This window comes from Cheilinus undulatus, linkage group 18 (genome assembly GCF_018320785.1).
Source record: "Cheilinus undulatus linkage group 18, ASM1832078v1, whole genome shotgun sequence".
NCBI lineage: Eukaryota > Metazoa > Chordata > Actinopteri > Labriformes > Labridae > Cheilinus > Cheilinus undulatus.
Genome location: NC_054882.1, coordinates 30,363,016 through 30,484,911, shown reverse-complemented (window position 1 = coordinate 30,484,911; position 121,896 = coordinate 30,363,016). Strand labels below are relative to the sequence as shown.

General features: G+C 38.7%; 2 protein-coding genes across 2 annotated transcripts; one reads left to right on the top strand and one right to left on the bottom strand.

Moving 5' to 3' along the window:
* Nucleotides 1-12,399: 12,399 nt before the first annotated feature.
* kiz (kizuna centrosomal protein) lies at nt 12,400-46,444 on the top strand. Its single transcript, XM_041813233.1, has 16 exons — nt 12,400-12,432; nt 14,028-14,263; nt 14,746-14,808; nt 16,367-16,529; nt 17,748-17,822; nt 19,090-19,708; nt 19,852-20,110; nt 24,427-24,546; nt 25,234-25,398; nt 29,871-30,021; nt 31,888-32,044; nt 32,543-32,605; nt 33,925-34,017; nt 37,395-37,464; nt 45,283-45,329; nt 46,163-46,444. The coding sequence occupies exons 1-16, from the start codon at nt 12,400-12,402 to the stop codon at nt 46,264-46,266; spliced, it is 2,418 nt and encodes an 805-aa protein (XP_041669167.1). The 3' UTR covers nt 46,267-46,444.
* A 56,639-nt stretch (nt 46,445-103,083) lies between these two features.
* Nucleotides 103,084-104,631, bottom strand: nkx2.4a (NK2 homeobox 4a). Its single transcript, XM_041813305.1, has 2 exons — nt 104,265-104,631; nt 103,084-103,775 (listed from the first exon to the last, which is right to left on the bottom strand). The coding sequence occupies exons 1-2, from the start codon at nt 104,629-104,631 to the stop codon at nt 103,084-103,086; spliced, it is 1,059 nt and encodes a 352-aa protein (XP_041669239.1).
* Between the last annotated feature and the right edge of the window lie 17,265 nt (nt 104,632-121,896).

Genomic DNA, 121,896 nt, shown 5'->3' with positions numbered 1-121,896 from the left:
GAGAAAGAGGGGGAACCGAAGGAGCAACTCACACAATCTGAGAACACACAAATAAGCTATTGGCCAGATGGGGGCACCCTTAACCAAGATATGAGATAGCATGCTGGAGCAGCTTACAGTGAAACAAGGAAGTGTGTGGGACTGGTTGTATTTGCTACTATGCCAAACTAAACAGTTTAAAAGTTTAAACACCACACTGGAAAAAATTATCCTGCTACATTTATTCAAATCAGGCGCATTCTTTACTGCATGCTTTCCATTTTAAAGCCATGCTGTTAAAGATACATTTTCATAAAACACATTAACAAAAAAGGCAAATTTACAAACTTTATCAGTGTAATGAAGCATGTAAGGACAATAAGGTTAGGGGAGATGTCAGAGGAGTCCTCTGTGTGCCAAGTCCCAACACTAGGTGGCTCTGTGCTCTGTAAGTGCACAGGATTGGTCCTTTGTTTACAAATTTGGGAAAAGCTTGTTTTCACTCAACGAGGGATCTTTAACAATATACAATTTGTATATAGAATTTGTATATTATGAAATAAAATTACGTTAGAAAATTTTAGTTGAACCTTACAAATAATGTAATGTATTTAGAAGGTACACAACCTTTCAACAACAGGCATCAGAGAAAAGAAATGCCCTCACTAGTTATCAAATCTCTCAACTCACACATCTCATACCTGAAGCTAAATTGCATTAGAATGCTGATTTAATCCCCATCATTTACATGTGGCTGAGAAATGGTGCTGCAGAACTGAAACCCCGGTCGTAATGGATGGTTAAGTGACTCCTCACCAGATCTCTTACATATAATATAAGTTCCATTAGCCCCGAAATGGCTACTGTATGGCATTTAATTAAATATAGCCTTTCAAAGAAACCGACTGCAAGCAATTTAGAGTGTGGTTACATTTGAAGCTTGTGTGAGGTTACCAGTGCTTTTAACTACAACACCCACTGTGTTGCGTGTTAATTAACATATTTAGAATGAAGTAGATTTGCCATGCACTAATCATTCACTAATTCACTAAGAACTGCAGCCTTTTAAACACTGGACAGTAATCAACGTGCCGGGCCTTAACATTACATAATCTGTAATTATGTTTCACTGAAGGAAAAGCAAGAAATATATAAATAAATTGAAATAAATTAACAAAGCCTATTGATGTGATTGGTTAATGGATGCCTTCACGTGGTGTGATGCTCAGCCTATTTGCCAGCCATACACTGAAATACACTTTGTGACCTACAACAGGCACACTTAGGGGAATGTTAGAGAGGGGGTGTGTGTTCTCAAGTGCTCTTAATATGTTAAACTATTAAAGGAAACAATTTCAAACAGTGTTTTTTGCACTCTTTCCTCAACATCAGGCCAATTTAAGTCAATATACTAAATATTGCCCATAAAAGAAATGTCTCCTTCTCTCATTTCGCTGTTATGAAACTAGGTCCACCCCACCCTGTATGGGGCATGGGGTGGGCCTGTCCCAGAGGCCCCAGTGCACCATGGGTATTGTTTCGACTCCTCAGGTATAATGAGGGAGCTGTGGCTCGGCTGCTGAGAGGGAGAGTGGCAGCACTCCAGCCCTGACCCCCTCATAATCCTGGGAAACCCATCCTGGGACAACTCTCGCCTCGCTCACAGCTTTGGGCTGAGGAGGGAAACAGACTGAGCTCAGTTTCAGAGAGGACTGGGAGACTCAGAGTGAGGTTTCTGTGCCCCTTAAGAGGTTATTGCAGCTCTTATAGGATCATCTACATTGGACATGACCAGATACTCTGACAGGGGTGGAAAGTATGAACGTAAGAACAACGTAAGACCATTTTGAAAACAGTACTTCTACTCCTACATGAGTACATTCTAACCAGAGTAACTCTTCTTTTACTTGAGTACAATGCTCTTGAACTTTTTCCACCTCTGTTGACTACACAGTAGCACACAGGAAGAGAATGATTCCACATAACATCCCAAAAAGCTGGAGTGCAATGAAAAGGTCTTCAGCGTTGGAGATATTTTACAGTGTTGATCCATCAGTGTTAGAACAACTCTGTAGAGTTGATTGATCTAAGCTCCGCCCACTGCGGTCTCAAGTCTGAGGAATGGTTCGGGCAGAGCTCCCTATTATACCCTTGAGTGGAGCGTTTAGTTGTGTTGAGAAGTTGCCTGTTGTATTGTGATCCCTGCTGTGGTTCTTTTGCTCACGTTTCAAGTGAATTGGTGTTTTCGTTGTTAAGACACATTTGCACCATCCATGAAGTTATCCACTGAGTTAGAGTTCTTGCGTATGGCTTTTAAAGTGTTAAATCTACCTCTATATGAGTTGAATTAACGCTGTCAGTTTTTCTGTGTATTTTACTTGTTCTTACAATAAGGAAAGATCAATTAAAATTTAATTGTGACTACCTATCCAATTTAAGTAAACTTTAAATTAAATACATTTTGCTTGAGTAGACTTATAAACCAGTAATTTTACTTTAACTGAAGTAAATTTCAATCATAGAAACTGTAGTTTTACATGAGTACAAAAGCTGTGTAGTTTTTATACTTCTACCTTGATAGATGTGCCAAAGATAAAGTGGATTGCTTCAGGCATCTAACCTGACACGCCAGATAGATTTGTTTCACACATCCATCTGGAAAACCTTCCATAAACGGTGTTTGGGAAAGGGCAGAGCCTTTGAAAAATAATCTGAGGGTGATTGGATGAATGTTCTGTCACATCTTTAAGGGCCAATCAGACCAACAAAACATGTGAAATCATAGCCCCAAACTGAGGTGCACTGCTACGGACAAATAAACCCCATAGATAGCTGCATAATGCAAACTATGGCGTCAGTACACGACTTTGTCGTTTTCAAAAAAAAAACAACTCAGTGCTGTTCTTTGTTCTTCTTTTAACAAAGAAATGTCGTCAAGTTCTGATAAAACTGACATTGTAGCAGCATCCACGCTAATGTCTTCAGCCATACTTGCACCAGCCTCTTTTCGCTGCTTGCATACGTCACTACTCTTCCGTGCCTGGAAGTACTGCTCTTCGACGCTGATTGGTCCTGTAACTTTCAAACCAGGCCCAAACGGTTCAGATGGGAACTATGCAAGATGGATTTGCCAGTAAGAAACACAGAAACGGATGAATCCTTCTGCTTTGCAAGATTACAAGGCATCCATGTTTCCCAACATTATCAAATGATTGGTCTTCACAGGATCACAAAATATCCTGCTGCTCAAAAGTGCAAAACATCAGTTGATTAAACCATATGAATCATATGAACTAAATTTATACGAAAGTCAGCCCCTGTTGAATCTAAACATGTGTTTTATGACAAAGATGTCACTGGATACTGGATAACTTGCTCATAACAAAGGAAACAGGAGCTATGGCAATAAGCAAACCTGCTGAGATTCAACAGTTTTGTATTATTAATTACTTGTGTCAAAGAAGTTTCCTTTAATCTTTAGTTTGGGTCCACCCTACTTAGGTACTGTGAGGATCAAACACGCATATTCTCATTGAAAGAGGACCGATGAACAGAAAACTTGGTGGGGTATCAGATTCATCTATTTTTTTTTCACTTGCATCCCAGAGACTTGTGGTTCAGTCACACACACATTAGGAGAAGATCACCCAGCGGGCATGCAGGCCTCTGCTGTACTGGCTGTTGTCAGGTGACCCTCTCTACGGCTTCAGCGGCGTCAGTTCCCAGCAGGGGACGTTGCTGATTGCTGACCACGCACACAACAATGTTGCCTGTGAACCCACAGCTTTATGGCTGCACTGGCTTTGATGCGACATCTAATTGGCCGAGATGAACTGATGCTGTGGCAGCTTGGGGCCCAGCTTCACTGTACACCAGTCCACACAGTCACTGCCTGCATTTAATTAGGTCCCCTTTGCCTCTTGGCTGTGCACTGTGTATCAGTGTGTGCACACAAAATATTGACATGCTCAGGCTTCTGTTTATCTAATCACATTTCTATAGATGTTCAGAAATTATATTTTTGTGTATTTCTATGAGGAATATTCAGAAATGAAAAATAAGGATTTCACAAAAAGAACAGAAGGTGGGGTGGTGATACTTTGCTGGTTATCTGTGATATGACAAGGTGCATACTAGAATTAAGATGGAGAGGTTTGGAGCTTTGTTGCCTGGGGTTTGTTTTCTTAGTTCTTAACATAGCTTGAGGTGCTACTGATTGGCTTGGACGGTGACAGGGTGTGGTCTAGTAGAAGAAAGAGTGAAGGGTGTCATAGTGGTTTGTTTTCGCAGGTCCTTCACTTCGCAGCGTTTGGCGATGGGTCTGGAGCCTGTTGTCGCCACGGAGGGGCTATGTGTGAGTGGCGCTTTGTTTAACTTCCTCTCAGTGCTGCAGAAACCAGCAGGGCCTGGTAATGAGTCTGCAAACAGGACTCACAAGGAAGAATACCACGTTCCTCATTACTAATTGCAGTGAGTGATGGAAGAGTGTTTCTTGGTATTTAGAATCAGGTTTCTAATCATAATCAGTCATTTGTTATAAAAAATACCAAACAACACATTTATAGAGAACAGCAGAGAGAGCTCAGAGTATAACCACTCATACCTACGGGCTAAATAAAAGTTGTGTTACTATTACATGCCAACAGACATTTTTATGTCAGAAATGAGGGCAATTTTAGAAGCTGTGCTGCTTTGTTTATTTGCATAAAATTGAAGAAATACCGCAATGTATCATATGTCTCAGCTTGTGCTGAACTCACCAGTGCACAATGACTGATTATGGCAAATTACTATCCCTGTACGAGCCGCCGAGAATCCGCTCGCTGGCTGTATGCAGCCCTGAAGCAGGGGAAGAGAAATTGTTCCGCCCAAGTACCATAAAAACAGATTGGAAGCTCAGCACTGTGAATTAGCTGCACAGGAAGCCCCCTAAACCCCCTGTTTTATTCATGAGCATGAAGGCTATCGGAGGCTAAGAAACCCCTGTGGTCTCGCCAGCTACATCAAGGTTGCACGCCGCGTCCATGGAAGGTTGCATTCTTTTTATATGCTACGTTGATGTCACATTAAAAAGCATCAGAGATTAATAGCTACTGTCATTAAAATGTATAAACAAATGAGATCTCAGCAAACAATATGAGCCTCTACTCATTCAGCTCATGGAATCCTGCTTGAAATTTTAACAAGTCATGTTTCGGGGTTCAGGGCTTTCTTTGGGTGACTTAAGTTTGCAAATACAGGGAGAAGAGGAACTTAACACAACTTTTTGAAATGCACTGTTGTTGGTAATCCTCTGAAAATTAAAAGAAGGAGGCTCCTTAAGGAGACACAGTGAACACACACAGGCATGGCCACAGTGGACCATTATGGAAGCAGAGAAGTTTGTGGCAGCCACAGGGGGTACTGTCGATTGAGGCCATTTGAGAGGAATATGAGAAAGCCACATCAGCCAGTACTACAAGAGGGCATATAAGACAAAATGAGTTTTCAGGTGACCAGCTTCCATACAACTTTAAAGCTGGTAAATGCTGTTCGCACGTTTGTAACCTCTTTGAAGCATGGCATTTATTTTTGTTCACGTTAAGCCCATAGATGTAAAAATTTAAACTGTATATTAATGGGAGTATAGAGTGGTAGGTTTAATTATTAATTCAGTTTACAATGTATTATCTAACCCCAGATATTTTCTCCATATTTTGAAATCAAAATACAACCTTCATCACCCCACAGTAGCACAACTGGGAGAAACACCTAACAGCCTAAGGAAGGCCAAGAAATAACTTTTAAATATATTACTTACAACATCCTTGAAGTGAATATGTTCAAAGTTGTTGAATATGTTGAAAATTGTTGAAATCAGACAGTTTGGGACATCTATCAAACAGCAACTAATAACCACATTCCACTTCCTAGTGGGGACCTGCAATTGCTCTGCTGTTAACAGTAAGAGTTCCTGTTCCTCTTGTGCATACGCTATGGGCTATCTCACCCTTGGGTTGACACTGAACATTGCACCTGTATTTTTACTTGGTCTGTCAGAGTCAATGCATTAATCATGATAAACTAAGGTCATACCTAGTGAATATATGGTCTAAAATTGCAATTAACTGCATGCTTAGTTGTCCCTTCTGGCTCACTGCAACGTCTCTCTGTATCCACAGTGATGAAAATAATGCCTATAGAGTCCTTAGCATCTCATTTCACCTTTTTGAAAACTCACTGACAAGTCAGTGTAAGAGTCAATAAGTCATCTGCACCTTGTGTTATTAAATAATATGAAGATGAATATATTTTCAAATTAAGTTTAGCCAAAAGGGACATGGATATTTAAATGCAATTGGATTCCTTTCCCAAATTGTTCAGCTGTACTTTAAATTGGAAAGAATGATGATGAACAAAGAAAAGGGCTTCAGCTGACATAGGTCACTGCCTAAAACTCCACTTACTTATTTGTCTGTATGGACAGTATTTACAGCTGATGTAGGTAAATTTTGGTAGCTAAATAGCAGTTGTGTGTATCAGTAGAAACTTTCATATCTGCCAACGCCGATGTTTAACTTTTTGAGCTAATATCTGCAGAAACCGATATCATGCAGATAATATCGTGCATCCAAAGTTTCATTGGCTTAGCTGAATAGAAAAGGAAAAAATGTTAATGGTGCTAGAAAAATAAGTAAAATATCTAAATTTTAAAGTTGTTGAGTAAAAAAATGAATAAACATTTAGTTAAAAAAGTCGACCTTGATGATACAAAACTGGATCTTAATTTTTCATCAATCATTCATCTCCAATAAGAGTGGAATCAAACATGTGCAGTTTAATTTAGCACATGTAGATTACTTTGTTCATTTCCTCTCTCTGTGTATTAACTATTTATCAGAAAGAAATTGCTACAGGATAGTAATTTCTTGCTTTTGTTTTCAAAACTGCCTTTAAAAACTATTAGATGTATGTCTTAAGATAAAGCCATATATGCTGAATTCTAAGCCATCTGTCCCTGTTTACTTGGCTTGTCTGGGAGCCAGCATTTTCTAATTGTCCTCTCTGAATTTAGCAACTTGGTCTCTTGTCATTATGGTGGCAACTGAAGTCCTAATGAGTGGAATTGTTATCTGAAAGATGGCCCCCTTTTTTCCCTGCTGCGAAAGCACATTAGATCCAGACAGCTCATTTCCATTCCCCCTGTCATCTCTCTAGAAATGACGTGCAGTGCTTGAAACTGTTTATTTCCAAATTCAGACCTCCTCCGCGGCAGCCATCGGCTTCAATTACCAGTTTTTCCTGAGCGGAGCCATCAGGCAGCCTGACACTGAGGTCCAACCTAATTCCCACCTTCTCCAAAGTCAAGAGCATAATGTGCAGATAAAAAAGGTGGAAAATAGCCTGCCACTCATTAGCATGCAGCGCCTGCCTGTTCATTTGCTTGCTGCGAATGAAAGTTCTGACACTCAGCGCCTTGTGCAATACGAGAATAGTCCTCTTCAGACTGCCTCATGTCCTTACTGCCATGGAAAGGTCATCGGCAGAGGTGTGCGATCACCAACCTGGCTCGCTGCTCTTCAGTGGCCCACCTGGGAGAAGGGTTAGCCGGGGGTATTGATTCAGGGAGAACCTCATTACCTGCTGAATCAACATATTATTGCCGTGTTTCACCCAGCCGAATGTTTACAAGTGTCTTTAGCGCGGGCAAAAGCCTACTCTGCTGGGCCACGACCGCATTCATTAGTCCCTGACCCCAGTGATTATGTGTTATCTGATACGCTGCTATCTGGCTTGGCCGCATGACCAGGGCCACTGGCCTGCATCGGCCGGGGCCCATTACAACCCCTCTCTTTTTCTCTCTCTGTTTTTTCTCCCTCTCCCCCTCGATCCCTCTCTCCCTCTGTCTGTGCTCCCTATGAATGTATCCATTAGCCTGCCGATGTGTAAATTGTTTTCACCTGCACTGCGGGCAGATGGGGAGCAGTGTCTCTGTCGTGATTTCCTATGCATGAGCTTTCTAATCAGTCAGAGAGTAACATGATTCCCTTGCTCCTTGCTAGAAAAAGGTGAGCTTGCGCAAGCATGCACACATACATCACATGAATGCACGCACACGCAGACATGTTCTCGCACTCACAATCTGCAATCAATATGCAAGCTGTGTTGTGGGGATATTGGTGCAGTGGTACTGGTGACAGGGTTCATTATGGGAGCTTGCCTTACAACATTGTGATGGCTTAATGCAGCAGAGAGGGCCAAGGCCTGAGATGATCTATGCCTCTGCCGTTCCCTATTTCACTTCAAATCGAAGGATAATTTGACCAGGAAGACTAAACCCACATAAACCCAGTGACATAGTAGCAGTGTCAACTGAGTGTGACCCACAGAAGAGACAGGAGAGGATGTCCCTCATGCAAACAAACAAAGCATTTCCTAATGCCATAATGTGGATGCGACATGAGCCCTGTAGGCCCCTTTTGGAGAAAGGGTCAAAGGGACCATTGAGGTATGGATTGGCTCTTTGGATGAAGGCAGAGATGTTCATAAGTGAGCTTTATATACTTGGCTGCTGACTTCTCATGGCTCCCACAAACAATTACAGATCTTGGTAACTTTAAAACAAAAATGGGTTCAATACAAAATGATATTTTTTACCATACATTTCTGTAGTTTTTGTTATAGCTACACTGCAAAGCAGAGGCAGAAAAAGTACAGTTACTCTGGTTGAAATTTACTTAAATAGCTACTGAAGAGTTGTACAGTGAAAAATGAAAATACATCTAAATACTCTAAGTTGACTCTACAGAGCTGAACTAACAGTGGGGGATCAACACTGTCAAATAACTCCAACAATGAAGACCACTCAGAGAAGAGTTAAAATTACATTTTGAGAGTTAAAATCTACTCTGAAATGTTTACCTCTGAGATATCAACACTCCATTTTTTACAGTTTTGGGATGTGATTTAGAATCCTTCTTTCAGTATTTGCCACTGTGTAGTCAACAGATGTGGAAAAAAGTACAGAAGTAAAATACTCAAGTAAAAGTACGCTTATTCTGGTTACAAGTGACTTAAGTAGAAGATAAAGTACAAATTTTAAATGTACTCAATAAACTACAATTACCCCAAAAAACTACTAAATTACAGTCATTTCATTAAATGTTATTAGTTGTTTTCCACCCTGTTGTAAAGTACAGTTAAAACATTACGGGCCATATTTTGACAGAGTAAAGGGCGACGTCTAAGGCATGTGATGCACAGTGATTTAGGGTGTGGCGTGCCAGGCTACATTTTTCTATCTTGATAAAGTAAAATCCAAGGGCAAACTGCAAAGAGGTTGGGTTAAGTGGCTTGATTATACATTGATTATTGTTCCTCAACTGACTGATCTCCAGCTCTTTAAACTTCTCTCCTTTCATTGTGCCACTGAACAACCAGAACGCACCCTGTATGAAATATGCTGATTGAAGATTTTTGAGTTTATATTTCAACGAAGCATTCCCACAATATCAGAAATCACTTTTTTTTTAAGATACAGTAAAAATTTCCATATTGGAATAAAGCAAACAGAAGAAAAAACCAAAGCTTTGAATTCTACCCCTGTCCCGATAAATGTTGTTTTTTTATCCATAGCAAACGCACAGATATTAAAATGTGGAGAGGGTGTGCTGTTGCACATCTTGTGCCCTATACACACCCATCTTTTTAATGCATCCTCAAAATAACACACTGTGCCACAGATCTTGGACATTAGACCAGGATTTAGGTGGTCTTAGGACTAATCTAAGGAGAAACCACCAATTCCCAAATACGACCCAAAGTTTTTTACATTTTTCAGCCATTTCATTGTTTTTTAATGAAAAAAAAGTGCCGTGCCATGGACCTGAAATGGAACAAAATAAGTGAGAGACCAAAGAGAAAGAAACATGTCCTTTAATATAAAAGCCTATCATATACTTTAGCGACATTATTTTTTCCTTGGCACACATCCGTGACTCATGTTTGGATCCCAACCAACTAGCTGAGACCTACAGGTCTAACATCCAGTTTCCACAAACACCTGCTGATGTTTTGTTCTAACAAACGCACACAAACCCCTCACACAAACGCATATCTGGAGTGCTACGAAGCACCACGCAGCCACGAGCAGATGGAGACTCGAGATCACAATATCACAGAAGAACTAATCATGTGGTTTTTAATTCATTTTGACATCAGTCCATGATTTCATTGCCTCTACAATGGGTAAGTACAAGTGAAAAGGTGTATGTTTTCTACAAAAGATGTGTGGTTTCATGTAAAACTTTATATTGAACTTTTCCTTGTCATAGTAGTTGTGTGATCCACTGACCTTCTAATGACTGGTTGCTTGTGCCACAGGATGAGAAGTGATGAAATAGTGACGATTCACGATCAAAGTCCATGGATTATGTTGCATTTTTAAGTTGACTGGATACCTTGCATGTTTTCCAGCCATGTGGATCAATCTGTTTTATGTGGATTGATGCGATTTGGCAGTGACCATCGCTAGAAATAGAACAAGGTGTAAACAGGAGAGCAAGTTCATTTGCTATTTAAACAAGTGGTGGACTAAAAACGATAAGGTGGACAACAGCCTGACACCAAAGTACTTAATGCCAGGTGTAGGATAGGGTTCTATACTAAAGTTTAGGCTAGATGATGTTAGTTCAATACATAGGAAACTGTGAAAAGACCAAATATAACAGTCTTAACAACACTAAAAATCTGATTAACCAACTGGGCCAACTGTGGGAGCAAAAATCAAGCCCTGAATGTCAGCAGCCCAATGGAAACAGCCCACCCAACATTAACCTCATCTGACAACCACACACATTGCCTTTATTTGATGCCATGTACCACACAGATCCTGCTTGTCAATCAAACTCCTGGCTCACAGACCCGTGTCAAACTGAGAGGTGATTTTTTCCTTACTGTCAACCTTGCCCACTGACAGGAGATGCGTATAGACCACAAGCATGTGAAAATGTTGGAAAGAGTCTGGATGGGACTGGCAATGGATGCCAAAAGAAAAGAATAAACAAACGAAAGAGAGGGGTGAATGAATCCACTCTGAAAACTACGACATCACAAGACATGCTTGCTCTAACAACAAACCACTGTTATTAGACCTGGGAGTCTTTGTTCAAAACCACACTGAAGCATTGTGCTCTCAGACGGCACTCGAGACTGCCCTGATGTTTATTCAAATAAACAACAAGTGCAGCATCATGGTGAATCTGATCTCCTTACTCATCCTTGATAACAAAAAAGACAACATCTACAGTAGAAAATAGGATATAAACAAACAAAAATATACAGATAATGTTCAAATGCAGCTCAGCACAGCCTCTTCATGTTCTTTTTCTGGGTTAAGTTGCAAATGAAAAGAAAAACATTTGAAACTAGTTCTCTCCATCTCATTCTGTTTTGTCGGCTTACTTTTCCATGAAATTGTAAAGGGGATTTGTTGCAGCTTTTCATCCACTTGATAGCACTTAACTAATTGCAGTCCTCTCATCGGCAAAACCGTACTCACAAAACATTGACACACAAATAAACCAGATGCAGACATGCAGGAACATCTACCTATCTGCATACAGACATATAAAGATCAGGCTATTACACTTTTCAGCCTGTTTAAAATTTCATCAGACCTGGTTTTGAACAGATACTACTAATATCATCATCTGGACACATTTAATCTTTTTAATATAACTTTGTGAAAATCAAACTCTACCTGTGCCAACTACAAGTGCCGGCTTTTTGAAACGATTATAAAAGCCCGGTCAAATCTCTTTTGCTAGTGGTATCAGCCAATTATAGAAACAAGTGACCATTGAATTAACACATGGAACTTGAAAGCTTTTGCACTCTGATGTAGAATGCTCCCCCTGAAAATATGTCAGACCTTAATTTGCAATTTCACAGAGAGTCACCTGAGTTCTGTGCAAACAATGGGCTTTAACTCAATGGAAACACAATGGCATTGTAAATGTTAAAATGTGTTGTTAAATGTCACAGTTCTCCTTTTAACTTTTTTTTAAACACTATCCAGCCAGTACTCGGAACGAATAACAAACGTTCATACAAAGTTCATTTCGAACTTGCCACAATGGGCAACTCCTGCACCTTTTCTTCATAGATGAGTACTGAGGATTTGCATTAACCCCAAACACTGCTTCAGTATCTGAGTGATAGTGAAAGGAGTGAAGGGAGGGCCATGAAAACCAGAGCTGTGGAAGAACAGCCACAAAAGACAGATAAACCCAACACCACAGAGAGGTGAGCCAACTGTTCCAAGTCTCTCACAAGGGTAGAAAGAAAAGGGAGGGGGCGTAGGAGATAATTTAGCATTTGTGTAAGCTGTTTATCAAATTATTAACTGCACAGATGTTTCTGACTAGCTAGGGGCTGAACATGGTCTCTGCCAGGCAGCAAGGGGGAACAAAGGTCTGACGGATACTGCAGAGATGTGCACTGAATATCAATTTAATTTACTAGCTGCTAATTCTCATGCAAATTGTGACCTCTGTTAGGGCATATCAATGGACATACACATTGTATGTCTTCAGAGGAGCAGCAGGCAAACAGAGCAGAGACACTGTATGAAAGTAGCAAAAGAGAAAATAATATTTTCAGTACAGCCCTTCATGCTCAGAGAGATTTGAAAAATGTATGCAATGCACTTTTTTTGTTTTCGCTGATAAACACTTGTAAAGACTGCACCATATCATAAACCTTAATTCATATTTTTCACCATTTGGGTGAAACAGTTATAACAAGGAAGAAATATACTGTAGATAATTCACAATAGCATTGGAATGAATGCTGTGTCTGTACAGTCAGATAAGAACATTCTGTGAAGAAGAATGGCTTATGGATCCCATAGTTTTTATGCATTTGTGTATGCAAAGTTTGTGAAAACATACTCACCGACTCATATTAAGGCACAAGCTTAGTCCAGGCTTTCTGCTTTATAGGAGGGTCCTTGGTTTTGATGAAATCTCCCCCCAGGTACCATCTCACCTAAATGAGTTTTCTACCTGAAACACAAATAATAGGAAGGCGACAAAAGCACATAAAACAGTAGTTATTTTTTGTCCTTATTGTGAATTATTATATGCCTGAAATTATAGTGATCAGTGGATGTGGCATGACATCAAAAACAATGCATTCAATGCCAGCTGAGCTCAACTTGAAAACCAGTGTTTTACAAGTCCTGATTTTCTTCATCAACTCTAAAGTACTGCATTTCAGCTCTCCACAGCACAAACAAAAAGCCTAGCAACAATATCAATTATACATGCAGGGGGCAAACAAGGGGATTTATTTCACAACAAATAGTCTCATAGAGAGATGCTGAATAGGGCAGATTAGCATTAGAAAAGGACAACAAAACTCCTCAGTTCAACAGCTAAAGACCAATATTATGGGTCTAGAATTGGGGAAATTGCTTGATTAGGATATGCTTTGGAGGGGTTGTCAAGTTCCAAATCCCAGAAAGCAAATTGTCACTATGACAAAATGGCATGTTACTGCAGTCAAAACATGACATTATGAGAACTGTCAGTGGTGAACTTTGATAATGTTAGACAAGATCAGGAAATGATGTCATCTTGGTAAATGAGAAATCAGCCTGTGTCTTTTGGAGTGATGGAAGCTTATCAAATAAAGACATAGACGCTGCTTGGTATTTCGTGCAAATATGGAAGAGATAGCCTACCATCAGAAAATTAAAGATATCTTTTTGTTTCTAATAACGTTTCTGCTCCCACTGGGATGACCACATTTGACCAATTTGATATTTTGTAATGTGCAAAAGTCTTTTTTAACCATTAAAATAATTATTATTGGCTAGCGTCGACGGATAGGACACGAAATATCTCCTTAAATATGAAATACATAAAAGGGCGCTGAATCAATATATATATTACAATTATGGTTATATTTATGTTTTTCCTGCCAGACATTCAGTGCGACTTACAGGAAAGGGAGACCAATTTTCTCTTGTAAACTATCACATTTCTAACGTGAACGGTCAAAAGAAGGATATTGAGAAGAGCTCGCGCTCGAAAAAGCACCACGTGCTCGCTCTGTTTATCAGCAGGGATTTCTGGGAAGCGGTACTCATGGTAACCAACATAAACACTAGTCATCCTCCTCTTCAACCTCCTCCCCGCTTTGCAGTAGTGCTAAATCCGGCGAAACTTACCAGCATGACTCTCAACGATGACCAGTATTATGAAAAGAAAGCGTCGATTCAACAAAGCATGCATAAAAGGTCAGGTTTCTATCTTTTTTTCTGTTAGCGTGAACGCGGCCTAGTGAACCGCAAAGTCGAGTAGTGGAGTCTGCCGACTAACGGTCTCCTATAGCGGCTCGCCACAGCAGGCTAGCCTGTCGATGGGGCAGGGTGATGCCGTATAGCTAGCTAGTGTATTAGCATATGACGCTACCTTTATTTGGTAATATCGATGTCTTTAAATTGAAAACCAGCTATGACACGCAAGCGTCCATGTACAAAACATAGTTTTAAAGAAAGCTAATGCATGTCCTTTTGTGATTTCAACCTTAAATCATTACTTCGAGGCGTATTTTTATGCCGGTTTCGCGTTCCAACGGTTGTGCACTCTTTACAGTTTGCTCTTGAGTAAATGTAAAAGTACCGTTATTTTCTCTAAGTGGACATCAATTAGCATATCAAACTACTGATAAGCTGCAGTGCTCTGTGTGACTGACAGCTCCTCTGACTTTTACGTACAGGGAGAAGCGGAGGCTTGAGCTGGAGAGGGAACTGTTTGCTTACTCGAGATCTGATAAAAGAATGTAAGTTTTACACATAAGCTTGTATTTAAATAGATGAAACCCTTTCTTGTTTTTTATTATCCCTGTCTTTACACATTAAGCTTACCTTGTGACATTTAAGAAAAGAGCTCCCACTGTATAAAAGTCAGCAAGTACATTAAATTGTTATTTCAGGTTTACACAGCAAAATCATCAGTGCTAATTTAACTCCTATGGTGATAAATTTAAAACTCTTTCAGAGTTTATGTAATTACACAGTGAAAAGTGTTGATATTTTAACTCTCTTTTAACTCTCTGTTAATTTGTAACACCATCAGTCTTGGGTTTTTTTTTGGTTTTGTTTTGCTTTTTTTACACTCTTAAGTTTACTTCTAACACAGCAGTGTGTTATTTCCTTTCGCTCCAGATGTAAATTTAAGTATATAAGCTTTGTCACCTTGTATTCAATAGTCAGTTGCTGCCGGGTCAAAACAAAATATTTCCAAAATCACCACTTATCAGGTAATGAAAGAAAAAAACACTTATTTTTTTATTTTATTTTATTTTCACAGATAAAAAAGCTGAATGGCCATAGTCAGTATCTTTTTTACATTTTTTTTAATTTGGGTTAAAATTTGTAAAAACAAAAAAAAAAAAAATAGACAAATGTACAGGAAGACCCATAACACCGATTTATAAAATAATAAATAAATAGTGAAAAAAATTGAGATATTAGGTTGTGGCTTTACCCAAACAAACTGTAGCAAAATTGGGTGTCTCCTGACACCGAGTGAAAAGACAAACACCCTTTGATTAAAATCTGCTTTCCATCCTTTAATGATAATCATCCCTTGCCACAGGCAGAAAGCGACTCAGTGGATATCTTCAATCATGGTGCAGACGTGTCTAACTTAAAGAAAACAACAATAATCCACCAGAACATCAGCAAAGGAGTCCCAACAGTGATTATTGTATAAAAGGCAACATCTAAACCTATTTTTACACAACTAAACCCATAAAAGTATGTCTTAAACACTCTGCTCAAGGGTATGATGGGAAAACTCCGCCTCCCAGATTTGAAATTGCTGTGTAGATTAATCAGCTCTTTACAGAGTTAGACCAACACTGAATGGATCAACATTGTCATATAACTCCAACACAGGCCTTTTACTCTGAATTAGGTTAAAATTACACATGTACTATTACAATTTTAACACCGAGGTTCCAACACTCCAGTTTTTGCTGTGTTCTAAATAAAAAATTGCTGTATATGGTTTGAAAAGTTATGATATTTTGTACAGTTTTTTAAATTTATTTTTTCTTAAAAGTAAAGAAAATCCCCCTCGTACTCAAGTATTTGCAAGAATAATACACCTTTAGATGAACGCAGAGCAGCCTATTTTCATTTTATATGATTCTCATAAATATTAACAATGCAAGGTCAACACAGGAAAGCTCAGGTTGATAGAAGAGTTGAGAATGGGATTTTAATTTAAAATGCATTGTGCTTAACCTTTCCTTGTCTAAAGTCTAGCTCTTGTTTTTTGACAATGGTCCCAGATAATATTTCTTTGTAATAATAGTTCTCCACTGCCTTCAGCTCACAGATAAAGTGTTCCAAACTGCGCAGTTATCTCAAGGAAATCTGTGACAGGGAAGCACGAGCGAAAATGAGAAACCTTGAGCTTCTGAGAGATGTGGAGAGCATTGAAATTAGCATGAAGGAATATACACCTGACCATGGCCCTCTGCAACAACTAAAGGTATAACACGCTCACACACACACAATTTAATTTGTTCATTGGAGTTGTTTTTCCTCATTATGGAGCTTTATTAAAATCAGTCTGAGCCAACACACCGCCCACAGAGGTTGATCTAGGTTTAGACAATTGTAGTTTTTTTTCCCCTAAAATATTCTATCACATCCATTATTTTCCTAACTCCCTGTGTTAAAAATCCCTTTGTTCTAACAGGTTAGTCAGCCACTGTTCTGTGAATATTTTTAGGGAATGTATATTTATTACTCAAGTATTGTTATAATCATTTGCCTTGATGTCGAATGTAATTTTAACACTGAGGAGAAATATTTGCAACTGCTTGATGTGACAATAGTAAACACTCAAACTGTGCAATTTATCACTACAAGCAAATGAACAAGCCAGAGAACAATGAGCCAGTCAGATTATCACTTAAAACTCAACGACAGTGCTTGACAGCTTAATATCAAATTAACAAAATTGGCTAATTATGACTCGCTGAGTTAATTGCCCAATATAGAGACTCTGAAGTGCTCCAGAGGTTTAGTCATTCTCTACCCTCAAGCAGTTGGTTTATTTCCTCTTTATGCTTTTTTGAGTCCTGCATGTTTGTTATGATTTCAGTTGTCCTGTTGCCTTTGTCCCATTGTTTAAAGCCGGCTTGATCATTGTTGTTCATCTCTGATTTTTTGGTATAGTTGTGAATAAAATAATTCCATGCACAGGTTGCAATTTCTATGCATTTTTTGTAAAAAGGTTTAGCAAAATGCTTGAAAGAAAGAGCAAATGATTGACAAATTTTGAAGATATCTTTGCCGCTACACTGTCATTACATTTGATATAAAGGTGTGGTATTTTTTCAGATAACCAAAATGCCTTAAAGAGGCTAATAGGTCTTTTTAATTGAAGTCTGGATTAAGGCAGTTTAGTCTGGCCAGTGAGATAAATGTTAAGGGGTGTCAGCAGCAACACAGAGGACAGTCACTCGGGAAAACCCGTCGTGATTGACGGATGTTTGACGTTGTCACTCTTGCTTTTCACACAATGTGCTTTCACAGCACATACAGATAATATTCAGCAGCACTATCAAAGTAATGTAACAGACAAATCTATCTATCTATCTATCTATCTATCCATCTATCCATCTATCTATCTATCTATCTATCTATCTATCTATCTATCTATCTATCTATCTATCTATCTATCTATGTCTCATTCCCATAGGCTGACTATTTAGAAAAGATCTCCAGTATTACAGAAGCAAAAAAGAAAATGGAACAAGAGCCTGACGGGAAAAAGGTAATGTTTATGCTCCTTGAACAGTTATAAGAGTAGCATTTGTACCGAAAGGAATTTCCTTGAACATCATGTATTTACACAACACTTCTGCTTTAGTACTATGTGACTTCTGTCATGTGTTTGCCGCTGAATTTATGCATAATTTAGAATCTTTGAAAAATAGTACCTCTTTCTTTTTTTTTTTGTTTGATCCATCTTATTTGAAATGTTGACAAGATTTATGCAAATCTCTGTTCTATCAAGCTGTGTTTTCAGGTTTAGAGTAACAAAGGAAAGTAGACATTATTCCCAGTAAATCTGTAGAAGAGTCTACATTTAAACTGTGTATCTGTAATAGCACAGGTGTCTAATCCTAGCTGGTGCATCTGTACAAGCGATGTAGTTCAAGCCCATAGCTGCTTTCTCCCTTCACTTAAAGCAGTTAAAGCTCTTTTAGATGAAATGTCTCAGACATCTCATAATAACTTGGAGCATGCTGTCTAGAGCAGTCACTTGTAACTGTGTGCAAAACCCCCGTCAGCCTGTCGATATTGTAATGAGCAAAATGGTACCGTCACTCCATTATGCATACAAGCCATTGGCTGGCAGTGTGCATGTCCCTCAGGCTGCAGCATTCATTAAGGGAAGCTTACCGGGCTGAAAGCTGGAGACAGATGATAACGGGATATGATTTTCATATTTAATACATTCCTTGGAAGAGCACACGCGTGCCGCAGATTGATAGAAGAATCAATTGCTACTTTAGTGAAACACTTTCTACTTTGCCCTGCAGCTACCGATGGAATCACTCAGCCAAGAAATTAACTTTTCCTCTTTTTTTACCTACTTTGTGGATCTGCTGGGCAAGCTGCATGGTTTACAGTGAATGTTATTAAGCAGCTAACTGTTTGGTATTTAAGACGCTTATCAGAAAAGAAACAGAAGCTGTGCTTTTTGTTATTATGTTTGGAGGAAGGCTTTTTGCTTCACTCTCTCCCCCCCTTGGTGACATTGCAGACATGAATCAAAACTTGTCTAAAGGATTTCTAATACGATGAGAAGTTAAAACATTGATCCGAGACATTCTTAAGGAAGATGTGAAAAGAATTCTGACCTTGGCCCAATGAAATATATTTAAAACAAATTAAAAATAGTTAGAATGCACTTGAATCAAATTATTTAGAAACATTTATAAACAAACAAGGAATTTTACATTTTTTATTCCTATAAAAAGGTTTTTTTGCTTTCATAAATGAAATTATTGTGTTACATTTATCATATATTACAGGGTGAAGCAGTGCCTAGATTTCACCAAGACAGCTCCCTTTTCCACCCAGCAAAGGATTTTTCTAAACCACCAGCGGTAATTTTTATGGACCGCCAGACCTCCAGAGGGTCTGACGCTGAAGCTGGCACCACAAGTGTACACTCACACCAAGCAGTGCATCGTTCACCCAATCGCAGCATGCACTCCCGTGAACGTCTACCAAGTGGCCTTTTGAAGGACTTCAGAGTTGGAGGAGAGGAAGCCGCCAGCAACCGAGCACATTTATCAGATGACATTTCAGGCTCAAACGATTCCCCTGACGGCTGTAATTTGAGTGACAAACATGAAAGAACGATGCTGGTGCTCCCATCTGTTCGTGCCTTAACAGGCACAGCTGGCAATGTGCCTTTTGGAAGTGATGATGAAGAAGAACCATCACCTCCGATGACCTTGACCGGGCCTGAGAAGAAGAATCCATCTCTCAGCAGCAGTTGCCCCATGAAGTCTAAGAATTCCCCTGCAGAACACACAGAGACCCGAGAGGTGACTCATCAGCCGTCCATAATGGAAAGTGAAGAGAGAGGTCTTAGCCATTTGATGCCTCAAACCACTTCTGGAAAAGACGCTCAAGATACACCAGGTTTGCAGTGCTATTCATTGCTTATTGCTGTCTAATCACTTGTATTGTGTTTACTTTTATTCATTGTTGAGAGTGCTTTATTGTGCCCTTTTAGAGATAAAAGTAAGCCAAGAGATATTATACCATGTGTTTGTTATATTCAGGTAGAAGTGAGAGCGTCAGCACTCCCAGCTCTGATGTGCAGTTGTCAGAGAGCAGTGTTAGTGACTTGTCCATCTCTCTGACACAATCTGAGCTGGAAGAGGATCCACCAGAGGGTGTGGCACCTGACAGGAAGACCACTTCTGGGAGAGATGATGATCACAATCAGCACAGTCTTGAATCATCTTTGCACTCTGAAAAGTCCAAGAAAACACTACAGTTGAACTTTGAGTCCCCAGCTTCAAAGGTGACCTTGGAAAGGTAAATACTTTTATTATTATACTTAGTGTTGCACTGAAAAAAAATGATTATTTTATTTCTTTAGAGTACATACTCTTCTTAAAAAGTGCACAATATCATCAAATTTAAGTAGAGAAAACTGAGAAAGGAGAATGTTCTGCAAAACCATGTAGAACTCCAGAGGGCTGTTAATGATAGGAGCGAGTGAAGGCACCGTGCAGTCCTTGCCACCATCACATCAGACAGCTGACAGAGAGGATTGTGGGAGTCACGGTCCATGCCACCGTGCTCTCTGTAGCTCAGAGGCAGCTGCGGTGGTGGCAGTGATGCATCTTATAGGGAGAGCTCAGGACCTGTCACCAACAATATTGCCTTAATCCAAGATAATGCTGTAACAGAGCAATTTTCTGCTTGAAAGACCTCAGGAAGTCACCAGTGGAGGAGGAAATTTGTGGCACCATAGAGTGTTCTGGAGGGTGGGCATGTGGACAGCACTTACAGCCACAAATCCTTAGCGTGATGATGGCCTCTGAGTTGAAGGATCATTTTGGATGGGGATAGAGCCACAGTAAATCCCATGTGAATGTTTGCTCCCAGAGCTTCTGCATTACCCTTCAGTGTATAGTGGTTTATGAACAGAGCCTTCATTGTGCTTTAAAACAAACTTTTATTTTGTGTATTTTTATTTCTTCGTACAGTATTAGCATTTTATTGTTGTTGTTTCTGTCATTACTCTGTATACAGTATGCCTTTTACATTTAGTATGAAGCACACATTGCATGTTTACTCTGTGTAATGTTTTTGTAAACAAATACCTTTTTGCTTAGGGCCCCCTACTTACAGTATATTGAAGAAAAGCACCCCCCCCCACTCATAACCCACTTGGAAAAATTGAACATCAGTTTTAACTGGCAATTCCCAACAAAACAGGCCTACATACACTTGTTTTTGACAGAAAATCTATGTATAAACTACCCATTGTTACGAAACTGTATTAGGGCCAGTTTAAAAAAAAATAGATAGTGGATCTGTTAATTTTCAAGTAGAAACTCAAAATTCTCAGGGTCAAAGGGTCATTAATTGCAATAAAAAAATGGTTTTTTTTTGTTTTTTTTTTTTACTTTAAAAGTTTTAAGTGAACTAAACTAAAACATAAAATTTTTGAGACTATAAAGTTGAAAATCAAACTGCTGTTTTCAGTTTGGTGTCTTGTAAATTGTTTACTTTACACTGCTGTAAATTTACAACTTTGAAAACTCGACATATCTGTGTTTCTAGTGCCAAAATCTGACTTGTAAAAAACTTGAACATTTCCATTCTTTTCTTGTAAATCCCTAATTTTTTAAACTCTGAAATTCTGGTTTTGATTTCTTGTTAAAAATATGACTTTATTATCTTAAAAATATGTTTTTGGGTTTTTGTTGTTTTTTTTTTCAAAAATTTTTACTTTTTTTCACAAAAATTAAGAGATTCTTTCCATTTATTTCATCTTTCAAATTTGGCCCTAATACATTATGTTTCTAATTATGGTTTTAAAATATATATCAATTTTGACAACGTCAGAGCAGACAGGGTCCTGCATCCCCTGACATCTTTGTTAGTCATTAAAAGCTATGTTAAGAAATATTAAAAGAAAGAAATATTAAGTGAACTGTATCATGTTATAGTTGCATTAAAGCCATCTGTAAATGATTAAATGTAAACTTTTGTAAGTTATAATGTTTTTTTTTTTTCATATGAAAAACACCACCAACAAGTAATTTGTTATGGCTGGTATTTGACTTAATATCTCATAACTGATATAATACGAATATATATAGATCTATATATAGATCTGGTCAGTTTTGAGAGGTGTAAGTTTGTAAAACTTGAACAAAAATGACAAAAAAAGAAAATGGAAAAAAGATTTTTTTCTTTGAGTAAAGTGCATTTGTCATTGAAATAAACATTAAAAATAATGTTTTCCAATGACATTTTGTTCCCATAGCTCTATTTAGAGTCTCCAAATTGACTTTTTTGGACATTTCTAGTCAAAAAACAATGCTAAACAATCATTTGAGGTTGGTTTACATCAAGTTACAAATGGGTCTGTCTCTAATAAATATGAATTTGACAAAGGGGGAAAACAATGGATGTGAAAGGCCCCATGCCAGTGTTCGCCTTGGGCCCCAAAATTGCTAAGTCCACCACTGCCTGAACCCCAGGTTGGGAACCACTGATTTAACAGTAATGAGAAATACTGGGATTCTTTACTTTGTGTAAATAATTTATTCTAAAAATGTTTTGTGCCTGTATGTAACATAAGTGGTTTACCAAATTGTACTCTCACTCTTAAATTGTAGCATGTTTTGTTTGGGGTTGACTGTGTTTCTGTGTGGTCTACAATACTGTTTATTGCGTGACCTCAAGAGGAGCTGCAGTTAGCCTGTGCAGAGGGATGATGGTGGGGGCTGCAGCTTTCATTGTTAACACGGAGAGCTTCTGTGTATGAGGAGAAAACCAGAGGCTTTGATGTACAGCTCAGAGAGCATCCAGTCTCTCTCCTCTCCCTCTCTTTCTCTCTCTCTCTTAAGGTTAGAGTTTATATCGGTTCCTCCATTCAGCTCACAGTCAGGAAAAACAAGCCTGAGCAATTCATTATATTATCCCATTATATTTCTCCTCCAGCATGGCTGGGGCCACTGAGAGTATACGCCTGAAATATCCTCCTGGGTTTTTTCTTCGAAACTGAACATAATGGCCTCACTGTGTCCTGCTCTCAAATATGTCATCCCTGAACTGCATGATGGCCCTGCCCATTTGGTGACAGCATGTCATACAAATAAAGTTCAGGAAACACAAGACTGGTAGAATGTAAACTATGCAGGCTTTAAGTAATAGCAGTGTTTTATAATGTGAAGGTGTCATGCTTTGTGTTTTTTTTTATTTAAATTCCAATATAAGCTGAGTTATTAATCATCCTCCCATAGTACTTTGCAAACTCTGTTCTAACTCAGTAAGGTGTGACAGCTTAGATTTGTCAGACTGTGCCCACTCTCAATGTGTTTTCGTTTCTTGTGGTTCTTTTGTGTGTTATTTCTGCTGTGTGTGCCAGCACAGGGAGATTCTTCTGACACCAATCACTCAACACTGAGGTTATTCCATGTGGTAAATCACCCTGGAGTCAGCATTGCACACTGTAGAGCAATATCGCTGCAGAGTGGCTGACCCCTTCCTCCTAGCTAACAATGTGCTCCTGATGATGTCGACATGCGGACAACAGCAGCATCTAAAGTGAGGTTGGAGACCTTGACATGAAAGCTGGCAACAATACAATGAGAGAGAGATGGAGAGAGGCTTGCAGGAAAAACAACTAATTCGCTCTCTAAAGGTCTCCTTTTGAAGAGCATTGACAAATAAAGTGGAAAGAGAAAGATGACTATTTCAAGGCCCACGCTGACGATAAGGGAAGAGAGAGAAAAAAAAAAGATAGAGCTTTTGCCTATGCTACTTCAGCCACACTGAAGAGGACTTAGCACAGACGGATTGCACACTACAGAGTGTCATGGATATAATTCAAGCTGCAAGCTTAATCAGGATGTTACCAGGAAACAACCTGCAAAAAAGAGGGAGCAATTGTTTGCTGACCCCTAACCCAGGAGCCCATTACAGATTGTCATAAATTCTTTTTGGCCCCTTTTATGTAGGGGGCTCAGGATCTCTCGGCTTGGGGTTTCTGGGAGAATTCAATGAGGGCCACCCAGAGCTTAATGCTCAAGAAAGAGATGGATTCCCAATATCCACATGCATTAAGCATCCATTTCTCATTTTGCTGCTGCACACAGTACCAGATTAAAGTGTAAATCTCTCACCAAAAGAAATCATATCGAGGCCCCCTTTTTTGAAATCTTTCTTCCTTATGCGTTTTAACTTTAGAAGTGTTAATGTCACTGAGTTGCCAATATTTTGACTGTTTTTATTCAAACAATCAGTCTACAAGGAATTTACTGTGAAATTTAGCTGTACAGTTTAAGGCAGAATTAAAGTTGTACCTTAACAATAGGCAGCTAAGCATACAAGCTCTGGTTTTGAGTTCCAGTTTTTACTTTTTTCATACCTGTCGTGCAGCACCAACAACAGACACACTTTGAGCAGTTGAAGTCCTCTATTGTATTGTTGCAGCAATGTAATGATCAGATTCCTTCAGCAGTCCTTGAGTACTCCAAGGGAATTGCCAAGAAAAATGTGTTTTAGTTTTTTTGATCAAATGGCATCTATTTACAAAAAGCGAGCGTATCGATTGGTTGGCCTCCGTTTTTATTTCTTTTCACCACATTCATGGGTAATGTTTCTTTTAGTCTCTCGCAGGAAGGACTCTTTACTCTGCTAGACAGCATTGAAGGACGACTCCATGGTGAGCGGACCAATGTGTACATGGATTCTTCAATTGATGCAAAACAACTCAATAGAATTATCAGGTATGCCCTTCTTGTCTTTCTTCAAACTTTACAATGTCATCTCTCCCTGTCTAACTAAACGCTGTGTATATTTATTTAACGGCCATGGAGCAGTTTGTTATGATGAGGAAAGCGTATTATCCTTCTACTAAGGGCTCTCACTTTAGATGAAGTGTCATCAACGACATGCACACGTCTTTATTTCTGAGGGGTTTTCAGACACATGGGATTGTTATAGTAACCACACTGTTGGATTGTTATTGGGAGTCAGGGAGATGGAGGATGGAGAATGTGTTTCATTAGTCTAGGCTTATTTTTCATAAGCCTTTTATATTTCATAGCATGATTAATTTACCATAATTGGACTTCTTGTTGTAAAGTACGGATAAATGTGTGGCAAAGGAAGTGTTCTCAGTCTTTTAAACCCTGTATATTCTTCCCCCCATCTGTGCAAACACGAGTGCTGTAAATGATGTCAACAACATGTTCTGTTGCAAAAAGAGTGGCAATCTTGTGCCGTGACCCACAGTGTAATTTTTAGTCTAGCTGTGATATTATGCCAGCAGGTGTGTATGTGCATTGATGTGTTTGGTTATAATATACAGTGTGTGAAGTGTTAGCAGTTGGATGTCCTCCATGTGCTCCTGACCCACGGGCTGAGCACAGGGCTCCATGGCAATAGCTGACAGCTCTCTATATATTGGACAGCCTTTGTAACAGTGGAGCAAGCTTGAATGACGAGGACCTTGAGGCATGCGGAGCAGTCATCCTTCATGAGCTTCAGAGGTTGTCATGGAGCACAGCAAAGGGTTGCCTGCTTCCTCAGGATCTAGTGAGTGCTCACCAGCCCTGCATTGAATCTAATGAAATAAGGTAAGGCTTGTGCTTTATGTCAGATTTGTACTCCAGAGCAGAATAAAAATAAATAAGTAAATGTTTGTGTTTTATACAGTTGAAATGCACACTATAAATTTCACCACCAGGGGGCTCTTAGTTAACAAACAATAACAAATGATGGGCACAGAAAAGATGCTCAGCTCCATTCATTTCCAAAGTTTGTCTTGTTTGGAATTTAGAACTCTGATCAGTTAACAAAAGAAAAGTTGACCTCACTTCTTAGGTGAGGTTGAATAAATACTGGAGAAGTGGCCTTTCTGGCTAGCTCAGCAACTCTGTAATAGTGGTGTAACACTTCACTGAAGTGTATCGATACATCGATTAGTTGATTAATTATCCAGTCAGATCGATAGAAAGTCAAAACATTGATCTACGCCGTTGCACTTCAGCTATGCTTTTGTTTTGTAATTCCTCATGCAAGCCTTTGACAGTTTCCACCCTTCTATACCTCCTCAACAAGCCAACGGTAGCAGCAGTTGCTAATAGTTGAGCCAAGTTTAAGAGGATATCCACTCCTCTCTCAGCTGTGTCAACATATTTCAGACAAAGACAACTGCAAGGCGGGCATCTGGCCTTATTTTACCAACTACATCTGCATTTTTTATCTGTAAACCACTGACTTATGAGATTGTTTACGGATAAAATCCCTCCCCTCCATCACCCTCGCAAGTGGTGTCTGATACAGGCTCTACAGAAGAACAGAGAGGGACAGTCGACTGCCTCGTTCCTCCTTCGATACACTGATTGTAGTCCGCCATCTGACATTTGATTCAAAATGAAAATATAAGCTGTTGGAACTTGACATGGCTCAAGCAGGAAAGCTGTTCTCTTTCAACCCTTCTTTTCTCTTTTTCTTTTGTTATGAGGCTGCTCTTAACAACAGAGATCACTGAACATTGAACTAAAACTTTTTCCTAACCCTCTGTTTATCAAAATCAATGTTGAAATAAATCAAAAGCAATGTAAATTCATCACTATAACATTATGCAAGCCAAAATTCTGGGGGGGTTAAGTTAGAGTGGGGGTCTACAGGGTCCCTCTTAGAAAAAAGGAAGAATGATGCCATTATGTGTCTCCACAGACATTCTAAGGAAGGTTAATGTTTTAAGAAAATCTGAGCTAATAATGCAAAACCTCTTCTGCTTACTTCTGCTCTTTCTAACTTTTACTTAAGAGATCAGTTCCACGTGATCTATTGCCAAAGTAAGACTGACTACACCTGACACAGCAACCTGACAAGTTCTACTTAAAGCAACAGCTGTTATTTGTTGGAAACATCATCATGTGTCAATTTTAGCCCTTGATGTTTAACTACCTTCCTCAGAGCAACGCCTTTAACTCTCAGATAACTTCATCATCACACCCACCTCTGATTGGTCTGAAACGGCTAAATAACAAAAGGAGAAAAGCTGTTTGAAAGACCTGCAATTAATAAAAAAATCACTTAAACAGTATTAAATAACAGTTATGGGGCACTGACTTTTCAGATTTACATAAGTAATACAAAATATAATAAACAAGCTATTTAAAACATGTTATTTTGTTATTAGAATACTGAATGGGGAATTTTTTTACCTCTGCTCAGTGTGTTCTGTTAGATACCATGTTTCTAGTTAATCAATAACATTTGAATGCAGGACTTTAATTTTAAGTAAATTATCTGGGTCGTTTTCTGCTGTTTAAATCACATTTTTGGCATGTAAGACAAAATGTGAATTTAAGGGGTAAGGTGTATTTATTTGCGAGCTTGTACACAACTTTTGGATCAAACCAACTACAGGGGCCTGAGGGCTTGTGTTTATGGTATAATAATAATATCTGAGAACACACCTAATTTAAATATTATTTATCATTACTGCATAGTACACAGAATTTAAAAACTCAATTAGGGAAAAAAAATAATCTGGGCTAGCTGGAGCCCCCCAGATTGAATGGGCATGATGCAGCTTAATTGGGATCAGGGTATAGGAAAGGATATAAAAATGCTTTATATTGCCAGTGTTTGCTGTTTTAAAATTAACATGCTTTCACACAGATGTAAATAGTTGTGTTAATAAATCAAAGGTAATCAGGGACCCTCAGTTTTGAGTTTTTTTAAAACATTTGCAACATTAAAAAAATAGTAATGTACAGTGAAATGCAGGTCTTTCAGTAATTCATTTGCCTTTTGTAGCACATTTTGTATCATGAAGAAACAGATGATTCACACCCCTAATAGTTGATCAGGAAGGCCACTTTTAACAGCTTTTCTCCTTCAATATGTAAAATTCATGGATTTAAAAGGGATTTCAAGATTAATTGCATTCATTGTGATTAATCAAGAGCCACAATTACTATGCTTTTCTTAATTGCAATTAATCTCATGACTTATTGTTCCTTTTGACATACTTCAGTTAAGCCACTGTAATATCTCCCCGCAGCCACAGTGATGTAAATAAGTCCACCACTGCTCCTTAATGTCCCCCTTTACCTTAAAAAGCTCACAGCTTAGTAGACCAGTCAAAAGTCATCTGCACCTTGTGTTATCAAACATTTACCTTATTTACTTTCCACTCCATAACAAGTTCCTTTTTCTGTGGTTATGTGCATGTTCAAATCTTCTACCTCTAAAAACAGATCTGTATCCAAACAGGAAATCAATTACCCTTTGTTTAAGACTTTAGAGAATCCAAAGTGATACAAAAGCACTTTTGAATGCAAAATAGTGGAATTATAAAATGCTATGAAAAGGATTTGATAAATGGTGATTAACTACAAAAATTCTGAGATTAATTGCACTTAAAAATGTTATCTTTCAACAGTAAATACATTTTTTTGAGTGTAGTATTTGTTGAGCAGAGTCCTCATTCAAAACAAGAAGTGAGAATCAGAGAAAGGCGTAGCTGAGCAGTGCATCCCTTGACCTAGTGTGACTACAAGGTTGTGGGTTGGAGGGATGGAGCTCTGTGTTATGGGGGGTGCAGCACAGTGTTAATTTCGTCAACTTAAACTATGACTAAAAATTTTCGTTGACAGCCTTTTTTTCATGGCAAAAACTAGACTAAGACTAACAAAAATAGATCTATGATGACTAAAATTGACTAACAGTAAGTTTAGTTTTCATCAAGATGACTAAACCAAGACTAAAATGGAGTGTAATTTTTATCAGACATTCAAAATCAGTATTATTTCTCCACTGTAGGTAAATCTGTTGAAAAACAATGCATCTCTATCTATTCTGCCTCTCAGCTGCCAAAATTAACACTGGTGCAGCAAATCGTAGTTGATAATCATGGTCTATCACAAGTAAGCAATACAAAATGTGAGATACAGCAACAGAACGGCAGCTTCCAGTCACAGTTTAGGTTTCCTTGTGAGGCAGTCTTTCACGAAACAGCCAGCATTTCCACAGCAATGACAAACATTATGACTGTCAGGGCAACACTGCCACTCTGACAAAAAATGTACTGTTACCATCAAAACATGAAAATTTCCCTGGTTTTAAAAACCAATGGAAATATTTGAGCTAATAAGGTGTTCACCAAATAAAAATAAACCTAACAGGAGTTGTCATTTTTCATTGATGAAGACATTTTAGTGTGAAAATTGGTTGATAAAGTCTGAGTTTGTGCAGACAACGACATATAAACACTTAAAGTTAAAAGTCATGAAATTGTGATATTCAGATATCAGTGATATTCAGCACAAATAGCAATGCTCTTATAGCTTCAAAGTTCAATAGACACTTCTTTTCTTTTCATAGACACAGACTTGCAATAAAGGTGAATTCCACTTTCCAGACAAAGAGTGGATTTCTGCCTGTGCTTTTTTTTTCCTTCATTTTTTTGCAGTGGGGGCAGAGGTACACACACACAGCATTCGCCGAGATATTGCACACTAACATTCGATACAGTCTCACTCGTCCGCGAATATAAAGGTCATCTTTGGTGTCACCTCGTGCGGTAACACTGCACGGGTGAATGTCATGAGTAAATTAAAATGCCCTATCTGTGACTTCCAGTCCTTTGGATAATGAGTAGTTATACGCTGAGCCAAATCCATGCTCTGCTTCACTACTCTATTGATTTCAGTGAGGCCCTCGCTGATATATACTCCATCCAAAGACACACATCTAGCAGTGATCTGCTTTTTCCTGGAGAGATGCCTCTGACCTTTTATTCAGTTGTAAGTCAGGAGCATTACGGCTGTTTCTGTCTGTTTAGTGTTAACTGGAATTCATTAATAATCGGTGTATTCCAAAATGTCTAAAGAGTGACCAGCAAGCAGCTTTTTTATGAGAGATGCATTAAATTAAAATTCTCATACTTGAAGCCATGTGCATTTTCTTACTAGTCAAAGAATCTCTCACTGTTAGGCAGAATAATTCTCTTATTTACAGATGCCCTACTTTGTATTCAATTAAATGGCCTCTCTTTTCCTCTCCCAACAATCCCATCCCCTCATCACAGCGCCAGCCTCCCTCCTGATGCTGCTCGGCTGTGGGATCGTTGGTTCAAGCACGCCCTCCTGCTCAAGGAGCGCTGTGTCCTCAGCACTGAGCGCATAGTCCAGCTGTTCACACCACTGCTGCTGGAGCGCCATGCCACCTACAGCCACCAGGTAGCGTTGGAGGCACGTACACTGACACAAATAGGAGGACACACTTGTATTTACTGACTTCATCTCCTAAAAGTAGGACGACATTACACACATAGCTACAGAAGTAGTTTGTGGGTTAATTTTGTCCTCTTTGTGTGCTTTTAAATGAGTTGTAGTTGGTACACAGTGCCCCTTTTGTGTCTAGGGTTTCAAGCCAAATCATGGCTGCCGTCTCATCAGATTGCTCCACACATCGACCTAAACAGAGGGGAAACCTTGACCCATGTGCTAATCACAAATTACAGCCTCTGCTTGGCTTCTTTCATCTCATGTGGTGTATTCATCTCAACAGCACTTGCTTTTAATTTGGTATTAGACGAGAGTATAGCCATCAGCTGGGTCCAAACAAATGAGCGAGAAATTTATATCATCTTTACTATGGACATTATTTCAAATTCCCTGTTTTTGTTGACCTTTGGTAGATAATTCTCTTTTAAATAAAGATTTTTTCAATAGGGTTTTATTCTTTTTACTGTAATGTTTCCTTTGTGCATGTTGGTTTTCTTGCTATTAATTTTCTGGATGATCTTATTGGTTTCTTGTGGCTTGGAGATCTTGCTCCTGTGTCCACAGCGCAATGAGAGAGGCAAAGGGGGAGGCTGTAAAGGCTCTTGAAGATATGAACTGACAAAGGAAGAGAGGCACTGCCATCTACATCATTGTGTCCAAGTGCATCAGGAAAAGCCGGAGTAAAAATGCTTTCCTCCCTTTATCTCTCTCACTCCATCTATTTCTCCTTCTCTCCCTCTATTTCTCTCTCCCTTCCCTCTCTGTCCTCTCATACAACAGCTTACTCTTTACACACAAGAGCAAACAGAAATTTCCATTCACGTAATGCCTCACAGCCTGGCTACTCCGACAAATGGGAGCATGCAGCTCGCATGCACACTCTCAAAGAGGCCCTTTGAATATTCAAGTGCTAACAGTTGCATTCATTGATATTTAAAATGCAGTGGGTCTGCGAGAGCCCTCAACCCAGGGTACATTTGACTAAATCTAAAAAAAGAACAAAGAAGGATATCGGGGACAAGGATCAAGACAGTTTTTATTGTGCAACGCCATCAAATACCAAGTGGTGAGCTCAGATTGGCATGTGTTTGCCTCTATTCCCCTCTTAGAAAATGAAAGCATGCACATTGTCAATGTTCAGTGCGACCTTCTGATAACAACTTACAATGTACTTAAAGTTTGTCACTGTCAAAATCCTCCTGATCATCCCTTCTATATTAGTGCTCATTAAAAGTAGCAAATGGCCATCTGAGGCTGAGAGGCAGTCTTTGATCACAAAAGAGAGATGATGATGGCAGGATTTGATATGTGGGAGGGAAAAAAGGAGAGAAAGGAAATCGGTGTGTGGCATCTCCCTGCTCCTCATCTCCCGGAACAGCTCCTCTTAATTGTGTATCCTCATCTCTCCAGAGATAAAAAATGAGCTGGAGAGGGAGGCAGAGAGCAGTTTGTCTCAATTCTCACAGCCAAGAGGGGCGATATCTGGAATGTGTTGCACATTAACGCCAGGGTGATTGCATTCTTTAGGCGCTTCTCTAATCTCATGGATGAGAAGAGAGGGAGAGCAGGGGAAAAAAAAGTGTGATTGAGAGGAAGCGAGAGAGCGAAAGTGTGCGAAATAATCTTTTTTTAGTTAAACGAGTGAGAGAATTTGAAGTTATTTTCTCTTGGCGTTTGAACACACACTACAGCTGCACCTCTGTGCGAGCAGCCGTGGCCAAAGTAAATGACTTGCCTAATCGGCGAGAGTTCAATTTAACACTTCCTTCACAAAATGGGAACAATTAAGAGTGTGGTTTTAATTTGTGCTGCTTGCAGGCCAAAGTGCTGCTGAGGACACTTGTGTCCCGGTCCAGTGAGGAGTGCCCCTCAGCAGAGGACGAGAGCGACTTGTCTTCTTCGGGTGGTCCTTCTTCTCTCCTGGCTGAAGGATATGTGAAGCCCGCCAGGCCTGTGCAGAAGCAACAGATGCAAGGTTACTGAAGATAGCTATTATTATTATGCATAGGAATTTAAAAATGTGATTGAACTACTGTATTTGAAATAGACCACAATTTGTAATGCTTTGGTTTTGGTTATTATTTGCGGATGAATGGCTGCATTTTCTAAGAATCAAAACTCACCCTTAAGCACTAATTTTGGTTTTGATATAGTTGCTGGAGGATTTCCAGAAAGGTCCAAAACAATCCTACTAATTTAACACTGTCTTTGCAAAGTAACACATAAAAAGGCCATTAGTAGGAAGAAATGTAGTCCACTGTTTTTTTTATAAACCACCTCTGCAAAGAATTAAAACTCCCCTTTTATGAAAGAAATCAATTTCACCATAGAGCTTTTTTATAAATCCCTCCCAGCCCAGTTTTCATACAACCTTCTATTCAGAGCTAAAGAAAGACCCCCCATTCCCATTTCTATCCCCAAACTCCCTTCCTCCCTGCCTCTGCTTCTCACTATGCGCTTCCCTTTCTTACAGAACTACAAAGTACTGAAGAGGACAGCCAGGACGAAAGCCCTGTGGAAAGTGTTCCTATTAGAGGTAAAAAGGCATCGCCGGTGCCCCAGCATTCACACTGTCCTTATGTTGTGGTTTGTTTTCCTCCCTCTGCAGTGAATAATGGGCTCTTTTACGCAATGGCTGAGACAGGATGATCAAGGTGAATCCAGGGTCAAAGTCCCACCTGAAGAGCTGTGCTAGTTCCCTCTAATTATCTCCGAGAAAACACTAGCTATGTTTTCAGCCTGGTCTGAGGCATTGTGGCAAAATTGATAATTCGCTGGCCCCGGCATAATGCGCCTGCTTTAATTGTCAGGATGCCAGGGTGGGAAGCACAAGAGATCTGTCATCGCTTCTCATTATCTTCTAAACAATGCTCAGGCAAAGCTGGACTTGAAAAAAATACTAGATATGAAGGCATCCTGGAAGCAGTTGGTGTGCCCATCCCTGAGCTGCACCTCTGAAATGTAAAGCAATGCTATATTACCCTTGGCTATCAGATTTCCTGAGGGGTCTTTCATGTGTCTGCATCCCTAACGTGCACAGCCAGAAAAATGAGTCCAGTTTGCAATCGCTACACTTAATCAAAAGAGCCATGACCAATTTAAAAAAGAACATGACTAGAGGTTTTTTCAAGGAAAAGGGTGTTTTTTTGCTGTGGTGAGCTACATCAATGTTACAATCAAATACCATGACCTTGGCAATGAAAGTAATTGCCGAGACATGTGGGTCTGTATATCTGATGTGGTATGGGTTATATGTGCAGGCTATGGTGGTATAAACTGCAGAGGAACATGGGAGATTGTGATGCAATATTCAGATTTAAAGACTGTGATCAGCACTTGTACTTATATTGTAAAAACAAGTTGAAATGCAAGATCTATGTGATTGAAAATCAAAATGTTGTGCTATCCTTTAAACTTGCTGTGTGTTTTAGCAGTTTCAGTGAAGAAGCAGAGTATTTTATTATGTTATTCTGGAGTGTAGTTAGTTTTACCAGATCAGTCTCTGTATTCTAATCAAATACTTTAGTGTGCTGGAAAGTAATTATGAGAGTTGTTAAAACAGGAAAACACTCATTGCCTTCCTGGTAGGGGATGCTGAGATAATGTGAGATGCTGATTTCCTCATGGAAACAGTTGCTACACAATGTAGGCTTGAATCAACAGCTTAGCTGATCAAGCACAGTGTTTTCACCCACTCTGCTCAGAGGTGACACCGACAGACTCAGCTACTGAAGCGTGTTGTCTCATCAAACACAGAAACCCTCTGAAAGTAGGAAACCTTGGTTTTAAGCAAATATTTGACAGGGACTTTGTGTGTGTGTACCCATGTGTGTATATGTGTGTTTCCCCGAACAGAGACAAAAGCATATCAGTTACTTAAACAATCAGCCATGCAGGAAAGGCTGCAGAGTTCTGAAGAGGAGGAGGAGGAGGAAGAAGGCCTTTCAGGTAAGAAATGTGGTCCACTCTAAAAAGTAGTAAGAAACTAGAGCCTAACCATTGGTCAGCCTTAGCCATATGTTGTCATTGCACATAAGGACAACCTAGAATGGCCGTGTTTGTTGAACATTGATGCTAGCAGATAAAATCCAACAACTTCTTGCTCCAACCATTTCTCACCTGGTATAAGTTCTGAATAATTAAAGAATGGCCGGTGAATGTGAATTTATACCAGCTGAGAAATGGTTGGAGCAAGAAGTTGTTGGATTTTATCTGCTAGCATCAGTGTTCAACAAACACGGCCATTCTCACCAGGTATAAGTTCTAAATAATAAAAAAATGGCAGGTGAATGTGAATTTGTTTCTGGGATTTTGTGAATAATAGAAGCAGGGGTGGAAAGTAACTAATTCCATATTCTCAAATTACTGTAACTGAGTAGCTTTTTGTATACTTTACTGTTTGAGTTTATTTTGAAATCAGTAATTTTACTGCTACTTAAGTAAGTTTTAACTAGAGTAACTATTTTGAGTATTATACTCTAGTACTTTTTCCACCTCTGTTGACTACACAGTAGGAGAGAACAGGGTCGGTTGTCACGCTTTTTACTCTAGTCTGAATTGTTCGTCATCAAAAAATCTTTCAGTACTCATTCCTACATTCAATTGAAGCTTAAAGAGGGGGCATTGTGTCTTTTTTCAAGGCTTTACACATCTTTTTGATACCAACGTAGTAGCTTAACATGGTTTACAACTCAAGAAACTCTTCATGTTTCTCACACTGGCATCCTGAAAAACCCTTATTTTAACCCCCGTCTGAAACGCTTTGTTTTCACTGCTGTCTCTTTAAATCCCCCCCACGGATCTGCTGTCCTCCGATTGGCCGATTTTCCAGAGGCTGGCCGGCAGCAGGACTCAATGTTTTGTGCCCGCCCCCTCAAATGTGGCTATGTTTGTGGCTACTTGTAAACTACGTGTTAGACCCGGAGTCTGACTCTAATAATTTGGAGAGAGAGGGGGAAGAAAACCAGCAGCAGTGAAGGATAGAGCAGGACTTATCTGTTTGGTAAGTGTTTAATTACTGTTACTAAATGGCTAAATGGCTAAAAGGCCTTGTGGGGGCAGTCTGTTCCACTTTGCTGGCAGCACGGACGAACCAGTCAGGAGATCCTATTACGATGACCTCATCAGTTCGCTCCATCGAAATCTCGTCTCAGGAAGATCTTGGAGAGATTCCCAATGAACCGTTTTCATCAGTTTACATTCTACCCTAACCCTAATTCCAAGATTACTGCCACATATGTTTATCTTGCTGTTTGAAAATTTGCATACGTGGAGTATGGACACCCAACATTGTGACTTTATATTTATGTTTTAAAAATCGGAAAAGTATAATACTCCCTCTTTAAGGTGTTAGCTTGACATGTGTACCCCTTTCATTTTCCAGCTTATTGGAACAAAGTTGAAATTAACTATCAAAGACACTCTAAACACATTGTGACAGCCAACCCTTTTAGGGGATGATTGTCACACTATAAGGTTGTTTGTCACAATGTTATTTTAATTGGAAAATCTTCAAAAAGGCAAGAAGGCAGAACTAAATTTTAAAAACTTTAACTGGACTGAAAAGTTAAAAAATATATAACTTAATGCATCTTATCACAAAATGAGCAAGGAACATGAACAGGAACATCGCTAAACCAGCCTATAGACTTATAGCAACATAAAGATCCAAACCAATAGGCCTAATAATAATAGCCTACTCAACTAGGCTACATGCTTTCACTATCTGGGTTACAGTGAAGGCAAATGTTGGGTCTGTACACTCCAAATAGGCAGAGCTTTTGTACCCACTGGTTGCACATCCAACATCCATACCTCCCCTCTGGCTGTGAATTAAGTTGTAGCTGTATACATGTTCACATCTCAACACGTGGTAGCCAACCCTAAAGAGAATATGACCGCCATCCCCAACTAGAATTTCTTGCTAGTATCAAGGCAAAGAACCGTTTAACAACCGTTTAGCTAGCTAACAACAATCTAAACTAAAATTTTAAGGGTAACACTGTTTTGTTATAAACCCATTGTGCAAAGCCTTGAAGAAAAATACTGAAGAGCTGAATATTTGCAATTTGACATGAAAAACACATAAAAAGTCCTGTCACCTAAATGTTAGCTGTCTTACTCCAGAGAAGTTTATGATCCAAATTCTTGAAACTTCCATACTGAATTTTGGGAGATAGCACCTTATGGTGGCAAAATGTCAAGAGTGTGACAGTCACCTGTGTGACAACCAACCCCATTCTCCCCTAGCACATAGAGAGCGAATGATTCAACATCACATCCCAAAACAGCTGATGACAGCTGGGATTCTATTGCTCATATTTCTGGTGGATTGCTTCACTCATGGTGAAGTTATCCACTGAGCTAGAGTTCCTGCCTGTGACTTAAGGTGTCCCTATGCATTGTGACTATTCTTTATCAATATGCATTGCCTACCTCATGACAGATTTACAAGAGTTACTGCAGCTGTCAAAATATATTGTTTTGAAAAGTGTAGTTTAACTTTAATCAGTGTTGACCTTTGAAGTGTTTAATTAACTCTGTATGAGTTCAGTTAACACTGTCATTTCTGCTGTGTATTTAGTTTTTTGGCTTCTTTTTCTTGTCAATGAGGAAAGATCATATTTTACTGTACAACTCCTCCATAATTACTCAGTGCTCACACTTAAAGTAAACTTTAAGTGTAAACGCAAGTGTAAAGTAAACTTTAAATTAAATTTTTTTACTTTTACTTGAATAGATTATAGACCAGTACTTTAATGTCTACTTAAGTGAATGTTAACCGAAGTAAATTTACTTTTACTTTAGTACAATAGTTGTGTGCTTTTCTACTTCTGCTGGCAAGTATCTACACATGGCGGTCAGTAGCACATACCCTGAGACTAATTCCACATTACATCCCAAAACAGCGGTTGGATTTTACCTTATTTTAAAGGTTTGACTTTACCTGGTTGAAGATCCATATTTTCATGTTATCGAAAGCTCCTTTTACTTTACAACTCCACAGTAGCTACTTAGTACTCATTACTTTAAATTAATTACCTTTTACTTTTACTTTTAGTTAATTTATTGGCCAATACTCTTTCTTTTTGAAGTAATTATTAACCAAAGTAACTGTACTTTCTTGAGTAAAATAGCCTTGTTCTCCTTTCACCTCTCTATGAAAGTGGCCAACATATGTGTACATTAAGACACCCCACCACATTGAGGAGTCTGCGTCTTATTAGCCTTACCATAAGTTGCTACCATTAATATGCACTGTTGATTAGCTTCTGATGAGATGTCCTAATCAAATGGTTTTATCAGGCTCTGTTTGCTCTTTTAAGGAATAAATCATGGGCGTGAAGAGGACCCGGGGAGGGCCAAACGCTCCTCACATCAAGACCCTTACCCTGGGTAAGAACATTGTTATTATTCAACGGGCCACAGGAAATGGGCCACCAGACACCAAAGTGGTTGATGTACATTTGCATGGCCGCTCTAATAATTCCCTGTTCATTTCCATAAGATCAAGAGGGCGCCACCCATTAACTCGCTTACAAAGACAAAAGGATCCCAAAGCCCCTCTCACTCCCTGTTTGCTGGGTTCAGCCAGGTTTTAGAAATCAAAAGCAAAACAGTTGCCACAAAAATAAATTGGACTCATAATCTGACTGTCTTCAGGCTTGTTGTCAGAATGCAAACAGATCATGTCAAGAAGAGAATCAGAGACAACTGTTATGGAAGAAGGGGATTCAAGTGTTGACAAGGACAAATGTCCTTTCATTTTTCACCCTTGAAACACATTTAGGCTGCTCAAATCAGAGGCCTAAGTGGACTGGAAAAGAAGATATAATGATAAATAGCTTGGTGGAAGCTAACACCATCATGGTTACATTTGAATATCAACACGACTTCATCAAATCTGCAATTGCATGTCGGGTCCTCAGAGCACCTCTTCACTGCGAACCCATTTGGGCTGTAGTAATGACTGGGTAAACGTTATGAGGAATAATCTTCTCTGATTTCATGTGATTACTGGGCACCACGCTGACATGAGGGCTGAAGTCTGTATCTCTCTGGCCTGGCAAACATGCGCTCCCAGTCTGCCTATTAGCCCAGGGAAGGGCCTAATGGGCTGGCTCTATTGTGGTCCTCATAGCTGCTGATGTCTGCCACTGCCAGCCCCAGTGACCACCCTCTTTAATAAACATGAGCCAATTTCAGGCCTGGACTCTTTCAGATGGTGCCTGTCTCCATGTCATTAACGTGCATGCGAAGTCTGCAGTACATGTGATTAAACACAATTTGCAAAAGTAAAAATTAAACAGAAACACAAAAAGCTATGAGGTATGACAACATGTGTATAGATGTAAAATTGGATCAATAGCAACTAAAATTATCAATCTGTTTAGGAAGTTTGCAGTAGCCAGCATTACAAGTAACCATGACCATTATTCTGTCTTTGGCCATACAGCGATTTCCCCTGTCTTTTCTTTGCTTCTCCTGGATGCTTAGATTTAAGCATTCCACTTACCACAGTCACTTCTTGCGCTTTATTGCTTCCACAAGTGGTCTAGAAGCCCTGCACTTAAGCAGAAGCATAACACTGCAGCCTGCTCTTGCCCTGCTTTCCTCCTTTTTCTGTGTGTGTCTCCCTCTCTTTCTTTTGCCCTTTTTCCATCTCTTGCCCCTCTTTCATTCTTGTCTTCCTGTACACCCCCTCCTCTCCATCCTACTTGTTAATTATTTGCTTTATTTTGTCAGTGAGCTGATGAGTGACATCAAAAGAGGGATGGAGCTGGACTCAAAATACAAAACTGGCTTCCTCTCTGTTGTCTTAGACAATAATTATGATTTGCCAGTTAAGCCCAGACTACAGCAGAGGGATTGTAGTTTAAAGCAGAGGCTTTGGTGCAAAAAATGCATTTATAGCCCTTTGTGAGGCTCCTCATTATGTGTGGGCCCGATTCATTAAGTAATTGGTTTGCAGTTGTTTACATGAGTATTAAGGCCTTCTATTCAGGGCCTTTGAGAGATACATTGTGCAAATGTTGCATGTTATGAATGCAGAATGAGAGGCGGGGGGCCAGTCCTATTGGCCAAACACTGCACTCGGCTGAAAAGCGAGAGAAAAGCACTGGGTGCTGCTTTGCATAGCAATGACTAGGGCCTTAATAAGCTTTACAGATTAAATACATGCAGTCTATACAAGATGCAAAGAGATACTCTTAACACATTTATATGTGCTCATTTCACTATTATGGCGTTCGAGAGAATTGGGCTCTTTCATATTCTTTTTTTTTCCTCACTCTCTCTTCCGTGCTCTCTCCCACACAGTGTTTTTCAGTCTGATACTTTTATAGAATGTGCTGTTTATTGTATTATAACTCGTGGGGAAGCGACTGATTTGTCCATTAGAAATCTTTTGCTGTCATTGTGAGTGGCAAAGTAAAATCACTTTGTGGTTGAGTGGGGATGAAAGGAATAATGCACGAAGGAGTGAGTCTTAATAAGCAGCTGCACTCCATGTAAAGACCACTTGTTCCCCTTTGTATGCGAGTGCATGCCACTGCTTCCTCTCGTGCAAAGAATCATTGTGCCCCTTTCTACTGTAGGCATTTCAGATGCCACTCCTTTCTTATTTTTATTTTGCGTTTTTTAATACCTTTTTATTCCTCCCCTTTTTTGATCTCAATAAATGCTTGAAAACATGTGTACACACACACTACCTCGGACACACAAAATCCTCCAGCCATCAGCTGGTGTGATGATTGTTGTGCCTAGTGCCTGCTTGACAAAAACCTTGACTCAACAATTAGTGGTTTACAGCTTTGCCTTGGACAACAGGATGTGCTCAAGCATTCGACCTCAAATCACTCAGAGTGTCAAAATCAGAGGCTCTCTCTCTCTCATGTTGGGAGGCGATGTGTGTGGATCTCTGACGGCTCGCTGGGAGGAGGGATGGAGGGGTGAGAGGGCCATGAGCTGAGAGAAAAGACCGGAGGGGAGGGGACGTAGAAAGCAAAAGTGGGAGATAGAGGGAGACAGAGAGGCAGTCACAGACAAAGAGGTTTTGAAAGATGAAGGATTGCTGGTCTTAGACCTGAAAGTGGGAAACATATGTAAACAGTTTAACAGAAAATGTTTTAAGTAGAGTTACAATCAGCTACCTGGTAGCATTGCATCTGTCAGTCTGTAAAAAACAGGAAAGAACATTCATACTCTCTATGTTTTTCTTTTAAAATATCAGCTTATTTAGATTTTTTACTATGTTCTGAAAAAAAATAAGACTCCTACATGGATTAATAAGACCTTGACTAGAGATAAAGGCAGCATTTGGAGTCTTCAACCAGAGGAGGTCACTGTCCTACATAAGCAGACTCAAACTTGTAAAGGATGCTCATGAAAGTAATAGTAGCAGGTGTTTTTCTTTACTTCAGACACTTAGTCCATGAAGTCAGAAAGATATAATAAAAGAAGACAATAGTTCCATTTTGTCACCCTAAATTGGCTTTTTAATTCATATGCAGGTTAATGCTAAGTGAATGTAGCCCACTGGTTGTTTACAGTATCTCAGGAACCATTTGAAGGATCTCTATGGAATGAATTGTAATCAGTAGCTTTCCTTTTTGCAAGTCTACAGATGGATTGTGGCGTTTTTATTCCTTCCAGAACCTTTTTAATCCAGGTGCAAAGCCCTGTGGTCATCCAAAGTTCTGATACTACAAATCCACATTGCTCAATCCATGATAATATGACTATTACGTTTTTTGTTTTTTTTTGCGATATAAAACTTAGCAGTCTTGCTAGCTCTCCTCCATTTTTACACCAGAGGTAAAATATAACTTCCTGTTGGTTCATCTCTGATGCTGCAGTTTCTTCCTCTAGTGCTTTCTTGGTGATAGTGACCAATCAAGGCTAGCCAAAAATAATAAAGAGACAAATCGTTATCTATCAGTTGGAAAGTTAAGAGTAAATAGACCTCTGTGGCCCTAATAAAGAAAAGAGGACATTTGGGCTCCCAAAATGGAATCAATGAGCATTTTACACACCAAAATACCAACTGGGCACAAAATGTGAATTGTTTTTGTGGACATACATGGCAATAATGGTTTCTTTTAAAAGTTTCTGCCTTTTCTGTAGGAACTAAATTAAGATTTTTGATCTGGGTGTGATTTGTATAAAGTTCTGTGAGATTCAATTTCTGTTTTGTCCTTTAACTTGGTCGTCCTGGTCATATGACTTTTGATACATTCATCTGACATTTTTGCAGCACTCATTTTATGATAATCCAGGTTGTCCTGGAAAAAATAGATGAATATAACTTGACTGTGCTTAAAACGGTTGAGATTCTGGAGTTCTAAGGGTTGAAACTTGAATGAAAATGTTTTGATTATTGTCAGCTCTTCAAGGGCTAATGATGACAGAAGAATGCAAAACCTTCATAATTTTGTGTTGATTAAACTGTTAGATTCACAAAATTCACTTCTGTCATATGTTTTCTTATGTGTTCAGGACAAGCTGGCAAATTTGGGTCAGGATTCCCCCCAAAACTGACACACAAGATGAATGAATGTCCTTCAGCCATCCCTTGCACCAGCCGTCTCCACTAGACTGTCACCAGTCAGGAGGAGAGTGTACTACGTTGAAATCATTGGCCCAATACCTCTTTCTCTGAGTTGCAGTACTTACTGGTTGCCAGCAGAGAGCACTCACACGTTACAGAGTGCCCACTCACGGTGCACTCACAGCTCCCTCTCACTGTTTGCCCCCACTGAGGGCTATATCCTGCTACCATTCAGGCCTGTTAGAGTACATCTAAACGGAGCCTAAACAATGTTTCTGCGGGGTCATAGCTGGGATGGGAGTAGGAGTTGATGGGAATGATGAGGTGATGGGTCTCCCTTTACCTTTAGACAAGCACCGCTGCGCAAAAGTGCTATTGTGCTATTAGCATTTGTGTGTGGGTGGCAGGAGCTTAAAAAAGCCAGGGTAAATAAAAGCAGTTTCTGCCCATCTGTGTGTGCAAAGCATTATTAAATGCTTGGTAAGCATTATTTTCTCTGTCATATTTTCTAATGTGATGGTAGGATTTAAGTCACATCTGTCTTTAAGAAACAGGTGCCACTCTTAGTACACTATATTATTTTTAATTTTTTTCCACCATACATGATGCTACAATACTAGAAATTTTCATAAAAACGTTTTTGCTAAGTTAATATGTATAATCACCATCATTAGATGTCAAGATTCCTGCCTTGTTAAAGCACATACAACTGTGTAGTCCTCTCAGGAGCCACTTGAATACAGCAATCTCAACTTCTCCTCCTGTATTTGTGTGATATTTGAAGTGGTAGTAGCAGTTTTTGTGTATTTATTCTACAGCATATTACCTAAAAATATAACAGAATAAGCAGACAGGATGCTGCTCTCACAGTGACCTATGTATCAAAGAACCAAAATGAAGCACACTGCACGGATCCTAACATGTATGACTGAAAATAACCTTTAACTTAAATCCAAAAACCTTGGAGAAAAAAGCATGGTACCAACTGCATACTTTTATGCACACAAAGTTCCTGAAATATTTGTGTGGTTTCTGTTATAGTAAAGGGGACATATTTCACCCTTTTAAGACAAGTTTATATTGGTCTCACAGGTCCCCAAAACATGTATGTGAAGTTTGTTGCTGAAAAACACTCCAGTATTGGATTTTGCATGTCTAAAAACCCCTCTGTTTCAGCCCTTCTCAAAATGAGCCGTTTCTGTGTCTGTGGCTTTAAATGTTAATTAGCTGTCTGACTCCGCCCCTGACCACACCCCTCTCAGGAAATGGATGGGGCACTCCTGATTTTATGATGTTACAGACACTTCTATCCAAAGTTTAGGACTTGACTGGGATTTGAACCATCAATCTCCCAGACAAAAATCAGCATGGTAACCCACTGAGCAATCCAGCATCTTAGCTGGCAGGTTAAAGGAAGATCAGGAGAGGAGCGTGGAACTTTCTTCCAAGCGAGGAGGACCAACCAAACCTGGGGGCAGGTGCTTACTCTCCATGTGACATCATGAGGGTAGCATCTGAGAACAGCTTGTTTAAGCACACATTTTCTGAAAGGTGGAGAAAGAAAGGGTGGAAGGGAATGGATTTTTCTGATACTTGAGGGGATTGTGGACAGGCCAGGGGCACATGTTTTTGTTAGAAAAGCCTGAAAAAATGATTTTTGCATATGTCCCCTTCAATGTTTCTAGACATCCTCCTTCTGCCAGCTATAACATTGTTTAAAAATTCTCATCATGCAATTGTAAAGGTTGTTGCAGACTCAGATCTGCAGAACAGACACATAAACAACAATATGAACCAATTGGAAAGGACAGAGGAAAAGAATGAGTGAAGCTCGGAAAGAGAACATTACAATAGCTGTAATTTGCATCATTTTACACAATACATTCACCTCTATCTACCAGAGCATATAAAACACTGGCCAGCCCAGTCTTACATATTCAGATCATTGCCTCAATTAAGGGAAACTCAGCAGAAGATGAACCGGCATAAATGTTTATGGAAACGGAATATTAGATTGGTGGGGTCGGATCCAGACTGGGCTCTCTATGGTAATAGCCCTGTCTTGAAATCAGTTCCGTCCCTCACTGAAGTGGAACAGCTGATAGACCATTCCCATCCCAGGGGGAAGTTCAAGAAAAGAAAAGCCTAATTTACTCTCAGTTACACCTATTATGCAGCAAAGGAGAGTAAGTGATCATATAGATTATTGCCGTATTTTTACCACTGCACAGTGTTTGAGATCTTTTTCCTAGCAGTTATAAAAGGATGCACTAGACTTTGTGTTTTAGTTAGCAATGGAACTTTATCTAAAAGGCGGTTTATACTAAATCTGGGTGTTCTTTTACATTAATTCATAAATTCTTTGCCTGAGCATCTACCAATTGATTACCCAAAATCTGATGACATGGTATGACATTTTTGCCATAGTTTGACTTAAAGTGTCAATTCTAAACAAACCATACATTTTTAATTTTGTAGTTTTATACTTACTTTACAGAAACCTCTTATAGCCAAGTTAAAAAAGCTTACATTTACTGTTTCCAAAGTTTAGGAGGAATTTGATTAAAATGCAATCCACTCAAACAGAAAACAATCTACCATCTGTACAACTTGTTATTTACTGAAAAAAAGCCGAGATTTGATTACTTAGACATATTTTACCAACAAAATACTTTGTTAAAAAAAGACACATCTCACATGCAATGCACCTTCCTCATGCCAGCGGATTGTTTCTTTTATGTTTTGACACTACTTTTCTTTCTCAGGCTACTTAGATTTGCTTGATGCAACAACCACCCATATTTCCTATAAGAAGTCCTGGCCATGAATGAATATAAAGGTTATGTTCTAAATGATTATACCATCTTCATGGTATAGTGCGTTTAGCACAAAGCCGTCTGTTCACAGTTAGGAATGGGAGTTTCATCTCTTTTCTCCCATTCTGCCTTGAGTGCTGCAAAGCAGCAATATATAGTTTGCAAGATAGCAATTGGAAGGCAGCCAGAGTAATTTGGTCCTTATACTCAATGTAGAGTCACATGTGCCAAGATTTAGCTGAGCGAGAGATGAGGAGATGAAGGTGATTGAGAGGATGACAATCAAAGAGGTCATGGGTTTGAATTGATGCAGATGGAGGGAACACACCACACAACTGTTTTTTGCAAGAGCTCATCTGCTTCAGACTCTGCATCTTTTTTCTTTCTGTTTCTAAGAGGAGCATCAACGCAGCTCGGCTATACAAGGTCCAAACAAATAAGCCATATGGATATGTATGCTAACCTGGGAGATGATGAGGCTATATTGTGGGGTTTTGAATGGGCTCTGTGATGATGTAAATTAAAGAGGAGGCCTTTAAAAGTGGAACAGGGGGCCTTATTGCATATGCATTGGGGTAGATCAAAGCTTTTTCAGAGGTCACACATTTACATAGCGATATCACCAGAGCTATGGGAACCTGGCAACCCTGTCTCTGGACTATTTTTGTATAAAGAGGGCCTTGTGGAAGTCCTTTGGCACAATTAGAACAGGAGTCAAGGAAGTTCCCTCTGCAGCACTGTCTGTCTGATGTTTTTTTTCCATTTTAGTTATTTTTAGTGTGAAAAAAAACTGCCCTTTTTAGAGAGGTATTAACTTTACAAGGCTAATAACTGTCTTTGTGTTTCCAGAAAAGAGAAGAAGAACTCAAAGGCTCTTTTTGCTCTACAGTCAAAAGGTGAGTATAGACAAAGTCATTTCAATTGTGTGTAGAGACACAGAGTCAGGAAAAAGGTTAATTACACCAAACAGATCACTGTAAAGAGGTTCCTGTATTAGCGTGTATATTATTATATTAGAGTTTTAGCTTTGCAACAGCACCAATTAGTTGATTACTTTTTTTCTGCACATGAAGCCATGCCTTTTGAGGGTGTGTAAATAAAAAATGGAACTGTAGCCAAAACCAGGCTACTGAAAGCTTAGATTAGTTAGCAACAAGCATTACTTTATAGTCTAATGTTTAAATTCCTCATTTGTTTTTGTTTAAATCTTAAGCAAATCCAGGGGAATATTGGGCAAATATAGTGCTTTTGATGAATACTTTTGTTGATTCTTTAAGGGGGAAAGCCACGTAAGAGCCCTTGTGTTATTTATGGCAATTTTAGGCATAAAAATATTTCCACCTCACTCCATAGTAGTTCTAGCACATAGTAAACAAAATAAATGGGCCTTTGAATTTGGCTTTAATATTGGCACAGATTTTTTTTTGCTCTCTGGCGCTGCTCACATCTCTGTTTAGATTCTTAAAGCTTTCCATAAGATCTTTTTATCAAATTTTTATTAAACACATCTTAACAGACTAAAATGTAGAATAATAAATTGTAAAAATCCAACTTGAGAAGAGTTTAGCTTCAATGCATCAAATCCTGGAATGCGAGAGAGTGATGAATCGACTGGGTAAAGAAATTATGTAGACAATGTAAGAGGTTACATTCAATGAACCAAGGAAGGATAAACACTTTGCTATAATAATACAGTCTTGTCTTTTTTCTCTTTTCTTTTCTTGCATAGCTCTCTGGGGGGAATCAGATGACAGCAACTCAGAGATTGAAGCAGCCTTGTGTCCTCAACCCTTCAATACAAACAGCAATGACATTGACGGCTTCTATGACTGAAGTATTCCTTCAGATATTTTTTTATGCACTATATTATATCACTGCTAAATCCAAGGCAGTTTGGCTCAGAGTAATTCACCTCCTGACCATTACTTTAGTGGTCTGCAATATAAATCAAATGTACAGTGTATCGTAAAAACAAATAATAAAGTTGACAGCTCTCACGCTGGTTAAAGTACATGAAGAGTTGTCCAACACTCTGATGTTAACCCTGCTTCAGTCTCTTTATCTGAACAACTCTCCCAGCTCATAATAACAGCTCGAAATAGATTAAACTGATCTTTTAAAGCGATTTGTTTGCACTAGGCTGAAAACCATGCATTTTGAATGCCGCAAGCATCTCAGAGTGCTCTACCTCCAGCATGCTCGAGTGTAATGATGTGAGTCACCTGTGAAATGACAAAGCACAATGGCCACTCTGCACGCTGCTGCACGACCTGTGAACCTGCTGAAGAGGCCCATCTCCCAGGGCACAAAGTGTTGTAGCGCTAACAAACTCAGAATATTTAGATCCTCCAACGACTGCTTTGCACAGATTTTTTACAGCTGCATCTTTAATGAGTATGCTCATGCTACAGAAACATAAAGATGTAAGTCTGAGTTCTTATCCATGTCGAGCAAATGAATCAGAAGTAGCAGGATTGTTGCTGAAAGCTCACAGTAGTGTTCTGCAATTTGTCATTTTGCAGTACATTGAATGGTCTGTATCTATTAATAACTCAGTGCTACTGTGTGGGAGGCTACATTTCCAAGTTTACATTTATAGTTCATTATATCTGTAGTGTAAATTTCCAAAACTGCCATTCCTGGATGTGGTAAAAGCCCCTGGCATTTAGTGTCAGCAGGATTCCATTAGTCAGCTGTAGGTGACTTTACATGCCTGAACCTTTTAAAGTAGGACTCCACATTCATTACCAATAATGGCTTCAGACAGCCCTGACCCATCACAGAAAAGGGACTGTGGCAGAATAATTTGGAGTTTGCTAAAAGGCTCCCTAACATAATATCCATGTTAAGGAGCATGTCAACAGATACTTGTGTGCGACAGATGGCTCATGGTGGAAGTGGAGTTATATTGTGCTAATGTGTACTAACACAATAACATTTTTAAAAAGAACTCCTCTGATTCCATGTCAGAGTGACGATGAGGATCACATTCATCTCATTCTTTTAAGAGCACGTGCAGTCACACCGTCATTGGAGGATGTGTGAGGTTTCACATGGCAGTTAAGGGATGATATCCATATAGAGAGTTACTCAAGTCTTAAACCATTCCACATTCCACGATCCTTCAGGTGCATGTTGAGATTTTTGGTAAAGCAGTGACTCTTTGAAGGTCACTCTTGATTTTATTTTGATTTCGTAAAAGATGTCATCAGATATAGACTGTTTCAGTTAATGATATGAAATACGTATAACCACGAGCCTTTGAACTACTTGTAATTTCAGCACACAGAATTGTTTCTGTAATGTTGCATCTGAACATCTTGTGAGTGAATTTTTTTCTCAAAATAAAGTTTATTTTTTCTTTAAAACACGCTCTACCTTCACCTTTCACTTCCACTTCGTTAAACAAAAAGACTACCTGACCTATGAGCTTGAACACTACCTGTGTAAAGGTGACACTGAAAGCAAATGGCGGTTTGATTGTTCATGTCAAGAATTTACTTATATTTCCTCAGGGCACTCAGTTCAATCTTTATTTTCAAACAAGATCCATCCTCCAATATTTATTGGCACTTTTAGCAGAGAGTTACTATAAATTAAATGTGAATGACATTGAAATTAATTCTAACATGTTTGGGGAAGTAGCTGTGGAATCTTTAAAGTTTCTTGGGTTTTTGTTCAATTAAAAAAAAAAAAAAAAAAGAAACTCACAGTTTTGTCTCCATGAGCTGAATCACAAATTTGGACTCCACTTTTCTAGATCACAATGACAACACATCAGCTAAAGTGTGTCCCTCCAATGATTCCCACTGATTCAAAGTCAATGCAAAGATGCGTCCTTTTCAGATGAAAATAAGCACGATTGTTAAAACAACATCAACAGAACATCTAGAAGCAATGTAATTCCGTTCATGGTCTCTGTCCTTGAGAAGCTTTTTTTGTGAAACATCTTTGAAAGTGGCTGCATATTAGGAGCTACACAACCTTGAAGCAAAAGCTGTTCCTTCTTCATCTTCCTTTAACTGAATCTGTGAAACGGGAAGCTTGCTGTAAAACGATACACCTCACTTTTTAACAGGCTCTCTAACATAATGCTCCCTAAGTCCTTAAGCCTTAAGTAGAAGTTGAAAAAAAATGAATTTAACAAGAAGTTAGCACAACAATGCAATGCACTACAACCCCATACACTATGCATGTTTTGTGATAGAAGCCAATGTTTCCACTATGACATATTCTTTACATGCCCATACAGCTCCATATCCATCATATGGAACTTAGGTCAAGGTCAGCAATACGACGCTTTATGAAACACATAAATACTAGCTCTGTGAAAGTTACATGTCTTCTGTTTAACATCACAGCAGACATTTGAGGACTGAACAACATCACATACCAGCAATATCAATGACTAGATACTGTCAGTAACTCTGTCTTAGCATAATTTTTAATCCTCTAGGTACTCCAGAACCATCTAACGTGCATTTTATTTTTGGAGTACATAATTTATTATTAGTTTAAGTACAGTATATAGTACACAGTATATATACACAGTATGTGTGGGTGTATACATATGTGCTTGATTCTATAAGGGGGAAAGCCACATAAGGGCCCATTTCTTATATATGGATATTTTAGGCATAAAAATATTTCTAAAAAGTGGCTTAGTAAAGCTGAATGATTTTATCTAGGTGGATTGCCTTCAGATATGTCAGTCAAATATTAAAAAACCTTTAACTTTACTCCATAGCAGCACTAGCTGCTATAACTAAACTTAAAACAAAAAGTAAGGCAATTTGTGTTTGGTACATTATTTCTTTGTTGTGACAATGCTTCTTGGTAATAAATGTTATACTGTTAGAAACCGTGTTTGTTACCATTTTCAACTGATGCCACATTTGTAAGGATCATGCATTTGTGGGATGAGCAGCAGAGCTGAGTATATGGGTTTTTTTTAGTTCTACTGTCAAAATTCAAGACTTTAATAACTCAAAATTTCTGAGTTTTTTTTCTGCATATACGACTTTATAGTTTCAATAACATAAATTTTTCTCCAAAAAAGTGGTGACTTGTTTGCTCAAAAGTTAAGGTATTCTCATTTTAAAATCTTTTAGGGTAGCATTCAAAAACATTCAAAACTATCTTGCAAATTAATTTGGCTAAAATAGATGCTAGTGTTTGCATATTGTCACTTGCTGTTTCAGGATCACCACTGGTACTCAGACTATAGGCTGATACAACTGCATTATTATACAATTTGAATGAACTATTCCAAAAAACATTGGTATACTCTGTGTATTACCTGTGTATACCCTGCATTACACCACTGGATAGTAGAACTTTAGAGTGAAAGGATATGGGGAGAGAGAAAGAGCGAGCCCAAAAAGCATCAGGCTCAGGAGTCAAACCTCCTGGTGCAGCAGGGATTATAGCTCCTGAAGCCTACATGGAGACCTGGTGTTACAGTTGAGTTGAGCCAGCACCAATCTGTGAGGATTTTTTTTAACTGGTATGAATCTCACTGAATCAATATTATTGTTACCATGTTTTGAACAAAAGACAACAAGGCCACCAGGGAAAATTGGTGGTCCCGGGCCCTAGTGTTTGAGTACATTTTTAATGGAAAAACAGTAAGAGATAGGTATGGAAAAAAAGAAAACACTTTTACCACTTTTGAACAAGAGTCACCATGGTTGACACAAATTCACAATTCCTTTAAAGTAGCTTTCAGATTTCCCCATAGACTTTAGGAGTGTCACTCACGCACCTTTTTTACGTTTCCTTTTTATAAAATGAAGATCTACATCTAAGAAATCAAACAATGATTTAATCTGATGCTATAGTGATGTCTTAAATCAGTATATCAAAACTCCTTTTAACTGTGCTGGTTATACAATACAGCTATCTAGGATAATAAGCCTGTCACTTCTCACTTGTTTACTTATCTCAGATCTTCAAAATTGCTAGCACAAGGTTAAATACTGTGCAAAAGTAAGAGAACATTTGCTTTGGGGTTTGAGCTACATTTTGTTTGAGTACAGGACCTGTTCCTATAAGTCTGGTATGCTATCAAGTACTGAACTCAAAGCTTTTATGTTCAGTCCACAGCAATTCAGTCTTTTTTCCTCACCAACTGCTCCCACAAGTGTCTAGAAAGTTGAGAGGAGGGTCTTGCCCCCGAACGAGTCAGTTTGACCTGCTTTTTGTTCATCAGGAAGGGTCGCTTTTCTTTTATTGGTGTCTTGCATTGGAATCTGCATGTCCCTCCAAAGCAATCGAGATACTAGTGAGAGTAATTGGATTTGCTTTTTCCACATTAGAAGGTTTCCTATAATCAAACAAAATATATAAAAAATGTAGTCATTTTTATTTTGTACTAATAAGAATTAAATGTTGACTTTGATTAGTGGCATGTTGGGCATAAAGCAAGTGTTATTGTTGAACACATTTATCCACACTCCTGTGGTTTTGCTCTCAGATGTTTGTGTAATAAATTCCAGCTTGCTGGACAAACTGAGGCTCTCGAGTGCGAGCTTTCTATTCTCCACTAGCCTACTTTTATTTTTATCAGTGAATAATCATTTAGAGCAAGGTCATTTTGATCTTCTGCCTCAATAGGCCTCAATTAAATATTCATTCAGTCTGATGTGGCCTCCTCGGCAGCTTCTTTGGTATGTGTGTTAAAGAGACAAAAGACTGTGCTTTTGATTACACAAGCTGGGACTTTTTCAAAGAGATCAGGCACCATTATATAGAGTTAAACAATCTTTTCCACTAATCAACAGAGTTGTTGGTAAAGTGTTTACTTTGGCTGGGATTAGTGATTTTGTCCTTGAATGTTAAAACAAAAACCATTCAGAGATTCAGTTTGCAAAGCTTTATCGAGCAGCGTCTCAAAGGCTCATGTTTCATTGCCGTGCTGAACATGTGCAACATAAATTTCAGCAATTCATCTGCAACTATGTCCCACTTAGTCCTCTACAGACAAGAATATACAATATGTGCCTTAAACCTGGTATAAAGAATTACTCAAGTTCTGTAACTGTTTGGGGTGTACATTTTTTCCTTATACGCACAATTGACTTATTTTGATGCGACTGCAGTGTAATGGCAGTGATAACTTCATGGCTGTAGGTACTGCAGTCCTACTCTGCTAGCAATTTTGTGAATAACTACTTGATAGAAAGTCATAATGACTGACTTTTAAAGTGTAGTGTCTACAGCAGCATAATGTTTCCCTTTTGTCCATTTCTCCAAGTAATAATGTAATACCCCTAATACAACTAATGTAGGGAACAGCATGTCCTTAACAAAGACAAATCTCCATTTAAAACCCCTGAACATGGTCAAGATATTCTTCATTGTTGACATTGTTGTTTTGATGGTTTGCTATTCCTTAGTAATCACTCATTCATGTGTCTGTTTTCCTGCTTTGGTAATCGGCTGGAATAGGCATCTCCTCTCTTAAGCTCTGAGCCATTCCCATTCTGCCATGACTTCTCTCGATCCAATCATCCTGCTCTTGTCATATTTTAAAATCTGTTCTTCTCTCCTCTGAAGTCAGTCTGTTGTTTCAGAGCGACCACTGAAACTCTCCTCCACCCCAGCCACCTCCATTACATCTCATTGGTCCATCTTTTTCGGGCCATCCCACATCCCTTCATCGCCACCTCCAAGCCATCTCATCAGTGTCCAGGTCAAGCTCCTCAGAAGTCCACTTCTCATCTTAACCTACTCCTTCCGTCACCACAACCAGTGTCGAGGTGGGTGTGTACTATCCTGCTTGTTTCTCACAGTCATTCAGGTGATTTTTTTGTTAACTCCAAGTGGACTTTCATGTGTTTTGCACTGAAGAGAGGCTTCCATTTTGACACTCTGCCATGAAGCCTAGATTGGTGGAGGGCTGCAGTGATGGTTGTCCTTCTGGAACTTTGTTCCATCTCCACACAGGATCTCTAAGTGACAAATGGGTTCTTGGTCACCTCTTGCTAAGGCCCTTCTCCCTGGATTACTTAGTTTTTTTTAGCCTTCCCAAGACCTGTGCCTTGCAATAATCCTGTCTCTGAGCACTGCAGGTCTTTTTTTATAATGTCTTTGTATAGGAAGTATTAATTAATTAATTAATAGGGAGGTAATTTGATTCATTTTGCAGACAGAATTGCAAGAGCAGCCAAATGTAAGTTGGCCTTGTTTTATTTCATACACCAACTTTTCCTACAGTGCCGTGCCAAATAATAAAAAGGAAATTTCCCACTGCTTTAGGTTAACAAAACTAACAGTGCCTGTATAAAGTTATCCCCTCAATACCAAATCAAAGTATGGATTTTTCCCTTAATAAATATGGACTATTAAGTAGATATAGTCATTCTATGCCCTTTTTTTGTACTATTGCAGATTTGTTTCTTTGAAAACAGCTCATTTTGATTCTATTGTAACCAATTATGATTGATCTTATTTATTCAACTGATCAGTCACTCTTCACCTTTTCAAAATCCTGAAAAAAAGTCTATTTTTTTCATTTGATACTCTGATTCAGATTTCAAGGGGACCTATGAACTCGTTTTTTAAGTAGATGTTAAAACTTGTAAAAATAAATAAAAGTAAATTAAAGGCATCATGCCAGCACATAATGTTAAACTATATTAGTGCTACTATTGTCCCATTCAACAAAATGGTACTGTCCTTAAAGATGACTGTGTCATTGAGGACTCAAAATGCTGAAGAATGTCTTTAATTTTGGTTGACAAACAAACGAAATGTCCTTAAAATGTCAAGTTTTCTTGTACAGACTTTTTGGATAAAGATATTTTTCCCTGTTTGGAAAAATACGTGCTTTGATAGATCTTCTTTTCCACTATATGGAACATATCTCCATCCCTGCCATTACATTTATCACTTGATTCAGCAAGTATCTGAAAGCGCAGCGGGTGAACAATGGGTCCAAGGATGATTTGCACATGAATGATGTCTCTGAATGAGAGTGGGTTACAGACGAAGGCTGTCTCTCCATAGACGGGGCAGGAAGGTTTGCTCCCCTCTGCCCCCACTCCAAAGACCAGGTGAGATTCTCCGACACAAAGGGCCAGCAGAAATGTGTTCAGCATGGACGCCTTAAACCCTTATTATGGTGATGCTTTATGAGGGATTTTATTGGACCTATGTCAAAGGATTGATTTGCACCCATCTGCAGCTGAATACGCCATCTTTATGGTTTCCTTATGTATATATATGTCCAAAGGGCTTTGATCTTTTGATAGAATACTATAACGTTGCTATGTTACTATAGCCTAGATACCATTGTGTCCATTCTTACAAAAACCAAGGTAAAGCATACAATATTCATCAGAATGCATAAAAATGATGGTTAGATTACTAGATAAAAATAAGTAAAATAAATAACTAACATGACAAAGTCACTCAAGTAATGTGTTTTTGCAGCGTTTTTACCTAACAATCATTAAAAGCTCCTAAAATAATAGAATATCCTTGCTTGCATCACCAGTGATTTCTAATTTAGGGCATGTGGCCCCTTGGAGGGGCCCAAAGCTATGACAGGGATGGCTCAGGAAGGCAGAATAAAAAACAATGCATGGCAAATTTTATGAGAAGACTTCTGGGTAAAGTGCAGAGGTTAGCACTGTTGCCTCATAGCCAGAGGGTCCCTCATTGCCTCTCGCCAAATGACAGCTGGGATCAGATCCAGTCCCACGTGACCCTGGATGGGATAAGCAGTGTAGATAATGGAGGGATGGATGGACTTCCAGGTAAATGTAGGGCAAACAAGGAATCTACACCACACAACACAACCACCAGCAAAAAGGCATAAACATAAGATGAGTTATATCTGCTCCTTTGTAAAATGGTGGGAATGAAAGAGAGTCACACTTCCATCTTTTGCTACATACTTCCTGTTTGAGAGGTTATAAATAGAGGGATATTTTTCTAATGCAGAAGCAGGACTTGGCAGAAAAAGTTTGGGAACCACCTACCTATGGAGACAATGGTAGAAAAAAAATACAGAACCTGTAAAAAATACTCACCCCCTTGAATGTTTTACCCTTTAATTCATTTAATAAATCAATCATGGCCAATATAATTTGGATTTTTTTTTGAAAAAAAAAATGAAAGTGAAATCAGATTTCTACAAAGTAATGTCAAATAAGCAAGAATACGAACTGTAAAAAAAGTGACTGCATAAATACTCACCCCTTCTAAAGTGACCAACCTAATTCAACAGAGGTCCAGCCAACTGGTGCTAGTAGTATCTCTAGCAACGAAATGGGAATCATCTGACTGCAGTAAATGTGTCTCAAGTGACTGTAGTTTAAAAACACCTGTTTCTGGAAGGTCCAGTCACTGGTTGATCAGTATTCTTGGCTACCATTACATAATGAAGAGAAAAGAACACTCCAAGCAGCTTAGAGAAAAGGATACTGAAAAGTATAGACAGGGGAAGGATACAATAAAAATTCCAAGACACTGAACATGCACCAGAGTTAAGTTAAATCCATAATCAGGAAATGGATGGAATATGGCACATGTGAAAATCTGCCTAGATCAGACTGCCCTCACAAACTGAGTGACCGTGTAAGAAGGAGACGAGTGAGAGAGGCCACCAAGACACATATGTCTACTCTGAAGAAGTTACAAGCTTCAGCAGCAGAGATGACAGACTCTGCATACAACAGCTGTTGCCCAGGTTCTTTACCAGTCAAAGCTTTATGGAAGAGGGGCAAGGTTAGCGCTACTGTTGAAAAAACACTCATTAAAACTAACTAGAGTTGCCAAATGCATGTGGTAGACTCCACGGTGGAAGAAAGTTCTTTTGTCTGATGGGACCAAAATGGTGCTTTTTGGGCATCAAATAAGACGCTAGGGCTGGGTATTGTTAAGAACCTCATGATTCGATTCGATTTCGATTCTTTAGGTTGCGATTCGATTTGATATCGATTCAATTTGATATTGATTTAAATGCTTCAATGTTGATTCAGTACGAAGTAGAAATACACAAATAACCTGTTGACAATTTGTTAATAATTATTTTCATGCCCATGTGAACATAATTGGTAAGTCCCTTCACATTTTTGAGCAATAAAACATCTGAAAATAAAAAAACTGCACAATAATAACTTATTTGTGCAAATGGAGTACAAAAGTAAAAAACATGACAGTTCTGTATAACCACTGAAAAAGTAAAGTGCATGTAAACTTTAATAATATTTATTTCCTCTTTGAAATTGTGATAAACGTCACATAACATGGTTATGGTTGGTTGTTGTTTGGTCAAGTGCGGCCTCCGTCCATACAACGCGAATCACACACACAGCGACCCCCACTGGCCAGGAGGTGAATCGATTCAGAGGATTTGCTGAATCGATATTGAATGGGGGGGGGGTATTACAATGCAACGATTAATTGATATTTTTTCCCACCCCTACAAGACGCTATGTTTGATGGCCACCACACAGTGCACATCACTACAAATACACCATCTCCAATGGGAAGCACAGTGGTGGCGGCAGCATCATACTGTTGGGATACTTTAAACAGCTGGCCCTGGAAGGCTTGTAAAGGTAGAGGGTAAAATGAATGCAGCAAAAAATCATGAAAGACAATCTCATTCAGTCTGCAAAAAGACTACAGCTGGGAGAAGATCTATTTTCCAGCAAGACATAGACCCAAAGCAAACAGCAAAAGTTTCACAAAAATGGTTTAAAGACAAGGTGAATATTCTGGAGTGGCCGAGTAACAGCCCAGACCTCAATCCCATAGAGAATTTGTGGCTGGACTTGAAAAGGGTTGTTTTTTAAGTCCGATCCTCGTGCAGCCTGACAGAGCTTGAGCAGTTTTGCAAAGAGGAATGAGTTAAACTGTTGCTAGTTTATAAACTGCAATGTGGCAGAAGTTGCCATATTGGGAATCCAGTCACAAGGTTTTTGTTTGAGTTTCCTCAATAGAAAAAGCAATGTGTTGATAAAGAACTACAGTAGTGTAATAGCTGGTGCATGATCTTACATGAGTTAGTAATTGCTACATAAGGCTAAAATGTCATCATTTGTCAATATTTTTTCAAAAAGTAGCTTTGAATATCAGTTTAATGTCGTCTTAATGGAAAACTTACCAACAGCAACATTACCGAAAAGAAATTGTGATCATTTAATAATTCATAAGAGCAGTGGATAATGAAATACAGCTCATCTTTCAAGGTCATATTTCTGATTGATGAAAAAAAAAAAGAAATAAGTTCAAGGGACAGAACAATTTGTTGCAAATGTGCTCCAAGCAAATAGGCCAATGTGTCCCAGTGTTACCCCTGCCTCATGTCCATTTTTGTGATTCTAAGTCTGAGGGGACAAGAAGGACCGGCTTTGCTCAGCCATAATGAAGAGACCTAAACTGGAGCGGTGGTCAGAGAGCTCCAAATGTAGATTGGCAGATTCCTGCTCGAGATGCTTCAAATCACATTATAATTAACCGCATTTAGGATGGAGAGCAGAGAGTCCCTGCTTAAAGCTATTCCCATGATTCTCTCTCTCGCTGCCTCGCACGTTTCCCTCTGTCACTCTCTTCCTCCGTCCCCATCTCTTGCTGTCCCCGTTTTCAGTTGGGGTAATTAATATGGAAAGATGGAAAGGCATCATATTCTACAAATTCCTATGAGATTGGCTTGCAAAAGCTGTTAAAGCCAAGTAGGCAAATTAGTATTCATGCAGGTTTTCCTGATGCAAGTCATCTTTCCCTGTGGGACCAAGTAGTAGATTGGGTAGACAGGCAGCGCTCATCCTTGATTATGTGAGCAGAATGCCACCACAGCACCCAGAGCCCAGTAGGAAAAAAAAGCATTCCTTAGGCAGTAAATCAATTTCTGTGACCTGCTAAATGTAATTGACTACACTCTAATTCTTTAACCCTGTGTATGAGGGTGAAAACACATCCTGAGGTACAATGATTACCAGCTATTATAAAATCCATGGTTTCTGTATCAGTTAATAACCATTTACTGCAAAATTATACATAGTGACGGTAAACAATTGCTTTAATGCACTAGTCATGTCTTTGTTTAGTCAATCAGATGGACCGCAGAAAACCACCTATTATTCAAAATAGGAAATGGTTTGGTAAAGAGTTTTTGCTTTTAGATACATAAAAATTTGTATGTAAATTGAGATGTTAATATTTCAGCTTGTGCTGAACACTGGATATGGCCTTTACTGGTATGGTTCATACACCATAGCATTCCCTGGGAACATTTGAAGCTGTTTTCCACATAAAATCCTTTGGTGATTATGGATTATGCATTACTGTAGTTTTAGGGGTTTGCACAGCACAACATAGGAAATGCATCTTTAATTATGTCAAATATATAGCCTGCAAATGCAGGTAATTTGTGTAGGAAAATACTCTGTTTCAGTTTCATCTCACAGATCACAATCACAGCTCTAAAAGCCAAAAACATAGAGATCTTAAGCCTTCATAAACATAATTTCTTTCACTGGCGCACTCCTCTGACACTTTCTTTAATCCACCCAGAGTTTGTAGGGACACATGCGTCCCTTGCCTCAACTTGACCACTTGCAGGCCCAGGACATGAGCTCTGACTTTAGCCAGACTAATTAGCAGTCCACCCTCAAGTCCGTTCCTGCATTCCTATTAGACCGAGCTCAGCAATCTGGTGGAAGGTAATTTGGTGCTCCATGCACACAGGGCGCAGCATTGACACCTTATGCTTCATGATTGAAGGCAATCTCCTGGGGACAGCGCTAAATTTATTCATGGTGCGCTCTCCCACAGCCACCAGAGACGTGTCTGTGCCCGTCTGCTACACATTCACAGATTTCCTGCTCTGCATCTTTCCCCGAATGCACAAATAATACTAAATGATCTGAGGGAGTTGTTTCACTGTCTTATATTCCTATCCTTGCAGGAACCTCTGCTGATCTCTTGCTGAGCGACTTTCCCGTGCTCCAAACATGAGTCTCCGAATTGAAGACAATGCATAATGTCAGGCTGCCAAATGTTACCGCATTTACAAATCTTCACCCTCACAACCTCTTCCATTCCCTCTTTCTCCCGAGAGAACACACGTTAACAAAGTTATGTGCACACATGTCTGCTCTCAGTGCAGCTGGGTCACAGGAAGTGGCATTAATGTAATTCCTTGTTGATGGCTGGAACCTGTTGATAATAGAGATGTTAGCAAAGGTGATCAAAGCAGATTAGCCAGGGGGATTGGTCGGGCTCACTGTCATTAACACGGGATGTTATCTAGGAGTAAGCATGCTAGCTAGTCCTCACCGGGGGGAATCCAGGGTCAGCCATTAGCATGGAGGAGAGATGCTAATACTCAGCTTGAATCAACAGATCTCTGACTGACTGCCTCCATGTACTTACTGCTTAGCTCTCATGAGCCAGTTGCACATACAGGTGAACTTTAATTCTGTTAAGATTTTGGGGAAGTTATGGTACTTTAAATAATTTGCATCCATGGACATGAACATTTATTCAGTCTCAGGGACATCACCCTTTTGACATGGTCTTGAAGTCTATCAACAGTGGCAGCCATAGGGAGATTGTTATATCATGCTAACTAGGTATGAGGACTTGACATTTTGGCTTCCCTGTACCCTAAAGGTCTTTGAACACTGAGTCTGTTATTTTTGGATGTGTTTTTTTGGAATCCCTGATCCCAAAAACAATCACCATACGCTGAAACCTTGCACACTGAGTCTGTTGCATTTTATTTGTATCCACTGCAGAATTCGTAGAACGGGGCAAATTGTTGGATCCATCCATTCCAGCAGAGATCCTCATATGTCACCAGCTCGTATATCACAGCTGGACAGTCTCTGTTAGGTGACTGTGAGAACAAACTGATACCTTTATTTGTTCTATTTACATGGTTGAAGTATACATAATATGCAGGAAATGAACACTCTAGCTGATTCTGAAAAAAGCATGACAGACAAAAGTTTTGGTATCAGTGTGCAGACATGATTAGAACAACATGAGAGTGATTTTCTTTCTAAATGTGTGAAAAATTCCCACACACACAAAAAAAAAAACCCAGATCCAGAGTGCAAAGGCTTTTTTACTCTTAATTTCGCAAAACTTAGACCTTAAACTTAGACTTAGCCTCATTCATTAACACTTTGTCTGCCATGATGTGTTCATTGAAGCACATTACAATTATCGGTGTCCGCGACTTCCGGTGACGTCGGAATGCAGAAGACGTGTTAGTCTCGTTCTCCCGTGCTTTCACTCTTAAAAGTTCTTTTTCTCAACCCCGTTTAACTTTTGGAGCACGCCACTTCATAGCCCTTTCTAGAGAACTATTTTCAAGCATAATGCCCAAAACAACAAAGTCTGAGAGGGCTGACGGCGAGTCCCCGACCACAAGCGATAGCTCATGCTTTGCTGACATAGCTAGCCGGCTGGAGGAGCACTGTGCTAGCATCTTGGCTGACAACAACAAAAACTTTGCGGCCCTCGAGAAACAACAATTATCGGTGTCCTTTCAAGATGGCCGCCATTCTATCTAAGATGCTCTACAGCCACTCTCAACACAAAACTGATCAAAGCACAGAAACTTTTCAAATTTAATAAAGTAAACTTGTTTATTTATTTTTGGTAGTATTTGTAGTTTGATGTGGCATGAAAAGTTTTTATCAGCAGTAACAAGTGACAACACCGCTAAGCAGGAAGTACACATATGAGGACACTGGGATTTTTTAATGGTCCAAAAATTAGCAAATATAGCTAAGACAGATTTAGGAAAGATACTAACAGCTTACAAGTAAAAATGAGTATAAATGCTTATTGTATGTGGTAACAATTGGTCTACACTGATTTTTATTTGTATGGGAGACATTTTCAGGGCATATTTCTTTATCAAGAGCAGAAAGATTGATGAAGAGATCAAGGTTATAATAGTTTGGAGGTTTTCCATTAGTTTATTTTTTTTAATTTAGTTTTTACCTTGTGTTTTACATTTCAATCTAGTTTTAATTGTTTTTTCTGCTAGGTTGCTAGAGTTTAGTTTAGTTTTTATTTTTCAAAAATGCTTTGTTTTAGTTTAGTTTTTATTAGTTCTAGTCTTTTCTGCAATGTTGGATACCTATCAGGGGCGAGACCCAAAAGGGCTCATCACTTCATTTCATTTATTCAGTTTTGAAAAGATGTTGAATACCCATTTATCGGGTACTTTGTATTGTGAGGTAGAGTCTGACTATTTTTCAGGTATTCCCACGTGTCACGGGATTGCAGTGGGATTCCCATGGGATGGGAGTCATTCCACTATTCAACCATCTTATTAGGATGGGATGGTGGGGGGAAGTAAACAGGAGTGGGCAGGAGCAACCACAACAATAGAGCGATTTTTGTAAATATCCATACGTAGTTTTTATGTTTATTCGGTAAGTTGTTTTTTTTAGCAGAAAATGGACAGAAGCACTGCATATTGACCACGCTTGGCAGCCATTTTACACAAAGTTTTCTTTCAGTGAGCTAACAAAGGTCAAACAAAAAACACTTACCCCACCGGAAACAGCACTGCTGACACTTCGTTCAACAATACAAGCCATAAATGTAGTTTAAAGAAGTAAAAGTCTCGAATATATTAAATACAACATAAGATGCAATATTTGGGTATACGGTATATTGTGCTATTTAAATGGGTGGGACTGGATTGGAGTGGAGTTATTCTACTGGGAGAAGGATGGGACGGGATTTTTTAAATAAAATCTGGTTTGGGATTGGAACAGGTCGTGATTATTATTTTTTAGGTAGTGGGATGGGGCAGGAATGAAAAGCCTCTCCTGTGTTACCCCGTATTATGAGGTGTATGTCCCAAACCTAAACCTTTAAATTTCATTTTGTGAGAATGATAAAAATTGAAATTTTTTTCTGTTTCAGTTTTTTTTAAAGATTACCTTTTGGATATATCTTTTTTTTTACATAAGAAAAATACTTTTTTTCATGATTTTGTTTGTTTGTTTTTTTTTTTTTTTATGACATGCATTACTTTCAAAAAAAAAAAAAAAAAAAAAAACAAGTCCTTAACTTTGAAACCAGGTCAAAAAGATGTTTGCCTTATGTAACAACAAATATGATTAAAAATAAGAGGCTTTTGCAGCTCAAGGAGCTGTGTGCTTTCCATTTTACACTTCTTCATTGACTTTGTTTTTTTACACTGGAGGTTGCCACTTGTTTACAATAAAACTAAGGTATGATCTTCTAATAGCAAATTCTCCACTTCACAGGTGTGATTCTGAGGCGTAATATCACATATCAGTTTTATTTCCATGTGGCTAAGTTTAGCCTCAAGCACCACAAATATTACAAACTGTGAGTGTGATACAAAGGTGAAAATGCACGATAAGATGACAGTAGTATCTCTGAGAGCATCATACATCCCCTCCTCTCTCACAGTGATAAAAGGAACGTACGTGGCATCACTCCTGAGGATGCAAACTTGTTTGGTGTTATTGAATCATCAGAGCAGAAGAGGCAAACAAGTGCCCTCAAGTCTTGCAGTGCTTGAGCTGGAAGAGGTATTTTGACAATTAGCCCTATGAATTTGTTTCCCTCGACATCAAAACATGAGTGCTATCAATATTTGTCAGAGACTGCACGCACATGCTGTTCCACTGATAAAGGTTAGTCTGTTTTCTTTGGTAAATAATGCTGTACAGTGGAGCAGGTATGTAACAGATATTAGCTTTTGCTATGAGTACTGGCATGAGATGTTAGTCTGACATCATTCAGCTGGGAGTGTTTGCACTCTAGTAAGAGGAATCTAAGTCAAGGAAGCAGCTGTAAGGACACTAGGTATCAACATGGCATTTTATCTGAAGTAATCGCTGACTTACCATCAATGGCAGCATTAAGGAGGCTGCACTATGATGCAGTGGTTAGTCCTGTTGCCTCACAGTAGGAGGGATCCTGGTTCAACCCTGGTCAGACAGGACCACTCTGTGTGGCTTTTGCATGTTTTCCCTGTGCATTTGTGGGGTATCTCCAGGTACTCGGGATTCCTCCTACAGTCCAAAGACATGTTCATGAGATTAATCAGTGAGGCTAAAATGGTCTGTATAGGTGTGAAGTTGAGCATGCCTGGTTGCCCTGTGATTGACTGGTGACCAGTCCAACATGTACCCCACCTCTTTCTGACAGCTTTGATTGGCCCCCTGAATGGTACAAGCTATTTAGATGAAAGCTGGATGGATGGCAGTTCAGCCTCAAAGAGAAAGCAGAATGTATGCTAGGAACTGTTTGTGAAGATACACAATATAGACAAATCAACAGGGACTTTAATACCTTTGTATTTATATACATGTGCTTTAATATGGAGTTGGCCCACTTTTGCAGCTATAACAGCCTTCACTCTTCTTGGAAGGCTTTCCATGAGATTTTGGAATGTTTCTGTGGGAATTTTTTCCCAGTCATTCTGTGGAGTATATATGAGGTCAGGCACTGATGTTGGTTCAGAATAACCTTGCATAGCAGATGGATTCGCCCGTTTCCATGTTTCTTACTGCATACTGCATGTATCTTGCAAAGCTCCCATCAAGGGGCAGTTGTGACGTACGCAAACAGCAAGAAAAGGCCGGTGCAACTAAGAAGACATTAGCGAGATGCTACTAAAGTGTAAGTTTTAGCAGAACTCTAAGACATTTCTTCGTTAAAAGAAGAAGAGAGCAGCACTGAGTCGTTTTCTTTCCAAAAACGACAAAAGTCATGTACTGACATGACTACAGTCGCCATGGTTTGCATTATGCAGCTCTCTATGGAGTTTAGCCTACTCATCGGAAGGGGCAGCTCGGTTTGGGGCAACAACATCACGTGTTTTGTTGCTCTGATTGGCCTGTAAAGATGTGACAGACAGAACCTTCACCCAATTCCCCCCTGGGTTTTTTTTTCAAAGGCTCTGCCCTTTCCCAAACACCGTCTATGGAAGATTTTCCTGATGGATGTGTGAAATAAATCCATCTGGTGTGTCAGGTTAGGTTGAGAAGGCCTGGCTTGCAATTCCCGTTCCAGTTCATCCTAAAGGTGCTTGAGGTTGAGGTCAGGGCTCTGTGCAGTCAAGTCAAGTTGTTCCACATCAGACTCATCAATCCATGTCTTTATAGTCATTGCTTTGTGCAATGGGAACAGTCGTGGAGAAGAAAAAAGGTCTTTCTTAAAGGGACACTTCAACATTTTGGCAAATTCGCCCATTGCCATAATTCCTATAGTCTTAGTAATAGGTTCGTTACCTTTAGTTGTCAGTGCAAGCTATTTTTAGATGAAATAATCATGGAATATTATGAGACGAAGATGTTTTAAAGCTAATTGCAAAGTCGGAACTAAACTCCAGACATGGCTGCTGCACTGTGTCACTCCACCCAGTGGTTTACTCAAGAAATAGTTCCAAGTATTTGCTTCATGTGTCGTAATGTTACATAATTATACGTTATTATTTCATAGCATGGTGAATGTGCAGGTCACAACTTGTCCATGAGAGCGTTTTGAAGTTGTTGGATTGTGTATTTGATGAGTTTGATGAGGGAAAGCCGGAATACCGTCTGCTTACATTGAGTTGGCACAGCAGGTCTGAACTCGGCAGCGCTGATCTAAAAATAGCTTTGCCAAAATGTTGAAGTATCCCTTTAAGCTATTGCCACAAAGTTGGAAGCATTGCATTGTCCAAAATATCTTGGTATGCTGAAGCACTAAAATTGGCCTTCGCTGAAGATAAGAGGCCGAGCCAACCTGACACACCAGAAGGATTTGTTTCACACATCCATCTGGAAAACCTCCAATAGACTGTGTTTGGGAAAGGGCAGAGCCTTTGAAAAAAAACTTGGAGGGTGACTGAATGAACATTCTGTCTGTCTTTAAATTTTTACATGCCAATCAGAGCGACAAGACGTGATGTCGTAGGTGTGCGCCGCTACCGAGGAATAAACTTCATAGAGAACTGCATAGCATGAACCATGGCGACTGTAGACATGTCAGTACACGACTTTTGTCGTTTTTAGAAAGAAAACAACTCAGTGCTGTTCTTTTTTCTTTGTTAAACGAAGAAATGTCATCAAGAACTGATAAAACTGACGCTCTAGCAGCATCCAGGCTAATCTGTTCCGCCATAATTGCACAGGCCTCTTATGACACGGCTAAGCCGTGCCCAGAAGTGCTGCCTCTTGCTCCTAATTGGTCCTGTCACTTTCTTACAGGGCCCATTCTGTTCAGATGGGAGTTGCAAGATGGATTCGCCAGTGAGAAACATGGAAACGGGCGAATCCACCTGCTATAAAACAGCCACATACCATTATTCCTTCTTCATCAAATCTCATGGCTGGCACGACACAGTCAGGTAGCAATCTCCTGGCATCTGCCAAACCCCAGACTCAGACACTGAACTAGCAAACAGAGCAGCATACGGTTTTTGTGCGTATATGAATACTAGAGGAAGTTCAGGATTCTTCAACTATGGAGTCAGCAGAGCACTGGTGACTTTAGCAGTCATTGACCCCGCTCTGTGTTTTTATGTGGCCTTCTGCTTCATGGCTGAGTTGCTGTTGTTCCTAAACGCTTCCACTTTATAATAATATCACTTACAGTTGAGAGTAGAATATCCAGCAAGGATGAAATTTCAGGAACTCTTATTGCAAAGGTGGGATCCATCACAGTACCATACTTGAAGCAACTTAGCTCTTCTGAACATCCCATATTATATCACAAATGTTTGCAAATGGAGACTGCATGGCTAGGTGTTTGATTTTGTACGTGTGGCAACAGGTCTGATTAAAACACCTGAATTCAATAATTAAAAGGGGTTGGCATGGTGAGATTTGGTGGCACTGAACAGGGGGTTTAGGCCACTAATACTGTCATAGAGGAAACGAGAAATATTTTTCACTTTCAGCTTAAAAAATGTAAAGTATCAATATTTTCTATTCAAACCACAATTGTAATCAAGTTCAAATATCTGCAATCAATCCAATAAATCCATACTAAGGGACTGATTTTGCAACTACTTTTGCATGCATGCATGCAGACAGGGACAAATTTAGCTTGGTATCCCACACATTAAGAGTAAGAATTGCTGTTCTTTGTATGCAAACATAGACATGTGCGCAGTGATGTATGCTATTCAGTTAGTTCCCTTTTCAAAAGCTCCTTACTATGAGGAGGAAGGCCAAGCTGAAGCTTATTCATTAGCCCCGTGTTAATATGTTTGCTCAGTACTATATGGGGATAATATCCCGTATTAGAAGAAATACATTTTCAAGGGCAAATGTGTTTCACTATTTAGTTCAGTATTCAATAAGAAGCATAACAGATCAAAGAAAGACATTGTCTGCAGATAGCTGATTAAGCATAACCAACAAAAATCTAAAACTTCTGACATGCTTTTTATACGTGTTTATACTGTAGCTCCTATAGTTTTATACATACACTGGTGAATTTGTTTTATCAAACTTAATTGCACATAAATCAATAACACTTTATTCTTCACAATAAGTTCGCATTTATTCAGTTTTAGTTCAAAAGATTTTAAAATTGATTGTTAGTATGCAAAAAATTCACATGCAAGATGTACAAGGTTAGCTGAGAAGAGATCTGAATCATTGAGTTCAATTTATCTCCCACTCATTACTGTTACAATCGCTCTCAGCTCTGGATGTTTTTTCATGACATTCCTTAAAGCTCTCAATACTCACAATGGCAGCACATTCCACCAGTCAGCTGTAATAATGTGCAGCAGCTTGGTAAAGATCTTTACCAAGGACCTCTACAACAGATGACCTCTAGTGATGAGACACAAGAATAGAATATTCATCATCCAATCCATCAGTGAATTTACTCATTAGTCTCCAATGGCCATATGCTTTTGTCAAGAAGGACGATGTGGATTTTCCATCTTTGAAATATGGTGCTGCATATTTTTCCATCTCAGTGGAATTAACCACGAATAGAAGTCAGTATCAGACAGGAGAGCTTGTGAATCTGCTGGATTTCTGCTGGATTCTGCAGCTATGAAGACACATCCTGTTACAGCAAAAAAATACAAGGTTTCCTACAGAAAAGTCACGTTTATAATCTGATCACAGACAGCCCGGCAGAATTTGGATGTTATTACTTAATCTTTCTAGCAACCTTTACTCCAGGCATGTTGACTCTTAAAAATTCAATTTCACTTGTTTAAAATATGGAAACACAGTAACACAACTTTGTTTTATCCAGGTGTTTTACTCTACCGCAATCAATTTGACTCCCTGTGCCAAATTAACAGGCAAGTCATGAAAAAACTCACATTGGTGTAATGCTATGCAACAAAACACATAAGCACTTAAAGCTGCAATTTACTGCATTCCAAGTCTGATTAACAGTGATTATGTCAACCTTGAATTAAACTCAACAACAAAGTCAGATAAAAGAAGTTTGGGCAGGTGGAGGGTGGGCCACAAAATATGAACAAAAGCTAGCTTCGTGAGAGATTCTCCAATAAAATAAACAGTGCTTGTGAATGCTTGTAGCTCTAATTTATCCATGGAAGCATACAGATTTATAACAGATTCAAATGAAGAATGCTGTACAGCAAATGAGAAATGAAAGAGGGTTTACATGCAGTTAGACCAAATTGTAGACCACCTATGTGGGGTTGGAGCTCAACTTACTCTTGCCTGTTTCCCTGCTGGACTTTAATGCAAAGATCAAACAGCTTGAACGCTAGGCGTAGCTGAAGTCATCTTGTCCCCCTGCCTTTGGTTCTCAACGGCAGAAAACCTGGTGCACAGTTACAGTGATTAACAGATTTTGTAGACCACCTGCCATATTTGTCTCAAAGACCATCCAGCATCATGAAGTGCTTTAATGCGGACTCATCATTTTCAGTGAGCCCTCTACGTTTTACCATTGTGAACAGGAATGAGGGATTCCAAACTGAATTTACCCCAATTTGAGCCGGCTCACTGGGCTTCTCTGAGAAGTCAGAAATTAATCAAGCATAACATTCAACCACTAAAACTCATTTTTCTGTTCAGGAATACAAGTAAATAACTATAATTTGACATTAATCAAGAAATAATAATGTGCTTTACTATTTTTTCAAGGGTTTTTTTGTAAATCAGTAAATTTGAAAATTCATGGATAACAATAATAATTATATTTTAGCATAAAAAATATCATTTCAGTTAGAGAGCTTCTACATACTGGTGTATTAACCATTTCAGAAACATAAAAAATGATTTTGGTAATTACCAATGCTGTTAATTTAGGGCAGCTGTGACATAAACCTTACTTTGGTTAGGGTCGGGGTGGTCTAATAAATTTGTTAAGCATTGTATATTCACACACAGAGTTTCAATACAGACGTGATTGGAGGATACACTCAAATCTCACGTTAGGTCTCACTTTGCATACGTACGTTTTTCAAGTCAGTGTGGCTTGCTGTTCAGCAGTATTAATTTTGGCAGCTATGTTTAATTTTAGTCTTTAAATGAAATGAATTTTAGTTTTAGTCACATTTTAGTCATTTCTATCCTTTTTAGTTTTAGTCTTGTTTTAGTCAACGAAAACTCAAAACATTTTAGTCTAGTTTTAGTCCATTAAAAGTCCTCACATTTTAGTCTTAACTTTTAGTCCAAGCATTTATTTTCTTGCCTAAATCTTGTACCAAATTTATGGTAGTTTGTTCCATGCACCTTGCCAAACCTGGGGTTGCTGCTTTCTACAGCTGGCAGGCAGAAAGGTTACAGCTGCATTGTTTTTTTGAAATATCACAGTTTTTGAATATTCGACGAAAACAACATTACATTTTAGTCAAGTTTTAGTTATCACAAATCTATTTTCGTTAGTCTTAGTCTAATTCTTATCATGGAGAAAAGGCTGTCGACGAACATTTTTAGTCATAGTTGTAGTTGACAAAATTAACACTGCTGTTCAGCATAAATATTGCAGTGTTACCTGCAACCAGTGTTAATTTTGACAGCTATTTTTTTTTTTTTTTTTTTTTTTTTAGTCTCAGTCTTAGTCTTTAGATTAAATGTCTTTTAGTTTAAGTTTCATTTTAGTCATTTCTATCCTGTATAGTTTTAGTCAACAAAACTCAAAAACCAAACTCACATTTTAGTTTCAACTTTAAGTCCAAACATTTATTTTTGTCTGAATCTGGTACCAAATCATGGTAGTGTGTTCTATGCCTCCTGCCAAACCTGGGGTCCCTGCTTTCTACAGTTAAGAGGCAGAATAGCTATGAGCTGCATTTCCTAGCCCTTAGAAATGCACAAATCTAAATCACGGAATAAAATACTGGTAAGGGAAAAACCCAAATTTTGAAAAACTTCTAAAATATTGCTAAAAAGTTTTTACATTCTCATGAAAAGGTTTTTCAGAAGTTTTGAAATTGATATACCGTGAGTTTCCACTTGAGGCTGGCTGCAGGAAAACTGGAAGTCCCGTCTGCACACATGTTAAAAAGCCGGTTTTGACACACAAAATAAACTGGTTTACAGCCTGGTTCAAAACACCAAACGTGTCTCATTAGCTAGTGTCTTATTGTGCTCCCACTGTACGGGGGGTGAATTTTTTTGTACCACGATCGTTTGGATTATATTTAGGATGAAAGCTGATTGGCCCGTCTCATTTGATTGACAGATAGCTCGGCAGGCAGAGGCTCCGTTTCTGTCAACCGGAATGCTAGCTAGCAGGCTGACAGGAAGTCGCGCTTAGTGGGCGGGCCGTTAGGTTGATCCAAAGTTCGGTTGAGACCGCGATTTCAATATGAAAACGTCCACGGATTGGCTTCAAAAGCTGTTTGAGTCCGCTTATTGTAAGCAGACGGCTGACATCACACGGGGTTTGTCCAATTCTTTCTACAGTCTATGGTTTCGATATAGAAATATCTTGCAGAAGTGCAATGGAAACATTTATTCTGCATTTACACTAACAGGGCATAACGTACGATGTCACGTGACCAGTTCACTCCAAAGAGGAGGAGACCAAGACTTTTCATATCATACTCATATACCCTTATACATGGCTTTTGCCATACACATGGACTTTGCCTCTGAACGATCATCTTTTGTTCTAAATTGTCAAGGCAACCACAGTGGCTGTAATCATAACCATAACGACACACAACAGGCTTTGAGTGTCCAGCTTCCTTGCAGCAGAGTCTCACGGGATGAGATTTTAGGAGAAATTGTGAGGCTTATGCCCCAAACTCCCTTCAATGGAAACACATTTAAAGTGCAATTGTACTTACGCAAACTTTAAGAAATATCGATTTCATTTTGCGAAAAACTGTAATGGAAACAGAGCTACAGATGCATTATATTTTGATAGATATGACAGATTTTGAATGTCCAATGAAAACTAAATTACATTTTAGTCTAGTTTTAGTCATCTTGACGAAAACTAAACTTAGTTTTGGTAAGTTTTAGTCATCAGAGATCTATTTTTGGCTTGTCTAAGTCTAGTTCTTCTCATGGAAAAAAGACTGTCAATGAACAATTTTAGGTTTGCGGCTTGACTTTGTGCCCTGCTGTCATCAACATTCACTGACAGCGTTGACAGAAAGGTAGCTTCTACCTGTCAAGCTATCTGTCAATCAAATGAGACGTGCCAATCAGTGCACAGTGAGGTTTTCCCTAAACATAATCAAAACGATCGTTGTTCAAAAAAAAGTCACCGCCCGTATCGTGAGAGGACATGAATACATTAGCTAATGAGACATGTTTGGTGTTTTGAGCCAGGCTGTAAACCAGGTTATTTCTTGTGTAAAAAAAATGGCATTTTAACATGTGTTGTGTACGTGACTTCTGGTGTTCCTGCAGCCAGCTTCAAGTGGACAATCGCTGTATTGTAATTTTTGGCACTTCCGCATTGGCTTCATTTTTTAGGACTGGAGGTTGCCGCTTGGATGCAAGACATCGGCGCAGTGGAATCACTGTCATTGACTGAAACGGAAACCTATCAGCTTTGCTGCTGTGACAGAGCGGAGACAGACTGAACACGCATCTGGTGGAATTTATGGGTTAGATTAAATATGCAAGGACTAAACATGACAGTACAAACCACCTCTAACAATCTCTGTAGGCAGTATTGCTTTATAAATAATGTTGTACTGTATGATCCTTTTATATTGTTTGCTATCAGCGTATTTAAGGATCAAGCATTTTCTTGATTGATTCTCTAGAAAAAAAATTATTCCATTATTATTGATGTTTCGGTGTTTAAAGTAACATTGCTTTGGGAAATACTGTGGAGAACTTCAGCAGAAAAATCTGTTATTGTTTGAAAAAAGATAACAGTCTCAAGAGAAACGAATAAATTTATCAGATTCTGTAATGGAGCTTTTTTTTCACTCACTGAGACTGGGTTAAGGGTTTTTTAGGAAGCAGAGTTTTTTACTCACATTTTTGCTTAGCATATAAACCTTTACTGTGTGTAATAATGACAGCTGATCTGAAGAAATACAAAACATTAATTTATATCAGCTCATAATTAATGGACATATATTTAAATAATCAATGTACCACACGACATGGGAGTCCTTTGCTTCTACTGTAATAATTAAAATTCTTATGTTTAGTAAAATGCAATTCAAGAGAGACATGGACATTAGCTCAAACATGGTGTTTATTTTTAGGCTACAGACCATATCTGGCTTTCTTTAATCTCTTTTGAAGTCTAATTAATAGCAAGGACAGAGGAGTTTATCTCTGCTATTAACGGACATATCTCCTGTCCTTGACAAACAACAAAAAAAGCTTGTACAGTGAAACCTTATTTAAAAAGCAATACAGGTTGTCAGAGATGGAGTGTAATGTGTAATGTTTAATACATTTTAAATGTCACATTTAATCTAACACTGCAATATTAATGCTGCTTGCTAAGTCCACTCCAAAATGAAAACATGCTTACGCAAGCTGAGAACTTGTGTGGATTTGAACTTCCCAATGACGGGTAAGAGTTATAAAAATAAAATAATAAAAGTGGAGTTGGTATAAACATTTGAATTGAATGATTAAGTGATAAAAATGCATTTTAATAAAAAATGGTGTCATAAAGCATGAATGATTTTGATTAATTTGAGGTTGATTCTATGAAAGTTGTTGCAACTTGATAATGGTGGCAGTTTTATTTATTTTATTGTTTTTTCATTAACAGATTAAGTATTTTCTTTTATCATTTAAGGAAAGAGGCCTCAAGGGTGAAAGTAAAAAAAGCAATGAAAATAATTAAGATTACAGAAAATAGAGAACACTGGAAATATAAACTGTCGAAAATATTTGTGGTAATTTAGTAATTAAATTACCAGTTTTCACTCTTTACAACATATATTTTTTTAACGTGGACATTTATCATTTACAATAGTTTGCATGACTTGAGCTTTGAAATAAAAATCAGGCGTCCACTCAACCCTTGACTTAAATGTCTGAAATTTCACAGCAGTGATGGATTTTTAAAGACTTTTAGTTAATATTTCAGCTCTAAATTACCTTTTGGGAGGTAAGAAATTGATGTTGGTGATTAGTAGGCGCTCGGGGCAATGACACAAGCCACTCTCCTCCCCATAGCAAAGCTATGGGAGGAGAGTGGCTCGTTGTTCTTCCGTTTGTTTCTTCTTTATTAGTGGGGATGCTGAGTAAGCATCCACACTATTGATATCCACGTCGGCCATTTTGACTTTATTAGTGGGGATGCTGACTAAGCATCCACACTATTGATATCCACGTCGGCCATCTTGAACTTTATTATTATTCTTCCTCCGTGCCGGCTATCTCCTCCTTCATACTATGTCGTATCGACATCGTTTAAACTTCAAAAAAATCCTGTTTCTCCGCCATTTGACTGCTATGACTTCTGTCATTTCTAACTTTTATAATTTTTAAAATATTTAACTTTGTTTAACAATGTTAAACAGATGGCAAAATTTTCACAAATTTGCACCTTTTTCCACTGCTCATAACTTTGGCACTCCTTGGGCTATTTTCACTATTTTACTCTCATACTCTTCAGCTTCTTGTACAGAGTTTTGCGAGCTATAATACTATTTTCTACTATTTATACTTTTTCAACTATCATGCTTTTTGCTGATCAAACTTTTTCAAGATTTTGGCTCTCTCAGACGTTTTAGAGTGAGACTTAGAGTGATGACATCACCGCCAGAGTGGCAGAGAGAAGTTGAGCTTAGAAGCAGCTATTCAGGAACAAACTGCGCTCCTGAGAAAAATATTGGCTCCAGAGAAATAATTTTAACAGCAAAATGTAGCTACGCATCTCCTCTTGCTCACAAAAAGATTTGAGGTCAACAGAATCAACGGATTTGGCACAGTGATCTTCAAAGCGTGACTGACACCAGTCAGCACCTCCATCTGCAGCAATACAATTTTGGACACAGATCCCTGACTGTGAGCTTTCAGAACCCTATTTTTTAACTTATGATTGAAGCATGATTTTTTGCTTCAATCGTACATAACACATACACATAAAAAACATATCACTGCGTTCCTCAACTTCTGCTGATTCTCACGGTCCTTTGGTTTTCTGCTAGCTTTCACAACAACAGCTTAAATTGACTTCGTTTGAGTGCATGTTCTGGCCACTTAACTCAGTTTTCTGAGCACTTTTAACAGAAGCTGTCACAGGTGTTTCTAATTATGCTTTGATCTCAGCCTTGATTAAACAATGATGTCATGCAGGCTTTTATCACCATAGCAACCTCGGAGCCCCTACAGACACATAGATTAACTCCCCTCACATATATGTAGCTCCACATAGCTCCCATAGTTGCTCCGTTTCACCATTTTTGATGCCATTTCTCCCCCATTGAAGCTACCTGTTGCAATTTAATACCACTTGCTTCCTCCTTTTTGCCCGTTTTTGCCACTATATCCCATTTTTGCCCCTTTTTCACCATTTTGCCACTTTTTACCCATTTAAGATACCTTTTGCCATTAAATACCACCTTTTCCTACTTTTGAACCCATTTCATTTTAAAGGCTACTTTGAGCTATTCTTATGCTATTGTCAGCAATTTTAGGCTACTTTGAGCTATTCTTATGCTACTTTCAGATATTTTTAGGCTACTTTCAGGTATTCTTATGCTATTTTCTGATGTTATTAGGCTACTTTGAGCTATTCTTATGCTACTTTGAGCTATTTTTATGCTGTTTTACGCAATTTTCGGCTACTTTCATCTATTCTTTTGCTATTTTCATTTATTGTAGGCTACTTTGAACGATTCTTTTGCTACTTTGAGCAATTTTAGGCTACTTAGAGTGTTTTTAGGCTACTGTCAGCTATTTTTATGGTACTTTCAGCTATTCTTTTGCTATTTTCAGCTGTTCTACTCCACTTGGGGGTGTGCTTATGCTACTTTCAGCAATTTCTAGACTACCTTGACCTGTTTTTAGGCCACTTTGAGATATATTTATGCTACTTTTAGCTTTTTTAGCTATTTCTGGCTATTTCAGGCTACCATGAGCTATTCTTGTGCTATGTTCAGCTATTTTAGGTGACTTTGAGCTATTCTTTTGCTACTTTCAGCTATTGTAAGACTACTTTCAGCTATATTTATGCTATTTTAAACGTATTTTTAGGCTATTTTGAGCTATATTTTGGCTATTTTCAGCTATTTTTAGGCTTCTCAGAGCTTTTCTTCTGCTGTTTTCAGCTATTTTACTCTACTTTGAGCTGTGTTTATGCTACTTTCAGCAATTTTTATACTACTTTGACCTTTTATTAGGCTACTTTGAGCTATTTTCAGGCTAGTTTGAGATTTGCTTATGCTACTTTTAGCTATTAAAGGCTATTTTGAGCTATTTCAGGCTACTTTCAGCTATTTTATGCTATTTTCAGCAAATTTTTTGCTTTTTCAGTGCTTTTTAGCAGTTCTTCCACAGTTCAGCTCTCAGCATCCCCATGCATTTTCAGCTGAAATTGCAATTATGATCTAGTTATGTAAGATGTGCTATTAGCCTCTTAAAAGTGGGTGGTGCTATAGCAAAACCATGAAATAAACTTTTGTGTAAAGGGGCAGACCCCAATCATAAATCTGAAATGTGAAGCAAATCAGATGTCTTATTTTAGAATGAGGCCAACTTCCTGTGCCATGTGCCCAGATATAGAAATGGTTGCCATCTGCAGAAAGGCCCACTTTAAAAAGACATGTCAGTCTTTAAAATGAATTAAAAAAAACATTTTATATGAGTTGTATAATATCAGAATCTGTTTGGATGAAAATAAATCTGATCACATTGAAGAAGATCAACAATCATTGGACTGTAACATAGATTGAATATGGTGAGAAATGCATTAAACACTTTCTAAATCCACAACACAGAAATACACCCAGGAAAAATACTGACAACATTTTAGATAAAAATGGAAGTACTGTATCATTACCTCTACGAATTAAATTCTCAAACTATGGAGCAATTTCATACTCAAAATTTTTTAAGCTGAAGAAATGCAAACAGTGAATAATTCTTTCCTGTCTGACAGGAGGCAGCAGGTGAGACTGGGAAGCACCACATCCAGCACACAGACTGTCAGCACTGGCGCCCCCCAGGGGTGTGTTCTCTCCCCACTGCTCTTCTCCCTTTACACAAATGACTGCACCTCAGGGGACCCCTCTGTGAAACTACTGAAGTTTGCAGACAACACCACCATCATTGGACTCATCCAGGATGGCGACGAGTCTGCATACAGAACGGAAGTGGAACAGCTGGTCCTCTGGTGCGGTCAGAACCACCTAGAGCTAAACCCGCTCAAAACTGTGGAGATGACAGTGGACTTCAGGAAAAGCCCCCCTTCAACCCCTCCTCTCACAATCCTCAACACAACAGTCCCTGCAGTTGACTCTTTCAGGTTCCTAGGGTCCACAATCTCACGGGACCTAAAGTGGACCTCCCACATAGACTCTGTTTGGAAGAAGGCCCAGCAGAGGTTGTACTTCCTGCATCAGCCCAGGAAGTTCAACCTGCCTCAGGAGCTGCTGATCATTTTCTTGACTGCAGTAATCCAGTCTGTCCTGACCACATCCATCACGGTCTGGTTTGGATCTGCCACCAGACATGACAGGGACAGACTGCAGAGAACAATCAGGTCTACAGAGAAGATTATTGGCACCGACCTTCCCTCCATCCAGGACCTGTACCAGTCCAGGGTCAGGAAGCGAGCTGCTAAAATCTCCACAGACCCCTCACATTCCGGACACAATCTGTTGACTCCTCCCCTCAGGCCGGTGTTACAGAGCAGTGTATGCCAAAACCACCCGCCACAAAGACAGTTTCTTCCCTCGGGCTGTCGCTCTGACGAACTCTGGGTGGTCACAGATTTAGACCATCACTTGAACAATAACAACAACTCTGCACTATTGTATATACTCAATGTACATACTCCCGTAACATTGTATATATGTGCTCTTACTTTCACTTTACAATACCTCTTTGCTTCTTAAAGCCTCATTTATGTTAAAGCCAAATTTATGTTGTATATATGTATATATCTTTGTTTCACTTATTTAAGTTCTGTGTTTTTTTTTTCCGAGAGAGCAAAAGTTACCGGAGTCAAATTCCCTGTATGTGCACACATACTTGGCCAATAAAGCTGATTCTGATTCTGATTCTGACATGCGGCTCACGAGCCGTGGGTTGAGTATCACTGCTCTATAGCAACCTCTGCCATCATTGAATGAATGTGTTAGTGGGTAGAATGGGTAAGTGTGACCAGCACTTTGGGTAGTCAGATGACTAGAAAAGCACTATAAAAGCTGAAATCCATTTACCCATTTCATTTTTGTGTATTGACATTATAAACTATACATTTTTTGTGCTTTAAATGGCACTGTAAGGGTTCAGTTCCAAAAAGAAACAAAACAATATTTGACATGTATTATCAGATCTGATCTTGATAAAAAAAAAATAAGGCAACAAATTTAATTTGATATTGTTTTACATAAAATATCTTAATTACTATTTTGTATGGTGTCAATTTTTGGCCACTTACACACTGAGTGTAAGTTTTTTTTTTTAATTCTGAAAATGTTTAAATATATAAATGTACAAAAATCAAAGTTGCTATTTATTATTTACATATTCAAGGCTGTGATAATCTCCTTTAAGGAAATTCAATTTGCATGTAGTATATGCATTTTATAAAATATAATATTTTTGTGTGTATTGACATCACAAAAAGCAAGTGTTTTTTCAACACTTATACTGGCATTTAAAGGGTGCAAGAGGCACTTGAGTGCCCTCGTACCCCGGTGCATTTACCGTTGTACAGTGTGCAGCACAGCAGAAAAACCATGTAGATCCTGCCAGGAATGTCATTACATTAGAAAAAAGGGGCACAGTGCACTTTGTGTATGAAGTAATACTATCCTTCAACAGTAGGTGGCAGGATGACAAAGGTGGATGTTCATATGTGCAAGCGATCAGGAGAGGATTATTGATCATGAAAAATTGAAAGAAGTTAGGGCTAATTAGTGGGGATGCTGAGCAAGCATCCGCACTATTGCTATCCACGTCGGCCATTTTGAACTTTATTAGGGGCTCGGGGCAACGACATGAGCCTCTCTCCTCCTCATAGCAAAGCTGTTGTTCTTCCGTGCGTTTCTTTTTAGGGGCTCGGGGCAACGACACGAGCCACTATTGTTCTTCCATTTGTTCCTTCTTTTTTTTCCTTCATCTTCCGCACGAAATTTCGCCGCGCTACTCCTCCTAGGGCTTTGAGAAAACCCCTGCAAATTATACATCAAAATGTGTGGTTTGTTCCCGATCGGTGCGCTGTGACTTTTCTAAGAGATTCGCCAATTTTTCGCAAAGTTATTAGCAAAAAACTGCGAAAAAAGTCCCATCTGAAATGAATGGGGAGAGGCACGATGAAACCACAAAAATAGGGTTTTTTACCACCCCTACTGCTTCGCCATACTTTCACCTACAGAGATCATTCAAACTTTAAAATGCAGGTATTTTTGTCCTGTCTTCAAGAATGTCTTTATTATAATGATGGGGTTTACGATTTTCGATAAGCAAGTCTTCAAATCTCCTGTGCGTTGAGTGAAAATCATGAAAAATCACCCTGCTAGAGTGGGTGATGTCACAAAAAATATATCAAAACGGAGGAAATCTTGTCCCGCTACTGTGGAACCAAGAACCAAAGCCATATCGTGCAATTTTGGCGTGAGAGGACCAACTGTCCCAAGTACGCTGACACCTCTCTGATCTGCTGCAATGTTACCAAATCTGATACATTTGTCTAAAGAGTCTGAAAGTTGCCCATTTTTAGCTCGCCCTCCTGGCCTCATTTCTTGCACAATCAACACCAAAACTACATCACTGCTAGTTCCAAGCCTGCAGATGCTCATGCCGAAATCCATTTACCATTTGTGGTCTCCGCACACGGAGAGGAGAAAGAGACTGTGTTTACAAGCAAAAATCACCCAAAACTACTCTCTGCTGTCTCATGTGTAACTGATCTGTGATCAGTGATGCGTAACCGTGCAGGCATTTATTACCATGGCAACAGCAGCTCTGGTGCTTTGATGATGTCATAGTTGATTGACATACATACGGCCCTCAATGAGCTCTGATCACGCACACACATGGAGCTGTTCCAGTAAAGCAGCCCATTTAAACAATGCTTTAACAGGATGGTGGGACACTGTGGGTGGCTTCTCATCCACATACAGTCCCCCATAAAGTCTTTGGCGATGTCAGTTGCCAAAGACAGCCACACATATATCCCATATGAAGTGAATGGGACAGATTGTGCATTTGTGTGTGTGTTAGCGTGCAAAGCGCGCATTGGTGTGTGTTTCTGTGTTCTCTTGACTTTGGTGACGTCAATCAAAATAACAACACACAATCCTTTCTCAGTAAAAGTTTTTAATGTGTTCAAATGGAGCTGGAAATAATAAAATTCATCTCTTCTGCACCTGCTCTCATCAAGACCTTGACAGAAACTGCATGTCTGTATAAAATTCAAATAAAGGACTCTATTTCATAGGGAGGGTCAACACCACAGGTATGTCAAGAAAACAGCTGAGGCTCAGTTGCCAGGTGATCAGCATCAGCTAATCAGGCCACATGACTAAAATACATGAATAAAGTCTCCTGTCATGTACAGTGTTTCTCAACCATTTCACCGTGTCATTGTCCAGCTACATGCTGCTTCAGCTTGGACTTGGACATGACCTTGTAATGACAAGTCGGGCTATTGTCATAAATGGCACCGCCCCCCGAGCCCCTCTCATGATTTCCGCTTGAAGAAATTGTCTAGTTAATATTTACAGTCTCAATCAAAATTCAAAATTTTGGTATTTTGCCTACCTTATCCTAGCCAGTGGCTCCTAATTCAGTGGTCAACTATTTCTGTTGCTAACATCACACATGAAAATAACTTTAAAGATAAACATGAGAAAATAGAAAGAAATGTAAAGACCAGTTCAGACCAAAGATTTGTGAAGAGATGCTGCACTGTAAAAAAATAAAATAAAAAGTAGCCCAAAACTAAACCCAACACTGAAATTCAACATAAGCCAGTAAAACCTCTGCCACACTACCTATATTGCTTGTGCGCGTGCAGGTGTGCTGCTTCTGTGTGTGGTGTGTATGTCTTAATGCCAATGTGGCCCAGCGGATCTTTGGTTGTATGCCATGTTCTCTGTTTTCCTGCTTCTCTGTTGGTTGATTTGGTTGTAAAGGGGGTAAATAAAGTAGTTTATTCTTAACCTTGCAAAGCAGATAGATTCGCCCGTTTCTGTGTTTCTCTCTGGCGAATCCATCTTGCAAAGCTCCTGTCTGAATAGACTGGGCCTTGTAAGAAAGTGATGGGACCAATCAGGGTAAAAGGCAGTACTTCCGGCGCAGCGAGTCATAAGCAAGCAGCGAAAAGAGGATGGTGCAATAATGGCGGAACAGATTAGCCTTGATCTCGCTACAGTGTCAGTTTTATCAGATTTTGATGACATTTCTTTGTTAAAAGAAGAACAAGGAACAGCATTTTGCTCTTTTCTTTGCCTTCTCCCCGACCGATTCAGCAAGAGCCTAATCGTCACGTGTTTTGTTGCTGATTGGCCCGTAAAGATGGGACAGTCAGAACGTTCATCCAATTACCTTCCAAATTTCTTTTCAAAGGCTCTGCCCTTTCCTAAACGCTGTCCATGGGAGGTTTTCCAGATGGATGGGTGAAACGAATCCATCTGGCGTATCAGGTTAGTTTATTCTGCTTTGTATATTAAATATACCTTCACAAGACATCAAAAATGGGTCTTCTCAACCCGTGGACAAAAAAATATACCCATAGCTGTATGTAAAAAATAGTCCAATTCCACAGGAAACCTGACAATCCTGACTATCATTTTTATCCGTGAATAAAGGTAAAGGATTGAAATAGAAAGAACGAGCTGATTAGAACATGAATTACTCCTAATGACAAGCAACTTTAAAGTCCCTGTAAAGTGATAAAAAATAATCTTTATTTTTGTTTTGTTATATGACAGGCCGCTGTGCTATGAACCACTGGGACAAATTTCAGTCATGAAAAACATCTCCAGGTTTATAAAATTTTGTGTCAAAATCTTGAAAAATGAGGCAGGAAAATCTGCTCCAGGATGGTGTGGGCATGTCTGTTGAATGAGCAGAAGCCACACCCACTCACAAGAAATACAATCCTCACAAATTTAAAAAATGCTTCCGACCAATGTTGACTGTGCTAGAGCAGAGAGACAGAGGTTGGGGATTGAATTTACTGATTTCTGGCACAAATCTCTGTTATGATTCTTTCAATGACCCATAGGCCATTGTGGCTGATAGATTTGGGAAATTTACCTTACAATGAACAAAAACACAGCATGTAAGTGTCTGTTAACTCTCAATAAAGGCATGGACATCAGCTAACACCAGACTGTACTAAGATGAACTGCTGGTTAAATTATATACCATTAGGGGGTGAGTAAGTCCTGTTAAGACAGATGATGTCATGGACTCCTATATTTTCCCTGCTCAAACAATACCAAGCCAAGAAAGAGGTGAACAACTTTCAAACAGTCTAAATCAAAAATTCAGTCACACATAGATCTCAGTGTTTTCACATGTTTACAGCAACCTTATGCCAACATTTCTAGTGTGTTGAGACACATTTCACTTTGAAGGGACTTTAATGGAAACTGAGGGTTACCCTGATCAGCATTCATCATTAACTTTAACATCTTAACACAGGTCTCACAGAAGGTGTTAGATGTTTGTAATCACAATTTTAATTCTGGTAGAAATAGTTTTTCAGCACAAGTATTATTCTTCACATGGACACAGTCACCAAGGTCAAGAAGCTGCTTTGACAGCAGAAAGGTATGTAATAACTTCTTTCATAGAGTTACAAAGACATGAATTTCCAATCGTACTTAGTGTCTGGTGAGAAATGTGAAATCACTTGTATGACTTTGAAAAAGTTCACCTAGAAGTCAAGTATGATTTTGGAGGTTATTTGGAGGTAATATGAGTTCTGTTAATGCTTTTGTAGACTTACAGTGGAAACCAATCCCTTTACAAAACAAACATTTTCTAACTAGCAATAATCAGATCCACATTTCACATTTACACCACATTCCAAATTATTATGCAAATGACATTTTTTTTTCTGATTTTCCTAAATAGTTAATGCAAATTACAGTCAGTATAATTCTCAAGCCATCACCTGTTCGAGCATAATTCAGATTTTATTGAACAAATTTCCCAATGATGACTATTATTTTTCAAAAAATAAAATACTCAAAATGCACTGCTCCACATTATTATGCACAACAGTTTCAGAACACTTTATAAGTTGAAAAGAACTGAAAATGATCATTTGTTGAATTTGCAGCATTAAGAGGTCGTATATACTGAAATAAAAAGCTATTATAATCAAAAGCATTTTAACAGGCCTAGTTCCATGTTAACATACGACCCCTTCTTTGATATCACCTTCACAATTCTTGCATCCATTGAACTTGTGAGTTTTTATGGAGAGTTTCTGCTTGAATTTCTTTGTAAGATGTCAAAATAGCCTTTCAGAGCTGCTGTTTTGATGTGAACTGCCTCCCACCCTCATAGATCTTTAGCTTGAGGATGCTCCAAAGGTTCTCAATAGGGTTGAGGTCAGGGGAGGATGGGGGTCACACCATGAGTTTCTCTCTTTTAATGCCCATAGCAGCCAATGACACAGAGGTATTCTGTGCAGCATGAGATGGTGCATTGTCATGCATGAAGATAAAGTTGCTACAGAAGGCACTGTTCTTCTTTTTGTTCCATGGAAGGAAGTGGTCACTCAGAGACTCTATTTACTTTGCAGAGGTCAGTTTCACACCTTCAGGGACCCTAAGGGGGCCTACCAGCTCTCTCCCCATGATTCCAGCCCAAACACAACTCCACCACCTCCTTGCTGACATCGAAGCCTTGTTGGGACATGGTGGCCATCCTCCAACCATCCACTACTCCTCCATCTGGACCATCCAGGGTTGCATGTCGCTCATCAGTAAACAAGAATGTTTCTGTTTGTGATCATTGGTTTGGGGTGGATGAATAGCAGGTTTATGCACAACTGCAAGCCTCTGGAGGATCCTTCACCTTGAGGTTCATGGGACTCCAGAACCACCAGCAGCTTAAAATACCTGTTTGCTGCTTTGTAATGGCATTTTAACAGCTGCTCTCAGCCATGAATTTGGCTGGCGGAAACCTTCATTATGCCTTTATCTGCATGAACCCATCTGTGCTCTAAATCAGCCACAAATTTCTTCACAGTTTGACAATCATGCTTAATTTTTCATGAAATGTCTAATGTTTTCATACCTTGTCCAAGGCATTGCACTATTTGATGCTCTTCAGCAACAGAGAGATCCTTTTTCTTTCCCATATTGCTGAAACCTGTGGCCCGCCTAGTAATGTGGAAGGTCCTTCTTAGGTAGTTTTTCTTTAATTGGGCTCACCTGGCAAACTAATAATCACAGGTGTCTGAGATTGATTTCAGTGATCCAAAGAGGACTGAGACACAATACCATCCATGAGTTTCATTGAATAATAAAAAATTGAATGTTTATAAGCCTAAAATCAAATTTGCATAATAATTTGGAACACGGTGTAAATCACCGAGGGCGAGCATTCTGCCCTGATGGGTTTAAGTCGGGGGTTTCTACTCTTTTTTTCCTGTCAGGCCCTGCATTGACAGATGTTAACATGACTAGGTTGGGCTTGTTTTGTGTTACAGATCTGGTCAATTCTGGAGTAAAGCTGTGGGACTGCCTTTTCTAATGTCCAGCTTTAATCTGAATTTGTCTTGATGAAGGCAACTGCAGTAAAAACCCTTTGTGATACAGGTAGAATGTGGTTAAAGGAAAGAGTGTGGTTCTTGGTGAAGGTGAGAATTCACTTGTCAAATTTTCTTATCTTTGTTACACTAGTTGTGATGTCTGGTGTAAAATCTTTGTTACCTTTTCTTTTAACCTGACACACCCGATGGATTTGTTTCACACATCCATCTGGAAAACCTTCAATAATAAGCATTTGGGAAAAGGCAGGGGATTTGAAAAAAATTCGGAGTGTGTTTGGATAAACATTCTGCCTGTCACATCTTTACGTGCCAATCAGAGCAACAAAACACGTGACGTAGCCGGGACCGAGGTGCGCATGCGCAGCTACCGAGGAATAACACGAACCATGGCAACTATAGACATGTCAGTACACGACTTTTATCGTTTTTGAAAAGAAAACAACTCACTGCTGTTCTTTGTTCTTCTTTTAACTAAGAAATGTCGTCAAGTTCTGATACAACTGGCGCTTTAGCAGCATCCAGGCTAATCTGTTCCGCCATAATTGCACCAGCCTCTTGTTGTTGCTTGTTTACGTCACGACCCACCGCGACTGAAAGTAGTGCCCTTCAACGCTGATTGGTCCTGTCACTTTATAACCAGGCCCAAACGGTTCAGACTGGAGCTTTGTAAGATGGATTTGCCACTGAGAAACACGGAAACAGGCGTATCCATCTGCTTTGCAAGGTTACTTTACTTTGAGGTCCTGTCATAAAATTTGTGTGCTGATTTATTTAGAATGGAATTCACTGGTTTAGGTTCTGAGAGGTCATTTTGTCCTTGAATGATTCTTCTTGGAAAAAAAATCTGAAAGGTGACACAGTTATTCTTTTCAGGCATTTTGGTAGCTCCTCGCTGTCAAATTTTGACCAAGCCAAATCAAATCAGTAACTCAGCTGTAGAAATTTCTGTGGACAAGGAAATAAAGAAGTGGATAGTTCAATGATATCTGAGAATCACATTCTGTATGAATGGTAAAATAAAGCTGCTACTTATTTGTAAATGTAATACATTAACTAACTGAGACATGGATCCCTGCCAATCACTTTAGTTTATCATAGTTTAAGTGGGTAGCTGTACAACATAAATACAGACAGCAAAAGCAACCCAATTTGCCTGCTCTGAAAGGGTCACATTTGCAATACTGGCACATTTGCTTGCTTTTCAGCAAGCACTGTTTTTGTCAAATCCTTCACAAAGTTATTTGAAGATAAAGAAACAATGGTAACACTGATGAGGGGAGTCCGTACTTGCATTCGAAGGAAAATAACTGAAATAGTTTTGGATGATTGTAATCGCAGCCTAGGGGCTTTTATTCTTTTGAATTTTCCTAATAGCTTGGTTTAAGAGTAATTATTGTTGTTTTTCAATCTTTGCAGAGCTTAACACTGCAGCAATCACATATTAAGGGGCAGAACGAGCTCCCACTCAGGTTGAAATTAGTAGGCCAAAGTATAAATTAGTAGGGTGCAGATGGATGTGTAATAAAGACTATTTTCATTTAAGCTCCCTTTTAACTGTACACTGCCAGGACTTCCTGCCAAGGTCAACTAAACCAGCTGTGATGCTCAGGTTAAAGGAAAGACCATCTTCTCAGAAGAGTCTCTGCCAATAATATTGCACCATTACCCCACATTCATGCCACAGTTATGGTCTCCTAGGTAAATCACCTGCCACTGCACCACTGTACTATACTTACTGCACTGACTGCCTTAAAACCTACTGTGATAGGCTTTTAATTTGCTGTATTTTGACAGTATTGTCACAAAAATGTGACTACTATGATAACATTAATAGTATGAACAGTGCATTCATAAAGTATTCAGACACCCTTCACTGTTTTCAGTTTTGTTATGTTGCAGCCTGTTGCCACAATCATATAAATTCATCTCTCACTTATTATCCTGAGGGATGCAATGTCAGATGAATAGATTCCTTCTGGAGTGACTATGGCTCAGTAAGTAGAGCCTGACATCTGTCTAAATAGCAGCCTTCGCCAACTGTGTGTGAATGTGAGTGAATAGCTATGAATGGCTAAGTGTGACCTGCGGTGTGAAAAGCAAGAGACATGCAATACAAACTCAAGCCCATCAAAAATGAGAGAAAATTCCCAACATGGTAGTGCTACCTGCTGATAATCAGCTTAATGACCAAAGGTTATTTCCTCATGGATATATAAACCCAATGTTTATGTTCACCTCTCTCTGCTAGTTGTTGTAAAGATGAGAATTTAAGTTTTTTTTTTTTTAAATCCCTGGTAAAGAACCTGAACCCTGGTACAAATGATGCTCAGACATGTCTTTAAAGGCTACCTCATCATTGCAAGGAACTCTTGAGACCACCTCACCATCACACCAAGAGGGACTGTAATGACATTGTATTCAAATTAATATACTTTAATAAAAATACTAAAGGTGCTTGATGGGGTTGAGGTCAGGGCTCTGTGTGAGCCAGTCAAGTTCTTCCACACCAAACTCATCAAACCTTGTCTTTGCAGTCCTTGTTATGTGCTCTAAGGCACAGTCACTTGGAATAGAAAAGGACCTTTTCCAAACTGTTGTCCAAAATGTCTTAGTGCTGAAGCATTATGATTGCCTTTCACTGGAGATAAGGGGCCTAGCCAAAACCCTGACCCCAGGTGTGGCCAAATACTTTTGACTATTTAATGTATGACTACTTATTAAGAAGCGCGTGAGAGAAAAATGAATCCAATGGTACTGAACAATCGCCAATACGGGTAAGACAGCAGGAGTGTCGCTGCAGTTTTTAAGGATTATCTTGAGAGTTTACCCAGTACTGGATGCTAGGTCCTCTGAATATGTTACATTGGTATTGAACATGCACCTGTCCCATTTGGATTTTTACTAGAATCTAACCCTTACCCAAAACGTTGGTATTTTGAAAAGCTAAAAATCTTGTGTGACACACTTAAAAACTCTATCAGGGCTTAATTTTAAGAACAATGTTGAACTAACCATAAGATCAATAAATGTTTTGGAATCTGAATTGTTATTAAGCATCTCAAAGCCCTTACAATATGTATCTTTTATTTCAAGGAAGCAAATTTTACCTTTTACACAAATCCCAATCAGGCCCACTCCTTCACTGGGTCCTGGGCAAGTCCCACGTTTCCCCCACATTCATGTCCATGAACAGGGTTGCATGTGGCGGTCAGGTCAGGTATGGGAGCATGTGTCAGTTCGGCACTTTGCCGCGGATTATGCTGCCAAGGTACATTATATTGCTAAAACTATTCACTCACCCATCCAAATAATTGAAATCAGGTGTTCCAATCACTTCCGTGACCACAGGTATTTAAAATCAAGCATCTAGGCATGCAGACTGTTTCTACAAACATTTTTGAAAGAATGGGTCACTCTCAGGAGCTCAGTGAATTCCAGCGTGGTACTGTGATAGGATGCCACCTGTGCAACAAGTCCAGTTGTGAAATTTCCTCGCTCCTAAATATTTCACAGTCAGCTGTCAGTGGTATTATAACAAAGTGGAAGCAATTGGGAATGACAGCAACTCAGCCACAAAGTGGTAGGCCACGTAAAATGATGGAGCGGGGTCAGCGGATGCTGAGGCGCATTGTGCGCAGAGGTCGCCAACTTTCAGAGTCAACCACTACAGACCTCCAAACTTCATGTGACCTTCCGATTAGCTCAAGAACAGTGCATAGAGAGCTTCATGGAATGGGTTTCCATGGACCAGCAGCTCCATCCAAGCCATACATCACCAAGTGCAATGCAAAGCGTCGGATGCAGTGGTGTAAAGCACGCCGCCACTGGACTCGCGTTCTCTAGAGTGATGAATCGCATTTCTACATCTGGCAATCTGATAGACGAGTCTGGGTTTGGCGGTTGCCAGGAGAACGGTACTTGTCTGACTGCATTGTGCCAAGTGTAAAGTTAAGTGGAGGGGGGCTTATGGTGTGGGGTTGTTTTTCAGGAGTTGGGCTTGGCCCCTGAGTTCCAGTGAAAGGAACTCTGAATGCTTCAGCATTACCAAGAGAGTTTGGACAACTCCATGCTCCCAACTTTGTGGGAACAGTTTGGGGATGGCCCCTTCCTGTTTGAACATGACTGCACCAGTGCACAAAGCAAGGTCCATAAAGACATGGATGAGAGACTTTGGTGTGGATGAACTTGACTGGCCTGCACAGAGTCCTGACCTCAACCCGGTAGAACACCTTTGGGATGAAATAAAGTGGAGACTGAGAGCCAGGCTTCTCGCCCAACATCAGTGTGTGACCTCACAAATGCGCTTCTGGAAGAATAGTCAAAAATTCCCATAAACACACTCCTAAACCTTGTGGAAAGTCTTCCCAGAAGAGTTGAAGCTGTTATAGCTGCAAAGGGTGGACCGACGTCATATTAAACCCTATGGATTAAGAATGGGATGTCACTTACGTTCATCGGCGAGTCAAGGCAGGTGAGCGAATACTTTTGGCAATATAGTGTAGGTGAACTGCTCAACAACATGTGACATACAGTGCTTAAAAAATGTATTAGACCACCCGTCATATTTGTCTCAAAGACCATCCAGCATCATGAAGTGCTTTAATGCAGACTCTTTCATTTTCAGTGACCCCTCCACGTTTTACCATTTTGAACAGGAATGAGGAATTTCAAACTGAATCTACCCCAATTTGAGCCGGCTCACTGGGCTTCTCTGAGAAGTCAGGAATCAATCAAGCATAACATTCAACCACTAAAACTCATTTTTCTCTTCAGGAATGCAAGTAAATAACTATAATTTGACATATTAATCAAGAAATATTGATGTGCTTTACTATTTTTTCAGTTTTTTTGTAAATCAGTAAATTTGAACATTCATGGATAAAAATAATAATTACATTTTAGCATTAAAAAAATCATTTGGGTTAAAGAGCTTCTACATATTGGTTTATTAACCATTGCAGAAACATAAAAAATGATTTTGGTAATTACCAATGCTGTTAATTAAACCTTACTTTGGTTAGGGTCGGGGTGGTCTAATAAATTTGTTAAGCACTGTACACTTTAATGCTTGTTTTTCTTTAACATGTACAGTAATGCCATCGCTAAGGTATAGATTTTGAGATTTAGCCAGACATTACTGTTTGGATTTCATTCAACTATTGGCATTAAAAGAAACATATGGAAGTGGGAGAAAACAATAAACAGCTTCAAAAACAGCTTGATGCCGTGGTCTTCTAGGTAAAGTTTGACTTGTGTGGCTCTTTAAAAGTCCACAGCCTTCAGATACATAAGTAGCTCGACAGTATAGGACTGGTTGATTTAGCGAAGGGCAACACGGTCAATCAAAGGCCACCTTTCCTCACTCAGCCTTTGCTTTGGGGTCTCCCTGACGGTAATTCTCTGATTTGACTTTGATGTTCCAATTTGTGCCTGATGAATAATTGTCTGGTTTGCTGATAACTTGTGGGAGTCAAGTGCATTCTGGTGGCACTCAATGCAAATGGGAGATATTTGGGTCCTTGAAATCACGACAGTAGCCCCTCTACATTTGCCTCCCCGTTCCGTGAGTAAACTGACCAATTAGCTGTGTTTGAAGAAGCCATTTTTGATTAGAGCAATCAGTAAACAGCAAAGCCTCTCCATGATTGTCCCCGTGATTAGATGAGCTGTCACTTGAGAAGTTGTTGGAGATTTTAATTTATGGCCTTATATCGCTGAAAAGTATGGTAATTACCTAATCTGTTCTCCACAGACCGGCGTTCGGTTTTAAACCCATCTTTACTGTCATTGTTAATGGCCTCATTTTTCCTCCTAAAGTTTCTAAGTATTCTCTAATTCGACTGAATCAAGTAAATAGGATGGCCATCGTGTAGGCACAGGTGGACAGCACTGATGTCCATGGTGATGACATCATGATGAGGAGAAAAAACTCTAGAAATGAAACCATATGCTTTCTCAAAGATGCTTTAATTGATTTTTTTTTCTTTAACTGCTATTTACATCCCATCACCCCCAGCAACAGGCGCATTACTTGTGAATGATCAGAGAATAATCTGCATAAGGAAAAGTGTCTTATTATTCAAATGTACCTTCAAGTGTTGGTGCATTAGATCCTAATTAACACTATAGGCCGGCTAATGAATAAAGCACTGAAATAAGTGCTGATTAACAACAATTTCTTATGCAACAATATTAGCAGCTTGGTTATACAGTAAATAGACTGCACAGATATGGTTAGTTCATCAGAGAGCATCGGGACTGGCATAGCATTTAGAGTGTTATAATGGCAAAACAGATACATTAGCCCATGCATGCACAGAATCATTATGTAATGGATATCACAGCACACAGAAAAACATAAAGGCCAGGGAGTCAATTGTGTAGGTCAAGAAATAAAAAAAAAAAAGCTTCTGCACAAAATGTTCAAAATAATTGTCTTTATTTACTGTGTGAGCCACACTAGATGTAAGAGAGCAGTTACCATTAGTATAAATATAAAATACACTACAGTGATTCGTGAGGTTTATGCATGACTGTACCCCTGAATGTAAAGGGGCACATTCCTTCTGTGCTTGACACATCTATGATGCTGAAAATCAGATAAATCATTACTTTCTAAACTAGCCATAATAAGAGAAGATCATCAAAATATGCTGATTTGGGCATTTATGACCCCAGAAATTTATTTTGCTGCATACCGTTTTACATTTCATAAGCAGTTCATAATATCAGAAAACTCGGTCCTGATCTGGTGAACTAAGATATCTCATTCCTATCATTTTGATAGTTTACCGTGTAAAAATTGTTTTGTTTTTTTTTTCTCAGTTCAGGTATTTAAAAGTCTGTTATTGGATTTTTAAAAGTGTGTAGGTACCCTGTAGCAACACATCTTTAAAAGTAGGAACAGAGCAACAAAAGGCTGGATAAGTGAGCCGTACTTATGAAAAACAGCTGGAGGAGCATTTTTAAGCTAATTAGGTTAATTGGCAACAGGTCAGTAACATGACAGGGTATTAAAGGAGCATTTTAGAGAGGTACACGCTCTCAGAAGTAAAGATGGGCAGATGTTCTCCAATCTGAGAAAAACTCTTATAATTGTAGAACAATTGCGGATAAATTGAATGACCTACCATCTACAGTACAAAATATCATCTGAGAATCTGGAGAAATCTGACAGCAAGACTGAGGGTCAGTACTGGATGCTCGTGATCTTCAAGCCCTCAGGTGGCACTGCAATAAAAACAGGCATGATTGTGTACTGGATGGGCTTAGGAACACTTCCACAAGTTAAAGCTTTATCATGCAAAGAAGAAACCATATGTGAACACGATCCAGAAATACTGCCATCTTCTCTGAGCTTTTAAAATGGACTGAGGCAAGTGGAAAACTGTTCTGTGGTCAGTTGAATCAAAATTTGAAATGATTTTTGGAAACAGTGGATGCTGTGTGCTGTGGACTAAAGAGGAGAGGGACCATGCAGCGAACAGTTCAAAAGCCTGCATCCCTGCTGGTATGGGGTTGCATTAGTTTTAAAGGCATTGTATATTTCAGCAAGACAATGCTAACCCACATACCACATCCAGCACAACAGCATGGCTTCACTGTAGAAGAGTCGAGGTGCTGAACGGGCCTACCTGCAGTACAGAGCTTTCACCAATAGAAAACAGTTGGCGCATCTACAAAATGAAAAATACGGCAAAGAAGACCCAGGCTGCTAGAATCCTTCATCTGACAAGGATGGGAATGTTGTTGAAAGAAGAGGGGATGCCATACAGTGGTAAACAAGGCCACGTCTCTACTTTATTGAGATGCGAGCATGAGCTAATATTTTTCATGAAATGGTAAAATGTCTCAGTTTCAACATTGTTTATTGTGAAATAAAATCTGGAGTTGTGAGAATCATTTCATTCTGTTTATTTACATTTTACGTTGCACCCCAACTTTTTTGGAATTGGGGTTGTATTTTTACCTGACTGAATGATGAAAAAGAGACTAAACAGTATCGCTAACATTTCTTTGAATGACTTGCTGGGTGGTAAAAGAGCCACCCATGCTTTAGCTTCATTTACAGCGCCACACCATCTTTTTCAGGTTACACACGTGGCCTGTTGCAGATTGCAGTGTATTGACCACCAAATCCCCAAATGATTCCTTAATCAATACAGCAGACAGCATAAATAGACAGGAGAAGGGTGTGTGTGTGTGTGACACAAAGCCAGGATTAGGCCTGATTAGGGCAGTTTTAACATGTCCTGCTGATTAGGGGCCAGTGAATCTGACCGCTAATTAGCTGTGAAGTGTGGCTGGCCGCACAGACAGGACAGCGGCAAGAGGAGGGGGAGACAGCCCAAACTCCCCCCTCTACACCCCCCTCTCCTTCCACTCACCACCCCCACAAAAGGCTTTGGGGCTCTTTGATTGGGTGTTCAGCATTGTGGAGAGTGGGGTTGAAAAAGAGTCTCATTTCCCCTTTGCTGTGGCACTACCCCCTGCAGGCTGGAGTCAATGTACCCTTTCTGCGCCTTCGTATGACCAGCTGGCTGCAGCGGGGCAAATAAACACTCCAGATCCACTGGCCAGTGCGACTCCCGGCTGAAACGGAGCCTTTGTCCCATGTGGATTGTGCCCTAATTGGTGTCCCTGAGACAAATTCTCAGTGTGATTGTTATTTGCACTGATGAGGTTTTAACAGACACATAATACACAGCAGATACAAGTTACAAGTAAATAATAGGCCAGTGTTTGCCTGATGGCACAATGGAGGTAAACTCTCCATGTTTGTTCAACATACAACACAATATTGATACAAGTATAGAGAAAAAAACAGTTTTCATTCTTAAACTAATATATAAGATATTACTGAAAAGAATATATTTGTAGCTCAGCTTTTAGCTTGAGCACAACCAGAAAAATTCATTAAAGGTAAAATGCTTTTTGGCATCTGGGCATTTCCTTACCTTTTCTGCTTGGCTTCCATTAAATGAACCATGGCCCTATGTTTATTTTATCAGCTATAACAATAATAAGAAATAAAAAGCCTGTTCAAATATTCTTTAATCATACCCTATAAATCAATGCAATGCACTTTTATATGCATCAGCAACAAGGCACTTCAAAACGTGTCACACCAGACATCAAAAGATTAAAAAAAAATGGAAACAAACATTGAAATATGACATTTAGAATGATTAAAATAAACTATTAAATGTGAACTGGTTTGACTCAGTTGGTTGAGCAGGTGCCACAATTCTGCTGTTTGGTGCATGTCTTCCCCCATTTTCTCGCTCTCTGACTCCCATTCCTCTTCAGCTGTTCTTCATAAAAGGTGCAAAAAGCCCAAAAATAATCTTAAAATAAAAATAATGAACCATTAAAATCAAATGGAAAGAAAAATGGCAAAAAAAAAAAACTAAAATGCATGAAGACAGTCTTAAAATTCAAGTGGAAAAGTTAAAAGTGCAGTGTCAAGTAGCTAAAATAGTGAATTAAATGAATTTACTCATATATAAACAAATAGATTAAACAAAATAATTTATCAGCACTCAGCCTTGATGTACAAGGACTCAGAGTTTCAGTAGACTTCAGTTTTCTAGGAGTTTGATGCAGAAAAGCTGAATGCTAGTGTTGAAACTGTGACATATTTATTTTATCTTCATTCATTCTGTGGACCCAGTGGATTTATATTGTGACCCAGAGGTGCTCAACTGGTGGCCCGAGGGCCACGACAGGCCCCCATAAGATTATTAGGAGGAAAAATATGTCTTTGGTTGGTGTTTTTTTTTTTGTTTGTTTGTTTGTTTGTTCTTTATGGCAACACACCAACCCTAAGATAGTGAAGTCTGAGAGAGTTTTATCGGGAGCAACTGAATGTTAATAGGTTTTTCATTCACCATTATGAGCCAGTATCCACCCGTAAGTATGAGCTACTGCTCTTCAAAAAGCTATACATGAGGAGCACTGATAAGCCATAACACCATATAGAGCAGGCTGGTGTATTTTACAACAAGTTGATTTTTAATTTCAAATGAAAAATCCAAAATCCAGAAACAAGCTGCTTCTGTGTAACTGTTTAAAAATAGGAAAACAAACGTAAAAAAATCTACCTTTGGCCCTTCTAGATGGTTTAGATTAAACAGAAAATTAAAAAACTGAAAACAAAAAACAAACAGTTTTTGTATTCCATTTATTTTGTTTTCCATTTTGTGTTCTGATCAAAAAAGGAAAATCAAAGTGAATTTTCTGTAACTTCCATTTCCTGTTTGAAACCCGTCTCAGAAATTGAGAAAACCTCTTTCTCTTGGAGGAAGTTGAAAAAAAAGGCGAAAATGTGCCGTTTTTCTTTTTTTTTTCTTTTTTTTTTTGAAAAAAAAAAGGGAAAATGGCGAAAAATTTTAAACGGGTTCAATCTTTGCTGTTTTAAATCATACTATTTTGTTTTCTTGAACACGGAAAATCATGGATATCATGTGACCCAATGGGAAAGGTGAATATTTCAAAATAATATCCATCCACCATGTTTACCAGTACAATTTTAGGTCTGTTTGCTCTATGCAATGTATTAGAAACAATTTCAGTGGCCAAAGTACTGTTGAACTAATGGACTACATTCATATTTTTCAATGGGCATTATTTTTCATATATTGTACAGGGCGACACAGTGGATGGCTATTTATAGGCTTTAGTTTTGATATGAGGGCTTTTATTTTGAAATGTTCAACTTTCCCATTGGATCCAATGATTTACTTTTCCTCAAGTATTTCATCAAAAAAAGGAAACAAAATAACAATTGAGAAGAAAACAAAAAATATGACCCATTTTTGAGAATGTTTTTTGCATATTTGTGACTGAATCAGGAAAACAACTCATTTTTTCAGTTATATCAAATCTGTTTTTTAGATATGAAAAAATGGGAAAACTGTTCATTTTTGTTTTTTCATTTTTGTCAAAAACAAAAATAAAATGGAATAACAAGATTTCCTCCTGATTTCTGAGGGTGGTTTCAACAGGAAATGGGGATGAAGCGTTCTTTTTTCAGGACAGCTGCACCAGATCACCTTTAAGGAAGGAAAAATGTTTTGTGATGTTTCTTATTTGATCAGAACACAAAAACAATAAAATGAAAAGCAAACAGTTTTTTGATTTTCATCTTTTTCAAAAACGCAAAAAAAAAAAAAAAGAGAAATGGAAAAAACAACAACAAAAAAAAGGACGGATGAAAAAAATAAAACTTTTTTCTTCCATTTTTTATTCTCATTTTATTATGAACTGCCTCTTTATTGCACATCATGGACAGCATATAAGCATCAAATCCAGTGGTGGATAACATGGTTGCCTCAGAAACATGTAGCTAAAATCTCCAACCATCTCTAAAAATCTGGCCTCCACAAATATAGTCCTGTGCAAATGTAGTTGATGCCTTAAAGCAACTCCAAATTGTGAATCGTTGAAATGGAGTTAGGGGAAAACCTTTTTCTAATTTAAATTATTATGCTCCATAAATTGAATTATCACAAGTAAAAATGGTGTTAAAGGCCACTAAAATACACTGATGTCACTTGCACCTGTCTTCATTTGTATATTTGCTGAATCTGTATGAAAACCAGCCTCTCCGTCAGCTGCCCCCTCCCCGAGACCCCGTGACCACGACAGGCTCAAGAGGAGGCGAGGACAGAAAGTAAAGGAACATGGGATTTAGGGGCGTAATCCTGTTTGTCCTCGGGGGTCACATGCTCTACAGAGTGGAACTTGTCAGCTACAGTCTGGAAGTTTATTGGAGGGATAAACAGCAGTCTAATTGTAATTCCCTCTGGAGAGCAGTCAGTGTCTCCTGCTGAATGCTGGAGAGGAGACAGGTTGCTGCAAGATGATAATTGAAAAGAAAGTGGGTGGTCCTCTTTGGCCCCCGTGGCCCTCTGGGACTGCTATATTGAGACTCCTGCGTGTTTTGGAGGGGGGCAGATTACAGAATGTTATATTTGAAGAAACGATTACGTCCTCCTGGGCTTAATTTGACAGACATAGCTGTTGAGAGCTGGATGTTTCTGTTGTCTTTCACCATTCATGTGCGTCGCTGTGTTTGTGTATTTGATTGTTTGCTGTTGGATCATTGCCCCCCATTAACTAGTCGTGATTTATTTTTTCCCATGCTTTTTTAAATGTTATCCTTGAATTTTTCCAGTGTGCTTTTGTTACTTGCCTCGCAGCATCCAGACCCTCCTCTCAAATTAAAATGACGCTCTAAATAACAGTCCTATTTTGAGATTCAGTTGTATCTTTAAAAAGAATAACAATAAAAAGTAAGGCACACTTGCATGCACACAGACGCACAGATAACCCTGCTCTAGCCAGCATACACTGATCTTATCCATTGCCTACCTTCATTGAACTGCTCTTCAGCTCTGGCCCTTTTAACCAGTAATCCGCAGAATGGCAGCTGGCCATTACTGTGGCAACGGTGAGCTGGGAGAAAACTGCTGCTGGTTCAAAGTAAGAGGAGTGTTGTGAAGGACAGAGGTGAACCCCTTTGTCTTGTATGTGTCTGGTCGGATTTCTGATCAGAAAGACTCATTTTTTATTTCATTTTTTCTTGAACTGATTTCAAAGTTACATTTCGATGTCTCTTATTCCCATTTGATTTTCTGCAGACTGAAAGCTATTCCAAGGATGGAGTATAATTATATCATGTAAACCCCTGCAGAGATAACAGACAGCAGTGCTCTGAATGGCTCACAAATATGGAGCTCGTCCTTCATGCCATAAAAATACTGTTTACATTTTGGCCTCTCAGTTAAGTCTGTGCCTTTTTTGCTTCATTTTTTAATTGCAGCTTAAAGCTCAGATTCTATAAACTATAAGTGTACCAGGTATTTTGTGTAAGCAACCGCTTGCTATTCCTGAAATGTTACAGTAATCAGTATATCAGTATACTGCACAGTAAGTCTTCTTGGATACAGTCTTGTATAGATATAATTCTAACCTAAAAATTTCCTTTATGACTTTTAATTTGCTCTGTCAAACAATAATTTCTTAGAGTCACAATTAATGCTAGAATTTCTGTCGTTTATCGCAATAAATCTCAGTGGTTTTTGTGGTATTTTGAAATTCATCTATCTTGCATTTAAACTAGGGCAATCAAGATTCATTGTGTTAATTGCGATTGTGCAATTCAGTGTTTTAAATGCAATTAATCACATTTTATTGTCCCTTTCGACATGCTTTGGTTAATTCACTGCAGCATCTCCCTGAGGCCACAGTCATGTAAAATAAGTCCACTATGGCTCCTTCATGTCTCATTTTACTTAAAAAAAAAAAAATTCCCATATAGCTCAGAGGACAAGTCAGAAGTCATCCGCATCTTATGATATCAAATTTCTATCTTTTTACTGCCCTCTTATTTTCCTTCAAATCCATTACAAGTTTTTTCTTCCATGGTTAGATTTATATCATAGTCTTTATTATATCCATAAGAGTGGGTTTGAATTTGAATGAAAAGTCAATTACCTTTAGCTTAAGGAAGTAGAAAAACCAAAATGACAATTTTATATGCAAAATAGTGCAAAAATGTGATGAATCGGGTGCAATTAATTTTAATTAATTAATCTTTTTACAGCCCTAATTTAAGCCTGTTTTTCTTTCATTTTTGTGCTCGCTTAATCTAAGACTTCCTGTTTGGACCTGCTTGTATTTTGAAAGAAAATAAGGAATTTCAGGTCTAGATCTAAGATCTTAACCACAGAAAAAAGAACTTGTAATGGACTGAAAAGGAAGTAAAGTGAGGCAGATGGCTTTTGGCTTTCCACTGAGCTGTCTGAGTGTTTTAAAAAGTGAAATCAGACAGTAAGGAACAGTGGTGGACTTATTTATGGATGCAGAAAGACATTAGAGTGGCTTAACCCTACATAGCAGCCAAAACCTTGTATCTGTATTTTTCATGATTTTATTATATATTTTTTTCATAAATCAGAGCTATTGATGACCCTTTACACCTGGCAGTGGGTTTTTACAAATTTTAAAACAACTGAAATTGTCAAAAAGAGCCTAAACATGACCATTCATATGACTTGAAAAATACTGTTTTTTTCTTTACCTGAAAGATGATGTTTTGTGGATAAGAGGTTTTAGCCTGACGCCTGCCATATGAAGACATTACATTTGGCTTTTGTAAAACATGAAAAAATGGGAAGAAAATTGAGGTGAGGAATTCATTTCGAAATTTTAATGGATTTATAGAGAATGTGTTTGGAAGTTTGGGGAATTGTTTTGGAAATTTGCCATAATTTTCCTTGGAATATTGGAGGAACTTCTTTGTAATTTTCTGTGAATTTGAAAAGAAGTTTTGGTGGGAATTTGCTTTGAAATTTGAGGGAATTCACTTGAACATTTTTCAGCAATTTCCATGGAATACTTGGTGAATATGTCAATAAGATCTTTAGGCTTATTCAGAAACGTTTGCTGAAATGTTTCTGAATATTTGAGGACATTTTTTTTTAAAGGGATTAGAGTGCCTGTAAAGTGAAATCCAAAAATTTTTGTCTTAACACACTAGATATGTTGGAATAAGGTTGCTATAAACATGTGAAAACACTGAGATTTATGTGAGACTGAATTACTGATTTGGACTGTTGGCTTGGGTTATTATTATTCTGAGCAGGTCAAATATAGGAGCCCATGACATCACCAGTCTTGATGTGGAAATGCCCCCCCCAGGCTACACTGAGATAAAATTGATGAGCAGTTCCCCTCAGTATAGTCTGTTGCTGACATCACTGCCTTCACTGAAAGTTAACAGACACTTACATGCTGTTTATGTCATTATGTGGTAAATTTCCCAAATCTATCAGCGACAGTGGCTTGTGAGTCATTGAAAGTATCACAATGGAGAGATTTGTGCCAGAAAACAGTAAATGTAATCCCCAGTTTCCATCTCTCTGCTCTGGCACAGAGCCAGGCGGCTGCGCTCTGAACATAATCATTTTTTGAAACTTAAGAGCATCATATTTTTCATGTGTGAGTGTGGCTTCAGCTCATTCAACTGACACGTCCACACAATCCAAGAGCATCTGCCTCATTTTTCATGATTTTGAAGCTTAATTTTATAAACTTAGAGATTTTTTCCTGACTGACATTTGACATGGTGGTTCATAGCACTGTGGCCTGTCATGCAACAATCTTAAAATAAAGATTTTTATTTATCACTTTATGGGGACTTAAAAAAAATAACAGTTTTTACAAAAGTATTATTATGTATTGGGATTTTTTAGGGAATTTGAGTGGATTTTTCATGTTTTTGAAATCTCTAATAATTTTAAAGGAAACTTTTAAGACCTCCAGACTTCTTGTGGAAATTACGTTCATACTCCACTGTAACAAGTCCTTTTGGTCCACCAAACCCACTCAGCAATGTGTTTTTTTTCCGCAGAATCAGCACTTTCCAGAAATGTATTGTACTGCGCATCTTTAGCATTTTAAAAACATATTTTATGAAAAAAAAGTACTTGTGTGTGTTGTACAGTAAGTTAAGCCTATTATCCTCATATGTCATTTTCTGGTGAAAACTACTTCCTGTTCAAAGACAAGACTTGGGGTTTTATACTTATCAGGTGATGCCAAATAAATAAAATCACATTCTAAACAAAAACTCAGGTCTCAGAAGGTTAACCAGAGTTTACTTTATAGAAAAATAAAGCATGTGATTAAAACTATTAATGCACCGCAGATTGCATGCAATCCCCATAAATAACGCATGCATTAATGTTTACAGCCCTACTTTTGATTAAAACAAACATCCAAAATTACCTTAAGTGTTGTGATGAACACTGTATTAGTGCATTTTTAACAAAAATGACACATAAATAGACAAGGATTTTAAAAGACAGAGGTCAAAAGTGCAGAAGGCAAAGATTTAAGCAATGCCTGAGTTGAATGTGTAAATAATATGTAATTTTGTGTCACACATATCAAAATACGTTACACCTCTTGGACTCTACACACCTTAACAGAGGCTCCACAGCCAAAGCAGATTCTGGAATTGGTTGAACTCATTTTCAAAAGGAAGAGTTTGTGGGACTTAATGAGGCATAAATAATGGAGGTCCCAAATCATCCGTGCCATGTTGGAAGCACCGTGGCAAGACAGAGCGGCCATTGATTCTTGCTTCAAACCTCTTGAGTTCCTAATCAGTTTCTTTGGTTGTGCGTTTCAGGCCTGACAAACCTATTGTTGGCCTGTGTCACTGGAGGTCAGTAGTTATTAGTGGCGACTGAAAACAGTTTCTCTAACTACTTATGAGCGAATTGAATAACATGCATAGGAGGACTTGGAGGGGGGATTAGACTGGCAGCGCTGCGAGCCCAGCCGGTGCAGGAGAGAATGTGACATGGTTTTGTAATAAGGGATGCTGCCCCCCCCTCTCAGCAACACACACTCCTAACCTGGTCCTCCATCCTTCATCAGCTGCCCCCCCCCCCCACCCCCCCTCTGCAGACGTTTGTGAATAGTCTTGAAAAGGTTGCTTTGGCCCTCATATTGCTAAAATAGTATTCATAGTAAGCCATAGAATTAGTGTGCATTTGTGTCTGTGTGAGCATGTTAGTGTCAAATGATTTCATGTATTTAATTTCATGGAAATCTATTAGAGCGGGAATGGCTTTCAGAGTTTAATTACCTCCTTGAAATATTTTTTTGCCCGCAGTATGTAGGAAGATGAATATTTGCAAACTATTTCTTCTATAAGAAAATGACATAAATTAGGGCCCTTTTTGCTCTTGGAGAAAAAGACTTGCAGACTTTAGTGTGACTCAGTGCCATCTTCTACAGGTGTGTCACTGAAAAAGAGACAGATTGTCTCTCCTTGGTGGAATACAACCGTAATACACTAATTAAAATCTCGCTCTGTGTCTCTCAGAGCTTGCCAATTCATTGCATTCATCCACACAGGGACATGAAAGGCAGACCTTAGCTCTCCTAATCATTTCATGGTGGTGAGATTTGGGGACTATTTCTTGGGTGGGAGGGAGAGAGGGGGTGGAGAAACTTGTTGGAGTAAACCCTGAATACTTCTGACTTAGTATGTGATAAGATGTTTTCTTTGTCTAAGAATGCCTTGATGTTTTCTCACAACATAGTATGCAAAATATGAATTCTTATCATAAATAACATGAATTCTCTCATTTTATGAAGTGTGCAGCGAAGTGGAGCTACATTACTCTATCTTAACTTGTGTTTTTCTTTTCAGGTGAACATGTTGTTTATTTTTCTGTCTTAATTGCTTTGGTTAAGTCCGGGAAAAAGGACCTCTGATGCTTATTGTGTATAATTGGGGTTTATATGTATGGCCTGTGTTTTTTGTGTACACCATGCAGCCAATAATGTTAAGCCCTCGCCAATTAGGGCTCACCGGGTTTCTAGGTCGCCATGGTCAATTGAGGAACACATCAATAGGACTTGAAAAGGTTTCTCTGCGATCAGACCTTCTGACATATTAAGTAGAATAATCGGAGGAAGGGAGTTGGGGGGTGCAGGACTGAAGCAAGGCTTCCTTCTACTCTCACATTATGCAGTGCAACCTGCAATTACCTGAGAGAATAGTAAAAAAAAAAAATCCTTGCATTACATTCCCTCCGCTTCATGCTCTATGTTGACAGTATGCATGGCATTGAGGTAGTTATAGACTCCCTCCTGCTTTGATGGAAATGTCCGCTTTGTGTAATAGAGGGCAATTTTATAGGATGTGTAACTTATTCAGTTGCTTTGTCTGTTTGTGTATATGAGCTGTGTGCACATGCATATGCACAGAACTGCATTTATTTGTATGTATGTGCACATGAGTGGGTGCAAATGTTAACAAACACAACCTTTTAGCTCTACAGCAACAACACACAGCAGCAGCTGCAGCCCCCAAAAACTTTCCAGACAGAAATGATGATGCCAGCACCAATTACAGTGCCCAGCCTGTCTCATATATCCTTACAAAGAGAGGTACCCCCCAATAAAGCGAGAGGAGCAACAGGCACAATAGCCAGTGATTACCAAGCAAAGCCTATTAGTGCGCCATAACTATGGCTATTGAAAAAAGAAAAGAATGGCTTCACCTCCACTTTCATTTCATGTGGTACACCATCGAAATCTTTGTTGACAGCTCATTCATGCCCTCAATTTAGAGACCAAATCTATCAGAAACATCTTGCAGCATCAAAGTGTGTATTATGGAATGCATTTCTCTTTTTAATGCTCTTATCAAACTCCATTCTGATGGAGTCGTCTCGTTCACTCCAGAATGTCAGGTGCATATTGGCTCTGATGCTTCCTTCGAGTGTGGAGATGATAGCACATATACATACAGCTGCCAGGTATGTGAAGGGGTCTGAAATGGGGGCTCTCCAAGGTCTCCATTGATAGCCATCATCATCATCACAGGGTGTCATCAGCAGAGGGATTGAGAAGTAATCTCCAAACGTGTTTAAATGACCACAGGAAATGAAATGTTAGATCCTATTATCAGACACTGCTTGTGTAAAAAGGAGGACAGAATCAAAGGGGAACCGACACTGATGCTAAGTGATGACCTTAAACACTTTGGAGTTTGTTTGCACAAATCATTCATCTAGCAAAAAGAGATTGAGCCAAATAAGGCTGCTAGTGTGTGTGTGCAGTGTGTGTGTGAGTGGAAGAGAAAAGGCACAGTATGAAAACTGATTTTCTTCCAGTCACATCTGCCATTAGAGCATTTAAAAATCCAAACAAAATAGAGAAATGTCTGTACAAAACTAGTAGAGGACAAAAACCTTTTTTTTTTTTTTGCAAGAAATAATTTTTTATGAAAGGGGGACCTTGCTTTAAAAATTAAATAACCTGACTAAGTGAAATGTATTTTTAAAAAATACTAGCATAACCTCGTTTTTCGCTCGGTTTTTAAACCAATACGGCGCCAGTCTGAAGTTCCGCGCTAGCAACTTCCGCTTAAATTCACTTCCGCTAAATTAGAAAAAAAGAGGAAGTTAAAGTTGAAGGAATAAAACATTTTAATTTTCATGATATTGAATTTGAAGCATATATTTTATTTCTGTTAATGCACTTTCTTTTAAATTAAGCCTTTATATTTTCGGAATAAATAATTTATTTAAAAAAACGAGGCCTTCGAGTAATATTAGGCCGTATAATAATAATAGTAAAATTAATAATAATAATAATAATTAGAATAATAGTGGAAGGTAATTTTCTTTGTAGTAAAATATGAAAACGGCCTCCACGTTCGTGCAGTAATTGTATTATTGCATTTCCTGGCAGCTAGCATTAATAAAAATATTACAAACTACACATCGGGCCTGTGATGCACAGTAAGATCAATAAGTTTGAGTGGGTCGTTTACAAAAAAACACCTAATACAATTAAAAGCTGAATGTACGGCTTCATGTCAGTATCGAACCTTCTGGAAAGCGTTTTTGATTTTTTTTAAATGGTGATTTCCGCCTCAGAGACTCACACACGTCGTCCATGAAAAGCAGCCCTCCAAGATGTCACCTGAACAATGCTGGCTCCCTCATCGACCTTGCTTTCTAGCTCAATTTGGTCTCAATCACAACATAATGAAAATGCACTCCAAAACAGATGCCTCTTTAAAAAAAATTACTTCTTCAGGAATAGCTCTCACACTTCAAGTTATTTATTGTTAACGTTCACTTGGTTTTGAAACATATACAGCAGCCATCACGCATTTGTTCCTTTTTAACTTACAAAAGAATAAAGAAAACATAAAAGTGGACGCAGTAACGATTATTATACAGTTAAACGCATTCTTGTGTGTTAGCCAAATATACAAGTCCCTACTTTATCTCATAAGTCTAAATGAATACATTAGTTTACAATATTAATATGATAAAATACCAGGTTATCACCGCAAATAAGGAGTGGTGGCTCAGTGTACTCCAAATCTGATCCCACCTCCCTCCCCCAGTCCGCACTCAAGTGAAGCAGCATTCCTTTTTGTTTCAACAACATAGACTACGTTTAAAACATCATGAGGAAGGTCCAAAACATGGATTACAAAAGGTCCAGAAACGACATAATTGCTTTCAAGGGCAGCCATTTCTGTAATGTTCAAAAATAGACTTCCCTGTCAGAGATGTCAAGAAAATGTGCCCTGATCAGCTGGTGCGCCTCAGTCAGTCTGTGCGCCCTGTCCCCCCAACACCAGAGGCCATTCTCTCTGCCTTCACGCATATATATATATATATATATATATATATATATATATATATATATATATATATATATATGTAGTTTTGCAGTGCATGGGCTCATCCGCAGGTTCACATAGAAAAGTGGAAAGTGACAGTACTGTATGGAGTCCTACCACGTTCTTCCGTAGAGGAGGTTTGAGCTGACCATGTTACTGGTGTAATCTACAGCAGATGTGTCTATCTGGGCCATGTTGAGCTGGCTGTGTAATGAGGGCGGGCTGGGTGACATCTCCTCCAGCTCCAGAGCGTTCACCTGCTGCTGGCTCTGATGCTGGCTGAGGCTGCTGGTCGGGGATGCGAGCACGACTCCGGCCCCGTTCTGTTGCTGGCTTTGTTGTTGGCTCTGTTGTACCTGTTGCTGGTTCGGCGTCGGCGTGTTCGAGCCGTTCTGGCACGGTTTACCGTCCTTCACCAGAACTGGCACGGCTACGCGCCTTGGGGACTGCGCCTGTTGTTGGCACAGGTTACCGTCCTGTTGCTGCTGCTGCTGCAGCTGCTGCGCCGCCTTGTCCTTGGCCTGGCGCTTCATCTTGTACCGGTGGTTCTGAAACCAGATCTTCACCTGGGTCGGTGTCAGGTGGATCATGCTGGCCAGGTGCTCCCTCTCGGGCGCGGACAGGTATTTCTGCTGCTTAAATCTCCTCTCCAGCTCGTAGACCTGAGCCTGCGAGAACAGCACGCGCCGTTTCCTCCTGGGCGCCGCGTGGAGAGCTGGCATGGTTTTGGTCGCGTCCGCCATTCCTGTGAGACCCCCCATGCCGGTCATGTTCATACCTGTGGAAGGTCCCATGAATCTAGAAACTTAAAAATATACATACATATACGTGCGTTCAATAAACAGAAGAGGAGAACACTGTTTCGCCTGATTTAGAATTTATTCATTCATATATGAATAGAGATAAATACGGAAGTTACAAAGCATATGCTTTTTAAAAATAAAACATTTATTTAAATGTAATAATAATAATAATAATAATGATAATAATAATAATGTACATTGAAGGCATTGCTGTTAGATATTTATCTCTGTCAAAGATGATAAAAAAGTAAAGCCAGACTTGAAAGAATGATCTCCTTTTCAGTTTTAAAGAAAGAAAAAAAATCTAAATTAAATATTTCTTACAATAATGTTAAATTTTCAATCACTAACTTTGAAATAGAAATTAAATACTCTTATGATGCGATACATAGTCACTCCTGTGCCTCTCATATCTAAACACTCCTTTCTTTTCTTGTGATAACAGGAGAATAAAAATAGAAAAATGGAGATAAATAGAGAAGAGAACTTACTTGTGGAGTATCTTGGGTCCGGGTTGGCGCTGTACCACCCTGTTGCTGCACTATTCCGCATGCTTTCCTGGTACGACGGGAGGTCTCCCATGTTGCCAATGCTTCCATTGCAGTATCCCCCCATTGCGCTGTGGGAGAACTGGGAGACGGTGTGCGGCATGTGGTAAGTGGTGGCCACGGTGGCGTTGTGGCCCATGGAGTGCTGTTGCATGCCGGTCTGAGACACCTGAGGCTGTCGGTAGGCTCCCAGTGGAGAGGTTAGGTTCCCTGCGCCGTCCATGCCACTAAACTTCTTGTAGGTCTCCTCGATTGGACTCAAAATATCTGTCACTGAAAAAGGCGTAGTGTGCTTTGGGCTCAACGACATGATTCAGAAAGCAGGTAGATTTTTGTGTTTGAGCAGATCAACCGTGTTGTTGTATCGGCTCTCTCCTTGGTGGATGTCTACGTAAGAGAGTGCTTGTAGTGCGCCTGAGATCCTATTGATCGCCTTGGAGAAGGAGGCGAGCCCAGGGCGCTCTTAGCCCGGGTTTATTGGAGCCAGGAGCCAGGTTTACGACAAACACAGGGGGCGGAGCAAAACTCCTAAACCAGCAAACAATAGTCATTGACATTTTAGGGAAATAATTCATGAAAATACACTTTGCTTTATATAAGGATCTATACAAGAATAAAAAGACGCAGCATATGTTCGATTCTCTCCTTTCTGAGAACTATGTACAGGTGTCAATAACACATTATGTTCTGCTCAGCAGCTGATCTGACCACATATGACTATTTTGCGTCAGGAGGGAATTCCACTCTTTCTAGAAACTTTGAGAGCACTTTGAACAGACACAAGGGCCACCGAGTATCATCAAAGAGGCACAATGAAGTTGTATGACCAGCTCATTTATGCTTCTTAAGCATCATTTTGCCCCAGCACAGAGGGACAAACCCAAATAAGCTCAAAATGCTGACAGGGAACGTCGATAGGGATCTAACTTGTGAGTATACCTAATATTCATTATGAGCCAGGGCGGATGAATTATAATAAACAGGGGTTATGATTGAAATTTAGTCCTTTATTCTTGGCGCAAATTCCTCCTTTTTATTGAAGTAAATTAAGACAAATAAGATGTTTAGAGAGGCGAACTACTTCATTAAACAATTTGGAGACAATACGGTAAGCCTGGAACCCTTGAATCTGGCCACTATGCTTTAATGACTTTGCAGTCTTGACCTGACATTGTAATCTCTGAGCAAACTGACTGGCGCCAGGGGAAGAATCAGAGACGTAACAGGGGGGGTCAAAAGAGAAAAGAGCTGCTACAAATTGCAATAATGAAAACCGGTTAATATACATGCTGCCATTGTCGCCTATCATGCGTCCCTTATGGATCTATGGCGCCTTTATTGGAGCTGTAGTATCCATTCAGTTACACAGAGACAGCTATTATGTCATAATCTTTACGCATTCTAATGTCTCATCACTTTCAGCACCTTACAGCAGAAAACAAACAGGAGCAGTTGTGCTGCGCTCAGATTATTTTCCACAAATGAAAAGCGTTGCCATTTCCCTTTACTGGAGGAAGGAAACACTCATCTACATGAAAACACTAATATAATTTAGCACGGCATGACAGCAAGTAGCTGTCTAGCCTTAATTGAGCAGCTGAAGATGTGACATGGTCAGCCATCAATTATAGCGACACATCAAGAACACCAATCTCCGCTTGAATGATAATCTGATCGTCCTGAATTATTGTTCCAGTACATATTTTAATACCTGACTTTTGTTCTGCTTCTCAGGCGCTTTGACTTCGAATCAGATTGTCGATATAGTTGCTCTTTTTAATTGTAAATGCGTGCGTAAAGATAGTAAAAATGAGTCCAAAGTGGAAAAGCGTCTCAAAAAGGAACCAAAAACTTGATAAATGTCCTTGCAAAGAAATTCACCCCCCTTCCTCCATATTTCCAATCTTCAAATCCCAAACGTCCACATTTCTGTGCGCCTTTTCCACACTTTTAGCACCAAGCAGCCCGGTGTCTTTTCGGGGCGAAGAGAAAGCTAGGCCTCGGCCCAGACCTCTAACATTATGTAAATGAGGCAAACCTCTCAACCTTGTGGATTACTGAGTCAGAGAGCAGGACCCTGGTCCACAGACCCTCCACATTAGGATCCCATAAAAATCTGGAGCTGGTTAGAGACATGCAGCGCGTGTGGGATCTTAAACTCCACATTGAAATAGTTATTCTTAATATATTTGAACTTTTACCTCCAGGAAAGAAGATGTGGTCAAGGGAGCGAGAGCACTGATGGAGGTGGAGAAGGCCCAGCTAAGGTTGGTCACTGAATCTCACATATTTGTAGAGAAACTATTAAAATCGCCAAAACCAGCGTTTTAGTTGCATGCGTAAAAGATCTGGCTTGACAGAGGATACAGTTGTGTGTTTGTGTTATTCCAAACAGTGTATGCCATGTAATAAATCTACGCTGGCCACTGAAGCCCACAGGAGAACAAACTACATGGTAGACAATGCATGACAAAGAGAAATGTATTTTATAAACACAATTACGCACAACACGGCTTTGTGCCGTAAAGCTTAATTCAACCTGTAAATACGCTTTACACATGTTGCACGATGATTTTTCTCCTTTGTGGGAATTTCTCGATTATTTCACTTGTAAAAAAAATCCACAGGCTTTTGACAATAACTCAGTTATAAATCAGATTCTGCTAAAGAAAAATCATAAGTGCCCTTCTATCTTAGAGACTACCAGGCAAAGCTTGCCGCAACTGAATCATTTTATTGTGTGCATTAATAGAAAGACTTACTGGTACAAAATCTCCCTCTCAAATAAACATTGCCGGCTGTTTAAGGACATTTGATCCGTTTTTCCATGACCTGATATGATGACGCTAATCGAAATAACCAAACTCAAAATAACCAACCCTTTATGTAGTTATTGTCTTACAGAAGACCTATTCCCTGATACAATCAACCCCTCAGCTCGGTTTAGCACAGAGCAGCAGATGGACCAAAGCGCTTGGTAGCTGAATTGCTTGTCTCCATCTCGTCCTTGCTGGTTCAATACTCTGAGAGATGTGAAGAGATGGTTGAAGGGCCAGGGTCCTGACCTGCAACCTTAACCGCGCATTGGCAGAGCACTGAGAGCAGACAACATGGTGGATTTATTTTAGCCTTGCAACCCTTAAATCTCCAACTTAGCTTTTAACTTTCTCTCTCTGTTGCGAAAATAAAACAATATCTTAAATCTGCGAGAGAGGTGTCCAGGTTTATGCTCAGGTTTCTGCACGTGCAGATTCGATTTTTTTTCCTGTTGTTTGACAGGAGATAAAAAGGTAAAACAGCTACTCCAGTGAGTGGCCTTCCTGTAACAAAACACTGGTTAAAATTGCCGTGCGTAATTTACGCACAAAACGCGTCATTTTCACTGCATACAAGTTTTTCTATCTTTGCGTTTGTCTTGTGCACATATTTTAAAGAAAATTCTACCTTTGGGGGACCAGTGGGAAACTGTACGGACACATTGTCGAGTTATGTTTCAGAAATACGATTAAAGACAACCGCGCACAAAAGGGCATGCGTTTGTATTTAATCTGTAAATAAGCGAAGAAACACATAAAACCCCAAAAAACAAATGATGCCTTCTCAGGTCACAGTAAAATCCTGAGGATTTTTCTTAACTGAGCTTGCAGACAATTGAAAGATGGTTTTCCCTTCGTGCGTTATTACGCACGAAATTAAAAAAAACAGTCTTTTTATCCTTCCGTGGAGCAGACACAAATCAATCACTTTGTACACCAATGTAACACCACTAGACGGTATCCTCTGAACTTCTACCTTAATATTTAAACATATCTGTATTGTGGCCAGCAGCCAGTGGCTGAGCTAGTGAAGAATTTGTGAAGAAAAATTCCACACCTGCAGTCAGTGTAGTACCATTTAGATCAAATACTTTCTCTCCTCTTAAATCGCTGAGCAGTGTAAGAGTAAAAAGCGGGCAGGTGCATATCTTTCAGCTGCACTACTTGAAACGGTGCAGTTCCTCAGCTAAGTAGGTTAAAGGTCCTCCCAAGTGGAGAAAGTATGTGACAGGCCTCTTGAAGACCGTATTCTTCAGCAGGAGTTTGCATTCATTCACAATTAATGTCGCTCGATGGACGAAATGATGCTAATAGGGCGCCAAAAACCAGAACATGGATTCCCATGGATGCTGACCACAATCTCACTGCAGGAGAGAAATGGAGGATTCACATTTTTTTTTTTTTTACGTTTCACTGTAATGACACAGAGCAGTTTATTAACTTGATTTAGATACAGTTAATGATGGAAGACTGAGGCAATGGGAACAGTTCTGAGTGCAAGGGGGAGCCTGTGTGGCCATGCTGCCTTTTATTAGTCAAACTGATTTTCACAGAAGGAGCTAACTGTATATTTACTGTAAAACACACTAGAATAGAGTGAAGGTCCTATTAATCAGCTGTGTTAAGTTTGCATCTGTGCTCCCTGAAAGCAGCAATAGTGTTCTTTGAGCTTTTAAAGCCACTGTGCCAAGGCCATGAGACAGCAAAGAGAAAGTCACATCCTGTGACACTCACAGAGCGTGGCACAAAACTACTGACTATAAAACCAGCAGTTTGCTCTTTTTGACTGCAAGGATAACACCAAAAATACTACACGACTACTATGATATCATAATATGAGCTGTAGTGCTTTTGTTGCTGAGGCTGTGGAGAGTTAAGTCAGAGCTTTTTGACCCATTTTGAGAAACCACAGAGCAGATTCCCCCTCTTTAACAGCTGAGGAGCTGTTTAGTGACATTTAATTTATTTTCTAGTGATGTGACTTTTTGCTGATCAGCTGTCTTTGCAATTCTTCAAACACAGGGCAAGTATAGATCGCTTTCTAAGATTTTTTTCTAATATGACTGTAAACATACAGTGGGGGCTTCCACTGTTTTAATCCTGCTTTTCATTCTGCAGCTTTATGGAGCTATTATTGTTGCAAAACTACTTCCAAATGTGCACAAAGATCTGTACTCAAATCTGCAAATGTATATATGAATTTGCAAATATGTGCACAAATGTGCTTAATGATCTAAACTGTGTGCAAAGATTTGCGAATATGTAAAAAAAAAAAATGCAAATTTGTACGGAGTATTAAAGCAAGAAAGAGTAAGATTCCTGAGTCCACAATTACAAACTGGTCTACACATTTGCAGATTTGTGCACGCATTTGTGGATCTTTGAACAAATTTGCAAACCTTTTAATGTACAAATCTATTTGCATATTTGCACACATTTGCAGATATGTAGATGCATTTGCAGATTTGTGCATACATTTGTGGATTATTGCACACATTTGTGGATTTGTGCACATTTGTGGTTTTGTGCACATAGTTACAGATATGTGTACACATTTGCAGATTTGTGCATACATTTGTGGATTATTGCACACATTTGTGGATTTGTGCACATTTGTGGTTTTGTGCACATAGTTACAGATATGTGCACACATTTGCAGATTTGTGCACACATTTGTGGATTTATGCACACATTTACAAATCTGCATGTGTACAGATCTTTGTGCACATTTGCAGAGTTTTGCAACAGTAATAGCTCCATACAGCTTTGCCTGCACTAACTCAAGAACACGGTGGGAAGTTTGTCAAGATATATATTTTTATTAGCACTTATGTGATCAGTTTTAATGAATTTTCTATGAAAAAACACAGCTGCACAGATGAATACATCAATTCTTCTCTGTCCCCATGCTGGATCGTTTCAGTGGATGAATTGAGCCTCTTTTTGGTCTGAAAAGGATTGATCTTCCTGAAATTTTGAGCACTCGTAGTTCCGTGAGTACCGCTGTCCTCTGCATTGTTTTGAGAGGCAACATTTTAGCATGGCCGCTCTCTTTTGTAACAGCAATTAAAAAACACAGCATCGGATCAATAGAGATTACCAAGGTTCTGAGGGCTACCTGGTTACTGCACTTCTCAGCTGCATTAATTGTGGCAGCAGTAAGGGCAGGTAAACAAAGCTGTTGGAGAGTATGATGGTGACTCACTGCGGCTCTGTCACCCAGAGACTCAGAGGACAAAGTGTCTCTGGTTGTCTTTCTGTGTGTTAGGCTGCCCTTTGCAGTCAATTGTTGTGATGTGTGCAGTCTGCCTGATGACATGTCCTGAAATGATCTTTTAAACTGACTTCACTGCAGAAAAAATAAAACTGGCAAGTCTTGGAATTATAATTTGATATTTTTCTTGTCATCAAATTGTTGCTAATCTTACATGATATATCTAATGGTCTTGCTCTATAAAGTATTGTCCTGTAAATTTAAGCTGAGAAAAGAAAACTGCACATCAAGTTTGGATTTATATGATTATGGCAGGCTTTGATCAAATCTGACCCTGAAATAACAAACACCCTTTTGGGTGTTTGAGCATAGGTTATAAAGCAGAATGGACTTATGCAGCTATAAAACTGTGCATATTCTTTAGTGCAATGCCATTATTTTGCACAAAGGTTGAGTTTTGATCCCCTAAAACAGTGCAGTTGGAACTCTTCTGACTACATCATCCTATGAGGTAAAAAGAAATCATAATATTAATCAAATGTGGTTTTATTCCTGAAATGCATGCAAATAGCTACAATCTGTATCAAGTGTTTCCTGATGTCCATTTTTGCCAGGATTTCATTTTCAGCCTTGTTTTCACATTAACTGTGAAGAGATGCATCTTCTAATCAAAACTTTCAAAGCACTTTGAGTGCCAGAAACTTTTTAAATGGCTTCACAACTCAACAATGGAAATGTGAGCAGAAGCTGCATATCAATGTGGCCGTTCTACCTGTATGTTTATCCTCTCTCCTGGACGCTTTTTATCTAGTAGGCCACCTGATAGCCTACAATTATTTAGATGAATCCACATAAACACATCACAAAACTGCTTTAAATTCTGAATGTATTGATCCTGACAGACACAAGCACATTCCACATGCCGCAATTTAAATTTTAAAGTCAGAGCCCCATTTTTTCGGGCCCGGTGCGAAAAAGATTAAAATTTCATCCTATTTTCTTTTCAGAAATTGAGCTGTGCCTAAATCACCTGCCACACGCTGAAGGGGAGAAGCAGTTAAAGCAGAACCTTTTGTAAGTTAAACATTTTCTGCTGAGAAATAAAATCACATCTGAGCTTAAGAGATTAAAAAATCCCCTTCCAGTGCATTTGACAATAGATCATTTCATAATGTCCTTAATTAAAATCAATCTGTGCTATTTCATTTAAAAAGTGGTTTTTGAAATAATGAATATAAATTTGCCTTTGCAGAAAACATGATTTAGTTTACAATATTCAATTATCTTTTCAATAAAAAAAAATTATATTTCTACTTTAGAGATGAATCTCATTAGACTTTTGTATCCGCTCATTAGATTTAAACCCTTAAACAAATAAGGATAAAAAAACATCTAGCTACATTAATTGAATGAATTTGAAAATTAAACATATTATTTTCATCTTTTTTTTTATGCACTGAAACTTTGTTCAAGCACACACACACAAAAAAAGATTTTTGTGCCTGGCTCAAGGCCACATTTGGTAAATTATGAATCAGGCTTGATAAGATTTATTTATCTGGCAATTGGCATCATACAGAGACATTGTAATACATTTTTACAAAGTAGATCCCATATATAGGAATTACACATTCATAGATACATAAAAACATGAATTTATAAATTTGCATTAAAGGCAAACATCTACAAAATGTCCACACCTAACTAAAGACTCATGCAGACTTTTACAATAACTTGTACTGTTTTAGGCCAATATTGTTGATTATCGTCATTTCTGAAGTCGCTACCTTACACAGTTGAAGGTTGTTTAAAAAAATGTGTTAACTAGAAAATCTAAAATAGCTATTTAAGCTCTATTTTCTGCGCAGGTCTGACACGTTTTTAGTTTTAAGTAAACAGCACTCTATCATTCCAACTGTTTTTTTGTCATTGTGCTCAAAAGATCTGACAACCATCCCTTAATCTGCAGAGTTTTCCCAGAATGCCTTTGGGCATTAGACACTTTTGCAGTATGAGTAAACTAAGTGACTCAGTGAGAGAGGTCCTGCCTGTAGGGAGCATCTGTGATATACCCTGGATGATATACTGAACATGATGGAAGAAGACTTCCTGGTTCAGTGTGCTCCTTCAGTTATTGTCACTTTTAGTCATTTAAGTTGGACCACTGTGAGTGGTAGATTAAAAAATCTGATAGAAATGTGATAGCTTTACAGAAAAATGCTTGAACAAGAAGTTCTGAGTTAGATTTAAAAATCATTTTTAAGTGCAGTTTAACTTAAAAAAAAATCCAGTTAACCTGACATAAATGTACAAACTGATCATTCAAAAAATGTATTTCCAAACAGCAAAATAATCAGTGTTGATTTTATTCCCATATTGTTAAATGTAACACTTTTTAGAGTTGATATAATTCATACTGGTTCAGAGTTAAATCTCCACTTTGGAAAGTGTTTATAATTTAACTTTCTTATATTGTTAATTCTGTTTTTGTTTTACAGATTAAATTGTACTTCTAACATAACAGTGTATCATTTCCTTTCGTTTCTGTTGTAGATTTTAGCTTTTAAGTATTACTATCTTGAATTCAGTAGTTTTCTGCTGCTAGGCCAAAACCTCATATTTCCCAAATCACCACTTACCAGTAATGATTTTTTTTCCTTTTAATTTTGTAATGGATAATCAGCTTCTGAATGGCCATAGTTGCCACCTTTGTAACAATTTTCATTGGTTTTAAATTGTAAAAAAAAAAAAAAGGAAAAAAGATGTAAAGGGTGACCACTAGCACTGATTTATTAGGAAATGAATTAATAAATGATGAAAAAATGAGATACGAGGTCGCAGCCTTACCCCAGCAAATTCTGGCAACATCAAGTGTCTCCTGGGACGGGGCAAAAAACAAGCACAGAGCTAGGAAATGCCTTTTGATTTAAACCAGCATTCCATCTTTCAGAAAAACTCCTCGCCACGGGCGGAAAGCAACTTGTTCAGTGGATATCTTCACTCATGGTGCAGAAGTGTCTAACATAAAAAACAACAATAATAGACCAGAAACATAGGCAAACGAATCCCAACATTGATTATCATACAAAAGTCAACATCTAAACTCATACAAATACAACTAAAACACATCTAAACATGCTGCTCAAGGGCATGATGGGAAAACTCTGCCTCCCAGATTTGAAATGTCTGTAGATCAATCGACTCTACAGAGTTCGACTTACAAAGAATGAATTAACACTGTCAAACAACAACATGGAAGGCCTTTTACTCAGAACGGTGTTAAAATGAGACCTTAAATCAACTCTGAAATGTCTAACACTGAGATTTGAGCAGTTTCAGCTTGTTTGGTTTTACAGTGTAGGAATAAAGGCAGGAGGGTTACAATAAAGCCCATTTTTATTCATTTACAATCCAAAAGCACTGAACTAGCACTCAGTCGATGGCTAAAAACATCAAAATACAAAAGTTAGCCTTTTGAATAAAAAAGTGTAGTCCTTTAAATCAAGCCATGTTTAAAATATATCTGTTTACACAGCTGCAGATAAAAAAATGAATTTAATCACTGGTAACAGTGAAAGAAATATATATTAGTGTGCACCATAAATATGTAAATTTAACTTTTCCTTTTTGGATTATAAACTTTGAGTCTACAGGTTTTTTTTTTTTTTTTTTTTTTTTACATCTTTTTATTGAGTTTTTAAATTTACATTCAAAGGAAAATCACTGTATATCACAAAATAGTGCGATCTATCCCTCCACTGGACCATATCCCTCTGTCCCACCCAAAAGGCTACTAATGTTCACAAAAAAAGATAAATGAGCAAACAATCAAGCTTTCAATCCTTCCAGTGACACAACATGGTCAGCATGCTGCATTACACTGCTGAGTGTTTGATTCTAGTAATAGCAGGACGACATATTCCAGCTTAAAATGATGGAAACTTTACTATTTTTAAAGAAAGAGACTCCAAATTAAAATAATCCAAGTATAAAATACAAAGTTCAGAAAGATGTTTATTTGAATTTACATGTAAAATAGCCATCATTACCGTTAAGGTTATTTCTTCTAAGTATCTAGATGGCATATTTGCCTTTTTTTTTGCATCGATATTTTGTTTTAAATTGCGCTGATTTTAATATTCTAGTATTGTACTTGTGTATACCGTCGTTTTGTCCTCTCTTGCCATAGCTCATCTCCTCTTGTGAGAGAATATTTGAATATTGTATGTGTTGAATAGTCAATAAACTTAAATAAAGGCAAACTGTACTGGATAATTTATGAATGTTAGTTCAAGTGCTACATTCAGACTGCAAAGACTCTTACTGCATCATTCCATAATAACTGGTATTTTTGTATTTTCCCATACTTTATTAATCCCTCTGTGAGAAATTCAGTCTCTTCACTCTGCTGTTGAACATGCTACACACAAAGACTGACGCAAAATGATCCTATAGACGTGGTTTATTGAAGAGATGTCAGAGTGATGACAGCTGCCCATAAAGAAGTGTTCGGTGCCTTGCTTAAGAGCCACCCAGTACTCAGAAAGTGAACTGGCATCTCTACAGTAACCAGACTAATCTCCGGACTTGGCCCGATTGGGACTTGATCTAGTGCCTATCTTCAGTTTTTACAAACTGAAGATAGGCGCAGATAGCCAAGCGCAGCCTTCCCCAAACTTGAGTGCCCTGCAGCCCGACCTGAAAATCTTTTGGGTACCACCAAAACCTCGATTCATCCATAATCTCAAAGTATTAATCTCCTTATTTTTATTTCATGAACAAATAATTCCGAAAAGAACTCCTAGTTTCAGAAACAATCACGTCACAAAAAGTGCTGGCATGGTTAAGTACAATTATTTTGCTGAAACAGGCATCTGTGAAGTTATCTTTATTTTTCCATTCTAATATTAATCTCTTAAAATGTATATTATGACTCCATTTACCCTTTGCTCATAACATAAATGCAGTATAACAGAATGTTTAATAGAGTGGCAGCAGTTAATTCAGCACCAGTCAAACCATGACACCAGTTACATCAGAGAAAATAAGTAATTAAAAGGCAACATGTGAGTTAAATCACCAGGCTGTATTTTGTTATGACCTGGGTTTTGAACTGAGTATTTTATAATTATTTAAAAGTTGATTTTAATTTTTAAGATTATGGTTATGTTTTTTTTTGTTTGTTTGTTTGTTTTTAAGATTTATTTGGGGAATTTTTGTGCCTTTATTCGATAGAGGACAGTAAATAGAGTCAGAGATAGGGACGAGAGCGGGGGAGAGACATGCGGTAAAGGTCCTCAGGCCAGATTCGAACCTAACCCAGGATGTCCACGTACATGGGGCGCACCTTAAAGCACTAGCCCCAATGTGCCCCATGTTTATGGGCCCATCACAACCACACTTTGATCCCAGCGGTTAGGTAGCACCCCATATACGTCTGGCTTGTGGCTCCTTTCCTGCATGTCTCTCCCCCACTCTCTCATCCTTGAATTTTCATTGTCTAAATAAAGGCATAAAAAGACCGAAAATATATCTCTGACAAAACCATGCAATGCCTAAGATTAGCTTCATCATCAGTTGTATTATTGATTACTTTCAGACATTTCCCATAATCCCTCTGGTCCTTTTCAGAGTAGAAGGAAGTGTGATTGAATTGTAAATGTTTACTGCTGTAATATTATGTACAATAGTCATGCGGAGAAATGCTTAAGCTAGACAGACTGGCATGTTTTACATATTTCCTGTATTCTTCCTGCACATGTAGCTCTGAGTGTCTGCTTTTTCCTGCCGTGCAGTAATAACAAGCCTTCCAGGGGCTAATGGCTCTCTTGTTTGTTGGTTTTGTCTCGTCTTGTTTCAGTGGTTCTTTCTCTCTGGAAGGATGTCAGCTCGCTGTGCCCGGCCGTCCCTGAGGACGCTTGATGTCATCTCGTCTACCTGATCATCACACTACCTGCTCTCCTCTACAACGCTGCCCTCTCGCTGCTCTGCCACTTGAAATGCTTGGCTGGCCTCTTCTCTGAAACCATCATGAAATTGTGTGCTAAAACGCCGCCGACTGTTCCTCCTCTCTCCTCCCTCCAGCCATGTGTGCAGGAGCCTGCGAAAAGATTCCTGCACTCGGACGACTGCTGCTCAGTCAAAGGGAAAACACACAAAACATCCTTCAGACGCCTGCCTCTGCTCACCTCTCTCAGCTTTTACTGATGTTTGAAGTGTGTCAGATTTTATGTGATTTAGCAGCATCAGTAACTTAAACGGACAAATATTTAGTCTCTTATAAAGTCAGATATAATAAAGAGTCAGATTATTATCTGTTTATTCACTGATTCTTTTATAAGAAATAGATTTAATTGCTACAAAAATGGCATGACAGCATGGAGGATAACTTTGAGTTGTTCATACACACTTTTCTCCTGCTATGAGGTTTACAAAGCAAAGGAACCGTATTTGATGCCATTATTTGTTCTGTTAACCGACTGAGTGAATCTCGTTTGTGTCAGCAGCTTGTTTCTTCTTTGTTGCCCTTCAAAGGTAGACTTTTCTTTTGCAACAATAAGAAAGCACATTTCTATAAAGGAAGCTGAAGGCTGAGTTCTATTCAGCTGCTTTACCTTCACACTGTCATGGAGAGTTTAACATTTTCATAAATGCTTGCTTTGCCTTATTTTGAAGGGTCATAATATCTGCAGGAAATTTCAGATTTACATTTTAATATATTGTGTTCAATAGGGACACTTTGGTAAGGAAGTAATAATGCTGCCATGATGACTTCAAAACATGGACCTCCTACATATTTATTACTATCATTTTTTACTATCTTGCTGTTAACTTGAAATCTATTATGTAGCCTGAAATTATTCCAGTTTTATCAATATTAGTATTTAGATGTTTTAAATACGCAATAAAAATGTAAAAATGTTCGCGAGCTCTTTGAAATAATAGCTATTCAGCAGATTTTGAGGTCTTAACCCTTTTTAGGGCACTCACTGAAATACTTTGACATTCAAAAGTTAAGCCATGCGATATTGTTAGGGGACATCCCATGATGTTTTTGTTAACTTTTGTCAATTTGATATATATTCCACATTATTTTGTTGAAAATCAAGGTCAAGAAAAGTGACCATAAATGGTTTTTTGCCCATCTATGGTAAAAAATAAAAAAATAAATAAAAATAAATCCATGGAGTTCATGCATATAAAAATATTATTTATGGAAAAACAAACCCATATAAAAGAAAAAACATCTACTTCATACAGGGTCAGAGATGTCAGGGTCACTGGGAGTCTTTACAGATATATTTTCTGTTTTTTTATGCTTTATTCATAGAGGAGGACAGTGGATAGAGAGGGAAACAGGGAAACAGTGAGAGTGGGGGACAGACGTGCCAGAAAGTAGCTACAGCTAGGACGGACTTGAACCCGGGTCGCCCATGCATGTGGGGCGTGCCACCAACCACCAGGCCGTCTGCGCCCCCGTAGGTTGCCTTTAGATTCTGATTTCTTCTTGAGGAAGGACATGGCCGGCTTCAGATGGTGATTCTACCAGTTTTATCTTCCAACAGAAACCTTTATTGATCACAAATATTGAATAACCAAGTGAATTTTAGCATCAGTGAGACCCACAATAAAAATTAGAACTGATTTTTGTCATTAAAGTAGAATAAAACTCTTATACTGTTGTAAAAGTGACTAAAATCACACATATTTCATGATTTATACAACATATTCTTCCTTATAATTCCATCATAAAACCTGAAAAAAATCACTAATATTGACTGCTTATATGCATTTAAGCAGAAACAAGGCTCACAGTAAAAACAATATCTGACATTAACAAAATAATTAATAACACTGGTATAATGGTTTAAAAATGACCAAAATTACTCCTATTGTGGTCATTATTCCTTCCTTTCTATAAATGTGTAAATTGTACCACTGGATAGCCCTTTGTTTTTTTTTGTTGTTTTTGTTTTTTTGTTTGTTTGTTTGTTTGTTTGTTTATTTGTTTTCACAAACCATTGCTAATGTCTAACTATGCTATAGAGCAGTGTTTCCCAACTTGGGGTTCAGGCCCTCCTAGATGTAGATCAACATTTATGTTTTTAAATTCATGATTAGAAACAAAATGTTTGACTCGTATTAGGGCCACCTGGAAAGATGAGAAAAATCAAGAGGATATGTTGACTTTTGAGGAAAGAAATGTATTGTCAGATAGTAAAGCTGTATTTTTACAAGTAAACTCAGAGTGTCTGAGTTTGACAAACTGTAAATTCACATGATTATTCTAAATTTCTGAGTTTAAAAAGTCTAAAATATTGACATTTGAAACTGAAAAATTTTAATAAAAAAAAAAAAAATATAACATAACTAATATAATGTAATTCAAGTAATGCAAAGTAAAATATTCAAAAGAAACCCAACTGATAAAGTAGTTGAATTTTTTAACTTTATAATCTCACATACTAGGTTTTGGTTCACATACTTTTATGCCTTTTGAAGTCCAAAAATGTCTAAACTTGAGTATTTAGTTTTTTCTTAAAAAAGCACTTCCTGTTAATTCCTTAAAAGTCTAAGAGTGACTTTGATACTCTGCCGTAATAATGGATAGTTTATACATAGATCTTTTGTCAACAACAAGTCTTTAGGCCTTTTATGTTGGGATTTTGTCAATGAAAATAATTGAAAATAGATCTTACTTTTTTTGTTACTGTTCTTAGATATGAGTAGGGAGGGCCTCAGGAGAATAGGTTAGGAACTACTGCTATATAGTACTATTATTCTTTATGTAATGTGTAACTTTTTCTAGAGAACACCCTTATGGTTGCTACATGAGCTGGCCACATCTTTTAACATAGACATCACCCTGAACAGGCACATGCCCAAATATGGGTTTTCCATTTTTTGCACCAAAGTTTTAGTAATAGCTAGAAATCCTATGCAATCAAAACCTATCATGGAATGCACCGCTACCATTAACCTTTGTGAGAGCTTCGTCAGCTTATCATTGTTAGTTATGATTTTAGGGCCATTTGTTTGGGCCAAAATGCATTTTGCAAGTTCTGGAAGAAACAGGAAGTTGGAGATGGTCTGGGCCACTGCTCATTGGTTAGATGTTGTGATGTTGCTTTCTCTCCCCACTGATTGGCTAAGACCAATCCTTCTGGTTCTTCTGTATCACAGAGAGCTGGGAGGAGGCCAACCTAAAGAAATTTAAAAAAAGTCTCATTAAAGTAAATATATATCATATTTTATATACATGTATGTGTATATATATATATGTATGCATGTATATTAGTGCTGTCAGTTAATTAAAAAATGTGATAAAGTTAATCACATCATAATGCTGTGATTAATCATGATTAATCACATCATTTTTTTAGTTTTAGTAATTTTTAGATTTTTAAACGTTCTTATTATCGTGTTTATTTTCATTATTTTAACTTTAGTTACAGCACTTCGAAAGTGCTTCTAACTTAAAAAAATGTATTATTATTATTATTATTATTATTATTATCATTATCTATAAATTAACATTTAAAATACTACCGTTTACTTGTATTTTTGTTTGAGATAAATTAGTACATGTATGGTCTTTAAATGAAGAAATATTAAACTGGAGTTTTTAAACTTATTTGTGGTTTGTAAATCAGAGTGTCTTAATTCACTGAATAATATTTACAGACTGCAAACGAGCCCAGAAGACAAACATGTCAAGTACACAATAACTTCTGCTGTAAAGTGAATGATCAGGTGTGCTGCTACCCCGAGGTAGCTGAAGTTGCTGACTGATGTCCAGTGGTGTCAGTGTAATAAATGTAGCTCGGGCCAGCTACTCTGCTTTAGTTGCCTTTTTAGCTGTCATACAGCGGACAGATTCTTGTGACAGTAGTTCTCGTAGATGTTCTGTTGGTCATCCGAGGCGACCTGGATAATGTCTTGAAGCCCCTTGTAGTCCACGATGTCGAAGGTCTGCAGTCTCTGGTGACCCATTAGCGATCGCATTAGTTAGCTTAGATGTTGTCGTTTGTGGGACAAATCCAGGTCTGCTGGACTGCGCCAGTGTAGCTTGGTGTTATGGCTTGATCCTGTGTTGTTAGCATCTTTGCTAGCATTAGTAACATTAGCTGTCATAGCTTGATCCTGTGTTGTTGTTAGCGTCATTGCTAGCATTAGCAACATTAGCCATCATGGCTTGATCCTGTGTTGTTGTTAGCATCTTTACTAACATTAGCAAAGATGCCTTTTTCCCTGGAGGTGGAACTTCAGACTTGTTGTGCTTTGGTGTGGACAGTTCATCACCGCAGTATGTACACACTTTTATTTCATCCAGACTTCCATTAGGCAGCTTTTTAAATCGAAATTTGCCATGAAGCCGACCTGGGTCTGTCTCCTCACTCATCACTGCTGGCTGCATTTGACCCGTCTTTAACTTTTTCACCCCAGGGATGTAAACATCCACACAGGAGGAATACGGGAGGAAGTTGTGATCAAACTTAGTCATATGATTAAATTGTATTATTATTTTTTTAACACGCTAAGCTTTTCAGATTAATAACAAGCGTTAACATGTTTATATTATCAGTCCTAATATATATATATATATACACATTCAAATGTATGTAATTGTTGGGCTCTAACAGTGATATCAGTCTTAGTTATCACAGCCAGCCACAAGGGGGCGATTGAGATATTTTAGCTGATTATTCTTGAAGCCAAGAGTTGACATAATAAATGGCAGTTTTATCAGGAATGGTCTGATGAATTTGTGTTCAACATGCATCATATTTGCCAGTAACAGCTGACAGGTGGTATTCTGAAAGAAAAAAAAAGGATGAAACGTAAAGTCATCTTGATGAAACTGTTTCAATCTCAGTTGTTTTTGGAGTTGGGTTAATAGCTGTTGGGGGCTTATTAAAAAAAATACCAGAACATATCTTTTCCTCTGCCAGTTGATGATCAGTGGTATAAAGGGTTAAAGACTGTCAGACTTTGGGATAAGATTTCTTACTGTACAGCATGAAAGACAAGAATGAAAACAGAAAGTAAAACTTTCTATATTGTTTATTTGGCCACACTATTATGTTTTCAGACTGTCACAGTCAGATCAACTTTATTTGTAGAAAAAGTGTTAGCCTACCAGAGTGGGCAGGGGAAAAATAAAAGTCGACTACAAAGACATGACGGCATGACGGCACCGAGCAGTACATTATAATGCATTTATTATGTTCTTAATGTTAATCTTATAGTTTGTTTGCCGGCTGTATTTATTATCTGTATGGCAGTTTGGATTGTGGCTTACAGCTGTAATGACTTAGCTCTTGTGATTGCTCTATAGATGTCTTATATGTTAACTGATGCTTTTACACAAGCAAAGTTTTTAACAGATAAAGTTATTTTAATTTGAATTGAATTTGCTTCAAAGCTCTGCTATGACAGATTGTGTTGAGTCAGCAACAGATTGTGTTGAGTCAGCAGCATGGTCTGGAAACAAAGGTCCACAACTCTAAAAGCATGGTAACGCCTAAAAATATAACACACACTA

Coding starts and splice junctions, on each gene's coding strand:
- kiz (XM_041813233.1), top strand. CDS start 12,400: ATGGTCTCTGCCAGGCAGCAAGGGGGAACAAAG. Junction 17,823..19,089: donor AAGAGCCTGACGGGAAAAAG/GTAATGTTTATG, acceptor CATATATTACAG/GGTGAAGCAGTGCCTAGATT. Junction 25,399..29,870: donor ATTGAATCTAATGAAATAAG/GTAAGGCTTGTG, acceptor CCCTCATCACAG/CGCCAGCCTCCCTCCTGATG.
- nkx2.4a (XM_041813305.1), bottom strand. CDS start 104,631: ATGTCGTTGAGCCCAAAGCACACTACGCCTTTTTCAGTGACAGATATT. Junction 103,776..104,264: donor GGACCCAAGATACTCCACAA/GTAAGTTCTCTT, acceptor TATATTTTTAAG/TTTCTAGATTCATGGGACCT.